At 38.8% G+C, this 144,179-nt stretch overlaps 1 protein-coding gene across 3 annotated transcripts; it reads right to left on the reverse strand.

Annotated features, from left to right (window-relative positions):
* Positions 1–16,854: 16,854 nt before the first annotated feature.
* On the reverse strand, positions 16,855–105,712 carry LOC144537043 (cadherin-7). 3 transcript variants are annotated; one of them, XM_078280456.1, is made up of 12 exons: positions 105,476–105,712; positions 74,746–75,040; positions 65,082–65,201; positions 52,325–52,492; positions 50,363–50,550; positions 48,210–48,463; positions 46,981–47,117; positions 42,765–42,886; positions 31,353–31,505; positions 30,362–30,401; positions 28,327–28,575; positions 16,855–18,616 (listed from the first exon to the last, which is right to left on the reverse strand). In XM_078280456.1, exons 1-12 carry the CDS (start codon positions 105,710–105,712, stop codon positions 18,102–18,104), a joined length of 2,478 nt encoding a protein of 825 aa, XP_078136582.1. In that variant the 3' UTR covers positions 16,855–18,101. The 3 variants fall into 3 exon arrangements, with proteins under 3 accessions (XP_078136582.1, XP_078136583.1, XP_078136584.1); XM_078280457.1 differs by lacking the exon at positions 30,362–30,401 and having other exon boundaries at positions 31,388–31,505; XM_078280458.1 differs by lacking the exons at positions 30,362–30,401; positions 65,082–65,201; positions 105,476–105,712 and having other exon boundaries at positions 31,388–31,505.
* Positions 105,713–144,179: the final 38,467 nt, after the last annotated feature.

Consider the following 144,179-nt stretch of genomic DNA (forward strand, 5'->3'; position numbering starts at 1 on the left):
CTGCTGTAAAGCAATATAAACATACACATCCCAAGACATACATCATAGGCACTCAAACATATTTTTTATGTACACACACACACACACACACACACACACACACACACACACACACACACACACACACACACACACACACACACACACACACAGAGTTGTCAAAGCACAGTGTAAAATCAGAGGGGCTGTTAATGGAGGCGGACAGCTTGGCTGCTGTTTCATCAAAGTGCAGAGGAAATGCAGATCTGTGTCCTGCAGGATGCAGGGAATTGGATCAGCTTCCTTCTGTCTGCTGAATTTGAAATACATACCAGCAGGGATTAGACAGCCTTTACCACCAAACAGTGACTTTCTAATGGCTGTCCACAGGAAATATTTACTCACTGTCTCGCATGTGTTGATATGCCCATCAGGAGCCCAAACCCCTCCGCTAGCCAGATAGCTTTATTTCGCTGCCAGCTATGGCGCAACCTTGAGGATATTTTCTGTATTTGATTGATACAAGAAGCCCTGAGCGGCTCTAACTTTTCTCTCCGATTGTGTTTGGTATCTGGTTTATGATAATAGCAATACAAGGTAATACTGTAACAATACCACTGGGTCTATATAGCCTTCTACTATTTTTGCATTATGTTATTGTGGGCAATGTTACAATCAGTGAGCAGGGCCACTTTAAGGATTTATAAAAAAATTATTTTTACATGACATTTGCATTAATGTAATAAAGTATTGATTTGTGTTTTACTGCAGTTGTTTAATGTGCCGCATTAGCCAAATTCCTGTCTGTCAAATGTATCTATAAACAGCATGTTTTCAATCGATTTTCCAGAAAATGTATCATAGCACAATATTGAATCAATATATAGGCCCATCCAATTGGTAAATGGACCTGAATGACATACATTTCAATTAGAGGCATGTATGTTGGTATTTTGTGTTCATAAGGTTAAAGATTCAAGGAGTTATTGGTCTCATACTCATATTTCTCAATATGTGTGAAAATATATAATATATCAAAAAGCATATACATCATATAATTAGGATGCCCCTTCTTGTCCCTTATGTCCCGTATTCCAGCGTATGCGATATAAGTACCACTTTTACTAGGACTACTTCTTTTACATTGAACACTCTTCAAAATAATATGTACAGAAGAGATGAGAGAAAAACTTAAAATAGACATCAACTAAACCCTATTGACCTTGCAGGCACATTACTGTAACATCCTAAGGCACCGTTCTCCTATTAGAATTATTTGTGGCGTTGCATATTTGTTTTTCAATTTTAACTTCTAATTACCCTGAAGAAGAAAGTATTTACAGCAGCTACCCATTTAGTGTGTGAGACGACAACAAAAACAAGTTAGAGTTCACGCCATTATAGGTGTCAAAACCAGGTATTTACGAAGACTAAATGCTGGAGCTACAGCAATTCCATCACAGCGTAGGAACAATCTACCAGATGTTTTGTCATTAGGTATCAAGGCAGCGCAGTTCATCTCCACCATTCAACAAGGACAGGAGTTTTATAATAGCATTTAAGCGAATCACTTTAAGGCTGATGTTATTTCAGGAGAATCCATGTCAGCCCTCGGGAACCATACATGCAATTTTATCATGTTCCGCAATCTGTCTGAGGCGTCTTTTTACCTCAAGGTGAAGGTCAGGCAAAAGAGCGTCAATCATCTTGTTTGTTATACATGTATTCCATCAACTTCAGCCACAAATAGAAAGTTTTACAAATGAATATAATCACCTGAAATACCATTCTTACTCCTACGCCTAATTTCATTCTGCTTCTCTCTCCAGAGAACGACAAAGAGAAGGTGTCAACTGGTTTTCACATATTGATGGAGCCGGAGGTCTATGGAGACCTCTAATTTTCTGAGTGAACGGTCCCAGAAAGAGCTAATGATATGTTAATGCTGAATGGCAGACTTTAGGGAGGCCAAATGACGGCAATCCCAATTACCTCTGAGGGACGTGCCTTGTGTGGTTTTGTCACGCAAACAAACTCTGTAAATACAAATAACGTGCGGAACATTGGCTGAAAGGACTCCAGGGTGGCTGACAAAATGTCATGGATCTGAGAAAAGAATTGAGGAACCGGATACCATGCGACTTATGCTCATACAACGATTACGCCTCCACACTTTGTTTAGCTCTGAAAAAAACAACAAAAAGCACAACAATGAACTGCATCTCACTGTGAGAGAGTTACATCTTTTGTGTCCTATGAGAACAATTATGCCCATGCATTTCTTATCTTCCCAAAGATGTCACAAAACTTTCTTTAACTATATATTGCAGAAAAGTTTTGATTGTTCCCCTTTGTTTGTAACTTTTCCTCCCCTCCGGTTTGGCACGAACACGGCAATATCATCATGTTTACTTTAGCAGCAGTAGCTGTGTGGGGTGGAAGCAGTGGGAGGAGGTTAGTTTTGAATGGCACAAGATTGAAACATGCCACAGCGGGTTTTTTGGAATTCCCAAGCTCACCCACTTGTACATAGCCCCTTGTGTCGGTTTACCTGTGAATGTATCTCTTAGTATGTATGTGTTCCTGTTTGGCTAGGCTTAGCTGGAGATTGCTTTCCCCCATCTCCTCCTCTAGTGTGTGCAGCATATGGCCATTGTGATGGAGGGTAAAAGGAAATGACAGGCCATTTGAAGATGCTCTAGTCCCTGCATCATGAATAATGCAGAGGGTGCAGCGAGAAGGTTTTCAGCGCAAGCTTCAAAGTTTATCGGCCTCCCCTGTCTCCCTGGGAGAGAGACTACAGTGCTGTGGGGAGATTAGACCGACACTGAGCTGGGACCTGGTCAAACTCAATTAAATACAACCGGGATAATTCCATCCTCTCATTGTGCCATTCGGTTTTATTAGAAAAATAAACCCGGCATGCTCACACCTTGAAATGACAATAGAAAGGGGAAACATCCAATGAATTATTAAGCAGGGTGTTGACTGTGTGTTTAGTTGCTTCATGCAAAAATATGTAAATTAGTGGATGGCAGAAGACATGATCGATGAATATTTCCATTAATTATGGCAGACAAACACCGTCAGATCAGCAGAGAGAGAAATTTCCCACAGTGGATTCGGACTTGTGAACGTTTTTTTTTTTTTGGAGCTCAAGGACGTCCGCCTGATTTAAACACAATGGTGGTACTAAAATGCACAGAAGTGGTGTTAAACCTTTGTTGATGGGTTGTAATAGTCCCATTGATAGATGATATCTTAGTCACCCTGATTTAAATGTATAATTCAGCTGAAGAGGACTACTCCCCCCCCCCACCCCCCAAACACCTACAGTAAATCCTGCTGTTTGTTAAAATATGCATTATATTGTTAAATATGCATTTCCTTCCACACTTTCCAGAGTCTTTTGAGATCTAATTAGCCCTGAAGCCCCTCCTAATGGCAGATGTAGGCCTACAGAAACACCCCCCTCCACCAAGGCTATTGTAGCATGTAACTATTTTCCATGTCTACATGATGAACAAACACTTATGCCACCCACATACTCAGTGCTATATCAAGCCAGGCTTGCCTAATGATGATAAACCTACGTAAAAGTACAAAGTGCTGCTAATTAGGCCTATGTCGATTATGGCTCATTAATGCTGATGTTGCCCTGACATGTTTTTGCCAATCATAAATGGAGAGGGCTCCAGTGCATCATTTTCTAACTACTTTAATTCTTTGTTGTACTGGTTCTCTAAGCATGTTTGTATCTGCGGTCATGTTTGAATCAAAATCAGGGGGAAAATGACCCACAATGAACAGAGATTGGACTGCCCACGTTCTCTTATTGTATTTACTATGAGACCTTGCTCCAAAAGATTTTCTTTCAACCACCCAAGGCAAAGAAATTGGATGATGTAATAAAAAAACAATCTGATATATAATTGTCCTTGGACCAAGAAATAGCAGACTGGAAATAATATGCATGGCTTAAACAACTGTGTGTCTGTGGTATATCAAGCCATTAAAGGCAGGGTTGGTAATGTTGAAAAACTAGCAAGATTTTATTGGTTCTTTCAGTGATTGGTGGGATTTTTTACAGGATTACAGCAGCTAAAGATGACATTTTTTTTCGCTCCTTTTTTTAGAGCCCATAAGTTATTTATCGCTGTCAGGGTGTAAAGACCATTTCAAACATATATAAAATATATATAAAAAAGTGTATATTAGAAATAGTCATCCTGCCATTAAGTGTGCAGATGAATGCGTATGAAGTGATGTAAAACCTCGCTTCTAATGGATGAATTTTGAATGAGAGTTCGCACAATTTTCTTGTTGTTTCTGAGACAAAAAAAGGCAGATTTTGAAACATCTTCATATTTTCTCCAGTCAAATTTTCCTCCACTGGCTCCACTTCATAACTCTGGCCAGTTTCCTTGGACATCATATATGGATCCATTTAGAGTTATTTTCCAGTTATTATCCTAAATTTCACTTCTTTTACACCCTATTACCCTAATCTTGCCACTTTGACCTACTTTTCCACTCCTTGTTTTCCCCAGGCGCCTCAGGAGCAAGCTGTTGCACTCCCACTCACTCACACACATACATCTCAAGAGAATTATTTATATTGCCCAGGTCTGGGACCAGTCTAATTTGTGTGAAACTGTAGAGTACACAAACCTCAGGTCTGACATTTCTCTTACTGAAGGCAGGCAAACTGTGAGCGCTGCTGAGAGAGACAGAGAATAAAACATGGTGCTGCAACAGCCTTTGATCTTCCTTTCCCCCCTTTTCTCTTTTTCAAAGGACCAGTGTGGAGTCGTCCAGCTGATGGCGGTGCAGGGGCCCCATTTCTCTGCCACCAACAGGCACAACGGGATGGACAACCAACGCATTACTTATTTTTATTTTTGTTCTGCGTATGAGCAAGAAAACGAACAGACTTTCTTTGGAGTTTTGTTTCATGCTGGGTAATCGCAGAAATAAATATTCACCCGCATGTATTAACATGCAAGGACTTAGTCCCCAGTTGGCTTAGAGTTAAGCTCAATTTTCAACTCATTCCTCAGCCTCTGTGCAAGAGAGGAGGGTATTTTATACTGAAGGTATATGTATGTATATATAGCATGTTTTTTCACCTTAATATCTATAACGAATTCCTCTCATGACTAACTGCCTACACATAAAAATGCTTCTGTTTATGGTTGTTTAGTTAATGCATTATATTCTGGCTTACAAACAAGCATCACACCCCGTGTTAATCTTCTTTTTTTAACGTTTCACACAAACACATAATTAAAGAGATGATGCTGTTAATAACATGAAAGTAGCAATATTGCTATTACAAGAGAGTAATTGCATGACAAATGATCTCACACACCTTCGTTGCATGTGGAGCCAAAAGGCTACTGCAGAGAATGATTTCTTTAACGGGCAGCCAAGAGGTCAAACTCCATTAGCGATGTTCCTGCAGACAATCTGAGGAAAAGCGTGTTCCTAATCTCACAGAGAGTCTCTGAAATTGGGCACCTCTCTGTCAGGGCAATTTGTTGATGATGCATGGTTATGATAAGAATTGAGTGAAGTGTCTGTCGCTGCCCAGGGCCTCCAGGGCCGAGGCGCCCGGGCCAACACCAGTAATCAACCGAGGTCCAGATTGAGCCACTGATAGCAGAGGGTCCCTGATTGCTCCTAAGTACCCCCAGGCAGCAGGCCTTTTAAAATAAGTTTTGCTGATTTTGATTGACAGTTGGTCAATCAAAATCAACATCTTGTCGCAGCCGCTATCAGTGCTTGAGTTTACATCAGATGTTATGTTTGAGTCTATCTGCTTAAATAAAAGAAATCTAATCTCTCTATATGTGATATACCAGCTGTATCTTGCTATAATATCACTGACATCTGTATTGGTATATTACTAGTCTTCCTTTTTCATTAGTAAGAAAACTATTGGCTTATGAGGATATAGAAAAGAGTTGTATTTCAGTTTTATCACATTTTTAATGGTAAAGTACAGTATAGAAGTTTTAAAGTGAGCCTGCGTAACTGTTGCTGAACAACCACCGTAACTGCAAGAGACAATTATGGGATTCATTTACTCCAACTTGTCCAAAGCTCCACTCATATTTCTCCCATTTTAGACATTTTTCGATTTTTTTTATTATTTGAATTATGTATAAACCTTTCTATTTGTCTACTTGTCTATTTGTTTCTTTGTATAAACATTATGTTTTTAGATCTCATTTGAAGATTAATTTGTATAGTTTGCACCTATTTTATATCTAACATACTGTATATCATTGCCTTTTAGACCTTTTTCTCTACTGTAACATTTTAAATGTCCTTATTTTTAATGGCATTACCATTTTATGTATTTTACTATGTGACCACATATCAGCGTCCCTTTTACTTTTATACTTTGTAAATCTCTGTTTTTTCAAAGTTAAGTTTGCAAACATTAGCTAACATTAGCCACCATAAGCAACTCATAACAGACAAAGTAAGGATAGCAGAAAAGCGGTAGAGCGTATTTAACTGAGCAACGGTGCCATATTATTGCTTATGAATTCAACTTTTTCTGTGAGAGGAAGAATGTGTTGTTTCTTCTCCCACATGTAAAAATTTTTTTAAAAGAGCATTTTTCCTTTTTTTAGGTTTCCGGGTTTTTTTTGTACATTTGACTCCTTTAGAAAGTGTTAACAAGCTAAGATTGCAACTTCAACTGATTACAAATGTCTATTTCCACTACAGATGTTTCCCTAAGAACAAGTGTGGTTTTGAATTTGCAATGCAAGAGGCTATCATGTACAGTATCCTGTGAATATGTAACAAAGAACACTCTACACAGCTCTTCCTGTAGCTTTGTGTGAACTGCATCATAATAAGCACACACCGTGACCTTGGTTACTCCTGACTCGCACTTCAAAAAATCTCAGATGTTTTTGTTTTTGTCAGGTTCAAAGCTTTGGAAACTATGTCAATACCTGTAAAAAGACGGTATATTTACCAAGAAAAGATGCATAACAAGTTCATTGCAATCTCTTGCATCACTGTGAATTATACTATCAGTTGTATTCATGAACCTCGTGAGTGCTGAGACGCAGCGACAGCTATTGAACCCAAAACTACATGGTTGTGGGTCATCAATTGAGTTCCATTTGCATGCTTGTAAAAAGTTATTGCTGATATTTAAAAATGACAAAATGAAAAACCAGCACGATTTGATTCTAATTTTGATATGTACTCTTGCGGCTGAAATTTCAGCAGATTATATTCAATAGTACGTTGACAGATATAAAGTAAAAGTTGCTGAACAACTGTCATGTCTTCACTACCACCTTCATAGGTGAATAAGGTAAATACAAGCAGGCCATGGCCCAGTCTGAGCTCAAAGATTGTACCATGTCAACAGTGGTGGAATGTAACCAAGCACATTTACTCACGTACGGTGACAGTACAGGAACCTTTTACCAAATATACTAAAAACTATGATTTTTTAATGACTTTTTTTTTTACATAATATACTATGACTTTTTATGACTGGGTGGCTGTGTCCATTTGCCTGTGTGAACAACAACAAATAATAAATAATACAAATAGACACCTTTAGTAATAGCTCACCGAGATAATTGGCTGACTCTACTTCATGATCTGAGGTTGAAAGGTCAAACCCCAGTACTGCCTATACATTTTATTATTTTCTGTCTTCAGTAATATGAACACTAAATACAACTTCTAACCAGTGCATTTCTTTTAAAAGACAATTGAACAGTGGCCAGGAGGTTTGTGCCTCAATGCGGAAGGTCTGGTGTTCAAGTCCAACCTGGGATGATTTTCTGCATGTATACTATGGCTTTTTTATTTACTTTTTTCGACATACTATACTATGATGTTATTCAACATACTATTATATGACTTTTTTGACTTTTTTCGACATACTACACTCTGACGTTTTTATGACTTTTTTGACATACTGTGACTTTTTAAAACTTTTTCCGACATACTATACTATGACTTTTTTAAAACTTTTTTTCGACATACTACACTATGATTTTTTTTTTTTTACTTTTTCAAACTTACTATGCTATGACTTTTTTCGAAATACTATACTATGAATATTTTTTCAACATGCTATACAATGACATTTTTATAACTTTTTCTGACATACTATACTATAACGTTTTTATGACTTTTTTTCAACATGCTATACTATGACTTTTTTTGTGACTTTTTCCGACATACTATACTATGACTTTTTTTTACTTTTTCTGACATACTATACTATGACTTTTTTATGATTTTTTTCAAACATACTATACTATGACTTTTTTGACATACTGTGACTTTTTTCGACATACTATACTATGACATTTTTATAACTTTTTCGACATACTATACTATGAAGTTTTTATGACTTCTTTCAACATTTTATACTATGACTCTTTATGACTTTTTCAACATATTTTACTATGACTTTTTAAGACTTTTTTTGACATACTATACTATACTAGGACTGGGTGTCTGTGTCTGTTTTTCTGTGTGAAACACTAATGATAGATAAGATGTAAAGCAATACTTGAAAGAATAGCTCACCAAGCTAAGGTGCTGACTTTGCTGAAACTTCATAATCTGAGGTTGAAGGCTCAAACCGCAGGTCTGTTGGTACTTTTTTTCATTTTGTCTTCAGTAATTTGAACGCTAAATACAACTTCGAACCAGTACATTTCAAGCTTCACAAATAGCTCAGCAAGATGAGGTACTGAAGATTTGTGGTTGAGGGTTCAATTCTTTCAAAAGAGCAGTGACTGTTAAGGTTTAACTTTGAAAGTGAAGAAGTCAAATACACATCGAAACAGTTGCCTGTGTATCAGGGCAGATATCTCAGTGTGATGGAATGCAGGTTTGGAAATCACGCTGGTTGTGGGTTCAAAATTGGCTTGTTACCAATTTATGTACAAACAATTAGAATAGAGAAGTGACTTTTTTGACATACTATACTATTACTTTCTAATTACTTTTTATGACATACTTTACTATGACATTTTATGACTTTTTATACTACTATACTATTACTTTTTTATAACTTTTTCGACTTTTTTCAGCATACTATACTGAGTCGAAATACTATGCTATGACTTCTTTCTGACTTTTTTTCGACATACTACAGTATGATGTTTTTTATGCTTTTTTGGACACACTATACTTAAAAAAAAGTCATAGTATAGTATGTAGTACTTTTTTCAACATACTATACTATGACTGTTTTTTTCCGACGTACTTTATTATTACTTTTTTATGACTTTTTTTCGACATACTATACCATGACTTTTTTTTTTTGATTTCTAAACACTATATCATGACTTTTTTTTTTTACTTTTTTCGACACACTATAATATGAAATTTTTTCGACATACTATACTATGACTTTTTTATGACATTTTTCGACATACTATGACTTTTTTTAAAACATTTTTAGAAATTACTTTTTTCAGCATACTATACTATGAGTTTTTTTGACTTTTTTAACAAATGAATTAACACCTGAAGGAATAGCTCACCAAGATAAGATGCTGACTCTGCTGAAATTTCATCATCTGAGGTTAAAGGATCAACCCCCAGTTCTGTCTGTGTTTCTTTTTCATTTTCTGTCTTCAGTAATGTGAACGCTAAATACAACTTCACAAAAAAATTTAAAATTCTTTTAAAGGGGTTAGTGAACTTTAAGGTCTTACTTTGAAAGTGAAGAAGTCAAATACACATCGAAACAGTTGTCAGGCACATTAGAGCACATAGCTCACTGTGATAGAATCCTTTTTTTGGAAACCCCATTGGTTGTGGGTTCAAAACTGGCTTGTTATCAAATTATGTACAAACAATTAGAATAGAGATAGTTAAGAATTGCAGATATATACTGGAATAAGGAACAAAAGGAATTACTATAACTTGCTTTATGACATACTATACTGTGACTTTTTATAACTTTTTTCGATAAACTATACAGACTTTTTCATGACTTCTTTCGACATACTATACTATGACTTTTTTTTTCTTTTTTCGAAATACTATACTATGACTATTTTTCGACATACTATACTATGACTTTTTTTTACTTATTTCGAAATACTATACTATGAATTTTTTCGACATACTATACTATGAATATTTTTCGACATACTATACTATGACCTTTTTTGACTTTTTTCGAAATACTATACTATGATTTTTTTTTTGACATAGTATACTATGACTTTTTTTTTACTTTTTTCGACATACTATACTATGACTTTTTTCAACATACTATACTATGACTTTTTTCAACATACTATACTATGACTTTTTTCAACATACTATACTATGACTTTTTTCGACTTACTATACTATGACTTTTTTTACTTTTTCCGACATACTATACTATGACTTTTTTTGACATAGTATACTATGACTTTTTTATGACTTTTTTGACATACTATACTATGACTTTTTTGTACTTTTTTTTGACATACTATACTATGACTTTTTTTTACTTTTAAAAACTTACTATGCTATGATTTTATTTGACATACTATACCATGATGGGTTTTTTACATTTTTGACACTATACTAGGACTTTTTTGACTTTTTTTGACATACTATTCTAGACTTTTTTTTTTTTACTTTATTCAACATACTATAATATTACTTTTTTTGTCCTTTTTTTCGATATACTATACTATGACTTTTTTCTAAATACTATACTATGACTTTTTTTCGACATACTTACACTATGACGTTATTAGACATAGTATTATATGACTTTTTTTACTTTTTTCGACATACATAGTATAGTAAGTTTGAAAAAAAGTAAAAGAAAAGTCATAGTATAGACTTTTCTTTTACTTTTTTCAAACTTACTATGTTATCACATTTTTCCAACATTACTTTTTTTTAATAACTTTTTTCGACATACTATAATATGAAATTTTTTCGACATACTATACTATGACTTTTTTATGACATTTTTCGACATACTATGACTTTTTTTAAACATTTTTAGAAATTACTTTTTTCAGCATACTATACTATGAGTTTTTTTGACTTTTTTAACAAGTGAATTAACCCCTGAAGGAATAGCTCACTAAGATAAGGTGCTGACTCTGCTGAAATTTCATCATCTGAGGTTAAAGGATCAACCCCCAGTTCTGTCTGAGTTTCTTTTTCATTTTCTGTCTTCAGTAATGTGAACGCTAAATACAACTTCACAAAAAGCTCAGCAAGATAAGGTGCTGAAGATTTATGGTTGAGGGTTCAATTCTTTTAAAGGGGCAGTGAACTTTAAGGTCTTACTTTGAAAGTGAAGAAGTCAAATACACATTGAAACAGTTGTCAGGCGCATTAGAGCACATAGCTCACTGTGATAGAATCCTTTTTTTGGAAACCCCATTGGTTGTGGGTTCAAAACTGGCTTGTTATCAAATTATGTACAAACAATTAGAATAGAGATAGTTAAGAATTGCAGATATATACTGGAATAAGGAACAAAAGGAATTACTATAACTTGCTTTATGACATACTATACTGTGACTTTTTATAACTTTTTTTCGATAAACTATACAGACTTTTTCATGACTTTTTTCGACATACTATACTATGACTTTTTTTTTCTTTTTTCGACATACTATACTATGACTTTTTTGGATATTTTTCGACATACTATACTATGACTTTTTGATGACTTTTTTGCCATACTATATTATGACTTTTTTGTGCTTTTTTTTTAGATACTATACTGAGACGTTATTCGAAATAATGTTATATGACTTTTTTATGACTTTTTCGACATACTGACCTTTTTTAACTTTTTTCGACATGCTATACTGTGAATGTTTTATGACTTTTTTCGACATATTATACTATGACTTTCATGACTTTTTTCGACATACTGTACTGACTTTTTTTTGACATACTATGACTTTTTTTTACTATTAATGACATACTATACTACGACTTTTTTATGACTTTTTCGACATACTATACCATGACTTTTTTATTTTTTATTTTGACACACTATACTATGACTTTTTTGACTTTTTTTGACATACTATCCTAGACTTTTTTTAATGACGTTTTTCGAAATACTATACTATGACTATTTTTCGACATACTATACTATGACCTTTTTTGACTTTTTTCGAAATACTATACTATGATTTTTTTTTTGACATAGTATACTATGACTTTTTTTTTACTTTTTTCGACATACTATACTATGACTTTTTTCAACATACTATACTATGACTTTTTTCGACTTACTATACTATGACTTTTTTTACTTTTTCCGACATACTATACTATGACTTTTTTTGACATAGTATACTATTACTTTTTTATGACTTTTTTGACATACTATACTATGACTTTTTTGTACTTTTTTTTGACATACTATACTATGACTTTTTTTTACTTTTAAAAACTTACTATGCTATGATTTTATTTGACATACTATACCATGATGGGTTTTTTACATTTTTGACACTATACTAGGACTTTTTTTTTTTACTTCATTCAACATACTATAATATGACTTTTTTTGTCCTTTTTTTCAATATACTATACTATGACTTTTTTCTAAATACTATACTATGACTTTTTTTTTGATATACTATACTATGACTTTTTTCAACATACATTACTATGACTTTATTTGAGCTTTTTTTCGACATACTTACACTATGATGTTATTCGACATAGTATTATATGACTTTTTTTTTTACTTTTTTCGACATACTATACTATGACTTTTCTTTTACTTTTTTCAAACTTACTATGTTATGATATTTTCCAACATTACTTTTTTTAATAACTTTTTCGACATACTATACATTCTGTTTTTGTATGACTTTTTTTCAACACACTATACCATTACTTTTTTCCGACTTTTTTCAACATACTATTCTATGACGTTTTTATGCTTTTGTTGGACATATTCTATGACTTTTTTTTAAAAACTTTTTTCAACATACTATACTGTAACTTTTTAAACTTTTTTCGACATACTATTCTATGACTTTTTTTTACTTTTTTCAACATACTATACTTTGACTTTTTCTTTGATATACTATACTATGACTTTTTTTGTGCTTTTTTTCGACATACTGTACTTTGACTTTTTTTCGACATACTATACCAGACTTATTTTTTTACTTTTTTCAACATTTACTATAATGTGACATTTTATCGACATACTATACTAGGACTTTTTTTATGAATTTTTTTTGACATACTACTTTGACTTTTTTCGACATACTATTATATGAATTTTAATGACTTTTTTGACAAACTATGACTTTTTCTGACATTTTCCGACATACTATACTATGACTTTTTCTGACATACTATACTATGACGTTATTCGACATACTATACTTTGACTTTTTTGACTTTTTACAACATACTATACTATTACTTTTTTTAATAACTTTTTTCGACATACTATACTATGACTTTTTCTTTGATATACTATACTATGACTTTTTTCGGCATACTATACTGTGACTTTTTTTGTGCTTTTTTTCGACATACTATACTATGACTTTTTTAGGACTTTTTCGACATACTGACTTACTTTTTCGACATATAGGACTTTGACTTTTTTTGACATGCTATACTAGACTTTTTTTTTTTACTTTTTTCGACATACTATACTATTACTTTTTTATGACTTTTTCAACATACTATGACTTTTTTTTTAAACTTTTTTCGACATACTATACTATCGTTTTTTGTACTTTTTTTCAACATACTGTACTATGACTTTTTTCGACATACTATACTATGACTTTTTTAGACATACTAAACTATGACTTTTTTTTCGATATACTATACTATGACTTTTTTGTGCTTTTTTTCGCCATACTTACACTATGATGTTATTCGACATACTATTCTATGACTTTTCTTTTACGTTTTTCAAACTTACTATGCTATGACATTTTCCAACATACTATACTATGACTTTTCTTTTACATTTTTCAAACTTACTATGCTATGACATTTTCCAACATACTATACTATGACTTTTTTTGACTTTTTTCGACATACTATACTATGACTTTTTTTATGACTTTTTTCAACATACTATACTATGACTTTTTTTTCGACATACTATACTATGACTTTTTTATGACTTTTTTTCGACATACTATACTATGACTTTTTTTCGACATACTATACTATGACTTTTTATGACTTTTTTTCGACATACTATGACTATGACTTTTTTTCGACATACTATACTATGACTTTTTTTGACTTTTTCGACATACTATACTATGACTTTTTTATGACTTTTTTCGACATACTGTACTATGACTTTTTTTCGACATACTATACTATGACTTATTTTTTTGACTTTTTTTCAACATACTATAATATGACATTTTTTCTATGACTTTTTTTATGAATTTTTTTTGACATACTACTTTGACTTTTTTCGACATACTATACTATGACTTTTTTAATGACTTTTTTTTGACATACTACACTATGTCTCTTTTTTGACTTTTTCCGACATACTATACTATGACTTTTTTCTGACATACTATACTATGACTTTTTTTTCAACATACTATGACTATGACATTCTTTTTTATGACTTTTTTTTGACATACTATACTATGACTTTATTTCGACATACTATACTATGACTTTTTTTTGCCTTTTTTCGACATACTATACTATTACTTTTTTTAAACTTTTTCGACATACTATACTATGACTTTTTCTTTGATATACTATACTATGACTTTTTTCGGCATACTATACTGTGACTTTTTTTGTGCTTTTTTTCGACATACTATACTATGACTTTTTTTGTACTTTTTCGACATACTATACTAGGACTTTTTCGACATACTAGGACTTTTTTGACTTTTTTTGACATGCTATACTAGACTTTTTTTTTTTACTTTTTTCGACATACTATACTATTACTTTTTTATGACTTTTTCAACATACTATGACTTTTTTTTAAACTTTTTTCGACATACTATACTATCGTTTTTTGTACTTTTTTTCGACATACTATACTATGACTTTTTTCGACATACTATACTATGACTTTTTTAGACATACTAAACTATGACTTTTTTTTTCCGATATACTATACTATGACTTTTTTTGACATACTATACTATGACTTTTTTTGTGCTTTTTTTCGCCATACTTACACTATGATGTTATTCGACATACTATTATATGACTTTTCTTTTACTTTTTTCAAACTTACTATGCTATGACATTTTCCAACATACTATACTATGACTTTTCTTTTACATTTTTCAAACTTACTATGCTATGACATTTTCCAACATACTATACTATGACTTTTTTTGACTTTTTTCGACATACTATACTTTGACTTTTTTAGGACTTTTTCGACATACTGACATACTTTTTCGACATATTGTACTTTGACTTTTTTTGACATACTATACCAGACTTATTTTTTTAACTTTTTTCGACATACTATAATATGAAATTTTTTCGAAATACTATACTATGACTTTTTTATGACTTTTTTGAAATACTATGACTTTTATTTACTTTTTTCGACATACTATACTATGACTTTTTCTTTGATATACTATACTATGACTTTTTAGGACTTTTTCGACATACTGTACTATGACTTTTGTTGACATACTATACCAGACTTATTTTTTTCACTTTTTTCGATTTACTATAATATGACATTTTTTTGACATAAGGACTTTTTTTATGAATTTATTTTGGCATACTACTTTGACTTTTTTCGACATACTATTATATGAATTTTAATGACTTTTTTGACAAACTATGACTTTTTCTGACATTTTCCGACATACTATACTATGACTTTTTCTGACATACTATACTATGACTTTTTTCAACATACTATGCCATTCTTCGACATACTATACTATGACGTTTTCATTACTTTTTTCGACTTTTTTCAACATACTATACTATTACTTTTTTCAACATACTATACTATTACTTTTTTCAGCATACTATACTATGAGTTTTTAGGACTCTCTTTCGACATACTATGCCATTACTTTTTTATGACTTCTTTCAACATACTATACTATGACGTTCTTCCGACTTTTTTCAACATACTATACTATTACTTTTTCATGACTTTTTTGACATACTATGTTTTTATGACTTTTTTTGAAAATACTATACTTTAACTTTTTGTGACTTTTCTACCATCCTATACTATTACTTTTTTTTCTCTCGATATACTATACTATGACTTTTTTGACATACTATACTATTATGTTTTCATGACTTTTTTACAACATAACATACACTTACTTCTTTATAACCTTTTTGACACTGTACTATGACGTTTTTATGACTTTTTTCGACATACTATACAATGAATTTTTTATGACCTTTTATGACCTATTATACTATGATTTGTTTCGACAAAATATACTGACTTTTTCAGCATACTATACTATCATTTTTCATGCTTCCTTTGACTGCATGACGAAGGCCTGGCTAACTTGTAAAGCTCCTCAGATGGCCGACGGTGAGCCTTGCAGTCATAACACATGCCTCTGTGGAGCGTCTCGATTTCAACTACAAAAGCCTTATCAAAAAGATATGAAAGAAAAAAATCCCCTTCCCTCCCGCTCTCTGGTTCCTTGAGCTCCCCAAATGCACAGAGCAAGGCACCATTTTTATTTTAATCATTGATTATTTTTGTTAGTAGTGGTTGTAATTTATTATCAGCAATAATCTTTATTTACCCTATGTTCAGATGGACTGAAAGAAATCCCTTCTGTCTTTTAAGGAACTGAACTGTCAATTTTATTTTCAGCAAAAAGGATAAAAACATCATTTGCACAATTCTGCCTCTTCGAAATAAATAGTAATACATATTGGTTGTACATGTCAACACCCAATTGTAACATCATTTGTTTAAGCTGGAAAAACAAATTATCATACAGTGTGTCCTTTCAACATCAATTAACAAACAAACCATGGACATTATTGATTTCATTTCTGAATGGCACTATACTGTATGCTGGACTCTGCAAACTACAGAAGCAAAATCCATTTACTTACAAACTTCACCCAGTTAAGGACTGTCACTTCAGAAACAAATTATTTTTCTAGAGTCTAAAAGGCATGAATCAAGCACAACAAGGACTGATCCTTCAACAAAGCTTCCTCATGTAGCAGACGATCCCAGGACCCCCCGCCTCGTACAAAAGCAGAACAACCAAATCCTGACATTTTATAGCTCAGAAATCATACATTGGACTTGTCAATAGAAAGGTGGAAGAAAAACAGACTCTGACAAACACTACATTGCAACATCTGCAAAATGTATTGTTAGGAGAATAAGAGAAATTATACTTACTATACTCCTGTTTCACCCAGCGGAGCAACAAACTGACGTGTCATTCTTTTTATTATTTGCAAAACTTATTGTCTTCACATCACTTCCTTAGCACATCAACTACTTGTTCATCATGAGTGCAGCTGCACTTTTCATATGTGTTGAGAGATATGAGACCATGAATAATGTGAAAAATGTTTATGAAAAACAGATTCTCATCACCCTGATCCCCAACCAAAAAAATTAAAACAAAAACACAGAAATTGTGATTAGCCGTCAGGGGACACAGCATTTCATGAGAAAGGTATTTTTTTTTTTTTCAGCACAAAGATAGCACAAAGGAATGCATCAAAGCAAGAGTGCTGGGCCCGCGCCCATCACTGGAATGAAAGGACAGGTGCCTCACCGTAAAAATGCTTCAATATGTATGCATTCTGCAGTCAATGTTTGGACTGGAGCCCAAAATCTGAAACCTTTAATGTCTTTTGCACACAAGGTCTCCTCCTCAGTCAAGCCACTTTTGAAGTCTGTGTCAAAACTCACCATGTCACGCTTTTAAAAAATCCACACTAGGAGGTAAACAAACCAAAAACCTTTTGAAGTCAAAGTGTTGTTTTTTTTCAATCTCTCTTGTGTTGTCTTTGAATTTATTTCCTCTGATGCACTAAGGCAGACAAAATCATTTTCTCTGACAATAAATTACTCTTATTTTTTATTTTTTTCCGTAAGTCTGAGAAATGTTAAGAGAGACATTTAGGGGCTATGAGAAGACACTGGTGCCGTCACTGTTGCCATACAGGTCAGCCAGCTTTTTGAAGCGTGGTCCCCAGTTGCTGAGATAGTCATAGTTCTGATCTGAGTCTGTACTTAGTGACTCCAAAGAGCTTAGTGACTCTGCAACAGAGCCGCTGCCTTCAAAAGCATATGTCTGCAGAGAGTCATACGGGGGAGCTGACGGGTCCACATCAGCATCCTTAAGTCGCTCCCAAATAAACTCTCGAAACACCACGTTGTCTGGTAGGGATTTATAGGACGGGCGGGTAGTTGATGGGTAATGAAAGAAGGTGGGAGTATCTGGTGTGACGTCTCGCCTAACGTTGGGATCTCTGATGACGTTTAGGTTGCGGAGAGCAACCATGTCGAAGGCCTCTGTGTCCTCCTCTCCCCCACCCTCGTCGTCGTAGCGGACAATGTTCTCTCTGATGTCCCTCTCCTCCTCAAGAATCAGAGGCTCCTTCCTCCTCCGACGCATAGTCACAATTAGCAGAACCATCACTGCAGAGAAAGGGAGAAGAGATGTTGGAGTCAATATTGACTGACAACGTGCATATTTTCTGTGCCAGTCAGCTGGAAAGATGCAGGGATATGTGACTTGCTGAATACAGTGTGAAATTGATTCCCAACCAGGGGTGCTTGTACACCAGGGGGTACTGCTGAAAGTAATGGATAATTGGTTAAAACATCCAGCTTCAATCTCTCCAAATGATACTGGTCGACAGTTAAATTGTATGTATATTATTGAAGGTTAACAATATCCACTTTTACGTAATTGTCAGCGATAAATAATATCATGTTTAAAATCAAATTTAAAAAAACTAATTTGAAACATGACGGCGGTGTCAGTGAACGGGGTATTTGAACTCATTTGGCAGGGCTGTGACGGAACAACCACTGCACTATGAATCCAATTAGAGTTCACAAAACTAAACCTGCAATGTAATATATTGTGTCCCTCTGTGGTTTCCACCACCTACACTCTTCTTCTAGACTTCTAGTACAAAACACCACCAAACTGGAATCTCTGTCCCTCTGAGATCTTACCAGAAGCCTTCCTCCAGCCCCTGTTCCCTCTCCCATACATTATTGCTGAAAATAACTCTACGCCCAAGCAAACTGGCAAATGGCTAATGATCTTCTATCCATCAATGTCAAGCTGGTGCCAATGAAATATCGCTCCATGGGCCCATATTTCTTTTTCTCCTCAACGTCGAGCTCCTGCAGGCAGCCGAGAAAGAGGCCCAGGAACCGAATTCAAACACCACTTCACAACCTCTAATAAGGGAGCAAATGGAAGAGATGGAAGGGAGGGAAGTGTCACATGGAAAGGCTGCAGGAGATGAATGGATAGCTTCCTGTTGGCTATTTGGTGACTGCTGGTACCATGCAGCATTTTTTGTCAAAATACTTGGAATGGGCCCTCCACTCTAACAACCACTGCTAATAACTGTGACATTTTTTCTTAGTGCTTTAAGACAGAACGGCAAACATTTCTGTGGAAGATTGTTTCCTTTAATTTCAGGAACTCGAGTCTTTCTTTTATTCAATTCAGTAGGGCTTCTCCAAAGGGAATTACAAAGTGGCACATTGAAATAGAATATTCTCAGTGCTTTCCAGCAAAGCTCTTTAGGGTTTAATGCCTCGAAGACAGCCACGATGCGTCACAGACTGGAAGCGGGCCAACATCCAATCACGTCCTACTAGGATGAGCAGGTGGATGGCCGGGCATACAAATAGTGAGTTTGTGTCAGGTACCAAGGGTCCTTTAAGAAATGATTTCCAGCCCAGACAGCTAAGCAAAGACACAAAACCCTGATACAACTCTTCATAACACATTTACTGATGATGTACACTAAATGAAAAACAGAAGCGAGGGAGATCAATTTAGTGTTACAAAGGCTTTTTGCTGTAATTGAATTGTTTAAAAGATTTAACCGGCCCAATCGATACTGAACAAGGTGAGTTTTCTGTGCTGCCCTTTTCTTACATGCATCATTGAATGCACTTTCTCATTAGAGTATTTTTTTTCTCTCTCCATGCTGTGTGATTCTGGTGAAACTGGGACTGATTATCCACTCATTTTGTGTCTCTGTGCTGCAGTGCAATTTCTAAGAGAGGTATCAATCAGCAACTGTCTGAAAAGAAAAGAGGATTTATTTTTAAACTTTTCTGCAACAGTTGTGGCTATGTTATTTGGTTACAGTGGGGGAGGATGTATTCAGATCCTTTACTTAAGTAAAAGTACTAATACCACACTGTAAAAAAAATACTCTGTTATGCATTGAAACTCAGTTGGTACAAGGTAATGTCACGTACTTCAATCAGTCAGGATTTAGCAACATTTAAATCCAAATATAATGACAGTTTAATTGTTGCTTATGTTGCCAGGGCACTGTCAATAACATCTGAATCTATTCACTGTTTAACTCTAAATAAACACTATTTAAGAAGATATATATATACTTTTCTAACATTTGATTTTTGCATACTTAGTCATTCCTATTTAATGTCATAAGAAATACTAAAGTTTTCAGGAGCTTTAAAGCAGTGGTCGCCGAGGTTGAAAAGGATGTCCCACAATAATTAGGTGTGCTCAATCAAACTATTGATACCAATAACTTGTCAACTGATTGTTATTGAGAAATTAGTGAACAGTCAATTGTTTCTTAAGGCCATTCAGAACGCTTCTATCTTCAGTCTTCTATCTGACTGAACAGAGCATCCTGCCACAGTTAGGTTCTGATTAGTCTCGCATTGCCAGACCTTCCAGCACAGCGCTGTGGAGGAGATCTGACGAGCAGTTAACCATAAATCCACCGGAGTTTAAAATTCCAACACAAAGAAAGTGGAAGGTAATGAATATCCGGCTGAAAGAGGGACATACGGCGTAATTACCGCTAGCATCAGAGCAATCCCGGAAGTGGAACGTTGTGGATATAGACTACGTTCTGATTAACAGCTTAATTTAATGGGAGATTAATTAACCAGCTGTTCAGTATTTGCTGTACATTTAAAAACAGCATGGGGTTATTCATGGCCAACTTTTACACAAAGCTGGACCGAATGTTTTTTTTAATATAAATTATGGAAGTTATCTGCAATCATGTTGCCAATTTAGGAAGACTCAAACCACTTTTTTTTACCACTACCGTCTAGTCTAATTCAAACTCAGTGATGGGAACAGCAAGTTAGTTGGTCAGCCAGCCTTGTAGTACTGGTTCATTTACGTCGTGTAATGCCAAGTAAAAAATTTATAGTTTTGAGTATTTTTCTTATCAAAATCCCTGTCTTCACTGTCACTAGCTTATGGGTCATAGTAGCTAGCAGACGTTAAATTAGAACACCCCACATTTTTGTTCCCTTTCTAAAACACTTTGTGTGTTTGACGGTGTATGAGGGCCATTGTAGGTTAAAAAAAAAAAAAAAAAACAGAAGCGGGGGTGGGGGGTAATATTCCAAGAATAAATTCAGAATTTAAGAGATTAAAGTTGTAAATTTACAAGAAATCAAAAACTCAAATATTATCTGAGATTGAAGAGGTACATTTAAGAGAATAAACTAACACATTTACAAGAAAAAAAACTTGAATATACTCTGATGTTATAAAGCCATAAATTCATTGTTTGGTCTGTAGAATGTCAATGTGATATCTTCAAATTGCTTGATTTGTCCCACCAACAGTCCAAAGACATTAACTTTACAGTGACATAAAACAGAGAAAAGCAGCCAATGCTCACATTGAAAAGGTGGAACCAAGAAATATGTGGGGTTTTGTTCCCTTTATAAATGACTTAAACAATGAATTGATTATATAAATAGTTGCGAGTGACAATTGTTTTAGCTCTAGATACTGACTTAGTGACATAAAATTGTAACTACGAGAACAGAGAATAAGAAGCATGGAAGACTTTGCAGCTTCCTAAATATAAAGCTGACTTTGTAGCCTTTGTCTCCTTATTGGCTAGACGTTTGAGTTTATTGAGGTGGAAGTCTCCTGCGCCGCCTTCTCACTCGTCTTGGATCAGGGACATCCTTCAGTTTGTGAAGTTGGAGAAAGTTAGGTGCTCGATACATGGTTCTCTTGCAAAGTTTAATAAAACTTGGGGTCCATTTTTTGCACATGTTGAGGGATTGATTTTTTCCAGAGTAGCTACCCTGATCGTCTACTAATTGTGATTTTTTTCTTGTGTGAATTTGTAATTTTTTTTTATCTCTGTGTAAGTGAACATATTGGGCTTTTATTTAGCAGTGGGTGACCATTTTGTGTTTTTGTTTTGTTCTGTGTATTTGTTCTTGGTTTTTTGTTGTTGTAATTTTTTACTATTTAAACTATTACTATTATTCCTTATCTGATTTCATTTTATTTATATATATTTTTTTCTTATCTTTATTTTTCTACTTGAAACTTGTACTTGACACTGTTTTGACTCTTGAAATGTTACCTCTTGACTTTGTTTTACGTCACTGAAAAATCATTAAACAAAAAAAAAGAAGCATGGAAGAGAGCCGGCAGGAAATAAGAGGTGTCTAGACACGTGAAGAGCTCTCATGCGACCTCATCAACATGACAGATATCACTCTTCTGCATGGATGACATTACAACAAAATGCATTATGCACCGCAACTTGATGAAGGGCAGAAAAACAATCAGAATCCTCAAACACAAATGCTCCAAGTTGTTGGCATCTTTATCAGTGCTGCTGTGTATGTTTGCTGCATGACTCAAACATATTTTATGGTTTCTTTGTTGTTGCTGATGTTATCTGTCACACTGTGTATCTGTCCAGATTATGTGCTTGTGCTTCTTTACTGTCTTGTTTTTAGTTTTTGTTTTGTTCTATGTATCCTGCTGCAAGCTGTTAACATTTTTTCCTCCAAATTCCCTAACACACGTCTTTTTAGCTTTTGCCAGGCTGTCATTATGAAGACAACTCTTGTAATTGAGTCGCTAAGTAAAAAAAAAAGGGCTGATTACCTTTTCTTCTTTTATTTTTAGCATGTCAACCAGTGTGATATCAAATAATTACACTGTTTAAACACACAAATGTGCAGCTTACAATGTGCACAGTGGAGCTTAAAGATCAGATCTAGAAAAAGAAATTGTCCGCCGTCTGAATACAGACACATAAATAGAGACACAGACAGAGGGGCTAACACGGGAGACAGACGGTAAAATAAAAGACAGATGAATGGACATGAAGATTTATAGAATGAGGCAGATACGCAATACTCAGACAGAAATAACTGTCTGGAGATTTGGAGTGCTACGTAATGTCCTAATTGGCCCTCTGGAGGATTGAACCATACCTGACCTGTTCTTGGGGGAAACAGGCACTGGATCTTAACAAGATAATGATCGTCTCAGTGGTTCTGATGCATCATCCAAAAGTGACAGTATCATTAAAAAAGGTTTTAAATGACATTTACAAAAACAAAACAAAAAGCAGTTGTACCGTTGCATTTTCAGAAATATTTCTGCGAGGAGCAGAGGACAAGCTCTGTAATTAAATCTAAAAATATCAACTTATGATTAATGACCACTTAGTTTATGAGTACGTAGAGCCAACGCTAATGTGCATTCAGCTCTGTGTGGATTAAAGGCACTTTGAATCAACTGTTGTGATTGAAGCTCCTAGACACAACTGACGAATCCTGTGGCGCTCTGAAGCGCTCTCCACTCGCACCATTGTATTGTAGTTATTAGACTGGCGACAGGTAACTAGAATCATTGAGGCAGGTAAGAGTGTGTGATGGAGGAGAAAAAGAAGCAGATTAGGAGTGTGTTCAATTTTGAGGTAATTTTTACTTTTCTATTTTCAACATTTTAGAGGCAGATACTGTATGTACTTCCCTATATGCTATTTATGCTTGTATGCTATGTATGTGTGCTTCCCTATATGTACTTGAAAGCTTTAGTTACTTTGCAGAATATAAATCAATTTATAACCTACAATATAAAATTACATGGTAAGATACCCAGAAGTACTGTATGTAAAGTAGTTGAAATTAGCTCTAGCTTTACCAGCTGTAACATTAACGAGATGAAAACATTAATGTATCACTAATTAGAATCCAGTAATATAATATATGTTTTTCTGAAATGAGCCATTGTGTATCTGAGTACTTTTACTTTAAGTATATTTTGATGGTAATACTTTTACTTAAGTAAGATTTGGAATGCATGCATTTTACATGTAACAAAGTATGTTTATACTGAAGTATTACTACTTTTACTTCAGTAAAAGATCTGAATACTCCATCATTATTTAAGACAGCATCTGAGGACGACAGCAGCTTGGGTCTTATTCGGGCTTGTGAGTTATCCAAAACAACACAATCACATGCAATCACAGCCTCAATTGCTACCTACAGATTGAAAGAGGTCTTGATGGAAGAGCATCAAGGAAGATCAGAATAAAGGATCACACATGGGCTGTTAATACAAGGGAAGAAGGGAGTGGGGAGGGATATGCACAAAGAGGAAACAGAGAAAAGAAGGAAAGAGGCTGATCCAATTGAGCAAAACAGACTGATGGGGACAACTAAGGACACGCATGCATGCACGGACGCACGCACGCACACACACACACACACACACACACACACACACACACACACACACACACACACACACACACACACACACACACACACACACACACACACACACACACATAGTGCGTCTCACTATCTTTGTGGGGACCCATCATTGACATAATGCATTCCCTAGCCCCTTACCCTAACCTTAACCATCACAACTAAATGCTTAACCTTAACCCTTACCCTCACCCTAACCATAACCTAATTCTAACCCTAATCCTAAAACCAAGTCTTAACCCTCAAACAGACCTTTAAACTTGTGGGGTCCAGCATATTGGCCCCACAAAGCTGTCGGGACCCCACAAGTACACTGGACTCCTGGTTTTTGGACCCCACGAATTTAGATAAACAAGAACACACACACACACACACATACACACACACACACACACACACACACACACACACACACACACACACACACACAGGCGACTTGGAGGTATATTAAACTGGAGGCCATTAGTTCTAAGCCTGTGGCCTCAGGCCATGCCGTGCAGAATAGAGCCAGCTTTCATTAGCGATGCTGAGTTCAGGGTTGTAGCGCCACATACTGTATTTCCCCCTGTTGCTCTTCTGAAGTTTTCATTTACCAAGAAAAGTATTCTCTGTTGCAACACAAGGAGGGCAAACTTCAAGAGGGCTGGATTAAAAAGCAAAGTTGACCCCGTCAAAGAACTCATTTCGGTTATGCCGTTTAGATCCTCTTCAGCTTTCAATGAAGATCACCTAAGCGTTAAACTACGACGCTTTGTCTGTAGGTTTTATGAGCAATAATGCAGCCAGGATGTGACGGCTCAGTGCTGCATTATCTTTAAGGTTATGTTAATGAATTCTCATTTACAAGTCTCTTTGCTTACATCTTGGTGTTACACTAGACAACAGAAGTAGAGGAGTGCCTGTCCTTGAAATGCAGTATTCCATACAGCACTTCTCTCTATGACCTCCATGAAATACTATATATACTACTACTATATATAAAATACACTGAAAAGTATCTGGGGGAAGGCCCAATGAGAGCTCCTTTTAGGAGGGAAAATGATTTAAAATCTAAACTCTAATCACTGACTCAGGCTGCCTTCCTTCAGGCACTGCATTCCTCTCAATGAAATTACACTGTATTTTTCAGTATAGTGTGCTCAAACGCAAGAGGAGCAGGGTCACATAAATGACACATAATCATAACTGGCAAAAAAGGGTTAAATTTTTTTTAATTTTTATTCATATACAAATATTTTTTAGAGTAATGCCATCACAGCCAGTCTGACAAATCTCTTTCATTTGTCAAACCAAATTAAATATCTTCAATAAAGTCAAGGTAAAAGCCTTGGGTGACCACGTATTCCATCAGACCCATAGAATATATTCGTATTATCTACTGGGTCCAGATAAACACTCAGGCAAAAATGAAAATACTCCTCCAAAACCCAGTATGCCAACTCTAGTTAATTGATCCTGTTGGCAGGATTTCAGTGGTATTTTACTTGTGAACATCCAGGCTACTATTCAGAGCTGGCTGACCTCCGTCACATGCATCTACCAAAGAGGAAATATGACGGGAAGATATCTCCCTCCAGGTTTGACATGTGCAAGACCTCTACATGCAACTCTGTTTTTGGCAAAGCTTTCCTCACACATTCACCCGCCTGCAAAATGCATAATAGCGAAGATGAGTCTGAATGGGTTGGTAATACTGAGGTAGTGCAGCACTCTATATCTGACATCTATCTATCTTAAGTCTGAACTTAAATCCTGAACTGTAAAGATTGTTGGCTTAAATATATTCCAGCTGCAACGAAGCCTGCGAACTACTTCAGACAGACAACTCGAAAGTAATGCTAGTCTATTTAAGATATTAAAGCCCTGCCCGTTCTTTTGATTTGCTTAGGGACTGTACAATCATCATTATTATGGGTCAGAGAAAGACGAGGGCTTGTATTTTTTCTTTCTGCTGAAAAAAGAGTAGTCTGAATTTTATTGGAGAGAATGTAAGGGTTATTATCCCAGACTCATTCCTCCAAGAAATAATGATAATCTGATCTTAACATATCAGGCTATAGCATCATCTGATTTCATTCATATTCTGTTTTATTTCATAGCCTAATATTCAAAAATAGAGAGTGGCTGGAATATTTGTACATTTGTTATTCTTGTCATTATTATATCATTTTGAGATATTGGAAAGGAGGGTATTGTGTCTGTTTTGTCTTTCCTTTTAAAGTGCTCATATTATGCTTTTGGGCTTTTTCCCTTTCCTTTATTGTGCTATATATCTTTTTTTGTGCACGTTATAGGTTTACAAAGTGAAAAAGCCCAAAGTCCACCCCAAAGGGACTTACCATCTCCAACAGAAAACACTGTTCACAAACTGCTCCAAACAGCTCTGTTGTAGTCTAGCCTTTACTTCCGTGACAAATGGCGTCACTTTGTAAAACACGTTCTAATGCTTGCTTAGCTGCTAACATGGCACGCCCTCATACTCATACCTCATATTATCTAGCTACTGTGCATGTGCGACTCCCAACACAAGTGCAATGCCTCACTCTGTAGCTAAAACAGAAAGCTCAACACACGGGGTGAAAAGAGGAGCTGCAGCAATGTGCAGTACAACAAAAATATGGTGTTTTTGGAAAATTAAACCATGTAAACCTGTTCTGGTACAATCTCTAAATACAATTATGAACCTGAAAATGAGCATAATATGAGCACTTTAAGTCAATGGGAAGGTCCAGAGAAGTTATAAGTAACACTGGGTTGGTTCTTGAAGATTCTGCCCCCATTGATGCATCGCGATGTGGACCTGGACGATTCTGCATCGATGCAGTGACAGACCATAATAGATTATTCCCTAATTGATGTTACTTGTTGATTTTCCGGTCAATGCTTTTTTTGTTTTTGCCTTTTGTCTGTTGTCTGCTGCGTTCAGACTACGCTACAATCAGGAAGTGTATTTTTCAAGAGCAGATAGAATCAAAAGGGGAGTTCATATATATCTGACGCCTTGAATTTGTCGATGAAAACCATGTGTAGCAATATATAATAATATTGAGGACGTGACGCATCGTGACACATCGTGATATTGAATCAATTTGAATCATTGATAGGATAATTGTAGTCGAATCAAACCGTGAGACCAGTGAAGATTCACACCCCTAAGTAATATCTACATCGACAGTCGATGTCTTGGCTCTTTCAGGTGGAATTTGTGTGTTTTGCAACATCAGTAGCTAATAGCTGCTGATACTACTGGTTGTTTTATTGCTATACTGCAGATCTACTAGATGTCTTAGCTTTTAGCTTGTTGCTAATTACTGATTATGTGCTGCTGCCATCTACCAATATGCTGTAATTGTATTGACATTAAATGCAAATTAAGGCATTATACTGAACTGAGGTCAGTTTTCAAAATCAAATCAAGTTATATTGATGAGTAACTACAATTAAATAGTTGAATAAAATGTCTTAATATCTGACAGGGTTAGTGGAACTGTGAAAAGATCACCTCTACAATAATGATCACTCTGAGCTTTACACTAACCTCTTCAGCTACATAAAAAAAAACACCTATACAGTAATTGTTACCTCTGACACTGAGGTCGTATAGATCTTACCCAGAAGTGTGATGATGCAGCCTAAAATAGCCAAGAGGGCGCCGGTGCTCAGGCCAGTCGCGGTGTAGGCCACAGCTCCACAAGACAAGGCCACGCCGTCAGAGTCACAGTCACACACTCGCACTGAGAGTGTGTTTGTGCTGCTGAGGGCAGGACTTCCGCTGTCCACAATCAACACCGGCAACCGATACACAGCTTGCTCCCGTCTCCTGAAACCACCTCGCTTCGTCAGTATGGAGGCTGTGTTGTCTGCAAAGTAGAGTAACAACATACATCGGTCAGACTTTTAAGAAAGTAGCCTGGCAAGCTGTGTTTAATTTGCTTGTTTATTGGTTTCAAATGAACAATGAACTGCATATATATATATATATATATATATATATATATATATATATATATATATATATATATATATATACATGACTGGCAGGAGGCTTAGCTTCTATTGTGTAATGATTGCTGTGCAGTTTGAAATGATTTTACAGTATTACAAGCAGGAATGCCAACAGATGGTGTCATTAACACAATTCATTATATGGCACACTGCGGCGCCTCTCCCGGTCTTGACCACCTGTTGGCTAATAACAGCTTTGGTTTGGTGGAAAAAAATCGTATATGAAATCTTATTTTCCTTAGCGTTATGAGAGAGAAAGAGGCAGCCAGAGGAGAACAATATATTATTACACCAGCAAAAAAAAAAAGAGCCTTTTATGATAAATACTTTAATAGATTGAAATGCACTTTGAAATTGAGCCGTCACACTTGAAATGTACATTTCGCCTTGAAGGACAACTCCTTTGTTTTTTGGAATAATGTTCAGATTGCTCTTTGAATCTAAGAACACGCTAAAAATGAAAATAGAGATGGGTTCTCTTGTAAACGCCACATTAGACAAATCAACAAAAATGTTCTAACGGGTTAGGAAAAAACACATAGTTGGTTGGTGACAACAGTGATGGGTTTAAAATAGGGCTGTAACGGTTCCTGTATTCGTACCGAACCGTCACAGTACAGGGGTCACGGCCCGGTGCACACAGCTGCACGCAGATTACACGGTATTTAGAATGATGCACGTAATGTGGAACCAGAGTTCACAAGCATGCAAAACTTTTAGCCGTTAGCAACATGTACTGAGGTTAAAACACCAAGCGGATCAGTGTGCAAGTCAGTCCCACTGTAGTCTATATCCACAACGTTTCAATTCCGGGATTGCTCCGTTGCCGTCGGAAATTCTGCCGGATTTCACTCTTTTCAGCTCAGATCTCTGCAGGGTAAATCCAGACAGCTAGCTAGACTATCTGTCCAATCTGAGTTTTCTGTTGCACGACAACTTTTGAACATACACGTTCCACCACTGTGGCTCTGTCAGGTGCTTAGCGCCGCCCATGACAAATTGTGATTGGTCTATTAAAGAAATGCCAATAAACCAGAGCACGTTTTTCTTTCATTCTTTAAATATAGCCAAGATGGAACTGAAACACTCCTCCTAATGCACACGTTTTATTTAGTATTATTTTTAATGCATTTGTTTGTTTTTTCAGCTCTACTGATCTTGCACCGAACCATGACTCCTAAAAAGGGGTATAAACCAAACTTGTGACTTTTACTAACCATTACACCCCTGATATATATGTAATCTCGACATATTGAAACCAAGGTAAACATTGTATGTTCACAAAGAACCTTTCTTTAACAAAACTCTCAACTCTCTTCCAGCCAAATTGCTCTTAATCTGCTTAGAGGTTACCATTAAACATCCAGTTCATCATGTAACACAGGGCTGCACTCACATGAACTACTGTGGCACAACGTGGCTGCTGCTACCTCTGAGATGTAACATGGCAGCCTTAGCCAAGCTCAAACAAAACACTCAACATACATTTACCTGTATCAGCTCTACACGTTTTTATGATGAAGTCGGGCACAATTCTGATGTGGTTTCAAAGCTATGTGCAAAGTTTTCCTACATGAGCAGCTCCTTTTCTTCATCCGCCCACTGCTTTGCGTGTAGGTGGTAAGCAAATCATTATGATACAAAGGCAGTTTTCAGCCTCTGTGTTAAGGCTAACGTTATTCTGTGATATAGTACATGGAGACCCTGCTGTGGTGGATTGTGGCACAAATCTCATATGTGCTCCAGTTGCAGAAGGAAGTTTGTTTTTTCATTCAATTTTGATGAACAATTACAAAAAAAGGATAGCGAAGGCATTGTCATGGCAGAATTATGGTTTCATTTGGCACGGCTAGGCACGCTGCAGGGCACCAGTTACTCTGTACTTTTCTCCAGAGTCAGATTGCAGAGTAGATTATGTCCAGATGCAGGGCAGGTATAGAGAGCCAGAGTGAGCAATGGCCAAAGTGTCAATTGCATTGCTGCCAGGCTCAATTCAAAGGAAGTAGGCAGCAAATAGACCGTACCTAGCTTGACCAACACCCTTTACAGACTCCGATGGCCCCTTGGCAATTTTCTCAATGGAGTTATTTAATTTATAAGCTGAATGCAACCGGTTGATCTGACACGTGGAGCTTTGACAAGGACATAGATGTTCAGTAGTTAAGTTTAAATGGTTGACTGACTCTAGGGTTTCTGCAGCAAGTTAAATTTAAAGGTGGAGTCTGTGATTCTAATTCAATACATTTTTATGGTCATATTCAGCAAATATCCTCACGGTTTCTTGTCGTAAACATTCCTTCTGTTGACACTGGCCAATTTAAAGATCCCACCCTTACTGAGGTTTAAATTTAATGATAGGAGACAAAATCCACAGTTCTCGTTTGGTGCATAAATGTATGCATTATGTATTATTTTGGAAGATATCAATTTGATTTGCCTAACTCAGAAAAGCTTCATATAATATATATTATTCAGATAAGCCAACTTACATTACTGACAGCAGAAAAATATTTGACATTTTACTTGTAATATCTTCTAATGTATTTTTTTGATAAAACAGAATTCAGTGCTTTAAAAAAAAATTGCAGATAAAAAAAGAATACATTTTAACTACAGATAATCACAAAATAACAGTAACACCAGGTAATTGTGAGGAATAACACAGACCTTTGTTATCTCGCAGGGTGAAGTTGAGGTTGCCGGCAACAGGTGCAGCCAGGGCGAAATAAAAGCGGTGACCGCTCAGAGGTTCGTCCTTATCCACTGCACTGATGGTCTGAATCACCTGAGGACAACAAGAAGATATTCAAGATTAGTTTGCTTGGTGATGTTCATCCGATCTCACTGGCTGATTAGGTGTTAACTGAAGCTGCAAATTGTGTGCATGCAGTATAAGAACTATGGTATCAGCTTAAGGAAAGCCTTGTATTTGCATCGCTTTTCACTCTGTCTTAGATTTATTTACATGGAGGCATCAATCTTTCTTAAAAGGCCGAGCAACAGTGTGAGTGAACTGGAGAAAATCAACTTGATTCAGATTTTTTTTTATGTTTGGCTGCGGTTTTGTGTCATTTATCTCTTTAAGTACAGTAAGTGCTTATTTGGCAAGAGCTTGGCAACCTCTTAGGGAAATGTTTTCTTTTCGGAAGTGATTTCTTTGGAACAAATCATTGTCTACTACTCTCTCTCCCAGCATCTATCTATAACATACATTTAGTCAAATAACAGTCTGATGCAGGAAAATAACAACGGCTATCATAGTTCCTTTGGGCAATAAACAAAAAAATTAACTGGCACACAGTTTTTTTTTTTAAATTATCGGCTTCTATGAAAGAGTGGAAATGCCCTTTTATTGTTACAGTTACACATCTATTTTTTGGAGCCATATATTAAACTCAAGAAATAAAGAATGAAACAAAGTTTTTTTTTTAAAGTAGAATAGAAAATAATAATAGTCATTTAACAATAATAGTCATATTGAAACAAAAACAAATATTTTTTTGGGTGATTTTCAATAAGCCATCGCTGGCTCGTTCCCTTATAAGTAAGTCCTATACACTTCACTTTGGGCACATTCACAACTTGTGGATAAATTTGGCTTTATTGAAACTATATTATCAATGTTATCAGTATCACCAGGGTGCGACATTTTGTCCCCAACAGGGATCAAAATAATTCAGCAGAGGCAGGGATATGTAGACCAGAAAGGGGGAAATCCAACGCATCCCCCCCGGCAAATCACACCCTGAGTATCACCCTGTATTACCTCAGTAGGGACTGTATTCCATTTGATAAAGTCTTAATATATATTATAAAGACAACAAATACACAATGAAATAACAAACTTATCATATTGACAGTTTATAATCAGAAAACGTTGTGTTCCTAGACAATTTTCAGGTTTTGTACAGAATTAGTAGCAATGCTACCTTCACCATTAATGCACATTTCTTTCTTTCTGAAAACTGCGGTGTACCCTGGGAATAATTATTTTTACATACATGTTAACATACTTAAACTAAATGCAAGGAATATTTTATTAGGTTGACTCACTTTCCAACAAAATATCACAGGTCAAAATGTGATCTTGAGAAGACCATTAAAGGGGTAATATATGTTACACACATTCTTCTTGGTCTAATATCTAAATCACATTCACGCCTGCATGTATTTATAAATAAATATTTATAAATAAACTCAATGTCAGGTCAGTCCTCTGACTGTTACTGTTCAAAATGAATGCATATGCTATGCAGTCAGGCATTCATTATTACAAGTATGAAAATGACTCATGTTAATAACTGCTCTTGCTCGAGGCGATGCAAGAAAAACATTCATATCTGTGAGTAAAACAATTGGATGCTATTTGTTTCAGCCCACTTTATTTCGCCTCTGAACCAGGGACTAAACAGAATTGTCCTCTCTTTTTTATAGACCAGTGTTGACAACTATAAATAATGCAGGAATAAATTCTTCAATATTATTACCAAATAAACCAATTTATTTACACCTACCAGCATGTACTGTAATGCTTTTTTATTCATACAAACATGGTATCTGCAAATAGAATTATCTTTTTTGAGCAAAAAAACCCACTATGCTTTAATTTTTTCTGTGCAGCAGCACTTAGAAGGAAAAAAGAAAGAAAAATCTCCTTCGGTACATGCTGTACAGGAGGAGCATATCACACACAAACATGCCATATGGACGACAAATGATAGCCACCAAGACGGCCATCAAAGTGAGAGTTACTGCAGCTGTGTCCTTATAAATTTAGATCAAGTCTCCTGAATCCTTTGTAGGCAATCTAGAAACTCAACCCTGTGACAACTCACACCCGTGGATGGGTTCCAAGAGATTCTTAAAAGCAATTCACATTAAATTATCTCATCTTATAGCCCCAAACAGCTCTGCGTCAAACATCGAGACAAAAACAAAATTATGAAAGAATAAAAAAACGGGGGGCGAGGAAGAAGAAAAAACTAAAAACCAATGATCCATCAGTGCTGAGAAATGGATTATCAGTTGTCAGCTGTAATTAAATGCTGCTGGTTACAAGCTGTCAGGTATTAGGGGTTGGTGTAGGTGGCAAACCACATCCTGCCAATTATTAAAACTGGCAGGCTGGGTGAAAATCATGAATATTTTACTCTGTTTCTTAACTAAATTAAAAAAAGTTTCTTCTTCATCAGCAAAAGTAATGACAAAGTATGCTTTTTCTGTTTACTGTTAGGCATTGCAGCGCAAGGGAAATGTACATGCGGTGCAGAAATGCAAAGAGGTTATCTGCTCTAGTGCAAGAACATTTGGCATATCTGTCTGCATATACAGACAGAAGTGATGTTTGTATAAGCACCACATCAGTGACACAACCTCTAAGCACCTACACATGCAGTGTGTGCATGCGCGGCTGCATATCATGAAAGCTGCTATTGATTCTGGAATCACAATAACTCACATACCTCTCACTCTGTTATGGAAATTTCACATCTGATAGAAACCTTTCCTTGTGGTTCTTACACCGCCGATGAATCCTATGCACAATTTGAACCCTTTGATGTCCTTAGAATATTGCAGATGGATTCGGAGCTTATCTCTAGGAAGGGTTTCATTCCCCTCTGCTGAGGAAAAGGACTGTAAATCATCCTTAAATCAAACACTTTGTAATGTATAATGCCTTTCATTAGTGTGGCTCTGATGCAAGGCGTTCCCGAGAACCTTTGGTGGGGAATTCTCTAATGGCTCGAGTAGCAGACAGAAGGAGAGAGGCATGGATGTAGACATAAATTCTCGCTGAAAGACATTAACGGCAGCGGCAGACTGATGACTGTGGAAGGCAAGACTGAGGAGGCTTCTGAATCACAGAATTAAAGGTTTTTGGAGTTTACACATAGCTGCACGTCAGATCACTGATGGATATAAATGGACAAAGGTGTCTCTGTTGGTCGCTTTGGAGGACGAGGGGGAGTAGGGGAATGTGCAAACAACAGAGGCATGCACACACATTTCTGTACATATTCATTGCTACTGCAAAGATTGTCGCTTTGCAGTGACTTATCTTAAATATAAAGTAGTGCTGTCAAACGATTCAAATATTTAATCGTGATTAATCACATTAATGTCATAGTTAACTCGCAATTAATCGCACATTTTTATCTATTCTAAATGTCCCTAGATTTCTTTTTGTCCAAATATTTTTTCTCATTTTAATACTCTTATCACAACGACAGTTCACAACGACAAAACACACAGATCACTTTGGTCTTGTCAATGGAACCATTTGGCAACTTTTTAAAAGTAAACTTTCCATTCAGAATCTTATTGGCATCCATTTCGGCGTCTCGCGCTCGCCATCCACTCAAAACGTAACGTTAGCCTACTACTCTTTGGCCGGCTCGCAAGCCCAAACAAGTGTGTTGCGGCGTGCCTGTTGTTTTGTTTCCGGTCTAGCTAGATCCGGTGTTGTGTTGTAGTTTTTCTAACGTTAGTTAACTAGTTGTTGCAACAGCATGTGAATAAAACTACAAAGTTTGCTATGCCAAAAAGAACGTTAATCTCGCGATAAAAAAATGTACGCCGTTAAAATGGGTATGCGTTAACGCCGTTAATAACGCGTTTAACTGACAGCACTAATATAAAGATATATGCTGTGTATTGAAAACCTTTGGGGTGGTGGGTGCGCGGTCACGGAAGGCTTGTATCCAATGGACTCGCCGACAGTTTTGTTGTCATTACTTAGAATTCATCATGGGGCCGTCAGAAACTACGCACTATAGCTTTAAAAATCCGATAATTATGTATGTGTCGATATTATTCTTTTTAACATGACCAGATTTTTTCATTTTTTTTAATTTAAATTGTGACCAAGATACATATCAGGCGGGACATTTTACAGTTGAACAATCCACTTGTAGTGGACAAAGTATGTACTTTTTTCCCCCTTAGATACCAGCCGACATATACACTGATGCTGGTATATCTGCAATAAGATAATATCGATCTGACCGATTTATCGATCTACCTCTAATGTCAACTTGCGACCCCTCATCACAGGTTGCATACTCACAATCAAAGAGTGATATTCCCTTTCCATGTTGTTAAAATTTTTCAAATATTTTTAAACTTTTTTTTAAACTTATTTTACTCGTCACGAGAAGGGCACTCAGCTTGTTAAAAAAACTGTGACGTCATAGTGATGTCATCAGGGTTATCACGGCTTGGGCTTAGGACTAAACCTTTTTGGCTGGACCGCAGACAATTGGGGGCCAGTGATGAAGTTACACCATTGGTCGAGCTGGAGTTTCCCCATTGGCCGTTGCTCTTTCAAAATGTTTCGTGATCAATCATCTGATCCACTTTCTCAATACATACGTAGTTTCTGTATACGTTCATATTTTTCTGTATACGTGTTTCAAACATGGTGTTTCAATCCTATATTTGGAGGGTGTTGACACAGTTTGAAGAATATGTTATAAGAGTAGTGTAGTGCAATGGTTCTTAAAGTGGGGTCCAGGGACCCCCAGGTGTCCTTGAGGGGGTTCCAGGGGGTCCCCAGCAAAAAGTGGAATAATTTATTTTCACTTCAATTCCATCCATAAGTAACACAATGACAGAATGTATGACTGTTTTGGCCATGGCTTTCATAGACTTTCTGTAATAAAACATCTAAAAGCAAAAATCCTATCAGGTGGGGACCCTGGGACAAAATGTAATCAAATGGAGGTCCGTGGTCTAATTTCTGTCAGTTTGGGGGTCCTTAATGTCAAAAGGTTTGAGAACCACTGGCGTAGTGTATGGTCGAGCGAGAGAGAGGGAGAGAGAGAGAGAGAGAGAGAGAGAGAGAGAGAGAGAGAGAAAGAGAGAAAGAGAGAAAGAAAGAAAGAAAGAAAGAAAGAAAGAAAGAAAGAAAGAAAGAAAGAAAGAAACGTGATGGTTGATGCATTAAGAGCAGACAGCTGTTGCCGATCGGAGCAGAGGAGAAATTAATAGTTGTCAAGTGGTAGTTAATGTACAGTTTAGGTTTCAGTGTGTCTATGAATAAATGCTGCTGAAATGAGCAGCAACTTCAGCCTTGGAGGTAAAACAAAGTCTCCTCTTTGTTTGCCAACTACAGTCTGGAAGCTGGAGCAGGAAGGTTATCTTACGACTGGCATTTGAGGCTGTGGGCAGGTTCATAATAGTCATGGGATGTAACCTTGGTCTGGTCTGTTTAACAGTAACACTAGATGAGATGAGTAATCCAGAACAATAAATTGTTGAAAATAGCATGATTACGATGTTAAAGTTATTAAATAAAGCAGTCCTCAATTAGTGTCTCAAACATGTTTTTTTAATTAATAAATTAATAATTCCCTGACCTATGACCAGTGAGCACTGTAGCATAGTTTGCTAAATGAAAAATAAATATTTTTTAAGGACTGTTTCTGTTTATTCTCCACTCTAAGGTATTGGTATGAAACTTCCGGTATTATTTCAGGTGGATTATGAGACAATGGGCCCCTGGGCACGAACGCGTAAAAGCAGGCCAGGTAACCAACAGCACAGTAACTAAATTCACCGCCCTCTATCAACCAGTTTCTGTTAATCTAATGGGAATGGACATTTGTAGCCAACACAAGCTTTTCTTGCTTAAAAAATTACGATAATAGGCTAAACAATATTATATCAGCAATAAAAAGGGCATCCCCTGATTTTTGCAAGAGATGGGCCCCCTATGAAACAATAAATGCATAGTTCATAACAGCGACTTAACACAGAGGCTCTTGCTTAGGGGCCCCCTGAGCCCTTGGGCCGGGACCCGTTAGGCCCTTCCATTGATCCACCCATGGGTATTATACTGATGAGCTTCAGCTATCGTCAAAAAACACTGCTGTCTTTAATTCCAAACCAAATACTGAATCTGTTTTTTGTTTTGTTGTTTTACTTCAGTCTAGTAATTTGGATGTACATTTCTCCAGACATCGTACCACCTGGATGATTGAGCTGAAACTTCACAGACCAAATACTAACTGTTCACTGTCCACAAATAACATCCTGACAACTAAAATGTGTGTGTTCTCACCGGTGTGCAGTTCAAACAATCAAGATTTAATTCTCCCAAACAGCTGAAGTATGTTAGTAACTACAATGACCATAATTCATTGCACCTATGACACAAAGCATCTGTGCGGTGTGTCTGTGCGACTCTAACTGGAGAGACAGTTAGAAATGCGGCCTCTATGATGAGGAAAGAAATGTCAGCTAATGTAGCATGGCTAGACTGAGAGGCTTTGGTGTGTGAAAAATCTGAGAGATAACAAGCTTTTCCCTCTGTGACACCAGCAAAGTAAACACTGCGCTGCATTTTAAAATCTACTCCTTTACTTCTATTAAATCTAGAGTCTAGTTAGAAGTGTTATATTGCCTTATTGTCTATAAGTGTAACGATCAGATAGTCACCCGAGTCATAAAGTACTGTAAGATCAAGCCAGGCAGTTGAAAAGTTGAACTAAGAGTATAAATAAGCATTGCATCAAATAGGTTCCGCTCGTTGCCATAGTGACAAGACAGCTGTCACCGGGGGGTTGTGTTGGAAGGAAGGAAGAGGTGGTCCTGCGGTTTTTTACACCCTTCCTATGACATCGACGCCCCAAACATCACCCACATGTGGCACGCGTAACTTTATACACCGACGCATCAACAGCACCCGTTCACACATCCCACCCTGCTTTCATCACATACACAAACGCACAAATAATAAGTAATGGCAATCAATATGTACCATTAAACAAATGTCATCTTTGAATCTCTTTTCATTCTTTATAAGCCGATTTTCTCATTTCACATTGATTATCTGAATCATTTGCTGAGATTTGTTTTAACACGTTTGTTGGCGTGATCCTGACAAGCCGAAACTGCTGAGGCTAAAGTGATCTCCTGGTGAGATCTGATATTAAATTTTCTCCATGTTCCGTCTTTTTATAGAACAGACAGTATGCTGCCACACGGTGATGTCTTCCACTTCCCTTTGCGCCTTGACATATCTGTTTTCATCTCCCACCTTGATGCAACACATATAGTAAACTGATAATTTGGATGAAGACTGGAGGTGTGAAGATATTTCTTGTTGTTTGTGTGATTAATGTTGACAGTTAAGGCAGTAGTTAAGAGGTGGTAAATAAAGCAGTTTTGATCTGGGGTTATTTTTGATTCTATAATTATACTTTGTCTTGGTTTTATTTGAGGGATAATCATTCACTAAGTTTTGGAACAATAGTTCCCATGGGCTTCCTACATTTATGGAATGCAAACAGGAAGTATAGCATTGCAATGGGCTATAACTTTAGCCTATATTTGTTGAAATAATGGTACAGTAAATGGCACCGTTAAAAGTCATGCTGAATTAGCTATCAGAAGTTCCTGTTTGGAATTTACCCATGGATATACAGACAATTATCACTGGATCATTTTGATACTGAATAAAACTTTAAAAAATCATAAGTTATAAGGAGCGTCTTTTTTCTATGATTTCTAAGCTAATTAATGGGAAATCTTCCACAATGGATGTGAATGTGTGTTCAGATTTGACAGAGTTATGACTCAGAGAAAAAGTTAAATTTTGATGTTTGACGCATATTGCGACGCAAAACCAACTTTGTTTTAGAACATATGCAGAACGTCTGTTTCACCTCACGCATTATCCCGCCTCTCCCTCCAAACCCCCCTTTCAACTCTCTCACAGTTTGAAAACCCCCTGTTCTTGACCACCCCAACATTCACGAATCTCTGGAGGATGCTGACCCTCCTCAGGGATGCTGCAGGAGTGCAGGGAGGGGCAGGGGAGCAGCACAATGCCAAGTCCACCCATGTATGTAATGGGGACACTGAAGTGATTGTACAACGTGCCCCCCCATAATATCCCCACTCCCCCTGCCCCCTCCAGTCCATCATAATATCAATTAATATTATGGCAAAAGACAGACGCACCAATGATCCGTAACAAGTGGCATCTCTGGAGCGCGCCAGTGCCACAAGACAGCCTTAATTAGGCCTGAAAAATGGCAGGTTATTCCATCCCTGCACTCCCTGTTAATCTGTGCTACAGAGCCACAGAGTCAACCCCGTCCCCAACTGGCAGTTGTTATTATTTCATCTTTGTCGCAGCTGTGAATAAGCCAATGGGCGTGACAGCTAGTGGGCGGCCTAAGGTTTTTAACAAAGCTTTCCAGGGAAGCAGACAACTGTTCGCTGCTCCAGCCGGACATACAGTACACAACAGGAGCATTTTCAATTAATTAGGAATCGGGGAGATGGTGGCGCACACATCTGACAGGTTACGAGTCCACCCAGTCTGTCTGCTAACAGACAGCCGACAGCTAGTTGTAATTCAAACTGGGTTTGCGTTCAAATGTCAACCTCTCTCCTTCCCTTTGCTCTTTATTTGTTTTGGGGTGTAAATTTCCTCATGAAATTTCCATTTTGCCTGACTTCATTATTCAGTCTGAAGGTGCAATCCCACTGGTGCACTTCAGTGTTGCCCAAACACAAGGCTGTATTTGAATGGGATTAAATAGAAATTGGATTTTGTGAAAAATAAAAATGTGAAAAAGCACTTCTTGTCTGTTGTAGTCATTTACTCTGACAAAAGGGTAAAGGAGATGATGAAGCACAGAGGGATACAATCTTGTACTCAGGGCTTGTTTGTATTTTATAATGATGTTTCAGAATTACATTTATCTTATCTCTATAAGATAAATCTTCAATTATCTTCTTCTTGTTTTTATGTTACGTGTGGTGAATCCAAACAAAGTTCCTTACTAACTAACTAACTAACTAACTAACTAACTCATGGACGGAATATGAGACAATGGGCCCCTGGGCACAGACATGTAGGATGCCCCCCACCCTGTCCAAACTCCAATAGTGTCAAAGAGTCTATTTTTAGTAAATTTGCATTTTTTTGGCGTACTTTGTGAGTGTTTTGCATGTTCTGAGTTTAGTCATTTTGCATCTTTTTGTTGTGGTTTTGCATCTATTCTAGACGTTTTACCTTTCTATGTGGTTGTTTTGTGTCTCATTGTAGTAATTTTGCATCTAGTTTAGATGTTTTATGTTTTTATGTGCTAGTTTTGTGTCTCTTTGTAGTCATTTTGAAACTATTCTTTAGACGTCTTATGTTTCTGTGGTCATTTTGTTATTTGAAGTCGTTTTGTGTCTCTTAGCGGTCATTTTCCGTCTATTTTTAGTCGTCTAACGTCTTTTTGTTGTCATTTTCCAGCAACATAACTAACTAAAAAACAAACAAACAATCTAACTAACTAATTAATTAACATTCCCACACACAACCCCAGACACATACAAACTATAAGAATGTCAAAACTAGTTCGTACCTATAGCAGCTCATTTTATGACTGCGCCACTTTAAGACTTAATGGACAGAATTTGAATGCAGCACATCTCTTCGCCAGTTGGATGAGGACATAGGCCTCCGTCACCAACAGCTCCTCGCTGTACAGCAGCGTAGCTCCTAGCTATACCTAGGGGGGACCTCACAGCTCAGCTATCACTGGCATTGAGTAAGCAATCTGTCTGCTTCAGCTGAGTAATTACAGATTTGCTGCACCTTTTCCTGCTGATGATGCTGTCATGGGCCATGGCTGTTGCTATGTCCTGGGGGCTGGTTTGATTGTTGGGGAATTACTTTGTTTCAGTATTGTCATAGGCTCTGTGCCATAATTTATCAGGCGCCAGTGGGGAGAAATGTACAAATTATCTGTTGAATTTGAAAGTCAGGATATATTGATGGGTGATAGATGGTTGCTAGGGTTGTTCTAAATGTGATATTGCTGAGCAACAACACTCATCTCAAGATAAGTGGCGCATCATTAACCAAAAATAGACATTCAACTGTGGTAGAAACACATTTTTCAATAATGATGGCAAGCAATATAGAGGCAATGTTCATTGCAGCAAAAACTCTGTACCAAAAGGCTTGAAACTGATTCATTAGATTCAGATTCAGCAACATCTCAAAATACCTTAAGGTAGGTTGAATTGTGTGTACTCAACTTCATTAAGTTTTTTGGAAATTTTAAGTCAACAAAACAAATAAGAGACACACAGAAAATAAAACACAGCAACAACCCACGAAAGCTTCAGCTGTAAGGCTGCACATTGTGGTCAAGCATCATGTACACGGAAAAAATGCACACACGATTTCATTCATTTTTGCAAATGAAGTAATTCGCTATTTTTGTTCAGCCTCCCATGAGCACGGTGACAAACAACTCCGAAATATGAATGCAAATAGCATATTTAAAAGGGCCTAATAGCCATTTTCCAATATAATGCATCATTCTGATCAATTGTACTTATTCAGGTCTACACGCCTCCTTTACCCTCCGCCTCTGATTGTATTTTCCAAATGCCAAGAGCAGACGAATCGCCGCCACGGATACACAAGTCACTTAGCAACAATGAGGCCAAATGCTAAACACAGGAAAAATGTGATGCATGGCTAACAACTTTTTTTCCCTCTTTCTTTTCCCGAATCACCAAATCTTCAAGCTCTCAAATCTCTCTGTTGGTGATTTTGTGATGCATTTTCTGCCCTGCTGCCCTACCGTGGTGATCATCTAATTACACAAAGCTTCACAACGAAAAGTCAAACTGCGGCAGAGCACCAATCCATCCTAGCATGAGGTATCAAATTACGGCATGATATTATTGTGGATTAAGACCACAGGCAGAGTCAAGCACTGTCATTAATTTAGTTTGCTTTGACAGTATGGAATGAGAGTAACTATATCTCTAATGAATGATAACACCTACAGTACTTGCTATTAGATCTTAAGGATGTGTCTCCTCCTAATGATGTTGTTTCCCTAGATTGACCTCGAGCTGAGAGGTGGATATGTGCACAGTGGACTTGTTTTGAGGAACAAGAAAGAGTTTTAATGGCTTTGAGAGTCAGCAGGCTGTCTTTGTGAGTCAAACTTCAAGCGAGCATGGAGAGAGAAAAAGGAAGGAAAGCTAGACCAACTGCAGAGATGTTCTTGGGTCTTACCTGTCCTGGCATGGCATTCTCACAGAGGAGGGTTTCATAATCTATGGCGAAGACCGGGGCATTATCATTTATGTCCAGCACTGTGATGAGAGCGATGCCTCTTCCAATTTGGGTTGGGTCCTCTGAAAGAGAAAGAGACAGAAGAGAGTCCCTGTTCATGTCAGAGCTTTCAGCAAACTTTCTTTTAAATACTTAAATTCTGCCTTAACTTTGCTGTGATCCAGTTGGCCAATTTATGGAATATTGATCTTTCTCATGTGTTTTAATTAATCACAAAGGAGGACGGAAAAAAGTGCTGCTGTAATGAAATATGCAGTGTGCCTCCAACAGCTGGCGTCCTTACCCACTCTGCTGTGGATCAGCCAAAGTCATTACACTCGGAGCTGGCTTGTTGTCGGGGAAGGCTGCGTTTGCGGACAAGCCATCTTGCACTGTGGGCTTCACGCCTCTGTCTGCCTGACACACACTGATGGCTAAATGGCTGCGTCTGAGTGCAAGATGATGATTTAGCCTGGCGTCGCCGCCATCCCGGCCGGAGATGACGCGCTGACATTCTGGCCGGCTGATTTGATGGTGATAGAAAGGACGTGCGAAGCCTCGGGCCACAGGCTTCTTGTCATTGCCGTGGTCTGGCCAGAGCGGATGAAATGTGAGTGACTGCAGTTCAAATGCACAACATCCCTCAACCAAAGAGTCCCTGCAAACTCTTCAGTTACAAAGAACCTATTTACTATAAATACTATCATCAGGCGTACAGGACAGTGGATTTTCTAGCCAGTCTGTGAACTCAAAGATGTTTTCAACTGGAAACAGCGCCCGAGTGTCACTATGTGTCAAAAGCCAGTACCTCATGCATGAGGGAGTGTTGTGACATTTCATATGGCTATTATTATATGCTGCCTTCTCTTTGTTGCTATATCAGGAAAGAGCTCACACGCGGGAATCAACCAAATAGTGCGTCTGTGTGCTGTTAGATGTAAATAAAAACACATCTTTGAAGCAAAGAGTGATAAAAAGGTTTTGAAGAAAAATGAATACCCTTTTTCAGTGTTGATTGTGAAGATGTAAAAGCAGAGGAACTGCCAGGCTGACAAGCTGGTTGTCTATTTTAACTTACACTGATGTGACGCAGCTGTCGAGAGTGCTCTGCGGATCGTGTGCTGATGATTGTTGTCCATTGTGTTTGCATGATGGCAATGGAATCATACAAAGGGGGGGAAAAAAAGACACTTGTGTACTTCAAGCATTGAGAGATGAACACAAACCCAGGCGGCACTTCTTCACATCACATTAACATAGTTCACCAGTGGGTGAGATCGCCCACCCTTAGTCAGCATCTCGTCCCCACGGCTCAGGGACAAATGGGGGTCAAAACGATCGTGCTGTGCGTGAATTAACATTCACCGACAGCCCTACAACGACCCCAACAACTGTATTGCCCTCTGCACAGAAGGCTATGGCACATTATAGAGAGGATAACAGGACAGATAGGATCTCAGGTTTCATATAATTTCTTACAGTGACACTAACAAGTAAACTGATCATTCTCTAAGCCCCGGTGGCAGATTTACTGTACCACTCAACATTCTTAGTAATTCTTTAATGGGTCCTCAATTTTAAACAGAAGTAGAAAAAAGCAAACCACTCATTTCTAGCCAGAAATTTTGTAGGCTGAAATGACAACTGATGCTAGCAGATTTTATCAGCTGTAGCTAGCTAGGTATTTAAGCTAACATTAACTCCATTAGTTGGTTAAAAAATCATGACTTTTACTGTTGTCAGCTTGTATTTAACTTATAAAATGAATCTAAAATCCCTACTAGATATATCTGACCAACAATTTCAGGAGTGGGATAAGAGTCTACAGTTGGCAAAAAACAAAGGCGGGGTCGCTCTCCCATGCTCAAAGGATTACTATATTGCCGCTCAGTTGAGGCCATTAATATGTTGGTGCAACCCAGAATACTGTGCTAGATGGAAGGAGATTGAAAATGCTATGTCAGACGAATTTCCAATCCAGGCTGCAATTGGGGATAAGGGCTTGTTGAACAATTTAAATGAATTGGGAAACCCATGGATATGTTTGTCACTTAAGATATGGAGCAAGGTAATAGCTCAAAATAACCTGAAGGATGCGCTAAAGGTCTTGAGATGGTGCGCATTTGATCCAGATTTTTTGCCTAAAAGATGGGACGCAAGATGTAAGAGATGAGGTTCGTAAGGTTTAACAGCATACTGCACATTTTTGCACAAGGGGACTATGAACAGCTTTCAAAATCTGAAGAGGCAGTTTGGCTTGGATAAGGACGATTTTTACAGATTCCTTCAGGTCCGGCATTATATTGTCCAAATACAGAAGGGGTGTACACAAGTAGGCTGGGATAACATTTTGTTAAAAGTGTTTATAGAGGCTTATCGTGCTGGCTCTAACCAGAAACTCATCTCAAGACTCTACAAGGGGTTACAACGAACAAAATGTAGTTCATTGTATGTAAAACAAAAATGGGAACATGAAGGAAACCTTGTTCTAAAGGAAGAAGATTGGGAAAACCTGTGTGAGATACAGTGGAAAACTTCCAGTACATCCTTATGGCGAGAGTTTTGCTGGAAAAACCTTATAAGGTTTTTCATTACTCCAGCCCAAAAGAGGCTCTACACAAATTCTTTGGCATGCTGGTGACAGTGTGGGTGCCTCGAAGCAAATCATTTTCACATATTCTGGTCCTGTGCATCTTTGATTCCATTCTGGCGGGAGGTTTATAAAGTTTTGCAAAGCATTTTTCAGACGGACATTCAATTTAAATTTGAGTCTTTATATTTAGGTGCCTTAACATCAGAAAATGTTTCCTCTGATGTCAAATACTTATTTCGGATCCTAAGTGCTGCTAGTAGAAAAGCTATTACTAGAATAGTAGTGGTTAAAACCAGGAAGACCTACGGTGGAGGAAAGGATTGACATTATCTACGATATTTTCAAGATGGAAAGGATTACTTTTGCTTTAAGACTGCAACAGTGAACTTTTTTTGAAAAGATGGGGAAGATGGATAACATATGTCACACCAATTCGACCATCATTTGTCTGAAGTGGATTTTTGTGTCCTTTTTGTCTGCTTTTATTTTCTCTCTGTAGAGGGCTTTAAGTGTCATTGAGTTTTACCCCAACATGTTTATTTATATAGTTCATGTTCTTATTTTATTATATTTCAAAATGGTTATGCGTATATAATACAGTATGAAGGCCTAATGGGTCCTTGCTCACTTTTGTTTTGCTTACAGAGCCTGTGATAGTTTTCTGGGGGCTATTAATGTACATTTGCAGATGGCTTAATGAGAAGTATGATAGGTATTATCATTGACTGTAATGTATGGACCTGGAAAATCATAATAAAAAAAAAGAATAAAAAAATAAAATAAATGAATCTAAAATATGTACATGATGGCTACATGCATGATTCAGTATTAAGGTAAAAGACCAAATCTGCATGTCCCTGGCCTACGGTTCGCATCTTCACCAGTTTGTGATTCATGAAAACATACAAAGAAACATTTCTCTTTATTAGTGTTGAGCTACTTAGTCCTAACTTTAGTATTATAAGTATGTTAAAATCAGACTGTTATTTTATCTTAACATAACTCTGTTTTGCTGTTTAGCTTATAATATTATTCACATATACTTATTCACATTTTCAAAGTTTGTTTTCACGTTTAACGTTCCAAGAGAAAAGGCTTTTAAGAGGAGGATTAACCAATGTGTTTGGGAAACATAACAAAAGCTTTATCTCATGTACCATTGGCTGGGCTTGCTGGAACTGCTAACGTTACTCTAAACTCTTAGGGCATCCAGGATGAGTGGGCAAATACTAGTTTTAAGCAGGGCTTTTATAAACGTGCCTAACCCCACAAAAGAATGTAGTTAGCTTATGAAATGCTCCTTGGCCTTGGAAGTAACATTTTGTTACTACTGTGTGTAGTAGCTGGACATGCTAACAATTGTAGATTACATTAAAGCAGATGAACATACTGTTTGAACCATTCCCCACACTTTTTCTCTGTTTCTGGTTTTGGCAAGGCTAAAAAAAGACACCACCCCCTCTGAACTCTTAAAATGCTGAGTATCACTCTTACTACAAACCCACCAGAGCTTTAGCGAACAGTCAACTCTGACTGGTACATTTATTGTACATGACTGGTAGTGTGTGCTCTAAGTAAACTTACGGCTCTCAATGGCAAAGATAGTGAGGTTATGGACCAAGTTGGCCTCTCGGTCCAGAGGCTTGGCTGTGCTGATGACGCCACTGAGAGCGTCCACATTAAAGAAGCGTTCCAAGTCTGTGTTTCTGTCAATGGAGTACCTGGACAAAAATACACAACCATACAGCCAACATACTTTTAAAAAATTGCTTTTTGATAGTGGTATTGATTTGACATTTTAGTGTTTCTTCTACTTGTGAGAAAAGATTATGATATTTTTCTTCTATCAAACTGTGCAGCAATCACACTGAAGATTTCCAATTGATACAGAGAGAACTTTAATCAATCGTCAATGAAAAAAAACCTTTATATAAAATATAACATGTTTTCCAATAAGTGCAAATAATTAACACAAGTGTGTACTTTACAAATTCATGAGTAAAACAAAACCATATTAAATTGTGACCAAATTGAGGTCTGTCTGCTTGTCCCTCAGCACACAACACTGATCAAACCATTTCAATACACAGCAACTCATATTTCTAGAGGAAATTACAACTTCAATTAGCCTACATCCAAAGGGTATTATTGCAATGTAATTTGACTCTTGTGGCTGCATTAGTTCCACAATAATTTTAATTTTAACAGATGTAGTGAAATATATTGCAGACGCTGATAACAGTCAGGAGCAAAAAGAGGCAATTTACAGGCACAATGGTGCAGTAATTTGATTTTCTGATTAAGATTACTAACAGACCAAGCCTGAATACCATACAATATTCATTCAATTTATGCATAATTGGTTGGGATCTTGAGAGTGACACTGCACAGATTGGCAATGTGAGTTCTTGTTTTGAGTCACAAATGCCATGACACAAGTGTTGAGCCTTGACCCTCCAGCAGGACGCCCTTCTCTCGTTCATGATGGCATTTCACTTTTGCAAATGTTGCACTCCTTGCCCCTTTCACCATCTGGCATTGTCTTTACGACAGCCACATGGGGGACCTTAGGGGGTCCACGGATTCTGTGTTTGCAGATAATGTGTATCAGTTGAATGGATTATGAGCACATTATTCTTCTTTACCTGATTTGGGAGCTTTATTTTGGATTCTAAGAACACATATGTTCTTTAACAAACAGCTCTGGGAAATTATTTTTTTAAATAACATTTTCTGAATTGAAGCGAATTATGACTGGAAGAGTTACTTGCCTAAGAGATTTATGAGATAGCATGTGGGCAAATCGTTAGTACCTGATGGCATCGTTGGAGGTGTCTGGGTCATGGGCAGAGACTCTCCCGATTGATGTGCCCACTCTGGCGTCTTCCGAAACAACCATCTTGCTAAGCGGTGTGGAAAAGACGGGTGGCTCGTTCACATCTTCCACCATCACCTTGACTGATGTCGTGTCGCTAAATGGGCCCAAGCTCAAGAAGTTGGAGTCAATATTCCTGTTTGTGGCCTCGATTCTCAGAAAGAAGCTGCTCTTTGTTTCAAAGTCTAAAGGCTGGAGGAGACAGAATACACAAAACGTGAGATGATCAATTTTGTTGTCAAAATAAGAGAGTTGGCAGAAAATGTTCAGTTCTTTGTTTGGAATTGATTTTAACTGCTACGGCTACTCCACATGTCTTAATCAGTCAAGGGTTAAACAACAGTTCATGTATGTAAATCTGTAAATCATTCATACAATGCTGAGATATTACCGTAATCCCAGCTAAGCATGTGGATTATTAAGAGCAATTTTAATTTAACACAGAGTCAGATTTAAACAAAGTAATTTGCTGATGCATTAAAGTTACTTTGTGCTGTGAAAGTAATACAATTGATATTAAGAAAGGCACACAACATGATGAAAAGGAATTATAAAAATGCTTTTGAAACATTTCACCTTTTTGTCTGGCTTATCAAACCCTCCATGTAACCCAACATGTAATATACTGCGGGAGAACATTGATTTGACACTTTCGTTGTCAGTGACTCTCTCCGATGTTGTAATTGTCTGAGTTTGGTGCAAAACAAACAAAGGATCAAATTGGTCCATCTGACAAGGCTGCTAGTGTCCAAAAATGGCTCTCCCTCTCCCACAAAAGAGCTGCAGCAATGAACTGTCACATCCATGTGGCCTGAGGAGCCCATTTCCAGTCTCTCTTAAAACCATGAAATGTAACGTGCGAGCCATGAGCACTGGAGGATCCAAAAGTGAGGTAAATTAATAAGTGGCTTTGTTACACATTTAACTTGAGATGTTTTATTTTATTCATGTAGGCGAATTTCAATGACATTATTTATAGCATATTGGTTCCTGTGGTGAAAGGAGTATATTTTAACTGGTAAAGTGTCTGTTTCCTTCATCAATCCTTACAGTGATCCTTATACTGCCTTGTTGTGAAGTCTGGAGATGCTGTGGAAGTCCATGGAATGTTAACTTCGATCAAAGGTGCTGGAGATAATCAATGCGGATTTGTCATTAGTGATTATCACTTAATCCAAAAATGCAGGGGACATTTCACAACAGGGGGAGATGGGTAAAGAGGGAAAGGAAAAGGAAACTAGGAGAGGCAGTTGTCCTCATATTTTTCAGTAAACAAGCATGTGAAATAGTATCATTACATTACACACTGAGTGTACTATCCAATACACTACACATACAAAAAGACAAAAGTCCAAAGCTGGAGTTACTCTAGATTTCTGTTGCTGCCAAATCCCATGAAAAGACCAAAACCAACAATGCTAGTTTCTATCTCTTAATAATTTCTGAGCCCCCCACCATGTCTATGCACTCAGTCGCATGTCCATTCATTCCAACTAAATACTGTATATGCTTATAAATATATAGCTTCATTTCTAAATATAAACACTAAGATAGCTCCTGAAACAGCAGAGCACTCTGGGTCTTAAAAAATGTTACTCAAACGGGAGTAAATAGTGAATTTGCTGGGGACTATTTTTAGCTGCAGGTGAATAGACATTTGGTGCTTTAGTAAATATTTACAGCTGAATGACAATGTATGTGGGATGAAAATATATTGCAGTGCTCAGGTTAATGGTAATGAAGAAACACATCACCAAGTAGAACAGTGTGGCTCATTGATGTGTTTTTGATAACAATGGAGCTCTATGGCACAGAGGATTCAGCTATGTTGGGCTGCACTGTAACTGTATGTGGAGTAGTCACACCAGTTCAGTCAATATTCCAAGCAATATTCAATGCCACACCAGCTGCTCAAGTACAGGGCTTTACACAACAGCTGGAAAATGTTTACTCTATGTCTCACTGACTTTCAGGAGGGAGGATGTAGTCCCATAATATAATATTTATGGGCAGAAAGTCACGGTACAAAGGTTTCAGTTTCTGACAAAACTAGAGGCTGTCTTTATTTTTATCAGTTTTTATATGCAGTACCTTCAAAAGGATGATGACCCCGTCTTGTGTGTTCTCGTCTGTTGTTATGTTGAACATGCCAGGCCCGTCGCCGTCCATGATCCTGTAGTCCATCTCTGCGTTGGAGCCTATATCAGCGTCGGCCGCTTTGATTCTGGCCACCACAGATTGCACCGGCAGCGACTCCAGAACCGTGTACTGATAGTTCTCTGAAAGAGGAAGGACAGGAGCGGATGCTGGTAATGGATGTGCTTATTTCACCACCAACTCACCTTCAAGCAGCTCAGCTTTTCTTATACCCCTTCAGCTTTGATTCGGCTGTGTGGCTCCTCAATAAATTCATGTTCCATAACAGTGACAGGCAGCAGTAGTGACACACATGGAATAAAGCACTCCACTTTCACTTCATACTGCAGCATAGGCAGTGGAGAAGGCAATAGAAAAGTGAAATATACAGTTAAGAAAGCAAAGACCAATTTCAGTTGTCACATTTTGCAGCTGGAAGAATATATTTAGGGAAGAATATATTTAATAAAAAAATAACGTCAGTCGAGTCATGCTTAGATCCCTTTCACAGGATGAAATGTCCACTTGAAGATTCTATTACTCTGAAACTCTCCATTGTGTTCCCTGAGCTTTAGTCTGACCCCTCGGATTTAAAGTACTCTTATAAGAATAAAGAAGGGAATCATATTCATAATCATAATCTCCACAATCACCATGGCAGAGCTCATTACCAGACCTTTCTGTGTTCCTCACAGTGTCTCCCTCAGCCACCGTCTAAATGCTAATCTGCCTGACATTGTTTGCCGCCATGTAATCTTTATAATGGCTTTTTAATTTGCCGTGGAATAGCAGCTCTTTAAAAGACCGAAGAATTGCTTTCCTCCCTCCTATTTGCCCCATGCACCTACATCTTTCCCCCCACCCAGCCTGTCCTCTCATGCAGCTAACCTTGGCTTCTTTTCCCCCGTTTCCTCCAAGGACTAGCTATAGCTGCTGGACTCTCTATCATCTCTGATGCTCTTTAATGGTCTATCGATTCTGACCCATGACCCTGCAAGTGCGACAGCAGGAGCAAAACCCCAAACTCCTCAAATGTCTCCTTTTTCTCAGAGTAACAGTACTGGCTTAAAATGGCATTGATGACTTGTTGTGAAAACTTGAACATTTCTTCCCCCCCAGGGGACTGCAAATTGACTCTGCTTCATGGCTGTCCAGTGGTGAGTGCAGCAGCCAGACAGGGCCTGGACTATCAACCGTAAACCGATTGCCGGCGCTTCGGATTATCATGAGAAGCACTGCATGCCTTTGAATCTTAAAGCTGGGCCTGGAACCCATTTGTAGCCTGTGAAATAGTCTGACAACAAAAAAATGGAGCCTGATTGATCCTGGTGTCCAACGCAGAAGCAGCCCCCAGCTCTGATGAAGAGTAAAGCAGGGAGGTGCACACCTTGCAGGAAGGCTGTTTTTTTTTGTGGTTTCTTTTGTCGTAAAATATTTACTGAAAATACAAATGCAACAAAGTCACAAAGATAAAGCGAGAACATTAGGTTAGGTTAGGAATGCTGTTAACATAACCTTAGAAGAGTGTAATGGTGAAGATTTAATGAGTGTGTTTTGCTTCTAAGATTTCTGAGTACTTTTTGTTCAACTTTATTCTACCAGCCATTACAGGAAAAGTGTTCCTACAGATAATATAGCACATTTAATATTTCCCAATGATTTCTGGGTGAGATATCAGCAAAAGCCTTTTTGTACCACTGCATTCATTGCAAAGTATGCCCTCATTTGGTTCTCTGAGTTCAACTGGTTTTTAAAAACCTTTTAAAAGCCCAACTCAGCTGGAACAAAAAACATGCAAATGAAACAAAGAGCTGGTGGTTTGATTCTGATTGCTGAGTAGCTGTTGAACACATGGCATGTATTGTACATGACAAGCTTAATTGACACTGTACAGACAATCAGGAACAGGAGTCTTACTGTGAGTGAACCGAGGCGGATTGTCGTTGACATCGGTAAGCGTGACAGTGACAGAGGTGGTGCCAGAGAGGCCACCCATCTGGCCGACCATGTCTTTGGCCTGGATGACAAGCACATATTGGTCCCTCGTCTCCCGGTCCATGTTGGGCAGAGCTGTTCTAATGACACCTGAAGAGGGAGGGAGAGATCGAGGAAAAGATGCTTTAGTCTCAACATGTTCCAAATGTGTTCATTTACATGTAAATTGATTTTAAACAGGATGTTATCTAACACTTATTTAAGTGTGGATAGCTTCCCTAGGGAACGCCTTGGGATCCCCCAGTCAGAGCTGGTTAATGTGGCTCGGGGAAGGGAAGTTTCGGGCCCCCTGCTGGAGCTGCTGCCCCTGCGACCCGACCCCAGATAAGCGAATGACGATGGATGGATGGATAGCTTACAATAATGTTTTTTATACATGAAACTGAATATGTTTGGTTGATTTGATCAATTTAGCATTTATACTACTACCACTTTGAGAGAATGCGGCTTGACATATCAATCATTTATCCTTGAGCTAAGTATTTCAACTGTTTATCCATTACTTTTACCTAACTTTTTTAACCATTACCTTTAGCTAACAATTACAACAGTTCATCCGTTACTTTAAGTTGACAAGTTCAACCGTTTATCAGTTACGTTTAGCCAACAATTTGAAACAATTATCCGTTACTTTTAGCTAACAATTTCTACCCCTTATCCTTATTCGCTACTTTTAGCTAACAGTTTCAACCGTTTATCCACTACCTTTAGCTAACAATTTCAACCGTTTGTATCTAGGTTTAGTTTCAAACATTATCCATATCAACTCTACAATCACTGTTTATAATAGTTATGTTTCTGTTATTTTCATCTGTAGGCCTATTTTGCTAGCTATTCTTCAAAAGGATTGATTATGGTCAGAAATTCGCCACAGAGCTTTAAATGCCTCCAGTCTCTGCAATTGGTTTTTAATACAAAAGCATAAAAAAGCGACAGTAGCAAAGAAAAAGTGACTAACAGACTTCAAGAAAATTACACTTCCTGCCCTGAAATTATTTCTACCAAGCTAGGTGACAAGTAGAACACTCAAGTACAGGAAGGCTCTATTCATGTCAAAATGGATGGTCTAAAAATATAATTTCAGATTGGAAAAACCTGTTCATATCAATCCTTGAAGTAGTGATTACAAGAATACATGACTTGAGGTTAATGGGTGGATGGCCATCATGGCTAGTAGCTTGTTTACACAACAGCAATAAATTGTGACTCCGTGCCTTCAAATGTGCTGTCACACCAAATAGTTTAGTCTGACATATGATGAGGTTAATGTTAAGACTCTGTCAGAAAAGTGAGCACATGCAAGGGGACATTTTAGCTGCCAGGGGAGGCATTATCTGTCTGTCCTCCTGTCATGATTGATCTGTCATCAGAAAAAGATCAGAGATGTGACAACACTGGCATCAAATGACTGGTATTTATCTTTTTGCAAATGAGCTGCTGTATGAAACAGTTACTGCCAAGCCAAGATGTGGTACACATGCATACACTAATATGCTGAAATGCTTGTAGAGAAACCTTTTCATTAATGACATTTTTCTAATCTCAACTCCATCTATGGCCTACAAAAATGATAATTCCGGAAAAATGAACACTATGCATTAAAATGCAAAGAAAAAGTGTCCTAATCCCTCAAAAGCAATCACTGTTGCATCCAAAGTTAATGACTTACCACACAATGTGTTTAATTCATTAAATGGCACTTATTAAAGATGAATACAGAACATGGAAGATTGCTCATTATGAAACACACAAAGCCACAGCACACAGTTCCTGAATAAATGAATCATTTTTAGTGCTTTATCACATTCCCAGCCTGATTAAGCAGATCAAAGCGGAGCTCTTGCTTAGATTTAGTACCTGAAGAATTTCTAATAATCCTTTAAATTACCCAGAAATTTGACATGTACTTGAGGTCCATCTCTCAAGGAAGAAAAACAAAAAAACACTATTTATTTGTTCATTACAGGTGTTGTAGAATCTCAATCAGCTCTGCCCTTGACGAGGACTGTGTTGTTTTTAGATGAGAAATCACCAAGAATGGGTTTTTGGAAAAAGATATCTGATAAACGGCTATCACTAGCATGATTAAGGTCTGCCAGCACAATGTGTATATTAGGTTTTTGTTTTCTGTTGTGACAGACTGTTATGTCTCTGAAAAAGACAGGTGCTGTAAAATGCTACATAAAACTTTCCTCCCCAACCCAACTGTATGCCTAACTAGGGTTGGGCATCGTTTTGATTTCAACAATTCGGATTCCAATTTCCGATTCTTCCTTTCGATTCCATTTCTTATCGGTGGAGTTGAAATGGGTCACATGCTTATTTCACAGATAAGAGGAACATTTTATTTTGATTCAATGGTGGTTTACAATTTTACCAGGCTTTTTCAATGTAAATGTATGAGTAAAGCCACACTAGAGTGCCGCTAACTGTGCTCCATGGCTGCAACACAACAAGCACCTGGAGGTACAGTGGCCGCTACGGAAACCAAAACTTGCTCATGTTAAACTTGGAACCGATTTAATGCATTTAAAACCAAATGTTTCCAAACGATTCCAATGAATAAACGATTCCATTGGAATAGTAATTTTTGAAACAATTCCAAATTGGAACTGGTTCTCGATGCCCAATCCTATGCCTAACCTAACATTTAAAGTCTGGTTCTCACAAGAATAGTAAAAGTACAAGCACACTCACTCACACTCTCTCTTACTTTATCTATATTGTCTATCTCTCTCTCTCTACACACACACACACACACACACACACACACACACACACACACACACACACACAGTATTTGCAATGAAGCTTGAGTCGGAAACAAATGAGGAAGGACAAACAAATCAAGAAAAGTGGGTCAAAGGACTTCAAGAGAAAAATGAAGATGCATTTTGACCGTCAACCGTGGGTATACTTAAAATAAACAGTTCCATTAAGTGTTTAATTTTCTCTCTCTGTCATCCTTTTTTAATTTCATTACAGTCCCTGCGGCTGAAAATGGTTATTGGCTGCTCTAAACTAAATGGCTAAGTTAGCTAAATTATGGTGAGCTGTCCACTTTCTTTTCTCCAAAGTCCCTGCCAGTGGGCTTACAGTGGGATGACGGTGGTCAATAAAGCAATAATCTTTGGCTGTTGATCTGCAAAACATGCCATTTCAGTCCTGCATCAAATAATGAACAGTGGGACGTTGTCATGCAGCAGTGGGGTAAAACAAGGCTTCCTTTCTCTCCTTTGGTTAAGCCTCCACGACAAAGTCAAAACATGTCATCTGTGCTGTAGATATTCACCCATCTGCTCCGTTTATTCCTTGCATCCATCTTCCAGCCATCTTTTCATCACTTTGCTGTTGATTCTTCCAAAGTGTAACCTCGTAGCCAATTAAAGAGCACCACCACTGCTCTGGTGCCTGCTGCAGCGACACCTGTAAACCCTGTTTACTTGAGTTGAGTTCAGAAAAGGTTACTTCAAGCCTTCAATCCAGCGAGGCTCCTATAATACCAGCTAGACACAAAGAGAAAAAAACTTATCTGTTCTCTGCTCCATACAGTACATCACCACCATAGGGACAAAGCATGCATGTCTAGACTTAAAAAGAGGCATTTTTTAACATTCTGGGAAGCAAAGCTGAAGCTGGATAATGGTTGGATTATAATAACAGCTGCAGCGGATGGCTCCTAAAAGGTGAAATAAACTAGAAAAAGATGTTAAGCTTGTGCAGCCAGCAGTGAGATAAATGAAACTAAGCCACAGATAGGCTTCACACACAATTGATATACTTATTTAATATCAGCTTGGTGTGTTGGAGCCTAAAAGATATTGGCTGTGGTTAATGATGCCATGAATCCTGATTTTAGCATCCTAAAAAAACAACAACAGAGACATGTTTCTCTTCCCGCCTGGCCAGAAGCACACATACTTCTCACCGAGCGACACTGCTAATCCACATGCCGATGTTGTGAGACTGTTGTTTGTCTGCTGGGTGCCAGCCCCCTCGCTCTCTATCTCTGTTACCCCGTGCGGTGCTGGTGTCATTCCTGGGGAGAGGCGATGATTAAAATCCTTCTGTCGCTATCACAGCATGGCTTCGCATTGCGCCGTGACTCCTTGCCTCCGGTGCAAGCCAGACGCATTGTAGCCGTGCATTTATCTAGCTGTCTCCACAACACTGGCGGCAGACGGGTGGGCCATGCTCCCTGCTAAAGCCCAGATACTTGACATTTGTCTTGGGAAGAGGAAATAATAGTGCAGACTTTGGAGGAACCCTCTGGCTCTGCATGCAGCTATGAGAGGTACTGATAGAGGTGATGAACACTTAAACATAAAGGGTGCAGTATGTGATTTGCAGAACCCTGAGGCGGTCCACTTACAAAGAATAGATCCCATAACATAAAAACAGGCCACACAAACAGGGAATAAAACCTCCAGCCAAGGTAGTTTATTATTTAGTGACATTCAAGCATCATGCTCTAATCACAGGTCACTATACTGTCTATAGAAACATGTTATAGAACATAGGATCCATTTATTTTTAACGTTACGCTGAAAGGAAGTGTGTTCATCTGCGCACACATCCAGGTAGTGTGTTGTTGTTGTTTGTGATTATAATTGAAAAATTGCATCTCCCTCTCCATATTACAGGAGACAGCAAGATGTATATCTAGCCTTCAGCTGTAATGTTCTCGATTTAGTGCAGTTGCCACCACAAGAGTCTCAAACAAAGCCACAACAAGAGAGAGAGTAAAGAAAAAAGCAGAGTAGGTTTAAAAAAAGGCAGAGATGGAGACTTTGAGACTCGGACTCGAGTCACACTTAAGTCGCACACAGACTTCTGACTTGACCTTAGACTCGTCCTTAAAAGTCTTCAGACTCGACTCGAACTCGAGATGATGGGACTCGTGAACAATTTTTATTTTTAGAAAATGTCTGATGAGCTGAATGTTATTCCCCTCCCTCCCTGCGTAGCCTTTAACCTACCTAAGTAACACGTAATACGTAACGTATCTGCTGCACGCGGCCACGCGTGAGAGAGGACAACAAACACGTTGATCGCACCGGCAGCTGCTGTGCCATTCATCAGAAGTTTTGGCTTTATAAACTTCATTCAACAAGGCCCAAATAAAAGAAGCGCTGAGTGCAAAATATGTCATATCAAGATAAAGGATTCTGGCCTCCCTACATCTATTTGAAACCCTGATAGGTTAGCTAACATGTTTAGCTCAGCATTGGCCATCCTTACGTTAGGATTGTGAAGATCCAGAACTTAGCCAAAGAATTTGAGCATCAACAACTTCTCAGTCCCTCCCCCCCTTTCTGCTAGAGGCCAGATGGTCTCCTAAGCCCCTCCCCCCCACAAGGTAAAATGAATGCGTGTGCATGAGCAGTGATTGACACGCAGTTAGCCACTCCCCCTGGCCCTGATTGGTGTAAATGAACAGGGAGATGTGGATTTTTGCAAATCGCACTACAGGCTGTAGGTGGTGCCAGAGGAGCTGGATTTATTTTTTAAATTAACTGCTTCATGTAGTTCTACTGGAAGATAGGGTCAGTTTCAGCAAATATGACAGAAAGTTAGTTTTATGAGTAGGGCTGTCAGCGTTAACGCGTTAATCGCGATGCGATTAAGGGCCGACGCAATGCATTACATTTTTTTTAATCGCATTAATTGCATGCCGGCATTTATTAATTTATTTGACACTTCACTCGGCTTTGCGTCGTGCCTAACAGGCTACTATTTTGACCCTTTGCAGCACTGTCACTTATCATCAAGCTGCCACTGCTGCAGGCATGATGGAGAAAGACAGCAGCAATGAAATCCTGAATGGCGCTTTTTATTTTCCAAAACTCCCGACGAGACAAGTCAAAAGCCATATGCACATTGTGTAAAGCCAAATTAAAATATCACCGAAGCACGTCAAGCTTGAGCTACCACCTACGGAGCTAAGCATAGTAGTACAGTTAACATGATGCTAGACCACCGGCCCTCGGGGGGCGGGGGAGAGATGAATGTTCGGATTAAGAGGTTGCTGTGGCCCGCCGTACAGGTTAGTTTGACCAGCGGGCAGCAGCGGTGGTTGGAGCGAGCAGCAGCGGTGGCAGGAGCGAGCAGCTGCAGCGGCCGTAGCGGGCAGCGGCCGGAGCGGGCGATCACGGGGGGACATCCTCAGTGGTGAAACGCGAATGGGGGCTGGAGTATAACCAAGCTAGGTAGAAAGCTAACGCTAGCCGGCCACCTGTTCCATCCATCCTGCTTGCAAGTGTCCGCTCATTAGACAAAAACTGGACTACATCCAACTTCAACGAAACTCCAAACGCGAGTTCAGAGACTGCTGTGTTTTTGTTGTTGTAGAAACAACAGTGTACTGGACTATCCAGCCTGTTTCTCTGTCGCCGGGTAAGAGTGGAGATGGGCTGTGTTAACACAGACTTGTGCAGAAATGAGCTGCTCATTAACCGGTGATCACTGGACGTCAGTGAGTAATCAACATTATTTAGGAGTTACTAAACACTATACTGACTCTAGTAAGGATAGGGATTTTTAGTTTTTTAGTTTGGTACTTGGAGGAATTGTGCAATAATGACAGATTCACACATTTTTCTTTTGTTTACAGTAAATAAATAATTACAAATCTTAAAATCAAGTTCATAAAGTAACTTTCTTTGCATTCATTTGATTCCCAATCAAGATACACTGGTAAAAATTGCTTTTGATTGTTAATATGTACTTAATTGTACTGAAATGCAAAATAATAGAATTTTAATCATGTGATAAAATATGCGATTAATCGCGATTAACTATAGAACTTTATCGTTTTGACAGCCCTATTTATAAGTCTTACCTACTGCATCTTTAAAAGGCACATTAATCAACATGAGCACAAAATCCAAATTTTTTTTATCTGCAGTCCCTACGTTAGCTTGCTTCTTACTTTAGCTTCGGCCTACGCGAGGTTAACTCTGACTGAATTTCGCTAAGTTGAATGAGCATTTTTATATATAACTATGCCGTGTTCTAAGCACCCTGGATAGAACGCAGCAGTTGATACAACACTCATTATACCTACGAGAGACTTGACTTGGACTGTAGCTCAGAGACTAGTGAGCATCTCTGTAAAAAGGCCACGCTAATATTTTAATCACAGGCACATCACAGGAAACCTGCTGCTCCTGACCTCTGCATCTAGGATTGCACCTGGCCTTTCTTTTTTATTTGAGCGTTTCCAGTTTAATTAGATTCCCAGGCTGAGAAAAAGACAAAGCTCTGTCCGTCCAGGCTTCTCTCACCTGAGTGCTTGTCATATTCAGATGTCGTACTTGTGTCGCTCTGAGAGGCAAGCCGTGTCACATCTTAAACCCCCTTCAGAGTGTAATTAATCCTCTAATTCAGGCACCTGGCATTTTCTACTAACTAAATTCGTCTCTTATTATTCCAGCCATTGAGGCCTGTGAGCATGCACGCGTGCTTAGCAGTGTTTATGTGCGGGGATAATTGTCTCTAAAGGACTTGCCATGTTGCCAAGGTGTATGGAGCTGGAGGCAGCTGTTTAAACTTCCTTGAGCCTGCCATCAATTAGAACAGCATTTATATTTTCAGCTTCACCTTCAAACTAAACTACAAGCTATCAATCAAAATATATAACAACATTTCTGTCTTAACTAAGCACCTTTAGGCGCAGCAACTTATGTATTTTGCCGACATTATGTATTGCTTGGAAGTTATTGGAGCTATTCAGGATTAAGTACTTTTCCCAAGGGCACCTTGCAGATTCAATTTGGGATTAAGAACCAGAGTAAAGAGACTTGTTAGACGAAAGAGAAGCAGGATGCTACCCACCTAACACCGGGTCTCACGCATCCTATCCCCCCCCCCACCCCACACCTCCCTGACCATTAGCTCTTTGCCACTTAATCGCTAGTGCAGTATTGCAATGTGGAGCTTAGAGTGTATTTCAGCCCAGGCACTTTGTCAAAGTCACCCTCTGCTATGGGCCAGGCGTGTGCTACAAATGGGACTAATTAGAGACTTGCAAAGACAGACTCATCCCACAACACTCAGTCCTGGTCTGCTGTCTAAAAAGCTGGTGTCTCACCCCCAGAGTGTATTCTGTAAGATACACGGTATTGACAATATGTTAAAAACTAAGAGTTAACACAAACATTGTGGTCCCTTTCACAACCAATACATGGGGCGGACACAATATTTACCACCTGTAGAAATTATAAATGATAAATTTAAAACGAGACTAATTTTGTAAGAAAAGACTTCTAAAAAAAGAGTCAACTCAATAGGTGTTTGTTTCTGTTACAGCCTTGGGTCTGGTATGACCAGAAGCTTATGGTAGGTAATGGTTAGCTAACTTTATATATTGTGACATTGCTAGGTCAGTTATCAGACTTCATGACTCTTTTCTACTTGTACTAGTGTTAGACTATGTTTTTAACATGCAATAGATAAACATTTTAATGGTATTATCACAAAATTAAAACAAGCAACAGACTCAAGAGAATCTTGGAAAATAAAGGACAATTCAGTGTGTCATTATCTGGTAACTTGTGGCCATAGTGGACGCTGTTCAGCAAAAGTTAGTGTTTTGTGTTAGTGTGTAGCGTTTTACTGCTTTTACATGTAACTTTTCATTTTAATAATAGTGTTATTTTTTCTTTTAAAATTAGCAAAGTACAGCTTTAACATATGATCATCTGGGTAGTGAAATACACAAACCTTGGAGTGTATGCTTTAGATAGGAATACAATATAACAAGTCAACTGTACAAGCACATTTTCTGTTGTTGTCATTAACATTTCTAGAAACCTGTCTAATTTATTATGTGATGGAAAATCTGGAAAAGTAAAATGGTGTCAAGATGCAAACAAATACATGTAAGGGACCGTCACTCTTAAGATGTTAAGGTGCATTGATAGAAGCTTTAAGCACACTGCTCAATATGAAACATGAACATAGGCTGATTTCACATCTCTGCATCACATCTCATCCACCATGCTGCTTGCTTCCCAGTATGTACACAGTGGACATAATGGCATGAGAAGTTAACTCTGATTAGCATCACAATCTATTACAGAATAACACAGGCCACTTACTGTAAGCAATCATAACCCATTAAAGCTTTTGAAATATCAACCTTGGGGTTTAAAGAATCCACTTAGCTTAATGAAAAACACGTCAGCAACTGAGGCTGTGAAAGTATGAGCTCTGGTCATTGAACTGAATGGCTCTAAGAAAAACATGATATGAGAGTAATGGGGACTTTATGGGGTAGACATGCTGTTTGTACATCACTTAAGAAAATGTCTGCTCTTGCTCTAATTGGTATTGGTGTGATGAAGTCTCACTCGAGACTCGTCGATGGGTTCAAGTGTTCTCGCAAACTTTGTTAAAGATTATTGAAGAGCCGGGGGCAAGTAGTCAAGTTTCTATCAGTCCCTGTTGTAGAAATTACTGCTTAGACACAACATGATAAATGAGGCCCTTTTCATCGTGATCATTTTTAATTCATCTAAAAATGAGAAGTAGCAGAAAGCAAGTTAAAAACAAGTTGCTTTTGGATAATTTGATATTAGTGCTGTTATTTTTTACAGAAAATTTCAAATAAATAAACCACCAATAGACAAATAAATACAAAAGTTGGCAAGTTTGTAAAAGGTGCTACAGAGTAAAAAGTTGATGACACAGCAGGATATTTTTTTTACAGAAAACCAGCATTTCTTAGTGGCACACATTTGTATTTCCCCAAAGTAGTTCTTCTTGAAAGGTAACTAAATTAAGATGAAGACGAAGCTAACCGGGCTGAACACTTCCTAACATTTTTCTCAATTACAGTTGTGTCTCATAATTTTGCAGGGAGCAATATAGGGGAAAGAAATCTATCGAAGAAACGTCCACAAACCAACATAGACTTCCAGACAGTACCAATGCTGCTATAACAGCCTGCAGGAGTTCCCCTTCGACACACAAGTTACTCTTCCATAAGCCGTGTTCTTACACTAGGTTGGTATTAAAGGTTACTCTTGTCAAGCAACATGTCTTCATGCTTCCCCGCATAAAGTTCCAAATGGAGTCACACCTCTCTGACAGCCATCCATGCTGTTCAATTCTAACACCAATATTCTCATACTACTATACGTATATACTCATAACCATGAGATGCGTTCACCTTCTACGTGGACGGAAAGACAGCTAAGTATAATCAGCTGTGGTCAGGAAGAGATGGGCAGCAGAAAGCCGAGGCGATTGCAGGCGCCCACTGGCTGCGTCTGGGTGCACATTTAGGTGTGTGTATGCGAGTGTGTGTCTGCCTCTTGTTTGACAGGTTAATAAACCAGCCGTTGTCCTACATAAAGAGTACCAATGTGGGATTTATCTGAGCTTCAAGTTTTGTGCTTAAAGCAACTTTCTATTCTTACACCTAAAAAGCAATTGCAAGACACCTCTTTTCCACACATTGGAAGAAAGTTGGGGCTCAGTGTCTTTCTCAAGGACACATTGGGAGCCAGAAATCAAACCACCAACCCTACCATATTGTCTCTACCGTCGGAGCTACTGTATACAGTACCCTCTTAATTAGCCTGTGTAGCCTCTGCAAAATGGCAGTAAGAAGGTATAACACCAATTTGTAATCTAAACTGTAAAAGGAATGAGAGAGGAAAAATATCAAATCTAGCTTTAGTTTACATTTCAACTGTCATAAGATGTCTGTACCCAGCGCTAAAATGTAATTTGTCCCATCCATCCATCCGAGGTATAAAATCTCTCCAGTGCATTCTGGGCCTTCCCTGGGGTCTCTTACAATTTGGACGTGCCCGGAAAATCTGTAATGGTAGGTGCCCAGGAGGCCTCCTGATCAGATGCCCGAACCACCTCAATTGGCCCCTTACGACGTGAAGGAGCAACAACTCTACTCCAAGCTCCCCCCGGGTGTCTGAGCTCCTCACCCTTACTCCTTCATTTTGGACGCTTGTATCTGCAATCTAATTCTTTCGGTCACTACCAAAAGCTCATGACCATAGGTGAGGGTCAGCACTAAAAACCCACTGTATGCGCCCAGTCCAGTCCTAAAACAGCACACAGACAAAGTTGGCAACTAGCTGATGAAAAAAACGGAGCATTTAGCCGCTAAATAACCAGATATTTCTCTCAGGAGTTGAAGACTAAACAAAGCTAAAAGGACAGTGAATACTGGACTTTAATTCAACATTGGCTAGAAAACATCACTGTAAATTAAGTTGTTTTTAGCTAAAACGCTCAAGCAAACCCACTGAATGCTCAGCACTGAATAACAGACAAAATAATCATTTAGGTATTGCAAATAGCAAAGCATTTAGCAGCTTAAAATCAAGATATTTCCCTCAGGAAATGGAAGAGACCAAATCAGTTCATTTGGACAATTACATTGAATCTGTTGGGTATGGGAAATACATGCTTAGTCTAAATACCAGCTATGTTTGGTCCTAAATGATGGCTACCAAAAAGGACCAGATTTACCAACATCCATAGATGTCGGGTATTTGATCTTCAGCTGAATTAATTGCAGAAATAAACCAAGAAAAACACTGAAGCACAAATAATTCACAACTTCCAAACCAAACTCATCTTAAGGAAGGTAATCACAGCCTTCTAACACATTAATTAGCCCACAGTTTTAGCTTCTATGCAGCCATGAGGAATCACTTAAAATCAAAGATTTACAGCCTCAGAGAAGTCCCAGAGGAACTGTCAAACTTTTTCATTTAGTGTATAAAACATGTAAATGTGCGCCCCAAAACATTGAAACAATTAGGGAAATGTTCCCTAATGAAAGCTTCAGCGAGAGGCTTCATAAGTCGAAGGTCTCTAGAAAGCAAAAAACAACATAGAAATTCTGTTATACTGCGCAGACTTCACAGCTAAGTGTGCTGGAATCTTCCTCAGACACCACATCCATTACGCCAACACAGTATGAAGTCATTTCCTTTTTTTGCGATATACATACATTTTTCTTGAATGCTCCATTTTCTTCCGGTGGTTGGGCTTATTGAATGTTTACAGTGAACCTTACAGGTCACTGGAGTTTTTGTTGTCGAACATTCTTCATATTTCTGTCTGCCCAAGTGTGAAAAATAACTGACATAAATCCCTGCATTGCAGTGGCTTTCACCAGTTCATGAATTAGAACTACATTCATAAAAATCCCGGCATGTGTGTATGTGTTGCTCTCGAAGCAGAGAATGAAGCCTGACATTACGGGATGGCCCATATTTTTCTGTTTTCTTGCAAGAGTGCTCTGCATGAAGTAGCCGAGCCTCGGCAGGGCAGTGGCTAATGAGCCAGCTATGAAGATGTAGCGAGGACTGCCGCTGCAATTCTCAGGATAAAACGCTCCACAAGTCAACAAACTACCTCACATCTTATCTTTTTATTTCAGCCCTTTTCACAGCCTGCTTTATTTAACAGTTTTCTGATTGCTGTTATCTTTATTGCACCAAGTGACGCTACTTAATAGAATTAGTTGTCAGCTGCATTCTTTGAAACTTTAATTTGTTGACGGCAAAAGAAAAGTGTTTCCATTGTTAGTATATTCCACTAGTTGTTTTCAGGGCCTTTAAATGACTCACTGTTGCCACATCTGTGTGTGTACTGTATCATATCACCATCATTTTGTCTGAGACATGTTGTACCTTACCTGTCTTAGGCTCCACTGAGAAGTATGGCTGTCCGTGGGTGATGCTGTAGACCACCCTGGCACTGTTCCCATATGTTGGGTCATCTGCATCTGTGGCTGCCACTTGCACTACCATGGTTCCTGTGGGCAGACAACCCATCATTAGTTTCCAAGACAGCATCCAGAAGCCAAGTCAAACAGAGCTAAATGTGGAAACAGTGATCATATCAACGTGTGACCAATTCTACTTGAAAGTGGAAAAAAAAGGGAGAAAGCAATCAAAATGTGACTTCTGAGGCGGTAAATAATCTCATTAGTCAATAACTGTCTTCCTTTGTTGGGGTTGATGTTTACTTTAGTTTTGTTTTAAGTTTCATTTTTACAGAAAATGCTAGGGTTTAAAGCAGTTCTTCAATTCAGCAGGACCAAAAGAATGTAACATGTGCTGGGTTCTGGCTCTCGGCCTCAAACGCTGCTAAACAAATAACACTTTCAGTTGTTGCCATCGTTTGCAGTGATGCTGCAGCAGGATTAAAGTGTAATTTTGAGCCTTTGGAGATCATTTCACTGCCATTGTTTTCATTTCCCTCCCGCAGATCAGTCAGCAGCATCTTTTCCGGTAACTTCAATCTGTTGATTCTAATTCAGCAGCCAAATGGGTTCTGCAACCAAGCTGTGCTCTGTTAAACAGACACTTCACCCACACCGAAAAAGAAATTATTATGTATCTCATATCATACTTATCCCAAAACTGTGAACGTTTTTTATTTTTATAAGAGTCAAAGAGTTTGAACTTGTCCTCCAGCGATGTCATAGGAGGACACTCTATCTTTCTGTTCCACTAATTAGGACAGAATAAAATCTCTGTAGAATTTTATGAAACAAAGTTTCCGAAAAAGGCACAGTTGGGAAAACTTTTTTTCCTTCCTTTATTCCTTTTTTCTTCCATCTTACTATTTTATTTTCCAGGTAAAATATTTGTACATATGCACAGATGGTAAGCCCATTCAGTTACAGATTGTAGTGTCCACAAACTGCTTCTGGAGAAGATCTTCAGAGAGGAAAATGTAACTATAAAAACAAAATCAAATCTGAAGGCGAGAGCCAGCATAGCAGATTTGTTGCACACACACATATCAAGTGTTATTTGTTTAGAATGACAAATTCTGGTGCTAGTACACAGTGGAATGCAGATCTTCTGGTTAAGATGGCTGATTATAGTTCTTACTACAGTGAAATAGGGGTAGGGGTAAATTTCATTTAACCAAACCAACGCAAGTTATCTATCCAAAAAGGGTGTACTAAGCCTGGAATCCATACAGTAAAACATATATAAGAGAATCCCTTAAATTACCAGAAATGAATCCTTCATTTATCCCTGAAAACATGCACCTTCATTAAAACCTTAGTTGTGGATAAAGGTATTTGGTATGATAGCTAGAGATCCCTTAATATCTGCATACATTTAAAAAAGGTAAAAATAAAATAAAATGAAATAAAAAATCCCTTAAAAAAAATTGAGATGTATGACTTTGCCTATAATTCACACAAAAACACCTTCATTAAAAACCCTCAATTAATAATTAAGTAATTTCAATGGGTGGTTTTGGCTGTTAGATAAAGAAACTAATTGATTCATTCATTAAAACACAAGTCCGATAACAAGTACAAATTCATATGTTAACTAGTATTATGTAATGCACACATCAGTTAGCCATAAAGCTACCTTAGCTAACACAACAGCATCCACTGAGCCAAGACAGTTAACGACGGTAGCTAAGGTTTGATTGACAGGGAAGGAATCTGACTATTGAATAACGGAAAATATAACATTTATTGTACACTGTAAAGTAACGATTGCCATATAGTTATATCCCCTTAGTCTCAGGAAAGTGGAGTACTGCAGATAAAGTTATAAAACCCAAGATATAAAACCTGATTTTGTTTTAGTGCCCTGTAGTGCGCCCCGAATCCCCTAACTTCCTCCCAGCTTACAAGAAGGAAATTTGTTTTCAAACTCAACTGTTAACTCGGCTGACAATTGTTGTTTCTGTGTGCAGTACAGTATTGTCCTCTGCCACTGTTCCTCAAGGCAGAGAAGAAGACAGCAGACGTGACTCCTTGTTCATTTCTTTTTAAACATACCGACTGAACGCAGTTGATGTGACTTGAGCTGACAGCCGTGGCTCGGAAGGTAAAGGCAGAGAAGCGTTTGAAGATTTCACAGAGAAAACATAGCCAGCGACAATCATTGGCAATCAATTTCAATAGGTCGACCGTAAATTAGCCTTGTTGCTCCAACTGGGCTCATTTAACGGTTACAGATTGTTCATGTTAAGGAATTGATATCCATCTAATAATAGGGAGGAAAGACAATTAATTGTTAAATTAACACAATCAACAATTATGGTTAAGGCTATTGTTTGCTGTTAGACTGTACGTCAGGGTTGGTCTTAAAGCTGACGCCTACTGCACACTTTGCAGCGGTGAAATCATCAATAATAGACATTGGTGAAATAAACTTCAAAATGAAAATACATGCTTTTCCCAGTTGGACAAAAAAAAAAAGAAGCTGCTTGAATATTTCACTTTAACGACTAGCTGCACATATTGTAGAATCTGACAGAAATTTCTGTCCTGCAAGTTGGTGATATTTTACTTTGAAGAAAGCATCCTAATAAAAATCTCACTTTGGAACATGAGATGTTTTTTACAGGCTTTTTACAGAATGAAAGTGATCATGGAAATTGAAGATTAGAGTCCTCCATTCTGGCCATAAAGCAGAATTAACAGGCTCTGGCCCTGGATGTGAACAATATAATAGAGAAGCTTGGAGAAGTTATCACCAGGACCGGCTGTAGAAGGACACCTAGATTATATCATCACCTCTTAGTCATGACAGGTTATATTACAGGTAGTTTAAAACACCAAGGTCAAAGGATGACTGTATAGAAGAGAGCTCGGGTGACGTCTAAATCTATATTACAGGTTGATAGTTAAAATCACGTCACAGAGTGCTCTGTGGACAAGACTGTAAATTAACATTCAATATGGACTCAGATAGAGCACAGTTTCTGTTTTTCTTTTTTTCTACAGGTAGTGCAACAAACATGTTCTAACAATATTGTCAGAATGAAAGGTAATCTCAGCCGGGTGAGCTGGATGTCAAAAAAACACCCTGAAATTTCGAATGAGTTTTTTTCTGCTCCACGAAGCTGTCATCTGCTACTCAATTTGCTCCGTCTGTGTCCCTTCAATATTTGTCCATCCTCATTGATGTGATGGATCTGATCTTCACATTTTTTTCATTCATTCCCCGCAGCTGTGTACAAAACAGGTTTCCTAATCAATTACGCATCTTGGGTGAGCAACTGTCATCTGCCAGTAATGAAAATAAATGTGGCATGCTTAAATCTGAATGGGAGACAGGTATTCTTCAGCCCCTTGCGTATACAGGCTGCTGCATCCAACTGTCAAGTACAATATGCCTTTCTGAGTGCACACTCTTAATGCAAATTTGAAGAATGTGACCCAGAATGTAACTTTAATATTAATACAAGCCGCGTGTGCTTTCAAATAAAGGGCAATCTTCTGCATGTAGAAATACAATGTGACTAAAAGAGAGCAATATGAAACCAAATATGTGACTTGAAAACTGAACTGCAACACAGATACATTAACAAAAACCTATACTCAAAGATTCCGTTTATGCACAGTAATTTTGCAATGCCTTGATAAGTATTCAAAGCTGCCACCGTTGATTACGTTGATTATATTTGTGCACATTCACACCTGCTCCCTGTTGCTTCAGGGATTATTGCTTAGAGTTCAATTCACTTTCATGTATTTGCCAAGAGAAAACGAATTACAGTACTTTTAAGAAGAAAGTTACCAACTACCCAAGGTACACTCAGTGGCCACTTTATTGGGTACGTCTGTACAATCTAATGCAATCAAATACAACTGTTCTGCCATAAAATCTACTTTTATGATACCTATAATGTTTAGTTCAATGACAAAAGGAGGACAAAAAATTAGAATGTAGTACTAGAGTGCAGTAGACTCAGTGCTGGAAGAAGTATTGAGATCCTTTACTCAAGTAAAAGTACTAATACCACACTATGAGTCCTGCAAATATATGTGAAATATTATGAGATAATGTCCTGTGGGAACCACGTATTTCTAAAAAGTCAACATTTCATGCTGTCAGAAAAACCCTGTTTTCAGCTTTGTGACGAATTTTCCAGCTGATCCAAGAGGGTTTTTCAAAGTTTCTATTTAGCAAAAGAAGTAGGATAATTGTCTGAACCCATAAAGGAACACTTCTTTTGTCAGTTCATCACAAACATTTATATTCAAAATCCCCAAATTTGGAGCTACATTGTTTTCACTGGATAGGAAGGGGATGAAAAAGTTTAATCTGAAAAGTAACTAAAAATGTAAGACAAATGTAATTAGGTAAACAGTACAATATTTGTCTATGAGATGTAGTGGAGTAGAAGTAATTTATAAAGTTTTCATGAAAATGTAAGGTAAAGTACACATACACCTCAAATGTGTACTTAAGTACAGTGCTTGAGTAAATGTACCACCTTTGACTACCATCTAAGTAATAAGCATTTCATCTCATTTACACATTTCAGATTATGTCAAAAACTGAACATATGAGCTTCGCATATGTTGTATTGGACTGCTTTAGATTGTACAGGTGTACCTAATAAAGTGTATATAGAGTGTATATTCGTAACACGCAATGCAATAAGCAATCAACATGACCCTAGTCTATATCCACAACGTTCCACTTCCGGGATTGCTCCGTTGCCGCTAGAATACCGCCAGATGTCCTTCTTTTCGGCCGGATGTCCGTTACCCTCCGCTTTCTTTGAGTTGGAATTTTAAACTCCAGTTGATTTATGAGGACTATGGTTAACTGCTCCTTAGATATCTATCACTATCTGTCCAATCTGGGTTTTCTGTTGCACGACGAAAAAAACGTTTGAACGTACACATGTTCCACCAAAACAAGTTCCGTCCCGAGGCTATTTTGCTGTGGCTCCGTCCAGCGCTTAGCACCGCCAATGACGGATTGTGATTGGTTTAAAGAAATGCCATTAAACCAGAGCACATCTTTCTCCCATCCCTGAATTCTGTGTTGACCAGCCAGACCCTCCTCTGCAGCGCTGTGTAGGAAGGTCTGGCAATGCGAGACTAACCTGACCCCAAATAATGAAAAGAAAAGTATTTGGATCAACTTTCCCGAAGTCCTTTTTCATTTCTAGAATGAAATGACTGTCCCATCCTTGATCTCCGCTGGCATGAATTAGACAGGAACAATGACAGCTGGATAAAGACCTGGTGAGTAGTAAATTCAAGAGCTGTGGCCTTGGGTTGACATTACATTCTCTATGCTTGTAATGAGCCCTCAAATTGCTCCTTTGGCCCTTCGCTGTGCAGCTGGAGAGAGCCAGGCCCCGCGATTGTCACACCTCCAACTGTCCACGAGCTCTCTTGTCGTTTATTTGACATCCCTGCTGTGATTAAGACAAAAGCCTTCAGAGACCCTAGGACCATAAGGTCTCCGTTTGTATGCACGAGCACTGCCTCTAATTACTTTAATTAATTGAATTCATGATTTCCTCTAAATTGAACCAATTCATCAGGGGTGCAGAGCTGTGACCATTAATGATTTAAAGACATCTATAAAGGAATTATGAGGACAAGAGGTGCATGGCCCTTTCCTGCTCTTTACTGCACTGGTGATTGATTTGAGCAGATATTTACAAAGAGAGGCGATGCATTTTTCTCCTGTTGTTCTCTCAACTTGCGATGAAGACCTTCACAGGAGCTGGCAGAGTCAATAAAGTGGCGAGGGTGATCCTGTGCCTCGGCGCTCGCGGTGTGAACGCATTCCTCCTCTGTGGTTGATGTACCGAGTTGCTGTCTTATCTCGGGTTGGACACGAGACTCCAAGCCCTTGTACTCTAATCCTCTGGTTCTTTAAGCCTGAGCTCTGTACCCCCCGTTGACAGTCGGCTGTGTAATCCTTCAGAGATCTCCCTCCCTGTGTAGTAAGCACAGCATTGCATCCCTTGGAACAACTCCCACTTCCACTGCATGCCTGCTGACATTTTCATTTTTTACTTTGAAGGTTATATAAAAAAAAAAAAAGACATAAACACCTTTCTTTTTTTACTAATTTCCATCTGTATGGTGCCTTGCATGTTTGAGGTTTCCAGGTGATGCTGATATGCACAATGAGGATTTCAGTTCTTGATGTCTACAGGTTTGAGGAATTGCTGTGTGTTTTAATTTACCATGGTGGTAAAACGTTGAAATTATATATGGCTATAATGAATAATTTTATATTAACGTGCACGTGAAAGGGGTAGTGCTTACTTAATAACCCACAGAAAATGATCTTGTGAAGTTTCCCTCAGCTCTATGGAGCGTTACAGCCTTATCTCTAATTGTTTTGGTTTTTTAGCCTTCTATCCTAATGTTTTGCTTCGCTCTCACTGGTCTTGGTTGTTTCTAAATGCAGCAGGCAACTTTTCACCATATCAACTTAAATAGGTGATAATATTTTAGCAGGGGTGTTTCTAGGATTTAAGGACATTGGGAGCTTAGCCTGGACCTGGCTGTAGCAGAAACAGCGCCACCTATAGGCCTGGAATATGAAGTAGCATGTTGAGTCATTTACAAATGGATCCGTTTAGACGCATATATTCTTGAAACAATGCCAGGGAAGACAGGGTACGTGTGGACGTGGCCTTAAGTTACTCAGGCACTTGCTAAATGATGCTTGTTGATCTAGCAGATTTGAACAAAGTTATGTTGATTGTGTAAACTAACTATTCTACTAATAATCTTTTTAACATTGTGAGAGGACTGGCTCCCATTCTGATAATTATTATTCAGATTGCAGAATTCATTTTGTTTATGAACAGGGTTCGGTATCAAATGTCTAGAATTATTTACTTTCCTCTCAGAGGATGCATTGTTTCATTGCATTTGACTACATTTTAATAAATGGCTACTATTAATAATAATCAGGAACACCTCAAAAGAAAATACATATAATTTTTCATTCATCTACAGCAGGTATGTCCAAAGTCCGGCCTGGGGGCCAATCACAGCACGCGGCCAGATTTCATACAGCCCGCAGCCTTGTGAAAGACAAGAGCAAGAGTCATATGTTGTAAGCTTAAATGTTAACAAACTTTGCATTACTCATAATAAGTAATGTTTAAAATGACCATGAGGTTAAGATATTTATCAACTTCAAGTTTTTTTTTTAGATTTGTTCACGTCTGAGTGGCGTTGATTTGTTTACATTGCCATGTAAAAAAAAATTATAATTGTGACAATGAAAATAAAAATTGTGATAGATCAGTCCATTTGTATGTAACTTTTATTGTTGAAAAAAATGTCAGAAGGGACCAATGACCCCCAGGCATCTTCACATTATCAAATCTGGCACTCTTTAAAAAACGTTTGGACACCCCTGATCTACAGTAGTCTCTAGATTCAAAATTGTGTTTGTATGTTTTAAATCAAATTAATTGCAACATACCACAAATCACACTTTTTGAACCAATTGACACCCAAGTTCATTCCTGCCTCCATCCCATTACTCATAGTTCACTTGTGATTAGACCAAAGCTCCCAGCATGCCTATGAGCGCCTTGGGAACCCCTGGGAGGAGCTGGAGGAAGTTATGGACGTCTGCGCTGCTCTGAAATGCATTTGTCTGCTGACAGGTACCTGTACGTACCGGCTAGTATGAACTCTGAGCCCAATTTGTGGAAAACATGCCCATGGCCTTAAAGCCTGATTCAGACCTTAAGTTAGCTTGAGTCATTATTTAAAACATGCATCACTCATCAGCATTGCTAAGCCTAGAGGTCTTTCCTGGCATGTGTGAGGTGATAAACATGTAAATTAAGGCACATCAGACTTCATTATAATACACTGACTTCAAAACACCAAAAAAAATAGCATTTCGACAACATTTTATGCCCAGCACCATCAATTTCTTCTTGACCAAAATGTAGTTTAATCAGCATTAAATATATAATAATAATTCATACTAAGAAAGCCCTTAAAAAAACAAGCATTGGAAGAGCTCATACAGCATGGTTTTTAAATGTGGAGGTCACTCTCTCTGTTTCTTATACACCTGCTAAGTTAAAAAGCCTCAGGATGTTGTTGTGGCTCATTTGCATTTACTAGCATTTTGAGCTTGAGCGCGACCCGTTCTAAAACTCGGAGGAAATCTTGACTATGCAGCAAGAAGCAGTAAGTTAAAGACAGGGCCTGTTATGATGGCTTCCTCCAGGACTGCATTTAAAACAGATAGATAAAGAAATATCTGCAGAAATATCTGCAGTAATGAATGCTAATGTGATCTACGGAATATGAGCTGCTAAGTATTTAAGACAACTGGTTAATGTTTTTAGCCATGCTATCAGAGTGGCTGTGTAAATGGCAATGTTGTTCGGTCGGTCCAACACTTTTGTCTAAACAACTATTGGATGGATTGCCATGACATTTTGTACAGACATGTATGGTCCCCAGTGGGTAAATTGGATCAAATATCAATTTGTCCAATATCTTTGACTCCTGGTTTCTTTTTCCTTTGACTTTTTCATGCTGTTATTTTGCTCTCAATGTCTTTAATGAAGTATTTTAAATTTCTAAATGCGCTACATTAATCAATTGCCTTGTCTAACATTTCAAGGGTGACTTGGTAGTACAATGCACACTTTTTGTACACCATCAGATGTACAAAGGTATTCAAAAGCTCAAGACCTAACGCGGAGAAAAGCATTCCTAAGTACTTCTTTATCAATGTAGAGTAGGGCTGGGTATCGTTCAAATATTTTTGATACCAGTACCGATACCAATACTGTGACTTTGATACCGGTTCCTGAACGATACTTTTTTCGATACCAATTTTAATAAAATCCATTTTAACAAAAATAAATTACAACATTACACATTACGGCACAAATTGTTTTATTTATTTTTCAGCTCAACTACGTGAGCCGCCTCTCTGTGTAACATAGTTTTTCCTGCGTGTCTTTACGACGTGTAACGTTAGACAGCCAATCACCAGCATTATTAGATCTTGGTAGAAGCATGCTCCATGCTTATTGGCTTACTGACTCTGATGAGATGTACTCCTTAGGTATTTAAATTTGGTAATGAATGACGAGGCATTTTTCGATACTCGATACTAAGGAGGCATTTCGGTCGGTGCCTAAAAAGTATTGAATTCACTACCCAGCATTATGTAGAGTATTCGGGAAAAAAACAAAGACGACCATAAACCAGCATGCTCTGGCTAAGGGATGCAAAAGTCCAAGTAGTTTAACCTGGACCTCAATTGACTGGGTCCAATGTGATTAGCACGTATTGAGTCTTACAAAGTGAACACGCTGAATTCAAATTAATATTGCAAACTTCCCTATTCCTCCCATGACCTAAAGAATGAGAGAGATGAAGACAAATTCAGTGAGGTGGAAAATTATCAAATGCAGTTGTCTGAGCGAGGGCAAGTCAAAGAGAAAGTGAGAGTATAAGACAGAGTAGAAAAGAGGGATAAAGTAAAAGGATGGTAATAGGGAGGAAATATAAGAGGGAACTATATGGGATTATATTTAAGAGAAATGGGGAAGCTTACCTAAGGGTGACATCTCTGGTACCCCTGCCAAGTATGGTCCATCAAGAAACTTTGGCTCATTATCATTGATGTCCTGGACCTTGACCACAAATTCAGACCTGGGCTCTACGGGTATATTGGTGACTCGGTCTACAGCTTGAGCTTGGAGGGTGTAGTAGGGCTGTGCCTCCCGATCAAGGCGCTTTGTGGCGTGGATGTCCCCTGTGTTCTCATCAATGGTGAAGATGGAGGTGGCGCCCTCGCCGGTTAACACATACTTCACCTTGCCATCTCCTTTGTCCACATCTGAGTGTAGCTGAAAGACAAAAGAACATCAGAATAAGGCGACCATATAAGAAAGTAAACCATCTATTGGAGAAAAAATTATTTCAATATTTTAGTGGTGATGATCAACATAAAGAATGAATTGAGGGCATTTGTCTTAAATGAATGTTCCGCTTGTAAATACTGAATAATGATTACACACCTGAGGGTGATACTTCACATTTCCTATTCAGAGATAAAAAGCTAAATTGATTGGACTGGGATTTAAACTTGGATGTATGTTATCACATTTCATGTTACTCATCTTATTTAATATATTGTAATAATAGTTCATGGTAAATACTACTAAAATATGTACATGTAATAGTTCATGGTAAATACTACTAAAATATGTACATGTAAATGTTATATGAAATATTCATTTACACATTGTGAATTTCACTGCTGATATGCACACACAAGCAAACACACAACATCATGTTTATTGGACAAACATCCGAATCAAATCAAAAGATCAAAAACATGCGGCATTTATGCATGATTCATTATGTTACAAAATCCGCTCATTTTGCTACAAAATAATTAAGTGAAATGAAATGGGGCCACTTACTACAATGCCACTGTGACTAGTTAACTAATGTAATGGTCATTATGAATAATCAAACTAGCCATTTTCCATTAAAACCTCCAGCAATAAATAGCTCATCTCACATTTAGAAAAATTACATACTTCAGCTCTTACAAAATACAAAAAATACAATGATGATTCACTTATATTCACTTTGTATTCACTTATTTTCTGTCTAGAAACCAAAAAAAATGGAGCATACTTTTTTTCCAAAATAACACAGCAACACAATAACATCTTCCTGTAAAATGTTTCCTCAGGAAATATTCATGATCTACATTTTGCCAAAGCATAATGCAAAGCGCAAAACGTTTTATGTTAAGAAATACTTTTGCATGAGTGGAGACCCTATATTGGCCCTCTTTGGCATCTTTCCTTTAACACCAATGTCAGGTGTAGATATTATTTTTTTTGGCCACAAGTAGTCCAATATTCAAACAGCCTTTTGAACATCAGTGAATGAATGTTCTGTTGAGTGAAAGCTGGACTCAAAATCGTTCCATTTTGTGCTTCTTTTCATTCATGTTCTACCCTTTTGGAATAAAAGGGGCACAGATGGTTTGGTAGATGTGAATGTTCTCTGTGCAATTTCTCAATGACATCTGTTTCAAATGACTTCTGGATATTAAAGCTGAAATATTTTCAACAGTTCCCTTTCATTACCATTGAGAATCGCCTACTGTACTACTATTAGAAAAACTGATTCCCTTTTTTTTTTTCTCCCTCTGAGAATCAATAGCAAGAGCTATTGGCTACATAAAACAAACTTGTTCAAATCAAATTGGTTCAACTCAAAACATGTGGGTTACCACTATGAAAAATGAGTTCTGTTTCTTGGAGTAGCTAGAATATTAATAGGAGTTATTTTATAGTACTCTGTATAAACAGACAAGCAAGATCCTTTTTTTAATCATTGAACCTGTGCAGTCACTACAACAACCTTCTTTGTATGGCAGAGTTTTAATCTCAGGAGAACAAGTCTTGAGTACAAAGATGACCTTAAGACCCCTCCTCAAAGTACAACTCCAACAAAAATAAACCTTGAATAACTCTAAAGAAAGAACACTTGAAGCTTTTCGGAGCATTAAAATTACCATGACAAGTAACCAGCCTTGAATAATCCTGTTTGAAGTCAGAGCTGTCTGATGGCCATCAACCCCTTCAATGTTCTGAACAACAGAGGGATCACAGAAACTGCCATATATGTCACGGGAAGGCCGTTGTTGGTGTGTACCGATGGACAGATGGACCATTTTCAACTGTCAGCATTTAGCAGAGTGCATATTTCTGTCTTTACCCCATCACCTACAACATAACAAAACACCTCAATTAACAGCAAAGGATGTAGAGCAAGCTTTTAGTGGATTTTTTCAGGGAATGTTTTTCCTGATTTGGTGTTAAAAGTGTACGGAATAAAGCATCAATTGAACCTGTAATATCTACACTTCAATAACGTTGTCAATCTCCCAGTTGTTTTAATTGTCACCAAGAGTGCTCCTAAATTACTGCTGGTAATGCAAACACAGCTTTTCGCCTTGGTTCAGATTTCTCCAGTTCCAACTCCAATGAGCACTTTAGTTTCCAATGAAGAGATGATCAACTCTTCCAGGAGCCGGACTAAAACCACATTGCTCCTCATGTACCTGAAGTTCGCCAATCAGTTGAAGTCCTTGTCAGACTGGTCTGTTTTCTCAAGAAGACTGAAGCGTGTTCCTGGACTCAAAGTGACACAAAACAGGCGTGCTATCAATGGTAAACAGCCAGAGGTTTTTGCATTTCAAGGTGAATTTCCTCCGCTGTCATGCTTTGTGGGATATGGGTAAGGCTCAGAACGTGTACGGCTGCCAACATGTCATCATTTGGGTTCCGGAGATCTTCGCTGTATTCCTACCACTGAATGATCCGCAGTTGCGTTAAGCAGTTAACTGGTGCAGATGAAAACCATCAAGGTAAAAGCCTGCCCTGCCGCCTAGTTGTCTGATGGTTTGTCAGACCTCTTTGACGCTACATGATTTTTAATATCCTTAGCACACCTCAATAGCTCAAGAGCACACAAAAAAGTACAGCTACTGTATAACTCTGTGCAGAAATAGTGAGATTATAATTGAGCAATTCAATAATGTTTTATCATTTTTATTTTTTACTGTCGACAAAAGAAACAAATGAATAAGTATGTGCACACAGTGCACAGTGTTTTTCAATTAAGTACTGGCCTCTCTTGTTGTTCATTGAGTAGCGCAATGACAAAAGCCTATTACACAAGATTTCTTTTTATAATACAATGTACTCACACACGATTATTGTTCCAACTCTTCCTTCAATTTATCTGTAAATGTCAACATCTCATTATTGGATAAATAACAATGGTATTTCAGGTTCCATGCCAGCGCTGCAGGGGTGGAGAATGATTAGGTCAATATTATATTGGCGGCACTGAAGGAGTACACGGTGAACAGCGGATACAACACCAAAGGTCTTATATTAATGAAATCCATCAGCCCGCTGATAGATGCTGCGTTAGAGGTATGATGATTGCATTGGTCGTGTCCTCAAGTCTCAGCATGCATATGTCGCCTCTCTTATAGAGCTCACCGTGTTTATTCACCATCTCCTGCTGTCAGGAGCAAACTCGAGGTAAACTGTCAGTCGTGGAGAGAGTCAACATTTAATCTTGAGGAAGCCATCCGTGGCCGTTTGTTTCTGGTAAATGCCATGGACAAGAAGGACAAAGCTGACAGGCCACAAAGCATGCAAGCCGGGTCAAGGGTCAAGCAAACTAGTTGGTCTTTTCAGTGGACTGTTTGCTCCATTTCCCATTCTCTGTCTGGCAGTGGGACACACAACAATGCAGCAACTGTCGCCACATATTCCATTTCTAAATCTCATCAACACTTAGAGCCAAATAAAATATGTATAGCTTTGCAGGGCTTATTATAAGCATACCCTGGTCAAATACTTTTCTCTCTCATTAATTTAACCCATTTTAAAAGCTCCACTGCTTTTCAGATGGTATTTGAAGTTTCAACGCTCTCTTTTACTGAGCACCATAGTTGCTTCACTTGCAAAAATGTAAAGACTCCTCTGTGATTCTTTTCTTTGCTTCCCTTGAGGTGAGTGCAACACAGCATGCAGCACGGTGGTGTAGCTCAAAGGCACTCCCAGGGATTGCGAGGGAGGGGTGGGATCTGAACACGAACCCTTCTGAAATCAGTGCTGACACTTATCATCACTTTGTATTCAGGCAGTTCTCCAGGGACCAGCCTGTTAGCTTTGTGTTTGCTTGTTTACCGTGTAGCGAGGGAGAAGGGTAAAAAGCATAAAAGAACCCATAACAACCCACTGATACATGCCTGTCCTATCAATAGCACTGCTGCACAATGTGTTCAAATTGTTCTTGCATTTGAATTTTCATTTTTGCCATTCTATGCTACATGACAAGTCATGTTGGGAAGTGTGTAATTCTATTTTGTTCCTCTTTACGCCCATTTGGCTTGGCTCTGTGCAGAGCTGCGAGTAGAAAAATATAAATAAATATAAAAATGCTCAAACCCCAAGATGTATGTTTAAATGCTTTGTTTTTGCACCTCCCTTGAGGAAAGTACAAATTCTCCAAAGTCCAAACCTACAGGCAACCTGTGAGCAATACCTGATTAGGTACACCAAAACAGCCTCTGCCGCTGCTCACCAGCCCTTAATCAACAATCACCCTCAAGATATTTCACAGAGCAGCTGAACGTCGGGGCTTAAAGGGGTCTCTACGAGAAACGTCTGTATTACAAACCCAAAAATAAACTGTGAAACATGGATGACTGCACTCTGACATTGTTTCCTGATGTTGCACGAGAAACCTGCACATATGCCTTCCCACAGTGTAAATCATATATCATGTACTATATAATATTATTACATCCAACAGAAATCACAAATTTGCCAGCGAATAAAGGTTATTACAGAACACAGCAGGGAGTTCAGACTCATACAATAGAACATATATAAAGCACACATAAAGAAATACAGCAGGCGGATGTAAGAAGGGTCATTCTGCTACAAAAAAAAGAGCTGAAAATGTAGATGGGGGATTCGGTGCAGCTGTCACTGACATGCTTGGCTTTTCATCTATTCACTCGGACATGTGCTGGTGAGTAGCCATGGTGCTGTGCTCTCTGAGAGAGACTCAGCCACTCAGCCTCGCCTTTTCATTTCAAGTTGAGATGTGGGGAATAAGCGATCACCATGGAGAAACTGTTTGCTATCACACATGAGTGTACAGATGCATGGGATCTGTACACATAGGCTTATAGTTATAATGTAATGATCATGTTTCACTTATTAGTCCCTTCTCCATTACCTTTTATGTTCTTCATGTTCTATATTTGTATGTTTTTAATGTAAACCTGCTTTTGACTGTGTGTGTGTGTGTGTGTGTGTGTGTGTGTGTGTGTGTGTGTGCGTGCGTGCGTGTTGTCTGATTTCATTGGATTGCAAAGCACTTTGACACTTTGTTGTGGACGGTTTGCATTATTGTCATATTTAATCTCCTTATCACTAAACAAACAGGATTAGTGCTATATGAAATTGAGTTGTTGAAATGAGGCAAATTCCAGCATAAAGACCTACAGTTTCTAACAGCATAGACCTATCCATAATTTGTGAGGCAATTTAGGAGATTTACTGAAACACAGATATCTCTCAAACTAAAAGAAAAAGAAAAAAGTATTGTATGTATTGTTTTTTTTTAACAGCTGTATTGTTTTCTGACTCATTTGGAGTCTATTTTCCCAGAATACCTATAAGTTATTTACTTTGCCAGATGAAAACCTTCTAAAACACAAGAATATTGGATGCAGGTGGAGGCATTTTTCTTTTTAGCTTAACTTTCCTACATATCTGATGTTTACACGCAACTACCCAGTGTCAGAGGGGTATGCAGCAACAATTTTGGCGCCCCCCCCCCGACAAAAAAGAAATAAAGAAGTGTGCCGGACATCATCATGTATGGGCTTTAAATAATAAAGGTTTATTTTAGTATAATATTATAATATATATATATATATATATATATATATCATTTAAGTATATCAGCCAATGTAATTAATTAATGATGTGGTATATATGTACATACATACTGTATATATAAATACGGGCTCAACATTAACGGTTGCCCTTGGCAACCGTTATGTCATGTCTGTCTCATTCACTCCTTGCCTGTGTTCTTCTCCACTAAGACATATTGTCAAACAAACATTATGTAAAATATGTTCCATATTAGTTCTGTCATATTAATAATATTAAGAAATGAATCTGTTGGTATCAGTTGGCTCCCCCTAAACTTCCACCTAATGTTAGACCTACCTGTTGCCTTCCCCTGTCTTTCCTGATCCACCATCCTCACACCTGAATGAAATGAACTCACTGTTAGATATAGCAGCCTAAATTCAATTCTTAGCCTAGTGATGGCATCAGATAAGACAACTATTAGGCAGTAAGGTTGTGCTGCTGTACATTCACATTTTGGATTTTAAAAAGTACAAATATGGAGAGCCACTTAGCACAGACCTTTAAAGAGAGAGAGAGAGAGAGAGAGATGTGACCCTGTAATTACAGCATCCATGTCACCCAACAGATGTAACTATAGCCTGTATGTCTGACAGCTAATGGTAAAAGAAAATATATTAATGATTCCTTGGTAAACCAGAGTTATTGCATTAGTTATGTTTTCCAGATTATTGTCATTTATTGTACATGCTACCTTATATTTATCAGTTTTCAGCTCAGCAACCTCGGTTTTGCATATTCTAAGCTAGCTGTAAACCCCCCTTTGGCTGCTACATTCCCAGCGTAGCAAACGCTAGCTAGTCTGTTAACCTGAATATTTGCGAGCCTCCAAGCACAGACGTCACACTTTAAATCCTACCTGTTGCCTTTCACCATCCACTTATTTAACTGCTGTTGCATCCCTTGACATGTTATCTCCTTTTCCCTCTTTCTTTTTCTATTTTTAGCCCCCCGACAGCTTTTTTGCTTTATCCATCTTTTTCCAAGACCCGCCCTTCAATAGCCCGGGTCTTGGCGTGACCATAGTAGGGAGCGCCCCCCCCCGCTCCCTCTTCTACAGTATGTCAACATTTTATGATGGAATCTTATGAGACAGGGCACCTACTCTAGCCTGTTAATCCTCTACAATGTTATATAACATTGAGGAAATGCAGAAATGATTTAGAAACGCCAAAAGCAGCTACATATAGAAAATACACATACATAATTTATTTTTTTTACCATCGCTTTGGCGCTATATGCTGCGCCCCTATGGGCCACATATAGCACATACCCACTTTTTGCGCCATTGTTTATATGTCATTTTAGTTGTGGCAGTCTGCCATGCTAAGAATTACACTTAAAGATGTGTTGAATAATCATCAATATTTTTGTAATTTATTGAACAAAATCTGAGAAAATTGTATTTTCTGTCTTGAATAAGCTGCTTCAAAATGAATGAAAAAGGCTTTAATAGACTACTAAATCTACGCAAACATGTGTTTGATGGCTTGACAGCAGGTACAAAGCAAGCGCATACAGCTCTTTTTTTAGAGGATAAATATGAAAATGCAGAGAGGCAGTTTACGGCGTGGATAAGGCAGGGTTCACTGCTGTCTCTCTCAGACGTGGTGACTGTTCACATACGAGGATCGGCTTTCAATCAAAGTCAGAAATGATTTTCTGAATTCTGACTGGCATTTATACACTTTGTCTCCATCTGGCAGCGGCAGCTCATATCTGCACCTGCTGGCTGAGTCATAACACCAGAAAGATAATGGCTCTGTTTCCATGTCAGGAGAATACATTTGGGTTTTCATAGAAATGGGACTGAACAATTTTAGTTAAGATCTCAAAGGCAAAACAATGGTCTATACACCTGTTGTCAATTCAAGTTCTGATCCGAGTTTTTATTGAATTAGTTTCTGTCAGTATTTTCACATTAAATCACATGAATGTGGATGTCAGTTGTATTAATTCGCAGCTTGTGGTGCACAGGAGGCTCTGTTTGACAAACCGAAACAATCAAGTCTGACAGAAAACAATGGAGCAGGCTGTGTTGGTGAAATTTACATGGCCAAAGCATTAAACATATTGTATCTGCAACTCAAAACTTTAAATTAAGATATCTCTAATGACATGACAATGATTTGGTTAAAATCTATTAGAATATATCTTGAATTGTTCTTCTTACCAACCAGAAAACAAGTGCAGATATCTTAAGATATACATCTAAAAAATTGTCAGATTGTAATTATGACTAGGTAAAATTAGATGTCAAATATGTTCTCAGAGATGGTAAAGTGAAGTGAAGGTTAAACTTAACAGAGAAAGAAAGATTTACTACAGCATTAAGGTCTGAACATTGGACCATGAAAGATGCTTGAGTTAATTATTTAGCTGTTATTTTTCTCTGAAAAAGGCAGTTCTTATCCTCTCAAACATGGAGATTTCCTGCTTTTCTCTGTTTTATATCAAAATAAACTGAATATTGTTTAGATTAACAAAACAAGGCATTTAAAGACATCACCTTGGACTTGAGAAACTGGGATTGACATTTTTCTCCATTTTCTTACATTTTATAGATAAACGATTAATCGAATAAAATTAATTGCAGATTAATCGATTATGAAAATAATGGTTACTGTACATATACAGGCACATAAAACACAGTTTTACAGCAAGACATGCAACATCTATCACATCAAAGCTGCTTATGTACTGCCCAACATGAGCTTTCAAATATATTTCAAATGTGACTAAAATATAGTTTAATTTACTTTAGCGCAATACAACAGTGTTTGGAGTAGCCCTTGACATACACATTAATTAAAGACATGCAGGAGTGCTTCCCAGACCTGTCAATCTGGTGCCCTGTTGGCTTTTGTGGTGTGCCAGCCTTGCCACCGTGCCGATTTGTCATCCAATGAAAGTAATCAAGCTAGCAATCAGGGCAAGCTTTCACTTATTTTGTGTGTGTGTGTGTGTGTGTGTGTGTCATTCAGCTGCCCTCATCACAGAGATGCACATAAATGGAAGACAGGAATAGGCATCCCTTTCAAAGTATTATGGGAGAGGGAATCAAAGCTCTGTTGTCGCCAAAAGGCTCCTTAGATGCTATCGCTATAACTGACTCAAAATGAAAATGTGAACAGTAAAGAGGAAACTGTATTTCCAATCATGCAGAAAAAAACAACAGAAACCTTCCAGATGCAAACATAATTATTCAACATAAGGTTGAAGTTGGTATCAATGTGAATGAAGCACCTATTTACTACAAGATGCTGAAAAAGCATACTGCATTTAGATTTTCAAAAAATTTGCTTTTGTACTTCTTCCATGAGCCTCTCAACATAAACTAACTCTCAGCTAAATATGGATGTATTGCACATTTTCTTTTTTTCGGAATAACCTGGACTATTTGAAAATAAATATGTATTTGATGTGAAAAGTCGCATTCAGGATTTGTGATTGATTATATACACATGTAGAATGTAGGTTCGCCTAGAAAACATTGTTGCAAAATGCCTTTGATCAGAGTTCTTAAGTTGTCAAACAGTAATCTAACTAGTCTGTAACATCTGTGAGGTTTTTAGTGAAAATGACAGGAACTATGAGGTTACAGCCTCACAATCAATACATAAAATAGGATAAACTCTATAAAACAACAAAGATTTACTCAAGGTTACTTTTACTCAGGTTTAGTAAAATTGGACACAAACGAGGAGGAGTTACAAGCAGGCCTGATATAGCTCATTAAGCCTATGAGGACCAGGGTTATTACTATGTTGATTGACAGTGAGATGGCCCAATCGGCCAAACTTAAATAGTGGAGAGGATGCCGGCAGTCTGCTGGGACTGAGAATTCAATCTCAGAGTTTATGTTTGCAAAGTATGCTCCACTAAAACAGTAGAGGTTTGGTGACATTGCTACGGGCTTATACATTGCACAGTTGCAAAACTACATGCAAAAGTGACAAAAAAAAGAGCTGCTAGGGACGAGTGCAGGGCATACAGTACAGTATTGGAGGCCATAGTGGGCTATAAATATCACTTGACATACTGTTCTGAACCTCTGGTCCCAGGTACACAGTTACAGGCTCAAATGCTGGCTCATCCAGTGTTAACAGCCCAGAATTTGAATTTAATGTAAAAAAAAACCTAACAAAGACTTAATTGGACCAAAGTGCAGCAAGCCAAGACTCAACATTCAAACACTGTATTTGTGATATGTTCATGTGTAATGCAGTGTGGCTGCAATAAAAAAAGACAGGTGCAAAAAAGAATGATAATTGAGTAAAGCATATAACATTATAAATATAATGTATGTAATATAGGGAAATCATACACTTGAAGTATAGTGTGTACTGAAGTGTATATTGGTACAGTACACTTCCATTTCTATATGCAATAACATTACTTTTTCTCATTTTGAACGTTATAGGGCTTCTAAGAACTAAAAGGACACTCGGAGTGGGATTTGGATCCACTTCATGAAAGAGTTTTTCCTTGGGCCATGCTACACCCTTCCACCAAGTTTCATGAAAATCTGGCCAGTAGTTTTTCCATAATGCTGCTGACAAACAGACAAACAAACCCAACCGAATACATAACCTCCTTGGTGGTGGTAATGAAACAGGACACTACCTTTAACATCCTACTGTTAAAAGTAGATGGCAATCTAAATGGGTATCTATACAGTATCTCTATTATATGGAGGCTATAAAAATCTTTTAGAGTCTGTTAGAAAAGGTGAAAGCAAAAGAGAAACGAAATATGCAGATTTCAGCTACTTTGGGAGCTACCACTCTCAGATGAAGCCTAATATCCTTGTTCACACAGAATGTGTTGTTCTCATAAAATAATACATAATTCTATTGAGAAATGTTACAAAAATACATAAACAAAGCAACATTTCAGTTTGTGCATGTGTCTCTTTTTTGTCAGCCTACATTATATTCTAACCAGATAGTGACGGCTTACTTTATACTCAACTCACTCTTCTCCCCTTCATTGTGCATGGCTCTGAATTGATTCTTTTCTGAGTTCTATAAAGCTTAAGTGTCCTTTTAAAAAATGCTGCACTTGTCTCATTTTTCTGCAGAGCAAACTTTATCTAGGCTAAATGCATTTAAGGTTTATACAAGAAGATCAAATACTTGCTAGAAAGGCAGAACTAATATCGAAGGACATGACCATTCATAAAACACCCTTGCTCCAGGTCAAATATGAAATGCTTCATTCATAAGGATAATAGTGCTTTGAGTGTAGGTGTTTCATGATGAAGATTTTTTTTAAAGATTAGAAATATGAGTGAGTACAGTTACAAGGGTAGCCTCTCTTTTGGCACTCTAGAGAAAACATGTGCAGAAAATAGGACAAAGTGAGTTTCAAAAGTTGTTCAGCAGTCAAAGAATCAACAAAGCTCCAAAGTAATACAAACTGTGTATGTTCATGTTGTGTCAGCTGTGTAAGGTAAAACCTTGATTTTAGTCTGCTCACATTAACAGCAGTCCACTTTGTGTGGTCACGTCTATAAAGTTAAAATGTTCTACAACTTTGCAAAGAGCTCCATTATGCCAACAAAAATGACAGGCCTTTCCAAAGTGGCCGCTTCCATCTGTCTTGCAGCCGCTCTACATTGGCTGTCATATGAAAAAGGCCCTGGCAGTTTTTTCAGAACGACTTAAAACTGGCCAAAATGAGGAGGGTATTTCCACTGTACCGTATAGTGAAATTCTACTTTTTGTGTAAAGCTGACATTAAAGCAACTCCAGTTATGAGGGCCTTGTTATATATTATACAGATATCTATGTGTCAATTTGATCATGTGCTGAAAAAATAATCCTTGTCTTCAAAGGAAACAAATGAGACAGACAAAAGGTTATTCATACAAAAAAGATATTATGAAAATAAAATAATAACATACGGTATCCTCACCATCATTCCTATATTCCATACTTCCCATGTTTCCTTTGGTGATTGTGACAGTTTACATGTCATTGACAATTTTTTTAATGCTTGGGGAAGCATAATTGCCTGTTTGTTTACTCTTGTTTTTACACGCACTCAAGCTCTCCACAGCAAACACAATTCAATGGTGTTTGACACACATTATTTTGATTACAAACATGTTTAGTGAAGAGTACTCCTCACTCCCAGCACTCAAAGGTGACGGCCTGATGACAGTGACATCAATAATCTTATTTTAGGTGCTATTCACCCACATGGATGAGGTTGACTGACAAGGACAATGAACAATCCAAATATTAGAGATGTGGATCAGGAGAATGATAACTGCCTTATTATTACCCATACATCACACAATTTTAAGAATTGGAGACTGACATTACTTAACCATTTGTTACTCCAACAGAGAAACAACAGGTTCTTAGGGTTTAGGACATTGGTTATGACACTTTCTGTCAACTGTCTGTCTAATAAAGGTGCATTTTTTTTAAGATTATTTTTATGGGCATTTCCGCCTTTAATGATAGGACAGAAAGACATGCAAGGGGAGAGAGAGGGGGAAGACATGCAGGAAACAGGTCAGACTCGAACCCTGGACCTTCTGCATCGAGGAATAAACCTCTATATATGTGTGCTTGCTCTACCAACTGAACTAACCGGCCACATAAAGCTGCCCTTTGTAACTGGAGTGAAACCGTGATGGGATGGGGACAGGCTCAACGTTTGGATGAGCGGGACGTGAAGTGAAAGGGCAGGCCTCCTCAGTGTTGGGAATAAATACTGTAGTCACCAGTGGGAAATGCTCCATTTGTTTAATGTGCCATTTCCGAAGTGGAACCCTTGTAATTGTACAGACATGGCAACCTCACCGTGTATACCACCCCTCTGGAATTTGATCAGAGCTAAAACTGTTTACCAATGTTTAGAGCTTGACATTTATTGAAAGTGGCCTTTAGTAAAAGTCATAGCGAAAGCGTGAAGAGGTTTTCTGATGAGTCTGTGAAGCTTCTCCATCTTCTGGGCCAATAAGACAAAAACTGGCTTGTTAATGGAGCAATATATCAGTCAGTCCCATCAGCTGAGGAACAAGTGCCCTCAGAGGGCTCAACTTTCAAACATTTATTTACTTAGACATATGCAAATCATTAGTGCGGCAAATTTATTATTAACAAAATTTGAATTAAGGCTTGAAAATGAAGGCTTGGGAATGCACCAAGAAACAAGACCACAAATGTTTGTGGAAGATAAAAAAATACATTGACGTGTTTATGTGCATCTGCATGTGCCTTTGTGTGCTGTCGGCCATGCTAGTGGCATGGGTATACGGTAGGGAAGGTTGTTGGTCAGTTGGTGTGGTCCAGACTGGTCCCCAGAGGATGGATCCTACTGACTTTGGTGATCTCCTAACTTTTCCTCTAGTGTCACCATGAGGTTATAATTTTTAATGATTTATTGAAATCACTACAACTATTGGATGGATTGCTGTGAGATTTGGTACAGACATTCATGTTCCCGTCAGAATGAATTGTAATAACTTTGATCCTTTGAGTTTTCATCAAGCAAAAATTTCAGTTTGTCCAATTCTATACTTTGGGTTATCACCAAATACATGTACAACTGATTACATTCCCATCAGCCTCAGCTGTACTTTGTGTTTGCTGTTTCTCTAACTGCAGTCAGTAGAAGGCAGGATTTGCCGGGAGACTTCTTCTAAACGAGGGCGCACTTCCAACTTTGCGTGGAATACCTGCAGAATAGGGACATGTAAGTAGTTCTTTTGTAGATTATGGTGAACTTGTGTGTGTTGTAGCAGTGTTTTGCCATTGAGAACGAGGGGGCAAACTGCTAGCATGGTTTAGCCCCCTCGTTTCGGCTAGTGACGTAGAAAACCCTGCAGATTTTGAACAGCTCACCCGGAGACTGAAGGCAAGTTACATTCAGAAACCCGTATCTCACTCAAAACAGCATGGATGTTTTTTTTGTATGTTTGTATGTGTGTGGAAGCACAAGTGTGTGATGGGCACTTTAACACCAACATACAAGTTCTGAATGCTCCGCTACATCCAATTTGGAAAATATGGACAACAAAACAAACATGGACGCCTCACACCAGCCAAAGCCGTGTTCAATGTAATTAAAGCCAAAGTTAATGGATATGGTGCGGTTGATGTACATTATTTAAATCCTGACATTACCAACTCTCATCTTGATAATGTGAACGCTCAAAAGTCATTAACATGGTAATCTCTCCTATCACTTCAGCCATATGGGCTCTTTGTGTAAGCTTACACTTATATGACAACATTTTTTAACTGCCTCACATGACCTCATGCAGCCCGCTGTTTGTTTGAATGAATAATATGGAGCTGAACCTGAAAATTACCACTACATTCGGAGGAAACACTGAGCAGTGCAGACACCCTGGACATTCAAGCAGTAGACTATGTATGTTGCATGTTTCCTTTGTGGATAAATGTGGTATTATGGGCTACTGTGTTCCATCTATTGCTCACATGACATTTGGGAATCTGGCTGTCTAGAACAAGTCAACTTTGATTTTGCCTGCCGCTTGTGGGAAACCAATGTGTTGTTCCTGTCGCCGTGTCGCTGCCTTAAGTACCCCAGACAGTATGAGAGTGAGCATGACATCTTTGCTGTATGTGCCACCATCTGCTGAAAAGACCCAGAGGCCAATGAAGAGTCAGCAAAAGTTTGCCCAATGCGGGGATGTATTGACTGCTTGTGGTACATGATTTGTACCCAATGTTGGGAGTAACGGCGTTTAAGTATAACGGCGTTACTAACGACGTTATTTTTCGGTAACGGAGTAATCTAATTAATTACTTTTCCCATCGTTGCAACGCCGTTATTGTTACTGAGAATGTAAAGTGGCGCGTTACTACAATTTGGTTGAATGAAACGCGAGGTGTCAGGCTTTGGCTACACATCAGCTGCCTGGAGAGAGCAGGGGTGGGGATGATGACACCGTTGCAAATGCGATGATGATTGGCTGGGTAGGCGGATGCCCTGCTCACGCTGTCTCACTGCACGCTCTGACTACCACTAAACACAAGACAGCGACAATGATGACGAGCCAGGGAAATTCAAAGGTAGCGTTCTCGAACTGGAAGTACCGGCACTACTTCTCGCTCATTGAAATTAAAGGCAAGAATGTTTATGTAACATGCACGCTATGCCCAGGAAAAAAGACTTTATCCACGTCTGCCTCAAGCAACTTGAATCTTATGAAGCACCTCACATCGACACATGCTAACCATAGACTGTATATAAGAATGGACCAACAGATCCCGTTGCTCTGGACGGAGACCAGTGAAGGCCTTTAGAAGCACTTTTCCGGTGAGCGCTGAGCGTTACTGCGCAGCCTCCAATTGAGAGAAACGACGTAAAATGTGACGTGAGCAATGTGAATGAAAGTTGTAAGTCTTCTGGTATCTGTGCCAAGAGAAATCTCAATCATTCCCAATCTTGCAGAGATGGAGAGCGTAGGTATATGTAAGGAGATAACATGGACACAGGCTAATTATTGCTAACTAAAATGCTAGTTAACATTAGTAATTAAATTTAAACAGCTAATGTAAGTCGAAACTGCCTGCGAGTTTCTCCTGTACTATACGGTAATTCCTCTACTATGCGACAGTAAGTCGCGTGGTTATGACACAATCGTTAGCCTATTTTTACAAAAACGTCTACTACGGAGCCATAACGTGAGGTACAAGGTAATGGAGCCTTTTATACATTGTCGTGTTTCTTTAGAAATAAACAATGGACAAATAAAGTCTTTAGACGCTTCAGATGTAAAGTTATTCGCTGTCAAAGTGACGTTAAAATGAATGGCAGTCAATGGAATGCTAACGTCGGGTGATCGCTTTGTAGCATCAAAATGGCGCCATAGGAGATTCGAGCTCTGAAGCGACGCTTACCCCCTTGATGCTAACACGACACTTGTTGCTGCTGCTAACCCAACCCCAAGCCCAAATACAGCCATCATGAGCTCCAGCGAAAGAGACGGAGCCACTCTGTCAAAACAAGCAACACTCGATTTTTCTGTATATAGTGTTTTTATTCTTCAATCAGTTAATATAAACATCTTTGACGTTAAAGATGTTATTGAACGTAATAGCGTTATAGAACATAAAAAATAACGTCACAGTTACTTTGCTGAGTAACTAATTACTTTTACAATGTGGTAACTGAGTTACTACCTCAATTACTTTTTGGGGAAGTAATTTGTAACTGTAACTAATTACTTTTTTAAAGTAAGATGACCAACACTGTTTGTACCTACTTTTCACTTAATTATTTATCTGAAATAAGGCCAGTTAATGGTCTCAACCAGAAAAATGCAACCTCACTCACAACATATTTTTTTTTATAAAGTGACCACACAATTATGGGTTTCTTCATCGCTCCTTTATCTCTAGTTTAGATGTCCATATACAGTAAAAGTAAACGTTCTACTAAGTGAATGGATTTTCTTCATCAAAGTGAAAGTTTTTTAAGGACAAGAGCTGTCTGGAAAAAAACAAGTACAAGAACAAGTATCAGTGTCATGCTTTATTCAGCATAATATATATACACATGTATATGTATGTATATATATATATATATATATATATATATATATATATATATATATATATATATATACACTGTATATATATATATATATATATATATATATATATATATATATATATATATATATATATATATATATATACACTGTATATATATATATACACTGTATATATATTGAAATGATTAAAAAGGCATTACAATGTTTGGAGTATTCTTTGACATCATTATGTTTAGTAAGCCCTCTGAAACTAAACCAAATGAAAAAAATATATCACCAGGTCTTAGTCACATGCCAAGGACGATTTTTCTGTATTCCTGCTAATATTCTCAAAGAAAGCCACCTGAAAAGGTCTAGTACAACTAATTTCCAATAAGATATTAGGGACATCATTTCCAAGCACTTAATACCATGTATGTGAATTCAGCATATTATTCTTTAGTAAATCAGATACAATGCATCTGTAATGAATTGAATAATTGTGTTTGACACATACAGATGAAAAAAGTGCACCTCAATGTCCACCCCCATCACATGCATATGCACATGCACGCGATGTAGATTCAGATCAGATTGGTTCCCTTATGCCTGTCATATTGTCGATACAGAGGTCAAATAAAAAGCATAGGCTCATGTTATGTCTGTCATCCATTATTAATGTTCAGGGTGAGTGCTGTAAAACGTTTTTCCATTCAATCTCACCTTGTCTTCCTCGACTATCCGCTATATGCCTACATTTCCCAAAATGCTCAGACAACATAAGTAAGAGCAAGAGTTTAAGTGTTTTGAGACCAAACTCTTGTGGGTGTATTCTGGTACATAAAAAAAACGGGATCTGTGAATTAAATCTATGGTAGACGTTTTAAAATGTTTGCATTAACTCATGTCACTATTTATATCCATGGAGCTGTGAGTAGAGAATGTCAAGCTCATGACACGTGAGTCACAAACTTAAATTCACACTTTGAAACTTGTGTGGGAGGTTAGAGAACACTTTCATTTTACGTGTAATAAAACCAGCATATCTCAACATTCGTGTCTCAGTACAGTACAATTCTGTTACACCACACATGTATTAATCACCTGTACATATCTGTATTTGGCCTCTGTACGTATGTTTCAAATCAATATTTAAGAGTTCCTGGCAAGCACACATCTTTATGGGATGTACTTTAATTGATGGGATGCCATGTAAAGTAGAACGGATCATTGACAGGAAAATAAAACAGATGTAAATGACCCCACAAAGCATTTACCCATCTGCATTACAGTCCACAGCTAATTATAATGAAAGCATATACTGTAGCTCGCAGTCAACATCAGCTGATGCATGTCCACACTTTACTATATCAGTGTGTTGATGCCAGACTCTTAAACAACTACAGCACTACCTCACACTGTGATATCTTTTCCCTGTTAGATGTGTGAAAAATACTGAAAAATCAAGTCCATCTTTTCCACAGTCTCCGACAGGGGAGGTGTTGCAGACACTTAAAGTTTAAAATGTATAAGCTAAAAGTCAATGTAGACAATGCCAAGTTTGTTCTAACATTTTAAGGACATTCAGTTTGTTTGCTGTAGGCCCTTGTGTGCATATAATTGTATTTCTGAGAATTCTATGACAAAAAAAAAAAAAGTCTCTTAGACTTTTGGATTTTCATAATTTGTTTTGCAGGACTAATATAACACGGAGCAAGGAGCAGCTGACCGCTAACTAAATCCAGTGTAGCAAATACACAGTACACACGGAGGACTGCAGCTATGTTACTTGAGCTTCTTCACTTGATTATCACCTAATGCTTCCTGGACCAACACATTTGAGTTACAGAAGAAAAGAAACAAGTTTACCTTGTAAAACTTTTCTTTTCCCTTCCATTCATACCCAACACACAACTCTATCGCCCACCACTGGCATTGAATATATATATCTATATTAGGGCTGTCAAAATAACGCGTTAATTTCGATTAATTAATCTGAGAAAAACTAACGCGTTAAAAAAATTAACGCAGATTAATCCATTCCATATTGACGTTTGCATACAGACGAAAATCTGGTGCCACTGATATGTCTGCGCTTCTCTCTGATGCTCTGAAACAGACGTTACAGGAAACACAAACCCCGCTGCATGTGACGCTAGTTAACACAATACTCAACAGCAGCTAACGTTAGCCTACCGCTAGCTAGTACCTGGATTAAACACGGTTAAAATACTGACAGCTAACCCTAAACGGTGTAAAGTGTGACTGTGTTTTACTGTAGAGGATTCAACACCGGGATGTAACAATCTGCAGCTGCCGTCGGAGAAACAACACAGCCAGTGCGTTCAATGAAACTGGTAAACTACAGCCTCGTGGTGCATTTGAAGTTATTGTAAATGTCCTTCTCCTATCTGGTTGTTGTTTTTGTCGTTCAACAGCAATTTACTAGTGAAATAAGTTATTGTTATTGTTATACATTATTATTAAATCATTTAATTTTGACCATATGGCCTTAGCAATAAACAAGCCGTTCTTTGATGTCACTAAACTGTTGTTTAGTACTGGTTTTTTTTCTTTTCTTTTTTTACTTTCTTAAAAAGTATCGGTTCAGGCACCGTTAATTATGTATGCGATTAATTTCGATTAATTAATCACAGAGTATGAAATTAATTAGATTAACTTTTTTAATCGATTGACAGCCCTAATATATATATATATATATATATATATATATAGTATTGTTGTATGTTATATATATATATACACAACAATACAAATCCTGAGCCCTGTGACTCAAGCCTTCCTTTAATTCTTTGGGGAAATAATTAAAAAGTCCACCTGGATTATACAATGTGACCAAAGACGCTGTGCTAAAAAAACAGTAAAACACGAAGGTAACGCCATTGCTTTTACACTTCCCACAGTGCCGCTCCGATCCAAAGGGATTATAAACAAGCAGTACTACTTCAAACAATAAAATACCTTATTAAACCCCAACATGAGAGGGCCTTTGGGAAGGAAGACTTTTGATGTGTACACAATCCCTCCAGTAGTGAATATATTTAGTCTTGCACCAAGAGCAAATCACTCTTCTGACTCCATTCTTCATTGTGAGAGATATCAGGAGCCAAATTCAATAACAACTTTAGATCGTAGCCCAATCCATCTCTGAATCATCACATAGTCTTTGCATAGCCTTAGCCCCTCGGCATAATTTAACACTGTCAGACGATGAACTCATCTCCTCCATAGAAAATGAATGGGCTTGGTTCCAAGAACAGGATATCTTCACAGAAAACCCTCAAACTTCTCTGGAGCCACTACATGTAACTGAAACTGAAAAATGGACTGAAATGTGGTCTGAATGGATGGGAAATAATTTGTCTTGCACCTTTAGTTCACATTGTAAATAGGCCCTATTCAATCGTCAGCTTAAGGCCAAGGTCCTATTGGCTGGAAGTAAAGTTTAATACAGAAAATGTTATAAAAGTAGTACTTTTACAGACATTTTTATGGTAGAAACACTTTCATAGAGTAGGAAGAAAGTTAAATAAGAAGAAAGGGATCACAGACAAGTTTTGTGGCTAGTTAAGAGCATGCCATATTAAAAAGGGGAAATTATCTTTTTATGGGAATTAAAATAACTAGTTGAGTCCAGTATGAGCAAGAAAAACTACTACACAACATTTTCTGCACCAGCTAAGATCCACTTATCCCTGTTATCCCTGAAATTGAATTAAAGCTTTGGGGTAAGAGAATGAAAAGAAAGAAAGAAAGAAACCGAATTGATTCAGCCACCAGCTCTTTCCAATACAGTTATTGTGGTTCTGAATTTCATCAATCAGCCGCGGGGCTTCGAAAGTCTGATCCAGACTGGATCAAATTTCCAGAATCCGTCATGTAGAGTCAGTAATGAGGGGTTCAGTTTTGTTCAGTGAAGCTCCCGAAATCTGAATCGAGCAATTATGCTTTTACAACCACGCCTGTACCTCAGATGAAGAGACAGAACGGCAAAGGTCACTTCTTGCATTCTGATTATTTACTAGATCATTTGCTTGTTTGAAAAAAAATACCTTCCCTCGCTTCACTTTCATGGTCAGAGTCTGTCAGTCCACCACTTTGGTTCAGATTGAAATATCTCAACAACTCTCAGATGGATTGGCACAATTTTTGGTTCAAACATGCATGGTTCCCAGACAATGCATGCTAATTACTTTGGTGATCCCCTGGCCTTTCCTGCATTTTTAGATCTGATCACAATGTGGGCAGAATCAGGATAAGACAATGTTTATTCATACCAGGTGTAAATGCAAAAGTTGATATATACTTTGTGTGTGTATATATATATATAGGGCTGTCAATTGATTACAATTTTTAATTGCAATTAGCAGCGTGAGTGTCCTAGTGAACTCGCAATTGATTGCAAATTAATCTTACATTTTTTATCTGTTCTAAATGTACTTTAAAAGGGATATTTTTCATGTTTTTAATGCTCAAGTGGTATTTTGGCACTTACCCACTGCTAGTACCAGCTCTACTCTGCTCGGCTTGACTCAGCTGTGCCCCGTCGAGCAGGTACCATGTAATGGAAAAACGCCATTAGAGACTAGACGTACTGTGGTGGTAATCTGTTCACATCGACAGTACATGCAAATAACTTTAGTCTTATGGAGAGAACCGTCTGGAAGGGCTTTGAAACTTGCCATTTAAAAGACCCTTTTATTTATCCATTTCTGCTTAAGGAGCTTTGATTCTGCTAGCCATCCACTCATCATGGATGTATTATAATACCCGTAAGACCCACTCCCGTTCCACGTCTCGTCTCTGCTGCAGCCCCCCCCCCCCTTAATCTAGCGAGAAAGTCGCCAAGTTGGCAACACTGTCCACAACATTACTGCTGCCGCTTCCTGATTTCCTACTACTGAGCGAAATCACAGGTGTGGGCGTTAATAGCACGTTAAAAAAATTTGATATATATACATACATATATCTATAAATATTAGGGCTGCCAAAATGAATGCGTTAATTACGAATTGTTATATATGTATATATATATATATATAAAATGATATATCTCTGCCCAGATGAACTTTTTTTTTCCAGTACCACATGATTAAGAGTGGAGGCCCATCATTTAAAAATGTTACATTCTGTGATGCAATTAGTGACTATGTGCAAAATAAAAAAATTAATAATAATTTCAACACAATGATTCACACACACAAAATGATAAAAATCGTAATTAATGCAACCAAGTGCACTATTTCTTCTTTACCCGTGGCCATTCAAAACAGAAAAACAAAGTGTGCATTATCGCTGTGTTCTCCTGCTGGCAAGTGTATTTTTTTTTCCACAATGAACCGGTGACAGCTTCTTGGGCTGCTACCAACATGGTCTGCAAATGATAAAATACACCTCCAAGAGCAAAAGCTACAGAGGCACCATTGTGAATCACCAACATTAGTCCGATGACTGGCTCATACAATACCCTAATTGCCTAGTGTTACTATGCATGCTGCTGCACATCGTATTGCTATTCAAGTCACAAAACATTAGCTGGAACCAAAACACAAAAAGTAAAAAAAAAAAAAAAAAAAGGATTGACCACATTACTAAGAAATGCTAGCAAACTGTGACATGACTTGCTTTGAGTCTTTTGAAACTGCTACCTGATTTTGTTAAGGACGCCCTTTGTGATATGTATATACAAATGAACAGCACTGATATGGAAATAAGCCATCCGCATTTACTTTCAACACAGCTCAAAGTGAAGTTTGTCATGCTTTCAGAGCAACTTCCAAGTAAGAAAGATGTAGTAGAAAGGCTATACTAAGAGCTTTTGCAGTACATGTAGGTCATTTCTCCTCCCTGTGGAAATATAGCCTGTTTTAGGATTACGGGCTATGATTCATTATGACTGAATTTAATTACAGCGAGAGGTGGCCAATGCATGCCCGGTTTTAGCATATTAGGGTCCCTTCCTCCATTGGATGGTAAATGTCTAGAGGAGGGTGTGTGGGGGTTGGGTTGTATAAATAGTGTGTGTGTGTGTGTGTGTGTGTGTGTGTGTGTGTGTGTGTGTGTGTGTGTGTGTGTGTGTGTGTGTGTGTGTGTACACGTGCGTGCGTAGGGGATGGAGGAGAGGAGGTTTCAGGTTACTTAAGCAGAGCTGCAATTTGAACACGTTTACACACACACACACACACACACACACACACACACACACACACACACACACACACAAGCAGATTACTGAGAGTAATCAAGTTAAGGTGAGGAAGTCGGATAACTCGTTTATGTATTTCTTCCCCTTGTACCATTTCCAAAAACCCTCAGTGCCCTATTGTAAACAAATATGGGCATGCAAATTGTTATTAAGATTTTCTACCATTGATATAAATCACACAAACCACCAGTTTGTTTTAGCAATGAATTATTGTCAATAAGAGATGGGGTAGTGCCATGTCTGTTCATAGCCCTGTCAAACCAGCTCCACCCTGCATCGGCATTTGAATTGATTTTAAACACATTTCACACTATTAATTATAAAAGTGGATATTGATACATTTTCAGCCATGTAAACGCCGTGGCTCCAGGGATGGAACTCCGCTTTGCTCCAGACTGAAATATCTCAACAACTATTGGATGGATTGCCATGAAATTTTGTACAAACATTCATGTTCAAATATAACAATTTGTCCCAATACTTTGATTCATGACCGAATATCTGCTAAATTAATGACATTCCCATCAGCCTCAGCTTTGTGTTTGTTTGCAAGTTTACATGTCAACAATATTCCTGCCAAAAATGTGCATGTTAGTGTTGTCCTTGTGAGCATGTTAGCATGCTGATGTTAGCATTTAGCAGGCTTAGAGAGCTGCTAGCGTGGCTGTAGACTTTTTGTATTGTTTCAGTAAAAATCTGAAGTCATACTTACTGCTTAAAGTGGCAGTACTTTTAGATAATTTCATCTTCTCTGCTCACTTGCTAGCTTCCATTGCATTACCGTTGCATTTTGTGTTCTTAAAGGTGTTCCTCTGGATACAAGTACCCCTCATTAGGAATCATTAGTGTAGTGTTTCTTCAATAGTACTTTTACAGCATAACGTTACATGCAACAACTCCAAGAAACCCAGATACGGTTATACTGTTCCAAGTAATTGGGTTTCACCTTCACAAATCTACCTCTGTTCATCAAATTATTCTTCCTCCCTTTACATGAAAAAGGAAACCAAGTTTCTCACCTAGATGGGTGTTTCTGAAATTAGACTACGGCTGAAAGTGGGGAATAATCTGATTGCTACGGAGCATCAATGTTTGTTAAGAGTCGACGCAGGTTTGATAGACTTTAAACCTGGGGTCCCATAAGCAACAGAGGGTAATACATAATGAATCAATCTCAAAACACGCTTGACACAATGAGCAATCCTCTGAAGTATCTGTAGTAATATGAGAGATGAGAAAACTTAATGTAATAATAATATATTTCACAAAAGATAAATGGTCTTCCCGCTTCTACTTTAAACCAGAGATCTTCAACAGGGGGTCCGGGACCCCTAGGTGGTCCTTAGAGTTGCTGCAGGGGGCCCACCAAATTATTGTTTGATAGTTTTTATATATATATATTCTATATACATTAACATGAATCCAACATATTATTTGTAAAGATAAATCTTTGACATTGATGATAGGCTTACTGGCCTATAGGTAAGGTAGCCATCCACAGATACAGTTACTGTTTAACATTAAAACATGATGTATAAATATATGAATATGTCAACAATTATTATTTTAACACCTCACTATTGTATGCCCCATAAAAAGGTATATCTAAAGGCTCTAGGCCGCCCTACACGTTATTGTGGGCCCAGTTTAATATGCCCCTCAATTCTATACATTTTATATAGTAAGGGATCTCTCTTTTTCAGCTAAGGGGTCCTTGGCCTAAAAAACGTTGAAGACCCCTGCTTTAAATCACAAAACCTCAGAGGAACAAGTGGCAGACATTTAACGGACTTCTTTGCTACTACTAGCTACTGCCTGTAGGTTGTAAGTTGACCCCCTGCCATGCTTACATTACTCAATGAAATGGAGAAGAATGCTAAATACCACCATTATACCAAACACAATAGTCTCCGAGCCACCTGTTATCCACTTTGTAGAGGGAAAATAGAGAAATCTAAAAACTTGACTTCTGTGTGTATTCATAGTGCGGCTATACTCTAAGCACAGGCGAAGGACCTCTCTTGAATTATTCAAGATTAGACCTGTTGGGGATGTGGAAAATCCAATACATCAGCACTTCAGGAAACTTCAGCAGACAAAAAAACACACTTTAAAAGAGGATTCAGATAGAAAACTTGAAATAAAACACAACTTCAAACGTTCTCACAACTCCCTCTCTCCCACGATATTCCTTAATATTTAATTAAGTTAAAGTACAAGAAAGAGTATTTATCTGATACAGCACATCCAAATGCCACAATGATGTACTTTGTTTTTCATCAAGCCATCAACAGACCACCATAAATATGAAGAACAGAAGCCGAGAGGTGAAAGGGGGAGAGTGAGTAAATCCAAGCTGTAAACAACACCTTAAGTTTGCCAAAAAGACAAACTGCTTCTGTGATAAGTGCAAACATATGAGACGTAAATCACAGCACAAGACCAACACCCCTTTTTTCAAAATGTCTTTACCTCTTGCCTACTTTGCCTGGGACAGGTCTTAGAAAACATGCTGTAAACAAAGGAGAAAATGCTGGGCTATAGTTCATTTTATGCACAGTGTCTGGTGAACAACCTTTTCATTTGACAGATTAATCAAATTTGTGTAAATAATAGAGTGTGTAAGCTACCCACTGGAGCAAACTCGCCTTTAGAGTTTTTGGGTTGAATAAGCTGCAAGCCCCTGCAGACCCCCCAGTCTCAGATGTTTTAACTAATGTTGCCTGTTTAAACCTTTCCCAGGACTGCGTGGGCGTGTTCAAACTGTGCTTGATTGACATCTGTCTCACTCTACTGGCAGTTCTGCTGCAGGAATTAGGGCGGGAACACTTACACCATTATCAGTGACTACGTTTACATGCACATAATATTCCGTTTTTTGCTCTTATTCCGAAAAAGACAATATTCCGACTAAGCTGTTTACATGGCTAATGAAAGTGAATATTCCACTAATATTCCCGTTTACGAGCCAGGAAATAGTCTGGCATGCAAACCTCTATAAATTGTCATTTTTACTCTATAGGTGCTGACTTCTTCAGACAGAGCCAGGCTAGCTGTTTCCCCCTCTTTCCAGTTTTTTTATGCTAAGCTAAGCTAGCTGGCTGTAGCTTCATATTTAACAGACAGACATGAGAGAAAACTGACACTGGATACAGGTAGCCTACATAATACATCACATCTCTGAGAAAATCTATTTTGCAACTTTCCTTGTGGTTAAAGTGGCAAAGCGTCCAGTTTCGTTTGGTGAGGTTTATGGTACGAAATAGGGTTACTTACACACTAGGATGCATGTGTCTAATGGTGTCAACTTTGTAAATCAGATGAAACTGAGCTCTTTTCATTACCACAGTTTATTCCTTTAGTTGGATGTTGAAAGGTAGATTACATTCTCTGCAGACCCATTAAAGATTCTCATATGTGTGTGTGTGTGTGTGTGTGTGTGTGTGTGTGTGTGTGTGTGTGTGTGTGTGTGTGTGTGTGTGTATATACACAGTATATATAGATGAAATGTACAGTTTATTGCACGTTTTGGTCTTGACTCAGCCTTAGTTTACACAACACTGCCTTGACTTTGCCCTGACCTCTTTACTGAACATCAAAAAATTGCTCTGCTGATGTTGACTCCAGTCTTGGCCCCTATATGTGAGAGAGAGTGTAAACAATGTTCCTCTCCTGTCCTTTTCCCAACCCTGCTGATAACTACCCTCTGGTCTAGTTTACACTGCTGTTTTCATCCCCTTTGATTCCCTGGCTCTGATAAAGGCTTTCCCGCCATTCCAGAGACCCTGAGGATGTCTCATGAGGTCCCCCCTCTGTGAGCTCTTGTCCCTGGGTACCATGCGTATGATGTCCCCCCCTGTCAGCTTGAATCACTCTGTTCTCCGGCTTAGCATGCTGCTCTCACCACTCCTCAGCCACGGCGATGTGTTTTTGCGGCACCAGCGAGTGTGAGTAGATGCTATTGAGACTGACCTTTGCAGCAGCGCTCTGTGCTCTATGATTCTAACCCATGTGACAGTGAGCGTCTAATAGAATGCTAATGAAGTAGCTTACATAGTAACACGCTATGTTGCTTCCATTGTAATTATCTGTGAGATTATCCCTGATGCCCATGATGCAAATTGTTTGATTATTAAACTGAATTACTGTCATGCACAACACCAGCCTCTTGCTACCAGGTCAGAAATTACTCATGATGCGTGCTCATAAAAATGCGTAATGGTTGTTGCAATAAATATAATCAAACAGTACCACTTGTTGCAAAGAGGAAAATGAAAATGTCCTGTTTCCTGTGTTGCGAGGTGTGAGAAACATGATTTACATTCTTTAGTCTCACTTGAAGCTATAAGAGATTCTTCTTTCAAGAGATGTTTTCCATGTTATCGCTCCTAATTGAGGTTCTATTATTTGTGTTGGAAGTCTTTCTATGAGTGTGAGCCTGAATAATAATTTGAAATAAGTACATACATTACTCTGATGGTTAGCCAGAATAGCAAAAATGAAGACATCTTCATAAATAAAGTGAGTTACAGCATAAAGGCTGTGTCTGTCACTTACAACATAAACCGATCTATGAAAAAAAGACATGTCCTTATCAAAAGTTATTGAATACAAAAGGAGACATTCCAAAGTGTGAAGCAAAAGTGCATTTCCAAAACAAAGATCCAAACGTGTTGCAAAACTGCACGCCTGCTAACATTGCTTATTCACCAGAAGCTACAGATTGGTAACACTTGCAAATATTTAGTCACATGAACACCCAGCAAAAAAATGTTAATCACATCATGTTTACAAATAAGTGTTTGTTGAGTGGATGAGTTGCTCTGGCGTTTTTCCTCCGCTTGTTTAAATGTGTGTCACCAATTTGCGGTGGTAGGCTGTGCAGTTTGTTCTTTAATGTATGTTTCCACTGGCTTGATGTGACTGCAGCTGATTCCGGGCCAGTACACTTACCCGAGGCAGAGTGCCAAGGCATAATAGGACATTTGGTGTTGAAATTCAGAATCTGACAGAATACATTAAAGCCAGACAGACTGCAGATGCAAAGGGAGCAGCCAGGCCAAAATGATGACTTCCCATTTCCTACCAACAAGATCATATTTCCCTTTGATTCCAGCCTTACAAATGACCAAATTGTGCAGCGACTGTGCCATTGTTTGGACACAGAGTCCTATTGTTCGTCATATTAGATACCCGCACACATGAAAAAAGCTGTTAATGTCACTCTGTTTCTGCCAATAAGCTTTGGCTGCATGTGTTTTTGTTGTTGCAGAAGCTACCTAACAAATTAATTTCTAGTAAGGTCATTCTCTTGACATGGCAGGACCTTCCATACCGCTCACAGTGAGTCACGAGGTCAGGGTGTCCCGCCCAGACTTTTTGCAGCAGCGGCGTGCCCTTGTGATACCAAATAAACGCACACTATGTGACAACTATGATCTCAGGGAACAAATAATGTGACAGCTTCTCAAGCTCCCAGGCAGCTGGCTCTGCCTGGGGGGAGTAAATGAATCAGATTTTTCATATTTCTGAAAGGGTTAGATTGAGCTTGGGAACGAGGTCAGATGTAAAGATGTAGCCAGTCAGGTTTTTTACACACTGTCTTTGCCCTAGACTGCTATCAATCAAATCAATCAGTACATGTATGGAAAAAAATAAAAAGACTACCTGTTAGGGCTACACGATATCAGGAAAATATGCGATGATGTTGTTGAATATCTCGATAACTATATTACTTGCGATACATAAACGGATATTAAAGTGTACTCAGTTCTGCATTTCTGCATTTCTAAAATAAGAATGACAGTTACATTTTAAAGTGCAGTTTTCTGCTGATATTTTCTTTCAACTAACACAATAAAAGTGTCTTTCGCGATATGTCGCAGCCTTTCGCGATACGTATATTGCAGCAGTTGATATCGCGATGACGATAACAAACTATATTGTGCAGCCCTACTACCTATTAAAAAAAGGGTGCAAATGCATATATTCCTAGCGGATAATAAGATCTCTACACATCTATGAATGAATGATCAGCCTGTTCACATCTTTCAGGGTTTACTAACAAGAAAAGCAATCAGGCACAGGCATGTGTAGAGGAAAAGAAGCAATCGACATTCCTGACTAGTGCACTGGCTGGCTTCTCTTCTGTAACTTTCAAATAGGAAACACGGGACAAGGGCACATCTGAATCAGACAACAGATGTTCACAAGCAGAAGATGCTAGTCAGATACAGTTGATATCTGGGGGCGCACAGATCAGACAAGAGAGGATTTTAAGATACTGTGGACGCACAAGAAATGACCTACGGCTGAACTCCAGCAGTGTCACAAATGCATTCATTCTGATTTAGATGCTTTCCTGCAGCATCCTTTTGGCGAAGAATAGAGAGGAGAACAATAGGACAGTCAAATGTATCCTAATTCCAGATGGAGACGCTAATCCAGTTCAGAGACAGCAAGGAAATGGGCTTGTGAGAGCAGACCCGGCAAATACATGCAGATGAGAATGATTATCCTGCAGATGAGCGGAAAGATGAAAACTAATTTAATAATAATACCAGAAAATTCTCCAAGATAACAGGGATCTAGAGACCAATCCAAGACCCATCTGGCCTGCATGGCGGCACACACACTGGAGCCATTTTCTAGGCAGGAGCTGTCCATTTTCACAGTGGTGCTGAAAGCTTTGTGTACACCAACTACTGTGTAAACCAGCACATACAACAGGCAACATCAACATTATATCATGGACGTTAATTACAACTGGAAAATAATAGAAGGGTAATTTTTGAGGTACTTGTGCCTGTACACTATTTCCATTTTATTCTAATTTATACTTTTACTCCACTACATTTCAGAGGAAAATAGTGTACTTTTTAAATTACATTGTTTTAGTAGAGTAACTAGTTAATTCCAGTAGTGGGCTGTTACTAAGTTTATATTCAACTAACTTTTATTCAGGTTCTGTAGTTAAGATTAAGTTAACATTTTGAGGTACTTGTGTCTACATTTTAAGTCACCCTTCATATTTTATACTGTCCTGTACATCTACTTCACTACATTCAGAAGGAAATTCTGTACTTTTCACTCAGCTACATTTATCTTACATGCATATTTACAAGTTACTACCAGTGGTGGAATGTAACTAAGTAAGTTTTTCAAGTTTACTTAAAGTAAGTTTCATTGCTGATTTACCATAAAAGAATAAAATTACTTGTTATAAATTAAACAACCCAGCAGTATATAAAGTACTTCAAAACAGTTCATATAAGAGTAAAATGCTGCTTACACATTAATGCACCAGTTATAATAATCCAAATATATAATATAAATAATCATTTTTAAACTGAGTATTTTTCAATCGTATCTGAACACTTCTTCCACTGGTCTGCATACATTTGTACCGGAGGAAATGTCATCCGTAGTAGAACAGCAGTGTTGCCATATCTCATAAATGCATGATTAGTCACTTTGTGGGTTTGTCCTTACGTTAACTATGCTATTTGGGATGAAGCTTGTAAAGGTTTCATACTTATTTATCTGCCAAAACATGCATTACCTTGATCTATCGGCTTGTACCTTGGCAGAACACCTACTGTACAAAGACACATTTGAGTAATATACTGTATATACATATATGTACCTGTTCTGGGGACTGATTGCGATGCAAATTACCTTGTCTCGTCATACACTGGCCTCTAAACTAAAACTGCACATTTGTGCGAGCACATACTTTAGCCTGGCTGGAATAAAATGCAGAATAACTTCCTACACTGTCTGTGTTTTGTCTTTTCATTTGTTTAACATTTTATGTAGGGCATTGGGAATATGTACGACTCCGTAAAACACTGCTGTGTCCCAGATTTTGCAGGTCATTATGGTAAGAGGTTATTGATATACAGTACATGTGCACTAAACCTGGTGCCAGATCTGCAGAAATAGGCTATGTGTGATTCAGTTTACCATAAGGTTTTTATTTTATGTGCATGTATTGTTAAGCCATGCTAACACTGACCCACCGATCGCTTACCTTGCCAACATAGAGTGGTTCATTTCCTGTGTACTCCTCCAATACGAAGAACTGGTTCCATACCCAGCTGCGTTTGTGCCTGAGCAGGGCCTCCCAGGGGTTTGGATCAGAGTGTTGGGACTTCTCCAGATCCCCAGAGCTGGGATTCAGCCCCCAGCAGCCCCTCTCTCGCAAGGGAAACAGGAATGCCAAGAGAGCCAGGGCTCTGCATATGCCTGAGCAACGCCCCCCCATCATCTGGGCCCCTTCCAAAAAGCCCCGAGGCCAGAGGAGGAGCAAAAGTATATATAACAAGACAGTGAGGCTGAAATGTCAAAACCCTCAGGGTTTTATCCACACAGTCCTGACCCTGTTTCACCAGAGAGCAAGAGCAGTCAGACACTGAAAAGAGTGCATGGGTTAAAAAAGAGTCAAGCTCTGCATTTTGCTGTGTTGCTCTTCTTCTTTTCCTGATTGGCGACTAAAAGTGGGGTAATTCCCTCCACTTAGGAGCCAAAGAGTTGACATTAAAGCTGGGTAACAGGGTCAGTGGCGACCGGGCAGGCATCTACACGCAGGCTGTATAATTGGCACCTATCAGAACAGAGAGAGAGAGATGGAGAGGGGAAAAGCGAGAGAGAGAGAGAGACAAAGACACAGAGGAGAGAAGAGAGAACGTACCATCAGCAAAATTGCCTCTGTGACCGCAGTCACTTCAGACAGCAAGTAATGTGCTTGCTGATGCAATGATAATGATGTTTTTCACCAATCGTGAAGAAATTGGTCAAAAATGAATAGACAGTGAATATTGTACAATCAACACAAAGTCCTTCACCTGCACACAGGGCATAGAACGATTGGGCGAGGTCAAAATGTTAATAAAGGTAAGATGTGAAGGGAAAATTACCTGCTGGCTGCTTTGAAAAACAATCAAATGCCATTCAGCTAGCTCCCAATTATCCATGCTTTACCTCACCAAGGTTATTATTTTGTCACAGTGTCTTTGTATAGGGAGCGGGGCATAATGGTGGAGGGGCTCGCCACTCCAAACTAACAAGCCACATGATCTGTGTGGCGAGCTCTCATCACTGAGATTAAAAATAAATCTGAGCTGTCAGCAGCATGATGGCCCAAGCGCTCCTGACCTCTACTCCATAGCAGTCTGTTCGCCGGCCTGAGCACATGCGAGGGGATCAGTCTCCCTGCCGTCGTCATACCGTGACAGCTCCCCCTAAGATGCCAGGACATGAAGACTTGTCAAAGCACAGAAAAGCATCCGCTGCTGATGGATATTCTTCATGTCACAACATATCCTGGCAGTCCTGAATAGTTGAGCAATTACATGAACTTTAATAGCACTTGTATTATCTGTCTAATTTGACACGTAACAATGACTTCCCTCCATAAATATTTTGAAGGAGGAGCATGAAAACACACAGAAAAGCTCCCTGGCAAATGTATGAAACATCTTGGGATGCTATAGACTCAGAAATGGCATTTTAACTTCAGGAGGTCTTCTGAAAGCAGACGTTTAGAAAACTGAGAGCTCGACAACACGTATATTTACTTCCTCGCTGACCTCTCTGTCTTTCTCCTCTATGAAGAGTATTGGCAGGGCCCTGGATGAGGAAGGTAATTGCTTTGGCATAAAGTGACCTCTTTCTTCCCACACACAGATTCTTCAGTTCTCATTTTACTTTCCCTCTGCTCCCCCCACCCTTAGCAAAAAAAAAAAAAAAAAAAAAAAGAGCACATCGCACATCCTGTGGAAGTGATTTGTTATATTTTGCCATAGCAAAGTCATTATCCGGTGCTAATAATCAACGCGGAAATAAATAACAGCAGGATTGTCACCTTTGAAGACACCTAGATGTTTGTGAGAAGCATCCTGAACATTTATTTCGAAAGTGCTTCACTTTTAAATGTTTAAATTCTTAACGGAACCCTTCTGGTCAAGGTGCAGAAAGCACACAAACCACTACAAGGCAAAACCTTCTTCCAGAAGCCATAAATCTGTGGAAACATTCGCCCCTGATCTGCTTTAACATGAACTAGAATACAGAAAGTGCGCAAAGGCTGCAACACATGAGCGTGCACACACAGACACACACGTTTAAAGTCACTGCCTCTGCATGACAATTTAATGGTAGAGGTGGAAAGTGGAGCAGATCTGGCTGCAGGGCAGCACGGGGTTGTGAAGGCAGGTTGCAGCGGTGCTATTGTGGAGGAGAAAATCAGCGCAGGGTCAGTTTGAGCCAGGAGGCCAAGTTAATGCTTCTCATTTCGCTAAACCCTGAACACTGGAAGAGATGGGAGTCAGATACAGACTGGAGAGAACGCTGATCTAGTCATGGGTGCGGCTGACAATGGCTTGTTAGGACGTCAGATCTAGATTAGATAGATTGAAATTAGGTGCTCTACTCGCAAACAAATACAGGGAGATGAATGCACCAACTGTTTCATGAGAGTATTTTCCTCATGACTATATATTTTCTCATTTCTTCTTCCTGTTGGTGTTTCTGGTGATTGGCAGTAAGCAGAGCATATACATTAACTCAGCGTTGATATGAAAACACTCAACTCTGGCACAATGAAGTGACAACGAAGCAGAAAAGCAATAGAAACTTTGGGGCGAAAAGAAAACAAATGAAGGCTTCATGTCGACTGTGATGGATTATCTCACTCTGTGGAAGTTGTTGTTTTTTTCATGCTGTACAGGAGTCAAAACGAGGCCTGATATCTTCAAGTATAATGACTGACTGTGGAGCTAAAAAAATATGTGTAAAAGAGGAGGACTGAGACAAATATAAAAATAAGGAAGAAAAAAATAAAAAGATATCAAACTGCCAATTGTTCTTTTTTAAGGTTTTAGTCGTCTGATGAGTAGCTGGGTTCCTGCACTGGTAATGTTTTGGTGTCAAATGCTCTAAATACTGGTGATTTGAAAAAAAAATAATAATGTTTTATCAAGCTCTACAATAATTAATAATTACTCAAAAATCTGCACAAAATATCATCTTCTGGCAGACTTTAGTCTAACAGCGAGTCAAAAATGGTCAAAGTCCATGTTTCCCTGTGGAGAATCAGACTTATTGTTGGGCAGAAGAGTCAAAGCAATGATGCCAAATTAAGTGAAAATGTGAGATAAAGCCGTGAATGTAAAACCTCCCAGTCATCCCCCGGCTCGGTTTCTCTTACACACAGTGTTCTAATCCCATTTGCCAGTCTCACAACAGGATTACCAGTGCTACAGCACTCAGTAACCAATCACACGCTCCCTCTGATCCATATTCTCCTCAATCATTGAGTGTCTTCACTCATGGGTCAGAATACACAGCCCACACTGCAGAGAACTTAAGTTAATAATGGTTTCAGACACTTCATAAAAGCAGCATATGAGCAGCTTTCAATAATGTGGCACTTCATTGATTTCTCCTGCACCTTCGCCCTTTCTGTGTCTTCTTTCAAGGAAAAGTCAGAGCACAGGGTCAGATACAGAGAGACAGCAACCCTGTAGCTGCTGGGTCTTCAAGGACACCTACAGTACAGACAGAGTCTTGCTGACGCGGGAGCTTGAACCCGGTTGAAGGGTGGTCTCCCCACATTTCTGATACCTCATCTCACATTCATTTGATTTCCTCCCGCATCCTTCGCTAGTAGATTTGGAGCAGACTGAAAGTTGTGTGTACGTTGCTGCGAGGAAAGACTCTGTAAGGAGTTCAATAGAGGGCTTTTTAGAGTCCAATACACATGCTGTGTTTGACTTTTCTTGTTATATTGCTCATGAAAAGATGCTATAAGGTTTCATGATGGACTGCTGGTTTGTCTACCAAACAGTGGATAATTGATCAATGCAAATGGCAGAGGTGCGACACTGAAATAATCCTATCTTGTGCCAGTCGGGCATTTGAATTCATATTCCCATGATAAAAAAAAGCAAAAACCATGTCTGTTTAATGAATGAGTATTTTAGAAATGTTTTTTTTTTTTTCAAAGACTTTAAACTGAGACCCTAACTTCAAGACACAAACATATGCCTTCCTGTCCTTGCAGCGACATGATCAAAATAAATTAGAAATGCTGCTGATGATACTATATCTCATTGTATATTCCACTCACTGTAGGGACTATACGGGACTTACAGGCAACAAAAACACATTTGCCGTTTTGCACAGTCAGAGGTCTCATATAAGTTGATGCATTTTGCTTCAAAATAAAACTGCACTGCAATAAATGTCCGTCATTTTACGTCATTTTATTGTATATGGATCTATTTTTTGTCCTTTAACAAGTGAAGCATCCTGCCAATTTCTTCCTCTTATTCCCACTGCAGTTATTAGTTTCGTGAATTTCCTGGAAACGTGGAGGTATATTAATCTGAAATAGGGCAGATCTTTTAATTTAGAAAATCCTTAACTTGAATTAACAGCAGTACTGGGTTTTACCCTGCTTGCAGTTTTTATCACCTCTCATTAATAATATGAGATCTTGCAGCCCAGTTGTGCACTCAGCGACTCTTTGACATGGACTCTTTGCAGTGTAAATCAGCAGGTAGCCCTGTGCTCGGCCTTGCGCACCGATGTGACCAGACTGCTTTGACCGTCCTATTAAGTATCAATCATTGCGCATTAGCTGTCAACACCTGCACCACGCAGAAAAAGTTCGCAGGGGCGCATCTGTTCCCGAATCGATAAAAAGACGTTTGTCCGATACAAAAACAGGTCGCATCATTAACACAGATCGATTAAACATCTTAACAACTTCGGGGTTTGGAGAAGCGGTGAGTGGACAGTCAGGGGACTGTGGCAAATAAGCACACATACAAGCATATGGGGATACAAGCAGCACGGAAACACCGACAGTAAAACCTTAGTGAGCGGCCGCCGCAGGAAACCTGTGTCCATGGAATACTAATTACAGAATAAGCCACGGGACAAAAACGCACAGAATACACAAGTAGACCATGAATGAACTGCGATGCATTGTAGGATGATTACAACTGTCCTTACTGCGCTTTAAAAATTTATTGGAATCACTCACCAAAAGAAGATGGGATAACTTCACCGACGCACAGATGGTGTCTGGTGCTAAAAGTAGTGTTTTCCCCCCCCCTCTCTCTCTCTCTCTCTCTCTCTCTCTACGCAGCAAATAGACAAAAACAGCTTATGTGAATAAAAAGAGTTTAAAAGTTTTCATGATGAAATTAGTCCTGATGGCAGAGCAAGGCTGCCGGAGACCGGCTACTAGATCGCGCGTAAATGCTCACCCTTGGCAGGGATGTGGCAAGTCTGATCCCCCTCTCTCGCTCTCCCTCCCTCCCTCTCCCTCTCTCTCTTTCTCTCTCTCTCTCTCTATCTCTCCCTATCTCTCTCTCCGTATCCTGCGCAGTGCTGCCTCTGTGCAGGGAACCCCAGCTGCAGGTTTGTATGTATCTATCGCTCTCTTACATAGGCAACAGGGGACGCGCAGCAGCGAGGAGAGTCGGAGCGCCGGCCGAGACAGGAAACGCTCTCATCTGAGCCAAATCCTCGCCGACTGAAGTGGAGAGAGCCTGTCGAAATAGTTTGACCAAAATAAGTTGGCGAGGAGGGAGCCAGAAACACACGCTGCGTTTTGGCCGGAGGGAATGAGGAGCCGAATTTCCAAACCTGCCAGGTTTTTGGCAGCAGATGGCATGCGAACTGTTAAATGATTTCCATGCTGGTGAAGAGAAAACCAATACAAAATGATTGACACCTTCCACCAATGAGAGGGATTGAAAACCTCCCCCTTCACACTGAGAATTTATTAAATCCTGCAAGTCACATAAAATAATTAATTACACAAAAAAGAAAAAGAATTAGGCTACATTACTTTGTTGTGTGCAAATAAATTCAATTGGATATCTTTCCTTCCTTTTACTTGTATTACTCATACTTTACAAATTGACTTTTTAAAGACCCAATTTTTGAAGTGTACTTCCACATCTGGATATCTGGGCTCTACTTTCTATTCAGAGTTTTGTTTTTCATCCAATTAGCTGCAAACTGAGCTCCTGCATTGACAGAGGAATGCAGCACGAGGCTGGGCTCTCTACTGCACCACACAGACCTTTGAAACCGAACCAGTATTAGTTACATTCCTAATTAGTGACAGTAAACATAACAATATCGCGCCGGCATCTCCAGTTCATAACCCATGCATTTACACAGAATATAAAACTATTCTCTTGCAGCCTTGGCAGTGTAAACTAAAATTTTTACATACATTATTTCACAATATTTACACCTGTTCTCACATAAGTCATATGTAACATTAAACACAGTCCTGATCAGTAGTCACCCAAGAAGTATCTTCTGAGTTTTTCATCATGCTATTTGCATTTTTGAGACTGAATAAATTACAATTGTGCAGCTCTTTTCAGTCATTTAGGAAAAGGAGCACTGGCCCAAACTAATAGAAAGAGCAGCCTCTGTCTGTCATACCAGGAAGGGCAGTTAGCAAAGACACATAGACACATGGGACAATGGACTGGTAAAAATAAGCTACAGCACAATGCAGTGGAATGAGAGGAAGAACAATGTTGTTGGAGGCAAAGGGAACAGTAAAGGAGCATAAAGCCAAGAAGATAAAAGTGAGGAAAGCTGGACTAAATAAGAACACAACTTAATAGGAGACAGAATACAGAGGGAGAGTGGGTGTGTGATAATAGAGGGAGAGGTGAAAGGGAGGAGGAGAAGAGGGAGGTGCATTACAGGAGGGGGTGAGGGCTGCAGTTCAGCAGTGAGTTATTTAATTGGAGAGTGACATTGGGAGCCCGGCTCGTCAGCTCTTCCCCATCAATCACCGGCGGTCAGGAGATGCCTGAGGTGATGTGGCCCGCGTCCCGCTCCCTCCGGATCCCGCGGCCAGCCCCGGCATTTAACTGCCATGCCTCCATTACATCTCCACCCCCCAACCAGGATGCTCTGACCTCGGCTCACCTGGCCGACTGTTATCTGCTCCCCTGTGACACACCGCTCGATGGGTCTTTTTGTTCACAGACTAACAAGAAAAACAGTGAAGGTTTACTGAAGCAGCTTTTCGAGCATTAATAAAATATGACCTCCAAGGACAATCAAGTTAGGTTTCTGCATAATATTTGTCACTATATAATTGGGGCTGGGTACCGATTTCATACATTTTTTTAATCTTAAAAAGCAGTAATAAAAGGCAATCAGGCCTATTCATTTATTTAGTACTGCATATAGTATTTATACTGTATATGTTCATCCATTACCTTTAGCTAGGTTTATCTGTTTTAACCTTATATCTATTAGGCTATACATTTAGCTATATTTCAAAACATTATCTATTACTTTTAGTTCTCTTGACTATTTATCCATTAGCTAACTGTTTATCCATAACACTTAGCTAACTATTTTACCTGTTTATCCATAACACTTAGCTAACTATTTTACCTGTTTATCCATTACACTTAGCTAACTATTTTACCTGTTTATCCATTACACTTAGCTAACTATTTTAACTGTTTATCCATTACACTTAGCTAACTATTTTACCTGTTTATCCATTACACTTAGCTAACTATTTTAACTGTTTATCCATAACACTTAGCTAACTATTTTAACTGTTTATCCATTACTTTTAGCTAACTGTTTAGACATCTCTGCTCGCTTGCTAACTAACTAGTACTACTCTCAATCACAACATGTAGAGTTCAGAACTACAGCTGACTCAATATACGGGTATATATTTTTTAATCACATTTGTATTTCTATTTTTTTAATTAGTTGAGCTATGTCTTTCCACGTACCCCCTGACATATGAAGAAGTACCCTTTGTGGTACAAGTATCCCTGGTTGGATATTACTGCTGTAACTGATACATATGAATAAATACTCTAAATATTAAGATAAGTAAAGGTAACTGCTGGTCAATCTCTGACCTGCTAAAAGACAACGGACATTATAATTCCAGTAACTGCCTTTCCCGGTCATTGGAAACAGATGATTGGTACCCTGAGTGGCCAATTTCTGCTGTAAACGAGGTATTGATTTCCCCAGTGGACATTTACAGAAAACATGTCGCTGTGTTCACAGCTAAAGAGCTGTCATAACATATGTTTTCTGAGCAGCACTGCAGAGACAAAACACTTAACATGCAGCCAGCCACAGCAAGCAAGAGTAGGAGAATAAGGGCCTCTTTACAGTCGCCGCACCCAACCTCGCGTGCCAATGTGACGTCACAATGACGTAGATCTCGCTGGCGCGCCAGGATTTTAAGTGCGCGACCAGCTCTTTTCTATTTTTTTCAGCGCCGCACGACAAAGCGGAAAGAGGAAGCATGGACCAGTTTGAGGGCAACCGGATGCCAGGCCTCTCAGAGTGACTGAAAGTCTCTCTTGTAGACTTACTGGGTTAAGATGAGTTCTTTTATGGTGAATGAAAGGCTTGATCCGACAAAGTAGGTCATCGAATCATTGTGCAGACATTCTGAAGTATTCAAAGTGCTTCTCTTCTTCTCTTTGCCATTGTTTACTCTTTGACATTGTTTTTCTTCTTCTTCTTCTTCTAGTCCATAGAAAAAGCAAAGTCGGTAGCCTTTCCTCAGTTGCGACACCTCTGTTCAGCCACGACCACCACGCGCGACAGTTACGGCGCTCCCATGAGCGGCAAGTATACCGCACGTTTAAGGTTGAAACAGCTGCACATGATCTGGTTCTTCCTATTCTGCAGAAGCAGATAAGAAAACCATATTGGAGTTAAAAAAATGTCCTTACATTTGCAGTTTAATTAGTTTTGATTCAAGTTTCTAAGTTTGTGAAAATAGAATTTACTACGCTGCGTCGGCCTTTGCGTTCTTTTGTGCTGGCTGAGCAAAGATTCACAGCAAGTGACCTTTTTTCACACCGTGATCTTGACAGTGGTGCCTTGATTTATCATCAAACTGCATTCCATTTAGTGGTTGTTCCTATTCATCTCTGGCTCCTTCTCTTCTCCATAATTGCACCGAGACAGTTAAAGTGCCCCCTTAATTGTTTCTTTATTTTATTCCAATTCTTTTTGTTGATTGGTTTTTCGTTCTGTTGAGCTCAGACACTTTCAGCCTCTCTGTTTCTCTCAGAGAGGCTTACCCATTGTGGGTTTTTCATTGCACACAGTATGTGAACATGCATTTCACTACATGGTGTTCATAAGGCTCCAGAGAGCCAGGGATCAGAGGGAGCAGAGAGGCCTTGATGTTCGAGGGACAAGGCCGGGGAGTTGACGTCCCCCTGACTCCGGCACCATGACCGAAATACAAAAGCCGGACTTATTTGCATACACTGCATCAAAACATTCCTGCTTCTCCTCTTTTAGAAGCAGGGATTTGGACTAATCATCCTGCGAGTATTGAGCGATTACATTTTCATCTAATGCTATGTAAGAGGGTCGAAAGATCAAGTGAACTAATGGATGACCCAATCATGGGGGATTGGCTGTATCGATTCAGATGGTCATATCCTCATTGTCTGTCAGGCCACTGAAGCTGGAGGCGGATAAAATCCCTCACTGGCTGAAACCACCATATTTAAGAAACCCTCATTCAGATTACACTAATTTAGCCCATACCTCTCCTGTTCCCCTGGGGGTTAAATAGATTACGGGGGAGGAATGGCAATCTTGCAGAGTTGCGGCTTAGAACTTCGAATAATTTAATGTAACAGGTTTTTATCATCCCTACTCCCTTTTAGGTATTTTATATTTTTGTCATATTTCCTAACGAGGAGATTCTGCAGCACACAGTACCTCTGCTTGCACCTTCCATATATAAATTGTCTTAATCCTCATTGATATACAGTGTGTTGAAATGTTGTCATGCTTGCAGATGAAATTTTGCACGCAAGCAAAATTATGACTTGGTGGTTGGTGACACGGGCTGCCAACACTGCAGAGACAGTCATTCTTCAAGGTCAATCTTCTGCATCTGTGCGAATAATCAATGTTTCTAAAAGTTTATCATGAACTCGTGACATCTTTCATATCCCATCAGGCAGCATCACTAGTGCAAGGCGCATCTAGATGTGAAGTGACATTCATTCTTTCTCAAGAAGATCGAGATGGCCAACCCTTAAAAGTGAAGAAAGAAAATCTAGGTAAATACTTGAGATAAATAACAGACAAGTACAGAGGTCAGTCTCAGCAATTTCCCTCCAGACACGTCACAGCAGGTTCTGAAAGAGGAACGTCTCACTGCAGTCAGACATGTTCATTCACCTCAGTTTGTGTCGACTGAGACAGCATCCTGATCCGAATCCTAATGACACACCAACTTGCTAGCATTCAGTGGTCTGTGTGTCACAGAGCCGTGGCAACTCGGGCTGTGCTCTCAATTCACACTACAAAATCTCTGCAAAAGGGAAATAAGACCGCCAGAGAAGATCCTCCTTGTCTACACAACCATTATAATATACTGTAATATACAGTACACTGCCTGTACGACTTTTGAAACCTCGGGTTAAAACTCCAAAATGCATTTGATTCATGGCTGTCATTTTTTTTTCTTCCGCTGACTGAAAATAATCAGACATGTTTAAAGCCAAACTAATTAAAAGTAAGTATTCTGCCGGCAACATGTTCCGGCACCTCCAACGTTGGATCTGGAACATTTTTTATTGGATCCAGCACCTCCTGTGTTACTATGAAAAATGATTCGCCTAAATGAAGAAAAAAAAAATACTGTTTGTGTAGTGTTCAATGTTGTTATCTGTCTTGTTAGTCTTTATTCCCCATTGAAGTTCCACAAAAATCTCGTGTTTGCATTTTCGATGCGTTTTGAGGTGAATTTTCAGGGTAAGACAGAGGGGGGAGAGGGACGGAGGGAGGGGAGGCACTTCAAGTGACACATGCGCTTGTGCTGGTTGAGATTGCTGTTAGCCTCGTTTCACTCAGGGCAAAAATGTCAAAAAGACAACAAAGTTTGCTTAACTTTTTCAAATACGCTGGCCAGTCGGATCCCAAACAAGCAAAAAAAGTTTCCGCCGATCAAGAATGTGGAGACATTACATTTCGTACCCATGCAGTGCTGAAATTTAAATAAACATTGCCCTGATGTACACACAGCGTTGTTTAGGTTTTTTTTGTCAGAGAAGCTACGTAGGCAGTGTATTTTTTTTTGTTTTTCGTTACCTCCAACCCCCGTTTTGAGTCGCCGGATCCACTCCCGCTCTGCACTCCGGGACCTCCCACTTTACAAATTAAGCACTGACTACATGTAAGGTGAAGGGGGTTTGCATGGTGTCAGATCCACAGAGCTTTTTAGCCTACTGTATTTTGGCTCAACGTTTTGGTTCTACATCCTGTATATTCAAATTTCATCAACTTCATTTCACCAAAAGCTCAGATACACCTAGCTAGCTAGTGTTGTGGAAGTTTCTGTTCAGCGAGGGAGGAATTTGGGTGAAGAAGAGACCTTGTTGAAACAAAATAAAGACAGGCTGCAAACTGGATTAAAGTTTAGGTATTCGGTGGAAGGGTTTAATTATTTTCTCGAGAGAACAATCAAACAGTGACAAGAACAGCAATTCACAATGAACAATGAACAGAGTTACAAAGTGACAGCCGATCTGTGCCTCGTAACATATGCCAACTCCTTATATCCCATTTTCACAGCAGAAAACACGACCATGTTTGGAAAACATTCTAATCTTGAACACTGCTGTCTAAAACTGTCCCTGTACATCTGTCTAGTGCGTCAAAAAGTCCTTCAATAGGAGTCGGGAATCTATCTCATCTACAGATTGGTTCAGGCTCCAACCTTAGGTTTTGGACAAACTGACCTTTGCATATCTCTACAGACGCCTGTGCGTCGTTACCATCTGCTTGTAGTAGAGAATACACAGGGTCATACCCTTTTCAGCTATCTTTAAACTGGAGGACTGTTTTAAGAAATATCTTTAGGAGACACATGTTTCAGAGGCATATTTAAGGATCTTCTTATAATTAAAATGTACTCAATAGATGAACAATCATGGTTAAGAAAATCATGGTCTATGTAATTTTTCCATTACACTAGTTAGTAAAGAAAGTCAAACAGCAGCTAAACAGCTAAATAGATTGAAACATCACGAGTGTGTGGAGGCCAAAACAAGAAATACTGGTCAGAAACACTCCAAGTAAATGCAAACATTGCTGTGTGTCCTTTGGATGTGTAAATTATATTAATTGGCAACATTAGCCAAAAATAATATTATAAGTCAAGTTCAAGCTATATATTTGATTTCAGTGGCCAGAAATTGTCCTAATGCAGCATTAACCTCAACGGCAATGTGGCAAATAAGACACACTGGTTAAGTAGCTAGGTTTGTACTGGCTGTTTAAACCAATATATCCACAAAATCTATCATTTAAGTATCAAACACTTACCCATTGCAGTCTAAAGCTTGCTCTTTCATGGAGGGGAACTTGGACTCACAACAGTTAATCCAATGGTGAACCAGTTTTGTGGTGGAAAAAGATGCAAACTTCTTAAATCCGGCAGAATAGTCCGGACTAAATATTTATATTTGGCTAGCCGACATGTAGCCAAGTACCCTGCTTTTGTCTTGCGCATAAGCCTAAAAAGTGGGCAGAACTGGAAATAGCGTATGTAGCGTTGTTTGCTTAAAGTGCAGGCGCTAAGGTGTCTATCAGGCTTACAACAGCAGTCCAGAAAGAGCAGCGCAATCAAAGGGAACCTCTTCCTTATTGGCATGAATTTGTCCATATAGGCAAAATGGAGAGCTGAGCTGATCAATGGAAGAGCAAAAGGCAGGTTCTAATGGAGTCTTAAGAGGATTGCCCATGTGCATTGTGATCAAAGTGAATTTAGCCATACAGTTTTAGGTCTAACTATTAGTATTAAGCATACAAGATGAAGGGCAGAAGTGGATTTTGCTGCAGGAGTAGTTTGAGAACTTTATATGGATGTTAAAAAACTGGATTCCTTTTCCATATAAACTGCAGTAAAACGAAGGTTACTTTGTGAGGAATCACAACCAAAAAGTTGCCTCTTAAGCCATTCTTGTGTGGGATCCCCTTGTGGTTGCATATGAGATTGCATCTGTATTCGTTTACACATTTCTAGTTTATTTGTTGCACCTCCAGAACCAGGGTTTTCAATTAGGATTTCCCTGAAAGGTGGCAAATGTTCCAAGCTTTTGACAGCAAGCCTTGACTGCACATCACCCAGATTCTTTTCTTTCCATTTTGAAAATAGGGAAAATAATGTCACCTTGTGTTATATACAATGAGAACGAAAGGAAGAGCCAAACAGAGAGCAAGCACAAACAAGACAGAAATGAGGACAGGATGAGACAGAGACATAGACGAGGAGCAGGAAGGGATAGTTAAAGTCAGAAAAAAAGAAGCAAAGGCATTGGCTTTGTCATGACAGTCTCCTCTCCCATGGTGGGGAAGATGTGTGTTCACATGCTCCAGTAGTCAGGCTGAAAAACCCGGGCCTGTTGCATTCACTCCAGCAGAGCAATAGCACTCATGGTTGCCTGGCTGGCAAAGAGCTTGTTATCCCCCCCATCCCTTCATATGTTTGTTCCTCTTCTTTCCACATCCCACACCACAAGCATCTGCATTCTGTTTGCTTCAATGAGCCCTCTGCGTTTCCTGGCCACCATGTAACAAGGAAACATACAGCGCGCCTTTTTTAGTCTTCTCGCAAGACACAGGTGAAGACAAACAGCACGGCCAACAGCCCAGGTGGCATTTGCGTCAGGCGATGAGCCCTGATCCTAAAAATCAAATGCAGTTCTGTCAAGCCGAAATGTGGTGCTCCTGTGGTGCCTGAACCATCCTGCCAGTGACAGAAGTGAGTCCCCAATCTCAAGAAAAGGAAACAAACAGTGATAATCTAATGGACTCGATCAACCAACAAGTGTCAAATGGGAATACACAGGCACGCATGAGGAGCCGGGCAGACTGAATACACTGGGTAATGAATGCCGGGGGAAAACTCAGGTCTTCTTCTTCGTCTTATCGGGCATATTTCAAATGTTTCTCATTAACTCCAGGAGTTTCTACTCTACCCATTAAATGTTCTCTCTGTCTTTATGTGAATGGGATTGTATGAGCCAACACTTGCTGAGTCAGCGGGTGGAGGGCGAGCAGAACGAAATACATTACCAATATTCTTTCTTTTTTTCTAGAACAGAAAGTGAATATAAAGCAAGGCATTTTTTTTTTTTTTTTGGCACAAAGTAAAAATAGACTTGAGAGGGGGAGCAGATCGTGTTCAAAAAGGGAAAACAAGGACAAATATTTGCTGTCAAGTGTGGAATACCTCAATTTGTTAAAATGAAGCTGTGTTAATGTATCCACATAATGGGATACACTTTCAGGAGTGACAGCATAATTAGAAAACTACCCGTGTTGCTTGAGAATCAAGGATGAAACTGCCAAAACTGTTCTTTGCAAATTGTTGATTTCCCTTGTGGCCAGTGGTGACTGTTTGGTAAACACCTCACCCAAAAAGCTACTGTCCAATTATAGCTTTGCAACAGTTATTAGGCGCGGCAGGCCTGTCAAGGTTTGGATTTCTCCACTTGTTGAAGTTTCAGTGACAGCGGTAATCTGTATTTAAAGAGTCTTATTTTAGAATTTCCAAAAGCAAACACACAAGAGCAAGTGTTAGGAATTGATTAATTAATCCTGCTCAGTTTCGGAGATAGCGTTACTTTTGCCAAACAAATGGCCTACACCAGAAAAGACTTTTCTCTTGTCATGTTAAAAGTGAAACATACTCTTTTAAAATACAAACAATGAAGCGTAATTTTCACGTCTGTGTAAGATGAGCAGCCAGCTTATCAGTGTTTCCTGATTATACAAATAATGTTAGGACTAACTCGCACCGCACTACAATACTAGAATAATGCTATTTCTTTATTTACATATCATCTGTTGAGTCTCAGTTTCTTTTGTGTGCATATTTATGTAGTCATTAAGTGCATATTTAAGACCCTTTTAAAGACTTCTTGCATCTGCTGGAAACATTCAAAAGTCAGTCAGAGAGCGTTTTCAACCAGATCATGGAGCTAACAATAGCAATTAGCTAGCTAGCTAGTCATTTCAGCTGGCTGACCAAATCAATGGTCGCCAACTAGAAACAAGTCTAAAACAAGGACCATTTGTTCAAATTAAAGAATTCCGAGAGCTAAATACGGAAGCGTATTACATTCACCATAGAAAAATAATTATTTAGACACCTTATCTCGTAATATTGAGAAAATAACTCATAATTTTGAGAAAAGATCTGGTAATTATGAGATTCTATCTCGTAATTTTGAGAAGAGATCTCGTAATTATGAGTTCCTATCTCGTAATTTTGAGAAAAGATCTTGGCCTACTGACAACTAGATATGACACCTTACAGGTGTTTAAAATGATCTCATAATTATGAGATCTGTTCTCAAAATTACGAGATAGGAACTCATAATTATGAGATCTTTTCTCAAAATTACGAGATCAGGATCTTGTAATAACAAGATCTTTTACGAGATCTATTTTCTCAATATTACGAGATAAGGTGTCTACATTTTTTTTTTCTATGGTGAATGTAATACGCTTCTGTAGCTAAATCTGCCAGTGCTATCATTTTAAACTGCACATGTGCGGTGTGACAAGCTTGATAGGCCTAGCAAGAGTAACTAAGTGCGGGCGGCAATTGCAAGAAAGCTTTCTTTAGCCTCAGATAGGCTACATTTGAACAGTCAAAGGGCTGTGAAATATGAAGCCTTGTCAGTTTGATAAATGACAACAAATGTACACATCTACTAATGAAAGGGATTCCACGCACACACAGAAGGGACAAATAAATAAACGGAGGAGGAAGACAAGCAATGATTAAATCCCATTGTCTGAAAAATGGGTGCAATCAGTAAATTATGAAAAAAAAGATTAAGCAACAATGAGCTCTGTTGATTATCAATGTGACCAGAAAAAAAAAAAGTCTTCGCAAAATAACTGTTCCCCCCCCCCATTTCCCTCTTTCACTTAATTCGTCTCTGTTTCTAACTTCTAACACTTTGATTTCTCATGTGGGGACAAACCCCACATTTGAAATGAGAAAAGTTCTCCGCTGGAGCAGAAGCAGAGCTCAGTCCAGAGTGGTACACGTTGATTGAGCTGATGATGTGAGTGGCTGTAAGCCTTTTTTCAACAAAGTCCCCAGAGGGCTTTTTCCATGGTTCAGGAGTGTGTTGGGGCCCCGCTGGCTTCAGCTGACAGGGCCCTCCCCAGCACCCCCAGCACCCCCCCCCTGCCCCTCAGGTCCCAGCAGCTGCCAGGGTGAAGAGAATACTCTGAGTGGACACACGGTGACAGGAGCTGATGTGGTCGTCGGCGTCCGTCACAGCTTTCATTTCCTACGCTATGCCATTGATTCCCTGGCCGGATGACATTAGTGACACTCTCTTTTAATCCGTTGCAAAGAGCTTGACCTGTGGAGCACGTCTCCTGAGGATGAGAACAAACTCCAAATGGAAACTATCACTTTTTTTTCCCTGGCTGTTTCAGGGAAAAACCTCTCCACAGCGACACTTCTGGATCTAGGGGTTGTTTTGCTTTCACAAAGAGAGAATCCCAAGAGGGGGATATAAAAGCTGGGCTACCCAGAAAAGAACAAAAGTGAGCAAATTGCAAAAAGGGAGGGGGTTTGAGATCAGTGATTAGATATTAACAGAGAGAAAACAAATACGGACACCATGACTATACAGGGAGGCGTTGGCATATGATTTTCTCATGGATATTTGAAATCCGGGAGCGACTTCAATTTGAGCTTGAGAAGAACGGTCTGCTTCCTCCGTGTGTTGTCAAAGCCGTTTGACATATTGTTTCAGGAGCGGGAACGGGAGGGTGTGCCGGAGCAGACACAAGCCTGCATTTGGCGAGAGAAATTAAAGGTCATTTTGAGAAAGTGAAAATTAATGTGAGCTATCAATTTCCGCCTTTAAAAAAAAAAAAGTGACATATTTCAGCCTGACACATTTTAATTAGGCCATCAATAGTATGGCAACAGTGGCTAATGGTGCAGAAGACACAACCAGGATAAGTTGCCTTCACTTTAACTGTTGTGGACACATTTAAATGGCATTTAAAGTGCTGTGTTGACACAGACTTTTTCGACTGTTCCTGCAAAATAACACGATTTATGCTGTCAATATGTGCTGATTCTGTTGGTAAAAAGCAAAAAATGCATATTAATATACAACTATAGCCTCCTATTGTATCAATATCAAAACTGACTTGCAATGAAATCTGCACTCTTTGGATTCTGAGAGAAAACTGAGCCATCTGCATGGATCTAGGATACTGTACGTGATTTAATTAAGTTTTTTTTTATTTTTTGGTAGAAAAGCAAAACAGTCTTCCACTGGCAGATTAGGAGGAACCTTCTTCATTAGCGACACACTCTTTAAACTGTTCTTGCTTTTGTCGTCACACCCCCCCCCCCACCACCCCCTCTGCCCAGAGAATAAATAAGATAAGGGAGAGCAATGAACGCATCCATCATTCAAAGTGGAAAAGGGTAATTTAGCTCGGCCCTCCTGACAGCTTTACAACTTTGCACGCTATTCTATTTTAATTGGCAATCATGAATTAACTGAATGAAAGCCCTGTTCACTGCCAATGTCTTTCTCATTGCAGCTTTTAATTGGGTTGACTTGATGAGTTCCTGAGATAAAACCAGACAATATATTCTCATGATTGGCAACTCGTTTGTTGCCATATAATTAGGCCGCAGACAAATCAAGCACACGACTGTTTCCTCCTCAGCCGGGCCTCATCCTTTCATCAGACGCAGATTGAAGGAATGCTACACTACAGGACTGTGAAGTGTTGCGTATGACATGATGGATATTTGGAGCAAGTTTCGGACAGGCCTGTTGCTTTACACTGTAATCTGTCATTGTTCTGTCATGTACCGATTTGTCTCAAGCAATTATTGATCCTTAAGAGAGAGGACAAATGCTCAAGCTGTCACATATCTGTTTTCTCAAGCGTGATCATAATTTTATAGGAAAAGTGAAAAATCAAATGCTGCAATGATTTGATTTGAATAATATGTAAGTCCGCTCCAATAGAGCAAATTCCTAATTTCTTTTCCTGCTGCTGGTTCTTAATGATTAAAACAATCCCTGAGGCTTCTCAGACTCACCCTACACTTTTACATTTAAGGTCAAATGTTCAAAGCTTTCCTCCATTCTCCCTCCATTTTAAAAACAGGGGGGGAAAAAAGGAATTAAACTTTAATGGACTGATGAATAAATATTTTGTGTCTCCAGGACTCAGCACTTTCTCCCATTCCTGCAGCTGGCTTAATTAACTCCTCCTCAAGCCTTTTGTAAATTAACACATCTCTTTCGGTGTCCTTCGACATTGTTTTTGTTCTTCTTCTACTTGTTTTTTTTTTTTCGGTCAAAATGTGTTACAGGTTTTTTTGTGCAGCGATATGCCATGGAGGGACGCATAATTATTCGACCTTAGAGTCACAGTTTTAACTTACAGCGCATATTTTTCCCTTCAGATGTAAGTCAGATCGATTGCTTGAGGCTAGAGCGCACATGCCAAAGAGTACGTGAATCACTTCAGAATATAACACTTGTATTATTCAGAGTACTACTCATCTGGAGCTTGGGCTACATTTTGGACAGTTCACTATCTTGGTCTATGAATCTTAAATCAGTTTGTCTCAGTTCGATACTGATACCCTATGACTATTTCTCTCTGTATTTTCTCAGCCTTCCTGTACAGAGACACGGATATCTTCCTAAAAAGAGCTCCCCAGATCTATTGATGAGATTATTAAATATTGTCTTCATTACTTTTCCCACAGACGGGAGGTTAGGTGAAACACTCCACCTGCTTGGTCCTAAACGGTCAAAGCACAGGTGAAAACTTTTTTAAAATGGTTGAATTTCAAATGCAAATGATTATCCACTAAGCCCCGCCCCCTTCAGTCACTGTCGCTACGCCTGTCAAGCTTTCCATTCTAGCACAGATCTTGCCTGGGTCCAGACCTTTGTTTCAGCCCAGTCCACCGAGTTGACTGATTCGTCATGACATGAAGCTCACGGTTTCTTGGTTAAAAAAGAGTGCCACGGGGGGACAACATTATGGAAAGGATTTTTAAGGAGGTTGAACTTTCTGTTAAAGAGTAAGATCCTTACTTTAAACATAAAAACATCCTTGAAATTGCTTTCGCTAAAGCCACCAGACTCCATGTAAATAAACAGTAATTTTAGCATCGTAAAATACACTTCATTCAAAGTCGACATAAACAAAATAAAACTATGAAAACCAGGTTTGGTTTTGGAAAGGGTAAAAAAATGTAACCTCCATCCAAACATCATGGAGTACAAGTCAAGGTTCCACTGTCTGGGTTTGGCTTTTCCACTCAAAATGCTGTCCTGGCTAAATGTGTCCTATTTGCGGTCATTTTGGGGTCTTTTTCCTGAATTACTCCCACTGTCAGTAAGAGTGCAGCTCCTCTTCATGGCTTACATTTGTTTTTTGCTTTGGCCTATGCTTGCCCCTCAGATGCTGCCCTGTCACATCTGCAGGCAAGTGATAAATGTGACGTTACTCCATCAGAGGATCATTAAATGTCAGATCCTGCCGTGACAGCGGGACGTCATGGCAGAAAGTCAATGAAGTGGGGGAGGAGTTGTGCGAGTGGAGGAATCGCCTGGTGGAAAAGCCTGCTGGGAAGGATCAATGGCTCATCTAACACCCACATGCCCACTCCCGAACCAGGCAAGACCACTCACACCACTCCCCGCCTGGCAATGAGTTTGTCCAGCTGCTCAGAGTGTGCACAGTCAGATGCAACCACTTGGGGTGATTTGTTGATGTATTACAAGGACGGGTTGGTGACAAAATAAGAAAAGTCAACGTTGCACTCTCCTATACTTATATGTTGTAATAAGTATATTGTGTTTTCAAATTAATGCCCACAGGTGTCTTATTTTTTATCTGCCAGGTCTCCTTTTGTAAACAAGGCATGGATAAACTCAATCTCTCATCTTTTTTTCAGAACAAACTGGGCTATCAGAATAGGTATGCTGCTGTGATGTCAAATACATCTGTAAATGTATATGACAATGTATACAAAAGTAAAAATACAGAAATGTAATCTCACAGATATTTATTCAAATTACACATAGCACAATAGTGAACAAGACTTTTGAAATTTGTTCTTCTTGGCTTTGGTGATAAGAGAAAAAACACATTCTGACATTCCTGAAGGAAGTTCTTACCTACAATGGCACAGAGGGCCACATCACGCTCCCTGCACTTCATAGGAGTAGACCTGCTTGATCTGCCTGCAGTGTACACAGGTCCACGAGGCCATCCTCCTCCTGTGGCTCCTTATCTTCTGATGTCACTTCTTGCCCATTTCTGTGTCAAGAAGCCAAATAAAATGTGTAAAACCACAACAAAAACTATATAGATTGCTTCGCCCTGGGCACACACCTTACAATGTTGTCCAAGGATAATCTACACATTATTTATTACACACACAATATTCTACTCATTATTTCGGTTGCTGCCCAAATCTACTGATACTAGGATGAGGTGAATGTCATGCGCCGGCTCGTCCAGATGATCTCCACATTGTTTTTACGTTGATATGCTTAAGTGGCTCGCAAAAAACGTATAATGGCAGGGAAAACACTGATAGTGAAAAATCAAGGGGAAATAGAAACAGAAACAGCAGAGAGGAAATGGCTCGACCAGAGAAAACTGGACATACCTGGATTAGATTACATTTTTGTTCTCTGATGCTTCTGGTATCCTTTCATATATAGCAATGCTGTGTGTACCACCATCATTTGGCCTTGAGTATTGAATTTAAAAGTATTCAAACATCTCTTGGTACCATATGAACATACAACATGCCTTGTGTGGGTGTGGAAGAAAACTCACTCAAACACAGTGCTATTTATAACTAATTACAAAATGCAGAAAAATTATCAAATGGGGTATTTATCTCCCAGAACTTAACTCAGTGGTAAAATGAACATCCTTTGTTTAGTTAAAAATGCAGCGGTGTTCAAGGACAGTTGTGGTAAGATAAAAAAGAGCAGAAACTCCTGCTACAAGAATGGTCTTTCAAAGACAAGAGCTAAATGTTTCTTTTCTGTCCAGCTCCTGTATTCAATAAGGCAGTAAAGAAGACAATAAACAAAGGAATAGCTCAACAATTTGAATTTGAAATAGCCTTATTTGTTTGTTTGCCAAAGGATAGATGAGAAGATCGATACCACTCATGTTTGTAGGCTAAAGATGAACCTACAGCTAGCAAACAGTTAGCTTAACTTCACGTAAAGACTGAAAACTGGAGGGAAACAGACAAAGAACAAGATATACTGTAGTGCATGAGCTTTAGAGGTGTTTGTAGGCAGATTGTGTTACTTTTGGACAGAGCCAGGCTAGCGGTTTCATGCTTCCAGTCTTTATGTTAAACTTAGCTCACTTGCTGCTGGATGCTAGTTTAGCACAAAGTCTAGAAACAAGGGAAAACAGCTAACCTGGCTCAAGTTGTACCATTACAGGTTATGTGCTGAGCTACTTCTTGACTGACAAAACTCCAGGACGGTGTCAGAAGGCATTTTTACATTTAGGTTTTTGTACAGTTTAAACAAACATGATGTAACATGTTATTTAGTAAGATTTAGAGGTCCTCATAGGCTAATTTTGTTACCTTCTAACAGAGCCAGGCTAAGCTGACCATCTCCTGTCTGTAGCTTTATATTTAGCATGCAGACATAAGTGTTATCAATTCTGCCATCTAACAATCAGCAAGTAAGCAAATACGTGTATTTTCCAAAATGTTGAATTATTGCCCTATAATATCTAAGGCAAATTGGACGCATCACTCATTTTATTATACGGTTTATTGGGGTGTTGAGACATGAGATGGCAGTATACTAAATTGAATGCATTATAGTAAAAAGATGAACAGACTTAAGGTTTTTGTTTGATCTACTGATCGTACATGTAGACATAACACACTTAATTAATAAGCATGGAAGATTTCAAGCAACCCATGTTTCATTTATCCAGCAGTGCATATTATCATTGTTACCATTGTATCGCACATAGGACAGAAAGGACAATGCTCATTAAAAATAGCGCTGTTTTTTCATGTGGTAATAGTCTAAAGGCTATTGAAACAGTAATGTTGCTTCACCGCAAGGAGTGCAAACAGCCAGACAAGCGGAGGAACAATAGGGATTCATCAAGCAGCAGCCTCTAAAGCCCCGGATCGTGACAGAGTTAAATGAATTGGTCTATCAGTGAGACACCTGAGAGACAGTCTTTGGGAGTCTGTCAAGATAAACTCTTGAGGATCTTGCGGAGGGTGCATTGCAGCAAGGTCATCGTCACATTGCATCAAACAGGGTGCTGGGAGGAGAGCTTTTGTTCTCTTGTGTGAAGTCACATTCGCCAGAGGTAACAATTAAGACTCATCTGTCAGCGCGCGCTAATGTGTTCATTCCTGTTTTCCACACCGGAAGACTTGACTTGCTCATTTGCGGTTTCATGGCCATCATTAAAGTCCAAGGTGTTCCAGGCAAATGTTGCTCCCAGATTGCAGCAAAGTCTGTCATTTGGAGCTGATTTTAAACAGCTACAATATTGTTTAAGGTAGGGGTCTGCTGCCTTTAAGGCAGGGACTTCTTTTTTTCAAGCTTAAAATGATCATCTGGTGAAACCTGAGTTAAAGGTGCATTTCAGTGCCACGCGAGTTCAGCACCAACCAATCTCCCAGTCTCCCAGCTGTCCCTGGGTCGCCCACTCTGTTACAGTGACATTTATCAGATGTGACAGCTTGGGTCCAATAAAGTGGAGGTCTTTAAGAAGTGTTCTTTTAGTTGAATTTGTACAGAGGGGGAATGGAAGATTGCATCTCCCCATCTTGAAGCAATTTCATTCTCAGATTCCTGCATTGTTTGATGTTTTATCATAGCTGGAGGTCAAAGTGGGCCTTCCAGGGTTATCACAAAGTTAACTTTACAGGCATTTTATCACTACAGAAAGAAAAGTTTAACTGGGATTAAATGGCAGCCCTGTGTATAAATTGTGATGCGTGTGTCACAAGCCAAGGAATATAATAGCAATGTATACTTGAATCAAAGCCTGTTCCAAGCAGTAATGAAGTTGCACTTGAATGTGAGGCAGCTGTTTGTGTTTCAGGCCTTTGGGAGTAACAGAGTGCGAGTCAATTCCAGCAGGTCTGTTGGAGAGTGTGGCGGCGAGATAAAAGGCAAGGCGACATTGTTTAAGTCTTGATCCTGATGCAGCACTCTTCTGCTGGGGGATTGCACATTTACAATGTAGAAATCAGCTTCATCCATTGTCCTCTTAGCCCCACCGCGCAAATGCGGAGAGAATCCAAACATTTTCCCTCCATCTCAAGATTACACTTAGCTTGTTTTCTTGCCCTGCCTCTCCACTCCTCCCCTGGCCTCTTCTCTTTGAAACGCTTTCATTTCACAAACATCTGTTGGCAAAGGGGAATCCCTAATCTCTCAAGGCCTTTCTTTCAAATTTCATTATTGAGACTGAATGCAGATTTGAGTTACTGCAGATGCTGCCATGCTTTTATAATATCTTTTTTTTCATTCTTCACTCTATTTTAATGGATTTCTAAAAAAATAAAATAATCTAATGCCCACCATACACTAAATTACTAAGGTTTCGATTCTGCAGTCGCAAACAAATCCTGATGATAATTTCACTTGATTGTTGCCTGCTCAGGCTGCTGGTCACCCACCATCATTTGTTTGTAAGGGGAATGCATGTGTTTAATAAGGCTTAAAGGAATAGTTTGACATATGGGAAATACACCCATTTGCGGCGTGTTAGAAGAAAAGATCAATACCACTCTCATGTTTGTACACTTGATATGAAGCGAGAGCCAGCTTAGTTTAGCATTAAGACTGATGAAGATTGCAACCTACTTGAGGGGGGTTGGGCTGTTTTGTGTACTAGAATAAAGCTAACTGGGCCATGGTCTGAGATTATTATTGGATGACTTTCAGAGTTATTAATTTGGGATATAATAGGATTACTGACAACGACTAATCAATATGAGAGTAACTTTGGTGTGGGGGTGAGTAGTAGGAATATTCTTTGTTTAATAGGTTCTTTGATCGCCAACAATCACTAATTATTGGATCTTCCATGCCATTTTTCTAACATTAGATGAGTGCAATGAGTTCAAATGGAAAGTATGAAGAATGAGTATACGCAAGCATTAATTGACATTCAATGCAAAAGAATGATGGCGAAAGTGTATTCGAACTTTAATCGAATCAAAACAGCTCTGCTCTACGGTCCAACGCAAAGCCCTTTATAAATATTCCTTGGAGCTTTTTCTATTAATTTTTAGAAGGAATCAGCAGAAGGCTTTACATCTTGATGGAATCACCGCTTTGAGTATTAGTGGTTTTACTATTCTATCTTTGGAAAAGACAGTAGTTATTCGTCTATCGTACTGGACTGTCCTAGACAACGTGAAAGACACATTTCAATCTTTAAATAGACTTATATTCCCGTTAAATCTCCATGCAAAACTGTCAGACTTTCTATTAAAAAAAAGTGAAAGCTCCATTGCCTTTACTGGCCGCCTCATCGACTGCAACAAGGAAACTTGTGACAAGAGGAAGGCAGCTTCAGCCTTTGTAGCCCTCACACTCTCCCTTTGGGACTGAACAAAGCTATGGCCTCCTTCCCATATCAACTGCATCGCCTGGACTGGGAACATAATCGGGAAGCAGAATAGAGAGATTGGAAGGATGAAGCCCAGAACATTTTAGCTTGTTCTTCGACTTTTGCACAACAGAATTATGGGGATTACATTCTTAAAGTATGTGTTGATGTAAAGCAAAAAAAACTCTCCTGTGCCAGGATGTTTGAATATGTGAAATTGTTTTTTCAAACTATATCCTCACAAAACCATACCAGGGAACATGTGAAATATCTGAAAGATTAACCATTTTGACGTCACACATTTTATTTCTCAAAGCGTTGAGAAACATGCTGATGCTATTTATGTGCTGTAAAATGATGGAATCAAAACAAGTTTCCTGTTCATTTCTGTTGATTTGTTCATCTTGCATCTCTGGACATACTTCCAATGAAATAAGCAGATTCCAAGAATGCAGCCCGCTCATGCCAAGATAGTAACACTTCAGATTCTAATATCAGTCTTGAATTAATGTTCTTCTTTCATCTGTCAGGACCCATTGTGCCTTCTGTTAATGACTGACAGTGACAGTAGAAGCTCTCTCGCCCACACAAATAATAATAAGGAAAAAGACTAACAATAGCAGCAGCTGGAAAATAGCACAACACCTTATTAGGTGAAGTCAAACATGAGGGGTTCTATTTCCAAGTTGCTTTTCAATGTATAATACAACAGACTCAGTGTGAAAGTGTTTTTTTTTTTAGCAACCTGACACTTAAAGAGGAGGATGCCAGCCACTTAAAAAATGTACAGTCAGTATGTTGCCCCGGTGTCCCAGAACAGAAAAAAAACAGCTCTTTCTGAAAGATGGAAATCAAAGAGAAAACCTGAGACTGTGCAATCACAAGGACGTACAATCAGCTAGCTGCTTCACAGACAATATATATGTTGCTGACTTTGTGGAGCCATGAGATCCTCTCTTCAGCTATGAAAACAATTATTTCAACTTTGTCTGGGCCTCAAAGAAAAACATTAATTTCTCCTTTCCATTCATCTTTGTGGCCAAGTACGATGTGATGGCTAAGGTTGGGTATCGTTTGGGTTTTTTGAGATACTGGTGCAAAAGCGATACTTTTACAAAAAGTTAAAAAAGAAATACAAATAAACAGCACAAAACGACAGTCGGCTTGTTTATTGCAAAGGCCATATGCTCAAAATTAAATGATTTATGAATAAGGTAATGACAAAAACTTATAACAATAACTTATTTCACCAGTAAATTGCTGTTAAATGACAAAAAAACACCAGATGGGAAAAGATTGTTTTATGATAACTTTGAATGCACCACAAGGTTTAGGCTACCAGTTGTTTTTGATTTTCCGACAACTGCAGACTGTTAGTTCTCTGTGTTTGAATCCTCTACAGGGAAATACAGTCACACTTTTACACCGTTGCTTCTGTTGCCTGTAACGACCGTTTTGGTGCACCAGAGAGAAGCGCAGGCATTACGGTGGCACTGAAATGAGGCCCCAAAATCCGCTTTGCTATTCAGTCCGGTAGATACTGGTCGTTTAGGCACCACTGTCGTATTAGCACCTGGAATCAGTAACCAACCCGAGTGATGGCTATTCTACACAGATTACCAAAAGCTTATTATCTAAGTATCTATAGGCATCTTTAGTTTACATTGATTAAGTCTTTTATATATATATATATATATATATATATATATATATATATATATATATATATATATATACACACACACACACACACACATACATACATATATATATATACACATACACACACACACACACACACACACACACAGGGTACGGAAAGTATTCAGACCCCTTTAAATTTTTCACTCTGTTTCATTGCAGCCATTTGCTAAAATCAAAAAAGTTCATTTTATTTCTCATTAATGTACACTCAGCACCCCATCTTGACAGAAAAAAACAAATGTAGAAATTTTTGCAAATTTATTAAAAAAGAAAAACTGAAATATCACATGGTCATAAGTATTCAGACCCTTTGCTCAGTATTGAGTAGAAGCACCCTTTTGAGCTAGTACAGCCATGAGTCTTCTTGGGAATGATGCAACAAGTTTTTCACACCTGGATTTGGGGATCCTCTGCCATTCTTCCTTGCAGATCCTCTCCACTTCCGTCAGGTTGGATGGTGAACGTTGGTGGACAGCCATTTTCAGGTCTCTCCAGAGATGCTCAATTGGGTTTAGGTCAGGGGCTCTGGCTGGGCCAGTCAAGAATGGTCACAGAGTTGTTCCGAAGCCACTCCTTTGTTATTTTAGCTGTATGCTTAGGGTCATTGTCTTGTTGGAAGGTGAACCTTCGGCCCAGTCTGAGGTCCTGAGCACTCTGAATGAGGTTTTCTTCCAGGATGTCTCTTTACTTGGCCGCATTCATCTTTCCTTCAATTGCAACCAGTCGTCCTGTCCCCGCAGCTGAAAAACACCCCCATAGCATGATGCTGCCACCACCATGTTTCACTGTTGGGATTGTATTGGGCAGGTGATGAGCAGTGCCTGGTTTTCTCCACACATACCACTTAGAATTAATGCCAAAAAGTTCAATCTTGGTCTCATCAGACCAGGGAATCTTATTTCTCATAGTCTGGGAGTCCTTCATTGTTTTTTGGCAAACTCTATGTGGGCTTTCATATGTCTTGCACTGAGGAGAGGCTTCCGTCGGGCCACTCTGCCATAAAGCCCCGACTGGTGGGGGGCTGCAGTGATAGTTGACTTTGTGGAACTTTCTCCCATCTCCCTACTGCATCTCTGGAGTTCAGCCACAGTGATCTTTGGGTTATTCTTTACCTCTCTCACCAAGGCTCTTCTCCCACAATTGCTCAGTTTGGCTGGACGGCCAGGTCTAGGAAGAGTTCTGGTCGTCCCAAACTTCTTCCATTTAAGGATTATGGAGGCCACTGTGCTCTTAGGAACCTTGAGTGCTGCAGAAATTCTTTTGTAACCTTGGTCAGATCTGTGCCGTGCTACAATTCTGTCTCTGAGCTCCTTGGGCAGTTCCTTCGACCTCATGATTCTCATTTGCTCTGACATGCACTGTGAGCTGTACGGTCTTATATAGACAGGTGTGTGCCTTTCCTAATCAAGTCCAATCAGTTTAATTAAACACAGCAGGACTCCAATGAAGGAGTAGAACCATCTCAAGGAGGATCAGAAGAAAGGGACAGCATGTGAGTTAAATATGAGTGTCACAGCTAGAGACTGGCATGGTTTTATTTCAGTTAGCCTAATAGCTGGTTTGATTTGCATTGAGAGATGATTTTATGGAAAGTACCCCATGCCAATCTCTAGGTATGGTGAAGGGTATGTGATGATGTGGGGCTATTTTAATTCCAAAGGCCAAGGGAACTTTATCAGGATGCATAGTATCCTGGATCCATGAAATAACTGGCCTTTAAAAATAAAAATCTGCCTGCCTCTATGGGAATTTAACATAGGGGTGTGCTTACTTATGCCCCCTGTATTTTAAGGAAAAACATTTATTTATTTACGATACATTATTCATTCACAAAGAAAATTGGTGTCCTTAAAGATTGGATTTTTCCTCATTTGTTTAATTAAGGCATTAAGATCAATCTCCAAAAGATGATTTTTTTTATTCCTCTTTTTATTCAACTTTAGCATGGGTGTCCTAATTTTTTCACATGACTGTATATATATACACACATACATATTAGGGCTGTCAAAATAACGTGTTAATTTCGATTAATTAATCTGAGAAAAAATAACGCGTTAAAAAAAATAATGCAGATTAATCAATTCCATATTGACATTTGACCCGGAGCCATTCTAGCCACAATTGGACTGTAAAATGAAGGAGGGAGATGAGAATGTGCTGCCTGGATCATTGATTGGAACATTTATTTATAAAAATCTTCTTCCTGAATAGGGTTGGCTACCGAAATCTGGTGCCACTGATATGTCTGCGCTTCTCTCGGATGCTCTGAAACAGACGATACAGGCAACACAAACACCGCTGCACGTGACACTAGTTAACACTATACTCGACAGCAGCTAACGTTAGCCTACCGCTAGCTAGTAGCTGGATTAAAAACAGTTAAAATGCTGACAGCTAACGCTAAACGGTGTAAAGTTTGACTGTGTTTTACTTTAGAGGATTCCAACACATGTAACAATCTGCAACTGCCGTTGTCGGAAAAACAACACAGACGGTGCGTTCAATGAAACTGGTAAACTACAGCCTCATGGTGCATTCGAAGTTATTGTTAAATGTCCTTTTCCCATCTGGTGGTTGTTTTTGTCGTTGAACAGCAATTTACTAGTAAAATAAGTTATTGTTATTGTTATACATTATTATTCAATCATTCATTTTGACCATATGGCCTAGCACTAAACAAGCCTTCTTTAATGTTGCCGACTGTTGTTTAGTACCCTTCTTGTTTTTTCTTGTTTTTTTTCTTGTCTTGTCCAGGCACCGTTAATTATGTATGTGATTAATTTCGATTAATTAATCACAGAGTATGTAATTAATTAGATTACATTTTTTAATCGATTGACAGCCCTAATACATATACATATACATATACACACACATATATTTAAATAAATACTACTGCTGACTTGTAATTAGCCTCTGTGCAGCCGTCCACAGTGGTACCATGCAGCTGCTCAGCACAAGCCCAAACACAATGGAGAGGGTGTGTACTGTATTCTTTGAGCAGTGGACCATGGCTGCGCTCATGCTACTGATGCCATCATTGTTACCAGGGAGAGGCAGGAGCAGGGGGTGTTGCCTCTTCGTGCTCTGCTAATTCCACTCATGCAAGTCGATGTGCTGGTCGGCTCAAATCAAGGAGAAATGCATTGATTTATGCTGTGTGTATCTTATGGTCAATTGCGAGGACGTTGAGGTAATTGGTGGCCATTCAACACCAAACAACCCAGCTGGGTGGCCTATCCGGTCCCAGAAAGAGAAGAAAAGAAAGTCATAACAAGAAGCAATTGCTTGTAGTTTAAATTGGCTCCGTATAGAGTACAGCCAAAGTTATTTCAACAGTGTCTCACCACCACAGATTCCCTCTGTAAAGAGAGAAAAAAAAATAAAAAATATCACACTTGGTATGGAAATGAAACACAAAATTACAGTAAAAAGGGAGGTATTCATCTCCTAAGGGGTGGGTTTGGGCATAGGGCTTGGGACAGGGGTGAGGCAGCCAAGCAGTTTAACCCCTCTCCAATTAGCTGTGAAAGTCTTTTGATTTTAATGCAGCGCTACAGACCAGCAGTACACTACATGTCCCTCAACCCTCATTACTCCACAGCCTAATTTTCTGACATAGCTCATAGTATCTCCCCCGACGTAACGCTGCTGTTAATTACCGCTGCAGAGCCTGAGATGAACAGTGTGAAGGACGGAGGAGTGAATGAGAGGGCTGGAGAATGATCCGAGTGAGGAGTCTGGGGGAGCAACTGGACATGTTTTATTGAATCTGTGGTATCAATCTGTGAAAATGTATTGGTCTCCAAATCATCCAAACACCACCAAAGGGACTTGTGCAGTGGGAGAGTATGCTAATCAGGGCTGTGTTCCCCCCAAAAAAGAGCACATAACTTAGAAGATATTTCTTGTTCTACATTAATGGTCATTGGGGAGAGTGTCTCATCTGAATGCTGCTTAAAGCATGAGTGCCTACAGCGCCTCTCCGTTCACCTGAAGTCAGGGAATATATTTCTTATTGTTAACTGACACCTTACATGACATCAAAGTGCTCAAAACAATGCAGCACAGTGACTCCCAGAGAAATCCTGAACTCCATTCTTGTGATTCTATCAAGGTGACATTGCTTATAAACCTTTCCATCTTGGTCTTCGCTGTGCAGTCCTTTGTGACAGCGACTGGTGATCCAAGCACTCTTCTTGTGCAACTATGATGTTCAAGAGCACTGCTACAAGGCACAACCACAGGAGTTTCATTATTAAAATGATAGGAATGAAGAGACAACGTAAAAGGGCAGGACGAGGGGATGTCTGGCCCAAAGTTACTGAAAAGCTCATAAAATAAAAAACACCACGAAAAGCATTCTTTCCCACACTATCTCTCTCATATCCCCACTTCATAAAAGTGCCAAGTGCAGCTATTCTAGACCCATCTAATAGACCATAACTCTATGCAATTAGGGCCAACTTAAATGGGGGACACTTTTCTGATAAGTGCATTGTTATGGGGTTATTACAGGATTTTATTTTATAATTATACCATGTAAGTGAAGATAGTTGCGCTGGAGAAGTTCAGGTCATTATTTCATAATTACAAAGGTCATAAAAATAGCAAGATAACTGAGGCGCATTATGCAAAAAGACTGGAAGTACATAAGTAATGGCCTACAGTATATTCTGTAGAAGAGTAGTATAGTAGATCTGTAACACTCTCTACCGTTTACAGTTCTCTTTTTTTCTTTTCTTTTTTTATAAAAAAAAGGAAAATAAACTTCTTGGCCATAATGTCTCACCAAGCAAATTTAACAAAAAAAACCCAGTATAATTCTATAAAACATGACCGGTGTTGGTCTTCACAGTCATGGTCTGTTTCCTCTCAGTTCTCTTTACACTCCCAGCTCTGTTTTCTTGCATTATGAATCTAAATGGATATTTCTGGCATCAAACAGGGTAATTATTCCCTATTCTCTCTGGTGCACTTGTGTGTAGAATAACTTCCTAATGATATATGACACAGTGTTACAGTTTGGAGAGAATATATAAGCCTGCATAAAAAAAAACACTGTGCATCATCATCAACACAGTGTACATTTTGAGTTTCTTGTAATGATTTTCCATCTGACCTGCGATGCCGGAGTCAGACTACACCATTTTTTGTTTTTTTTGAGATGATCACTGTGTCGGACTAGGCAATCATAGATTATTGCAGTAACGTGCATGAGAGACATGGCAGGATGGCAGACTATTCATTGGATCACAACCTATTGTATCTTGTCGTCTTTAGATGACTGGGTCTGAGACATCTTTCCGACTACTGGTTATACAGGTTGCCATGTCAAAATAAGCAATAAAAAAAATCACAATGCTCTCATGATGACGATGATATGGTGAACAGAATATTCATTTTGCATCAAGTTTATTTTTCTTGTATATTTTATTTGATGTTAGTTATCATATTTAAACTCCAAAGTCATTCAGAATAAGACCATAATTCTCAGGGTCATTTTTATCTAAGAAATAATTCTAAATCAGTGATACAAATTCTCTTACTTGTGCATTCCACTGTCCATTCAAGATGTTTTTTTCTGCATCCAATGTGAATTTTGCAGAATAAAAGTTCAGGGGCTTCGCCTCCTGCTCGTCCCAATAACTTGATATTTCACTCCACACCTGAGTAAGAAACAGGAAATGTAAGTACGAAAAAAACACTATCTACCGTTTACAGTTCTCTTTTTTTTTTTCTTTTTTTTTTATAAAAAAGGAAAAATAAACTTCTTGGCCATAATGTCTCACCAAGCAAATTTAACACAAAAAAAACCAGTATAATTCTATAAAACATGACCTGTGTTGGTCTTCACAGTCATGGTCTGTTTCCTCTCAGTTCTCTTTACACTCCCAGCTCTGTTTTCTTGCATTATGAATCTAAATGGATATTTCTGGCATCAAACAGGGTAATTATTCCCTATTCTCTCTGGTGCACTTGTGTGTAGAATAACTTCCTAATGATATATGACACAGTGTTACAGTTTGGAGAGAATATATAAGCCTGTATCAAAAAACCACTGTGCATCATCATCAACACAGTGTACATTTTGAGCTTCTTGTAATGATTTTCCATCTGACCTGCGATGCCGGGGTCAGACTACACCATTTTTTTTGTTTTTTGAGATGATCACTGTGTCAGATTAGGCAATCATAGATTCATGCAGTAACGTGCCTGAGAGACATGGCATGATGGCAGACTATTCATTGGGTCATTTAAATCAGTGATGCAAATTCTCTTACTTGTGCGTTCCACTGTCCATTCAAGATTTTTTTTTCTGCATCCAATGTGAATTTTGCGGAATCAATGTTCAGGGGCTTCCCCTCCTGCTCGTCCCAATAACTTGCTATTTCACTCCACATCTGAGTACGAAACAGGAAATGTAAGCCAAGCTTGATGTATATAGGAGAATCCATTTGAGATTTCTTCAAAGCTAGAGGCAGCAGTAAAGACTTGTCAAGTGTCTCAAAGGAATATACCACAAAATACATGATTTAAATGGGTCATCCTTGAAGCAGATTTGTCGAAATCTCAGTAAAACTTGCTGTGTCAAAACTATCTATCTATAATTTTATTATCTCTCTATTTTTTATTTTCACAAGGTGCAAAGGGTTCAGGAGGTCATTGCCTCATCTCCAGATGAACAAGCGTGTGGCCTTGCATTTTCTGTCAGTTTCTGGCCTCTCTAACCTAAGGCCACAGTGCCTCATCTGATAACTCGGAAAGCTATGTAGCAGTTAGGAATACCACACGTCTTTGTAATATATTGTTGTCACTGTCTTCTTACCAGAGCTATTAAAATTATACATTCATTAAGCCAACTGCCCATTATGGCCAGCATGCATGTGTAAAGGTTTTGAAGGCTAAATTTGACATGAAGAAGGTAAAGACCGTAAATGTACAAGTGGGCGTGTGAGCAATAGAATAGGTGAGCACGCAGTGGCAAGGTTACCAGTTTTCAATATCTATGAGAGGCCTGTTCATTTATGTGATATTGAGTTTTCACCGCGAGGCCCATTTGGGTCCTGTTCCACTGCTCATTTTATCTGATTTACTAGGCTGTGTGTGTGCGATGGCATCTATTCATCTGTGTTTAACATCTCCAGGGCCACAGGTTCACCTGCCTCCCCATGTTCCCACCGGAGCTTATTAACCGTTGTCGCTAACGGGAGCACTCCTAGTTAATTACATAAATGGATATGTCCACGCCAAAATGTAGCACATCCTGGTTTTATCTCCTAAATCATTTCACATAAATCTGACTCAATGTCCCCCAAGCAATGGCTCCCAAAGATGATTGCATAGTTCACTCCTGCTTATTTCGAGTTATTTTCTCAGACTGGACTCCCTTTCGAAGCTCACATGCTGTGTCTAACACAGTATGGAGCACTGAAACGTTATCAGACAAGTCTCAAATACAAATTAATACATCAGTAAATATAAAGCAATATACGTTTCCTTCAACCTCTAAGTTGGTAAAACGAAAAAAAGATATGTCATGTTTTCCTTTTCCTATTTTACTCTTCTGTTTTTCACTAGCTCATTTTATTTTTCAACGCTTTCACTTTCGTGTTGTTTTGGTCAGCACAGACAATGATTGGTCCAGGGTCTGAGATAACTGAAAACCCTAGGGGCTACTTACCAGCAGTAATATCTTACCTACCAAGTTAATGCAAACAAAGTTAGCTAATGCTACTTGAAAGTAGGTCTTGGTATTGTTCACAAAATGTCTATACCGGTACCAATACCAATACTTTGACTTCGATACCTTTTCCTGAACGATACTTTTTTCGATGCATATTTCAAAAAACAAAAAGAAATGACAACGTAGTTTTTCCTGTCTGTCTCTATGACGTGTAATGTTAGACAGCCAAGCACCAGCATTGTTAGATCTTGGTAGAAGCATGCTGCATGCTTATTGGCTCACCGACGCTGATGAGATTTACTCCTTAGGTATTGAAATTTAGTATGAGGCAGTTTTGGATACTCAATACTTTAGAGGCAATTCGGGCGGTGCCTAAAAAGTATTGAATTCGGTACCCAGCCCTACTTAAAAGTTCACAGACACGCTACTTCTGTTCATTTTCATTAAATTATTGTCATCTTCATGTGCATGTCTTCATCAAAGACCACAGTGGAAATAAGCTTTGGACTACAGGTTGTGTGGTGTGAGTAACATCTGTGTAGCTGTGAAGCTACAAGCTAGCTTAACGTAAAATACTGGTGGCTAAACACTGTGCACTAGCTGGTCATCTAGCTGAAGATAACTTTCCTTATAAAATGAAACTAGCCAGCGCACATACACGTAATGTTAATCATCCATACCCCCTACTGCATCCTGCTGGAGCATCGTTGTATACACTTTGTAACAGCAGCTAAAGTATTTTAGCTGGCAAGATAACACATACACACTACAAAAGTGGATAACTCCGGATTTCCACCGAATGCAGAACGTGTCGGCTGCGTGCTCCGCCGTCCATCAATACCCACCAGGTCCAGATTTGTTGCGGCACGGCTGCGGCCATGACTGACAGCTGTAGTCACGAGGACCCACAAGATCTCGCGAATTCACGTAGAATAGAACCACAAAACCAACAACAGTTTGTTTCCATCCAGAGGAGTGGAGGGGAAACAACTCTGTGCTGTGTTTTCAAGGTGTAGTGCAGGGAAATATCATCCGCCGTGAGCACGGTGTATTTTATTTTGAAAATTAACCCGATTTTTATTTTGTTTCTGTGCTCGACTTCCTGTCCTGCACTATCTGAATTGTGCTGAATTGCTGCGGAGCTCTCTGGCATCAGGCAAAAATAGAAGCTCTGCGTATCTTCTCCAGAGGGCTGCGGCCCGCCGGAGCTGGGACACAGTCGGAACACAGCCGTTCTGCAGTCAGTGGAAACACACACATTGACTTTAATGGAAACCTAATGACTCCGTTCCGCAACCGGTGGAAATTGGGGGTAAGAGCTACATGTGAAAAAATGTATTTGAGTTTAAAATCAGAATTCTGAGAATAAAGTCAGAATAAAAAATGTAATAAAAAAATGTTTAGACTTTTAAAAAAAGAGTCAGAATTCTGAATGAGGGTCCCTACATGTAAACCGAAGCACTGAGAACTTTGTAAGTGTACAGACAGTTTATTAAATAGATTAGATTTAGAAAGACTGTACCGTATAAAGGCAGGCGCCATCTTGGGAAAACAGTCATGACCAGTCGAACGACGAATGCCGTGCTTGAGCTATGTTACTGGTTACACGGCGTTCATCGTTCGACTGGTCATGACTGTTTTCAATGCTTCGGTTTACATGTAGGGACCCTCATTATGCTACCGTGGAAGTGTGGTGCTATTTTGAGCCTTGTTAGTGGTGTATAGCGATTTCTTTTTACTTTTGCATGCCCCGACGACTAGCGTTACAAGCTAATTACCGTTTTGTACTAAAACTGGTCACATTCGATTAGCATGAAAACATATCCCAGAGAACGGTCGACTCGGTACACGTGTTATTAACCCCTAGGTTCATTTTGCGCCGGAATTGTCCTTTAAGCATTAGAAAAATTGGAAATATGTTAAGCAAAGGAAATGTTGCTTAGTTGAAATTAAATAAATAATCCAATAAATTAAGGAAGAGGTACCCTTTTTACACTCCATTTTAATTATTTACAGTCACTAACAATATTATTTATAAATCCAGTCATATTTTCGGACTCTGAAATGATTTTACTACATTTCAATGTTTACAATCCAGATTAATCGACAGAGATACAGATTCAGTCCAAGGTAGATTTAGGTGAGGTACTTTTAAGTATTAAGCTACGTTGATCTAACAGTACTTACTGTACGTCATATAAAACCCAGAGCATTTTCTAGCTCTCTATTTGCTCTACAGGAGTTTGGTAAATGGAAACGCTTGGATAAAACCAACATTTATTAGACAGAGCTTGATTGCTTTCTGAAGCTGCCTAACGCAACCTGCTTTACAGTACAAACAATTAAAAGGTGAAAAGACGGATGGGCGGACTCACAATGAGCTGGCTGCGTTTACATCAGTTGTGAATCATCCTTTTTAGACGTTGATGCTTCACAAAAAAATGAAAACTCACCTTAAGCACATGGAGGGAGTCTCTTAATGCAGTACTGCTAGAACAGATGTGTGCTTATCTGCTTACATATCTAAGCATTTGGCTTAGATATCTAGAGGGACCTGCTCAAAGCCCATAACAGCATGCAAAGTCACCAATAGTGGGACAGTTATTAATATTTTCTTTTATGTTCAAAACAGGAAAGCTCTCACTTCCCTCTTTCACATAATGAAATGCACAACCCAATGAAATAATCAAAATTATTATAAATATGCTGACAAAAGCCTTTGATGCTTAATAATACATGTTGCTAAAAAGTATAAATAGAAGTCACAGGAGATGGCATTGTGAAGCAACATCTCTAATTTCACTAAAAGTTGCAGTTGCTTTCGAGGTAAGAGACTGAGAGGGAGCTAAAAATATATGTATTTGATGTTAATGCCAAAGGAAAAGTGCAGTTTTTAAGAAAATATGTTTTTTGATTGTGTAAACACAATTCATGTGAGCTTACATTTTTCAGACAAAGACAACAAAGGTTGAATGTGAGGGGTTTGGTTTAAAATAAGATAATCCCCACTAATTTCAGGCAAAGATGCGAGTTCCTGCACGCTTCTTATCAAATCAAAACCGTTAATTGATGTACTGCTGGGCCTGTGTAGGTTTTCAAAGTTCACTCTTTCTAACCTTGTAGGCAAAAATCATTTATTTCCTTTTAGCCCTGAGGTGCTTAACATGTCCTGCACCTTCCCCACAATCAGCAGCTGCATCTGACTGGTTTTCATAACCAAAAAAAGTCCAAATAAATTGAGCAAACCCTGTGCCCTTGACAAGTAGCCAAGGTTCAGACCCAAAGCACCAGGACCGGGTGTGTGGGAGGGGTAAGGATGGAAAACAAACACATCCCTTTGTGAGCAAGGATTCATCACAGAAGTTATGGTAAATTCATTTGGGAAGGAATTGGTTATAGGCGATGTTCAAAGTCCTTTTTCTTTCTTAGCAAGACAGAAACTGAAAAAAAAAAAATAAATATGAGGAAGATGTTCTTAGACAGTCTCTCAACTGGGCAAGACGGCCAGCTGCTGTTCGTCGCCCCGCTCTGTTTCACTCGTTATGGCAGTCTGCAGGGTTACTCATGCAGAAGACCTAGCTGCTTTAGTTACTTTAGGCCTCAACAGTTCAACCATTAATATAATATTAATTTAACATTAATATTAAAATCCACAATAAACTGTATCAGCCAAGATATAATATTGCCCCGTGGTGGTTGAATTAACGCACCACCTGCTCATCTCGCATTCTGCTCTCACTCGCCATCATGTAAAAAGCTGGCACTGTCATTCATCACGTCAAATGTGGTGCAAACATTCAAGCAGGTGCAAAGAGTTTACTGACAGCTTTGTGGAGACAGGTTCAGAGAGTTAAATGCAGTTCATGGTGTTGAGAACAACGAGCGTCGAGGAGGGTTTGTGTTTAAATACAACACACACGCACATGTAGCAAAAGGTAAGCAAAAATAGCTGCCTTCTTGCAGAACTGTTATTCAATATTCAGAGTGACTTGACGCTTTCCACCTCAGAGAACGCATCTATTTACTATTTCATATGCACAGTGGAGGGTATATTGAACCCATACATGCCTGTGTCCAAGCACAGAACACTATAAGCATGAGATTTTCTTGTTCAGGTGCTTTCTGTAAGGTATACATGCATTCAGAATTCAAATGGAAAAGCACTAAATCAAACCCTTTTTCTACCCATCCAAGATAGCCCCCAAAGGGACGAACGAGACATCGAAATCCTTGACATATAGATTTGTATCATGTCACAGACTTAATGTCTTTCTTTGTTATTGCAAGTTAGTTTGATGCCAAAAGAAAAGCAGTGATCCACTTAAGCCCTGGAGATTTTCAGTATAATTCTGTCAACTGTTTATGAGCCCAGCTCTCAGTGTGAAGGCATTGTCAAAAATTAAATAATAATAATGACAATGACGGTGAAGTTAAAACCAAAATAAAAACTGCAGCTCCTCACTTGGTGTCACAAATGTTAATCGCTAAGTACAGATCGATGGCTTTATATGAAAGTGACTTCCATAGGTTCTCTTCTAAATGTCACCTGGATTGTCGTGTTTGTGGATATGGTGGATGAAATCGCACATCTGCTGGAAGCGAA

The sequence above is a fragment of the Sander vitreus genome, chromosome 22 (assembly GCF_031162955.1).
Source record: "Sander vitreus isolate 19-12246 chromosome 22, sanVit1, whole genome shotgun sequence".
NCBI lineage: Eukaryota > Metazoa > Chordata > Actinopteri > Perciformes > Percidae > Sander > Sander vitreus.

What these genes read in the sequence shown, in the direction of transcription:
- LOC144537043 (XM_078280456.1), bottom strand. Translation starts at nt 105,712, where the DNA reads ATGATGGGGGGGCGTTGCTCAGGCATATGCAGAGCCCTGGCTCTCTTG. An exon ending in AACCACTCTATGTTGGCAAG is followed by an intron (nt 75,041 to 105,475) that starts GTAAGCGATCGG and finishes TTTGTCTTTCAG; the next exon opens with CTACACTCAGATGTGGACAA. An exon ending in TATCTTTGCCATTGAGAGCC is followed by an intron (nt 42,887 to 46,980) that starts GTAAGTTTACTT and finishes TTTCTCTTTCAG; the next exon opens with AGGACCCAACCCAAATTGGA.